The sequence below is a fragment of the Desmodus rotundus genome, chromosome 13 (assembly GCF_022682495.2).
Source record: "Desmodus rotundus isolate HL8 chromosome 13, HLdesRot8A.1, whole genome shotgun sequence".
NCBI classification, from domain to species: Eukaryota; Metazoa; Chordata; class Mammalia; order Chiroptera; family Phyllostomidae; genus Desmodus; species Desmodus rotundus.
In genome coordinates this window covers 75,850,258-75,994,436 of record NC_071399.1, presented here as the reverse complement: position 1 = coordinate 75,994,436, position 144,179 = coordinate 75,850,258, and the positions used below count along the sequence as shown (strand labels likewise).

Here is a 144,179-nt window from a genome sequence, read left to right as displayed (position 1 = left end):
TTTGCGGAGTAGTAATCCATTACATGGACTTACCGTGACTTGTTTATCCATCCATCTGTTGATGGACATTTGAGTTGTTTTTATGTTTGCTATTCCAGATAAAGCTGCTATAAACATTTGTATACAAGTCTTTTTATACACATATGCTTTCTTTTCTCTTGGGTAAACATATGGGAGGTAAATGGCTAGATTTTATGGAAAATATGTGTTTCACTTTTTAAGGAACTGCCAAACTCTTTCGAAATGGTTACACCATTTTATAATCTCACCAGGATGTATGAAAGTTTCCATTCCTCCACATGATACAGTCAATGAACTTGACTTTTTAAACACATTTTAATGTTCTTGTTTGTTATTGGAACATATATGTGAGTTCTGGGTTGGTTTTGATTCATTGATTTTTCTCCTTATTAAGGGCTATATTTTCCTGCTTCTTTGCATGATTGGTTATCTTCAATTAAATGCCAGACATTGTAAATTTGATAGTTGAAATCAGAGCTCTGTTTAGTGTAGGGTTAATTTTTCCCCCTGCTGAGGTAAATCCCTTCTGAATAATCTACCACTTCCCCGTGGCCGTGAAGACAGGCACTGTTTCCAGCCCTGTGGGTGTTCAAGGCATTTTCCCCTCCAACCCTTCTTTACCGTCCTTTCCCACTTAAGGGTAGTTTCTCCGTATGCATGGAGTGATCAGTACTCAGCTGAATGGTCAAGGAGGACCTTCTGCAGATCTCAAATCCTCTGTCCTGTGAACTGCAGCTGCCTTGGTCCCACCAGAGTCACAGCTCTGTCTCCTCAATTCAGGGAGTCTGCCAGCTGTAGCTTGGGTTCCTCTTTTCTGAGCCCTAGCTTAGAAACTTTCTCCATGCCGATAGTTTCCTGTCTTTTAGGGGCCATTGTCTCTTGTTGTTTCAAATACTTCGTCTGGTTCATTTGATTTCAGGTGGGAGAATAAATCTGATCCCTGGTATTCTATGTATTGGCTGAGAGCAGAAGTATTTTCTGGTTATTTAAAATTTCCAATTATAGGTGTTCTACACAATCATGGAGCTCAGATTGTACCAAGGAGATGGCAGATATGAAATGTTCAATAGAAGCAGGATTTCTCTTATGGTATACAACATATACGGTGAATGTACATGCAGGTTTGGTCTACTCTGCTGCCTTATAAGTACCATAATGGTAAGGATTTTGTCTTTCATTCTTCAGGTACCCTTCCATTGTCCCTTGTCTGTACCCTTCAGAAGCAGGACACATAGTGCTAATTAATAATTTGCATTTTTCTTTGACAGGGTTAGTCTGTTTCTTTCACCTTAGCTGATACAATGCACCATCACAAACGCTCACTAATGTGCCTTACTGTGTAGATTTTGGAAGAACTTTTTCTTTAGCCTTTTCTTTTATAGGTAAAGATAAATTTTAATAAAAGATCCCACATCTGTCTTCTTTTTAACCCAAATGAAAGGACAGGAGATAACTCAAATGCCTTTGAAATTCTTACTGTCGATCTGAGAAATGTTGGCATATAGTGGCTGATTGGAAGGATTAAACATGGATGATGCATGGTGAGGTGTCTTTTGGAAACCAGTAGAAGGGCGCTGAGGCAGTATGGGGGGTCGATGCAGCCTCGTGATCAGGCACGCCTCTGTTTCAGTCCTGGTACCACAACCTGCCTGGTGTTGGGCAAGCCTTGTGACCTCTCTAAGCTTTGATCGATCATGTCTAAGAGAGCAGAGCAACACCACCTTGCAGATTTGGTGTGAGAGTCAGAGGGTATTTACAGAACACTTAGCACAGGCCCTACCACCTGGTAGAAGAAGGGCGCATTCAGAATTTGAAATTAGACTTTGGTATTACTTAGCTACCAGGTTAGTAGTTAGTCTTTTCAATATGAGGTTGTGTTCCTACTTCACGGAGCTGGTGTGAAGGTGATATTGGATAATAAGGTGAAAAGCACTTGGTGAGCTATAATAAATACTTGTGGATTAATCCCTGACTAGTAACAAGCACTTTGATAACCCATAGAACCTCTGCAGGATTCTTGAAGAATATTAAAACACTCAGGAGTGAGACAATGTGACAGTTGATATTCAGTCTCCCTTCAACCAAGTCTTCATTTCTTCCAAATCAATGGTGCTTTCTCCCCAGAACCAAAACACAGTCATTGAAGAACTATCGAGATGAACACCCCAGTGTTCATCAGATCTAATTAATTTTTGTATTATTATTTTTTAAATATTTTATGTATTTTTAATACAAATTGATACAATAAAAACCAAGCAAGCATATAGCATTCTGCATTATTATTTTATCAGGTCGCATGTTTTTAGGCATTAAATAATGACATAAATCAACCAGAAAACAGCATGAAAACACCAATAAAGAAAAATACTATCTTAACTTTCTCATATTCTTTTTTATAATGTCTTGTGTTAGAAGTAGTTAGGAGGAAAAGAAAAATGCCTCTAAAAAGGATGCTACCATAAATATTTAAATTTTGATACTGTCCATGCTAAATACACACAACAAAATATCTAGGAAGAGAAAGTGCAATACTTGTCTTAGGTAGTGATAAACAACAGTAATAGCAGTGATGCACCACATAATACATAGAGAAATAAGACTGATAAAGAATGAGACTGATAAAGAATCAGAAGATAAAAGTCCCTCAAGAAAACTTTTCACGGGGTATATATAAACAGGGACCTGGAGAAAGGAGAAACCTTTTCTTTAATCCCACGTTGACTGTACTCAGAACTGTCATGAATGTGGACGAACAGGGAGGTTTTTTCTCTTACAATACCACCAGTCACAGAATAAAGTAATCCAAATACATAAACATTAGAAATGTCAATTTCAAAATGTAATTTTATTTTATTTTTTATTTTTTTTTCACTTCATCACTTTTATTGTGTAAATTCCAAGTATGTTTTTCTTTTAAATTTTTATTGTTATTCAATTACAGTCGTATGCCTTTTCTCCCCATCCCTCCACCCCACCCCAGCTGAACCCACCTCCCTCCCCCACCTCCACCCTCCCCCTTGATTTTGTCCATGTGTCCTTTATAGTAGTTCCTGTAATCCCCTCTCCTCACTGTCCCCTCCCCACTCCCCCCTGACTATTGTTAGCTATTGTTGACTATTGTTAACTTCAATGTCTCTGGTTATATTTTGTTTCCTTTTTTCTTCTGTTGATTATGTTCCAGTTAAAGGTGAGATCGGCAATGCAAAATGTAATTTTAATGTGCTAAGATAGTCTGCTACTAATTTTGCAGAGGAGCCTCTGATACAACAAAAGCCTAGGTACACAAAACTAAACTTATTCCAAGATTTTAAAGAAAAAAATCACTTGATTATTTCCCAATCACTTACAAAAGAACTGAAAAGATTTACGTTAAAAACACAGACTGACACACACCGTCATTTTAGTGGCCGTGCTCTGCAGGGCGTGGGTGGACAGGGTGTCAGAATCCTCCGAGGAACAGGATGGTCAGCATCCACGTGGTTTGAGCAGGCTCCCTATGTGGATTCTGATGGACAACCGAACACTGCAGGGCTTTGCTCAAGTGTCTACTTTTCAAAGGAAAAAAAAAAAAGCCTTATTCCACAGGTCCTGATTTCCACTTACATTAATTCTTGGGTCTTTTTAAGTAACTGTTCATTTAATTGCTGTAGCCAACTTTATTTATTTTTTTAATTACTTTATTGTTGATCAATTACAGTTGTCTGCATTTTCTCCCCACCCCTCCTCCCCACCCCAGCCAAACCCACCTTCCTTCCTTGCTTCCACCCTCCCCCTTGGTTTTGTCCATGTGTCCTTTATAGTAATTCCTGAAAACCCTTCTCCCCACTGTCCCCTTCCCTCTCCGCTCTGGCTATTGTTAGATTGTTCTTAATTTCAATGTCTCTGGTTATGTTTTGTTTGCTTTTCTCTTTTGTTGATTGCATTCCAGTTAAAGGTGAGATCATATGGTATTTGTCTCTCACCACCTGACTTATTTCACTTAGCATAATGCTCTCCAGTTCCATCCATGCTGTTGCAAAGGGTAGAAGCTCCTTCTTTCTCTCTGCTGCATAGAACTCCATTGTGTAAATGTACCATAGTTTTTTGATCCATTCATTTGTTGATGGGCACTTAGGTTGCTTCCAGTACTTGGCTATTGTAAATTGTGCTGCTATGAACATTGGGGTGCATAAGTTCTTTTGGATTGGTGTTTCAGGGCTCTTAGTGTATAGTCCCAGTGGTGGCAGGTTCCATGTTAAAGAATGACATCCGCCCCACTCCAGGAATAAAACAATGTGCCTGGTCTGGAGGGAGGAGGGTGGTGGTAGCTGAATCGGGATGAGCTGAAACCCTGGGCAAGCACAGCTTAGGAGTGGCAAACAAAACACAGTGACACCGAGGATGTGGGCGTCTTAAAGCACAAAGGGAACACCCAGGGGAGAGGAGGGGGAAGGGGAAAGTGAGGCAAACCGGCTAGATGGGACAGTCCACGCCCAGGTATCAGAACGATGACTGAAAGAATTCTCCACCTCCCTCCTTTTCTTCTTTCCCACAACCTATTCTCTCATCTCAAAAAATAAAACAAAACAAAAAACTCAGCATTTCCTAATAGGACAGAATCTATCCAGGTTCTAAAAGAAAATCTGTATTTAATAAAACAAATCACATCTGGTCTGTCTTTAAACAGATGGAGACAGAGAACAGCCTTGAAGAAGGCTGGGAAACGAAGGTGATACAACCTTCTATTCGGCATGTATCTTTGAGGATCTACTATGTTCAGACACTGAGTTGTACTTTTCTTTTTAACATGAAACATGTATAGAACATGCTAGCATGTGTCAGGCACAGTCCTATATGTTCTTGAATCATCTCATCTGATCTTCACAACCCTATAGGGATGACTCTACCATTATTCCCATCTCATAGATCAGGAAACTAAGGCTCAGGAAATAAAAGCAGCTTGCCTGATGCCACACAGCTGTTAATGATAGTAGGCAGATGTATACCCAGATCACCTGACTCTGGAACTCTATCTTTATCCACGCTGGAATACTGCAAACGGATGCTTTATTATAGAGTTTGATGAGCTTTGGAAGGGTTGAATGAGTAATACTGACACCATCTCTCATGCACATACCTTTTTGTGGCCCTTACTCTGCTCTTCTGATTTTCCATAGCTTCATAAACTAAATGTAGGTTAAGTCTCAATATCTTTCATGTGGTGTCAAGTTTTCACTATGTCTGTGGCACACACCCACTCCGCCTTCACATAGCTATCTATGCTAATGAGGCAGAGGCAGGTCAAAAAAAAGGACTCAAGTGTAGGGTACGGTGCAAGTTAGCATCCCGTAGTTTTCCTGGAATTGGATATTCTTCATGTGATTGGTAAAAGAACTTGATTCCCTAAAGCTATAGCAGCAGACTGGTGAGGAAGGGGCACAGGCACCCACTGGCAGCAGAGAGAAACCTGCATAAGCCTCCGGGGGGAGGTGGCTGCAATGTAGTGGCTTGAATCTCAGTTCTATCCCTCCATTCCTGGGTGATCCTCATCCGTCAGAAAACTCTCTGATGTTATTTGCCTAGGTGTAATGGAAAAACAAGACACCTGCTCCCATGGCAGCATTCCCGAAAGCCACCAGCCCCGTCTGCTAGGACCGAGAGCCATCCCCTTCTCCATCTAAGCTCGGCATAGTGGCTTGGTATCATGGGAGTCCTGTCTTCTGTATGATGGAAATCCAAACCTGGGTCTGGACCCAGTTTTACCCACAGGTATCTCTAGTTAGTGGGAGAAGGAGAGAAGATACGCTGCAGCCACCACTGGTCTTCACTTTCCTCGGCTTGGCTCCCAGCAGGGATGGGCTAGCAGTGCTGCCAAGCAGACAAACACCTGTATTTGCAATACACGAAAAACCACCCTAAAAAGCATGCCTCCACATTACTAAACATTTAAAGCAAAAGTAAGGAGAGCATGTCTAATGTGGAATGCTATCTCACCGATTCATCACTGTGAAGCACACACTGGATCCGAGATGCAAGAACCAGTAGGTCCAAGAAACAAGGAGGCAAGTCTTTCATTCTTTCTCTGGGCTCCATGGTGCCTACATCCTCTCACCGGGAAAAATCACAAGAAAATCTCCAACTACCGCCACTCACTATTGCATGATGCTATGTATAGAAAAATAATGTGCGTGTGTGTGTGAATGTGCGTGCACATGCGCGTGCAAGCACCATTGGCCCCCTTCAAAAGGGTCGGTTGCCTAACAGTTAAATGAGCTTATTATAAAATTGTTTTGCCTACAAAGGCTCTCCTACACCAAGAAAGCACAGGAAGGAATCCTTGACGAAAGTGCCTATTTTATAAAATCAAAAGTTGCTATTGTTCAGTGTCTCAGACTTTCAAAGGAATAAACTTGCTTGAGTTCCAGTGACAAGAAGAATTAAAAAGCCGGCAGAACAGTGTTGTCCTGCATCAAGCAGCAGAGGATTGAAAGAGACAAACAAGTTCCCTGGTAGCGTCAATCAAGTGGAGTGTTTATGCTCTTTGACTAAACACTGAGACAGTGATTGGGATAATGGGAAACAATGCTGAAAAACAATAGAGAGTCGCTGGCCTTCCCCCTCGCTACTCCCACTTCCAAATGATGGCTATAATTCACCCAGCATCATAGAGGCTGACATTTATGTTGAAGATCATTTCCTACCAGCCTTTTATTTAGTAAATTCCTCTTAAATGAATACGTAGCTGAGGGGAGTAAATTGTATGTGGACACCTCTATCAATAGCAAGATAAAATATATTGGCCTGATCTCAAATAAATAAGGTGGATAAATATATTAGCCTGGCACAGGATTGCACATGGTGAGCTGTTTTATAAGGTTGTGGCAAAGGACTGGAACATGTATGACAAATGAATGTACTGTACTTAATATTATTGTGTTATGTGAGAGGCCTCAATCGTACTAAAGTTAAGGGAAATATTTCAGCCATACTCTTAAGTTTTTAAGTCAGAAGGTAGCTCTCTTTCTCAGGAAGCAGGGTTTCATATCCCAATGAAGAAATTGAGTTAGATTGGCTGAAATAAAAAAACTAACCCCAAAAGAATGAGTTGCAGATTCTCTATCAAGAAAGACGTGAGAGTGTTTGCTAATGAATAAATTTAAATTAATTATTGAAAACTAAAACAGCACAAGGCTGTCAACAAACAGCATGTGTTGAAATTAACCTACAACTTTAAATTGGGGGGGAAACTTTGTGCTCTATAAGAGAAAAAGTGCTAATTTGTGAATTATTCACATTTTAACTTTCTATTATATATGTCTTCAAAATCTGCAATAGAAATAGAAATATGACTCTTGTTGTGTTATTAATATATCCAGAAAGGAAGGCCAAACAGAAGGAAACCATTCCTTCCTCAATTAAGAAGGCTTTTAAGCCCTTGTGCCTGAATGTAACCAATGCCTCATTTTGCCAAATCAATCATGTTGCTCTACTATTGTATTAAAATGTACATTATAACAAATGTTTGAAATCAGAAGTGACATTTTTTTCAAAGATGCATTACTAATAAAGTAACATGCATTTTCGTCCTGTGTGAAACAGCTGGACCATGACGAGATCACATTAGCACTAATTAAAATGATATTTTTTGTGCAGTTTTTGCTAACCCAGCTTCATTGGACTCAAAAGGATTTCTGAAATCCATAATAAAGGCTATTATGTAATCTTACCATGATTCTCTTGAATCAGACTACTGTCTAATTTCTCTGTAACGATATTTTCTTAAAACTCTCAATAAAATCAATATTAAGTTTTTACTCTTATAGCTCTTTTTTCAATATACGATCCTCATTTAATTAAAAAAAATTAAAGCTTTAATTTATTTTGCTTGATGAACAAGAAAAATATAATATTAAAGGCAACATTTTGCAATGTTTCTCTTTTTCCTCACTTTACTGGGTCCCTGTTGTTCCCAACGTATAATTTGCAAAACATATTGCTTCAATACTTACAATGAGAGAGGCGGCCCAGCTGTGGGAGGGAGAGGACAGCAGCCTCCAATATTACCATAATAATCTGCCTCAAGTCCCATGAGCCCTCTGGTATATGCAATTCTCTGTACTGCAGGCCCCAGCTGGAGAACATTCTCTTGACATGTATGCCAACCTTTGCCTGCAGGCAAAATAAAAAAAGGCAGAGAAGTAATCATGAAAATAAAAAATCTTGTCAACTGCATTAGGATGCAGTTCCCATGTTTTTGCTCACGTAGGCAGGCATTGTGCTAACAGAATGATATGAGACATTAAAAGACTGCAGCTGGTATGTATTTAGATCTTTTTTAAAAATGTGCTATGTTAATTCTGCAACCCTAACATTGGGGGAGGGGCCTGTGGACAGGGATGGTTCAGTTATTACTGTCAATGTATATGACAACTTTATTTACCAGCGATTACGCCGTAGATTGCCTATTACAGGGGCTGAACAAGAAGGAAGTGCACTACAGGACTGAGGTTAGTCATGGATGAAACTTTCGGGCAAATATTATTCATACTCCTAGGCAAGTGAGTAGAAGAGGAACTTGAATAGTTGCTGATTAACATCCTTCATGAATCGTCCCACAAAAATTAATGTTATTATATCTGCCCCTAAAAATTCAATCTTAAGTCAAAGAAATTATATTCACCTTTAAAATGATAAGGTAAAACAATCCAAAGCACTTAGTGAACAAAACATGTATGCTTTGAAACTGAAAATTCAGATTGGACTGTTAAATTTTCCTTTAAAAGATAATAAAACTCAATAGGCTTAGAATAGTCCACAACTAGTGCTGGAAAATCTGATGCCCTTACTAAAGCAGTAAAAGTTCCTAAAATGTACGTGTTGAGATAGGAGAGTCCTCTGAAAACGCATCGGTCCAGAATGTTTCCGCAGTCACCCACATGCCAAACACTTACATCTGGGCAACATCCCACTGGACAAATATTCTGAACAGGTGAGAAAATGCCTTTTACATATGGAATATTACCTTTCTTTGTCAAATTCATGTTTCAAATACTAGACTGACTGGAAGAGGGCAGTAGAGTGTTTCATTATATCTTAAACAGGTCCGTTTATTGACCTTATCAATGTGGTTTACGAGGACAGGGTACAGGAGTAGGGCTTGCAATCACATGTTTATGCGACTCTTTAATTGATGTCAATCTGTCCTGCCAAATGTAAACTGCATGAGGGCAGGGTCACGGACACTCTGTCCACCGTTTCGCTGCAAGTGCGTGGCACACGCGAGGTGTTTATTGAAAGAATGAGTGCATGCTTTTAATTATTCATTCATTCATTCAACAAATATTTACTGAGGCACAGGGGATGCAGCAATGAATAAAGCTAATAAAAATCCCTGTCTTCGTGGCACAGGTGCAGACAGATAATAGATAAGAAAGATAAGCAAAATATATACTGTTTAATGATAATAAGTACTAAAAATAAATTTAGCAGAAAAGAAGACAGAGTGTCTGGGTGGGAGGCTGCTATTTTAGAAAGGGCAGCTGGGGAGACCGCCCCTAGTCTGAAAGTGTGAAATGAATTAGGTCTCTTACCTGGGACTGAATGAGTCCCAGGTAAGAAATCAAGAAAAAGAAAAGAAAGCAAACACTCAAAATGCTGACCCGTTCATCGTGTATGTAAATACCTGTATCCCCCGCAACATTATGAGACCCTCAAAACAGAGAGCGCGACTCTCTGGATCTCACCACTTGCTCTTGGCACCGTGTCCTACACACAGTAAATGCGCTACCAGTTACGCTGAACTGACCTGGATTGCTATTAGAACAAGAGGACAGCAGTAGAAACAGGTTCTCGGCCCCCAGGGAGTGATGAAACAGTCAAGGATGGAGGAGAACCGTCCAGCACACTCTGGATGGCCAGGGAGCAGCAGAGTGAGGCTGAGCATCCCATCCCTGGGATGACCAGCTTTGATCCCCAGAGAAAACAATTTGAGTTTATAGAGAACTTTGCACATGTGCCATTACAACCAAGAAAATTAAGCAATGTTCTTGTCTTATGAATGGGTGCTCTCAATGGGACCGTTTTCATCTAAGAAAGCAAGCACACCTATGTCAATCTTATAAAAGCAGTCTTGAAGGAGAAGTGTGCGTCCCTTTGTATCCGTATCTTCAACTCGTGGAACTAGCAAATCACTTGAGGAGCTTGGGTAGATGCTGCCTGCAGAGGTCAAAGGCTTCAGTGTCATAAAACGAGTTCAAAGACCACTGCACTCTCCACGCAATTAGGAAAATAGGTCACTGGAGATGGAATGAGGGCTCTTGGAAAAATAATCAAATAACAGTGGGAAACAGATGCAAGAAGATTGGCATAAAAACACAAGTACAACCCAGATTTGTGGAAGAATGCACATGTGGCAAAGCAAGAAAAACTAAGCCAATCCAACTAACACAATACAATGGGAAAAATGTCATAACAACAAGTCCCCACATGCCACCAGGGCTTCATTTGTAGTAAATTATCACAGAGGAGGTAACCTAACGTCCACAACGGTGCTGTTACTGCTCTGGATATTCCTCTTCTCTTCCTGGGTCGCAACCACGCCCAGGCTGTAAACAGCTTAACTCCACGGAGGTCTCCTCCCTGAGGTCTCTCCAGCTCACCTGACTCTTCGGATGCTTCCTGGACTTCTCCAGTTACGTTCCAGAGACCTTCAAATTAAACATCCTCATAATTTTGCCCCTCGATTTTTTTTGTGTACTCTTATCTCAGTAAATGGCAACACTGGTTACCTAAGCCAGAAACCTGGAAATAATTCTTGACATCACTGTATCTCAGATTCTCTCTCCACAATATCCTCCTAAATCATTCTCATACTTACTCTTTTATGGGCAACTCATTATTAGTGCCTCAGCTCAAAAACTCTTCCAAGCTGAGCTAAATTGCTATATATCTTCTGACTGATATTAAAGAAAGAGCTTCCTCCTACCCCAACGAACATACACTCCCCAACCTTACCTGAGTGCCCTTTGAAAAACGCAAATGTCTCTTCACTCATCTGCTTAAAGTGCTTCAAAGCGCACTAGTTTGGGTTTCAGTCGCCCTTGCCTTTGGGTTAAAGTCCACACTCCTGGCTATCAGGCCAAGATGATGGTTCCTTTTCATCGATCTTACCCTCCCTTACCCCCTCCCCCGCCCCCCCCTTCTGCCAGTGCTTCACATGCATAATGACCTTGCCTCAGTACCACCGGCCTCCATTTCTTTTCTGATGCTCTACTATTGATCTAAAATACCCTGCCCAGTATCTCCACCCTAACTAAAGCCCCCTCATTCTTTAGGAACTCAGCTTAATAATGACCTTTCTTTTCTAATCCCCTCCCTCCCTCGGCTTAGTTATATGACTCTTCCCCGTATTCACAAAGCATTTTGTGTGTGCATCCGGCATAGCACTTACTGAACTGGCATTCTCCCACCTGAGTATGGGTTCCATGAGCACAGAGAGGATTTTTCATGTCTGTACCCCATTTCTACCACATGCTTGCTGCATGTAAATGTTTAATGTTTGTTGAACATATGAATAAGAGAATGGGTTTCCAGGGATAGGACTAGATTAGTGAAAAAAAATACACCATCTACTTCTACATTAAAAATAATTTGTTAGAAAAGTTTAAAAAATTAATATTTCCTGTGTGACTACTTATACCCAGCACTGAATCTATAGGTTAGGAAATAAGTTAAGAAAGAGAGATTGAGAGAGGGAGAGAGGCAGAGACAGAGGTCTATTTGTACCTCATCGTTTGTCGACATTCCAACAGTTTCCTGCATTAGATGGTTAGGAACATATCTGTCGGACAAGGGCCTCACAGGGTTAGTGCTGCTTAGAACTCTACAACCAGCAGATCTGAAAGTGGAGCAGAAATTTATGATTAAAAAATAAACTAAGTGGATATCAGTATGCATTTGCTAAAACCACCTCGTTTTAATTTGATTTTATGTGATATATTTTCAAGGTGCTGCTTTAAAAGAATAATTCAGTTTTAGCCTACGATGAACTATGTAGCCATGCCAATGTTCTAAAGGACAAATAGAAGCCAAACTAAAATGTTACTTGTTTAGTCTAAATAGCATATCCCATACGTTTAGAACCAAGATTGGTTCTAAAGCATTTCCAGAGTTTAAAATGCTGTTTGTCTGAGTCAAAAATTTTTAAATGAGGCAATTCAGCCTCATCCCCAGAATCCCTAGCAGCACCCCCTGCCCTCTTGGAAGTTCACCTGCTGGGTAGGCCCTTATGCTTACATGCTGCCAACTGCCTTTCACAATGATATTTCATTCAGTCCAACCTCAGGCTGTTCCAACCAACAGGTCCTAACAAAAATGCAGTGGACTTCAAACCACAATAGCGGCTCCCTCGGTTTCGAAATGAGTAAGGTAGCTTTGCTCTTGCATCTTTTTCTACAACCATTCTCTTCTATCCAAACTCGTTCTCAATTCAGCCACTGCCCACTGTGTTCCTAAGCACTCTAGCTAAAATGGCTTAGTCATGTGCATGCAAGTACTGAGAGCTTATATTCCTGTTTGAGCAGACCTAGGTGAACCCAGCAGTGGTAGACAAAGTAGCAGAATAAGACTGTCTCAAAGAGCAAGCCAATTAATTGAGTCTGACTTCATATTCAGAGGCTGTTTGGAACCCCTAAACCTATGTGCCCAGGCTTCATGATACCAACATGCATCTATACCGTTACTATTTTTCAAATTTTAGACTCTGGATCATGCAATCCCTCAAATGTACCAACTAACTGGAAATTGTGAACCCACAGGATAATAACAAGCTGAAATGTTACTATTTATAGCTTTCCTCCACTTTCCCTGAATAGTGAATATTTGTTCTTTTGTTTCTGCCTTTTAAGTGAAGAAAGACAAATATTTCCTATTATTGTATCATTTTACTCTGCTAAGAAATTTTTAGGAAGCTGCTATTATACAGGGTGGGGCAAAAGTAGGTTTACAATTGTTCATATGGAGAATAATACAGTAATTAATAAATAATAATGCAACCATAAATTCTGAGTTTCACGTACTCACAACTGTAAACCTACTTTTACCCCACCCTGTAATATACCCGGCAAACTAGTTTTGGTGTTGTAAGTTGACTTAAAAAAAAAATTCTGAGCACTTCTTTTTTCAAATTTTTCCAGAAGCAAAAAATCATCAGTGGAGTTGGCAACAGAAGAACAATCATTTGCCTAAGGAAATGGAAGATCCAAACCCTATTTGAAATTTTAACATCCTAGTTAGTTTCCAAGTATCTCAGGTCCATAGGGTTGGCAATTCGTGGACTCAGCCTGCAGACTTTGGAAGAAAAATAACAGTCACAAGCCGATCAGAGAAAAATTTAAACTAAAAAAAGAGAGGATTATCATAAAATGTTCTCAGTTTTGACTTAGACATTTGTTTAGAAATACTGCCTACAATTTTGTTGTGTTAAGTTTCTCTGTGTATGGCTTGAACAATCAGTCTCATTTTCAGTTTTATTTAAATATTTATTATGTTTATATGAATCACATATTCACATTTAATTATCCATAAAAAAGTTGTCAATAAATACTTGTTAAATTGAATTAAATGGTCTTATATTATAATGCTATTGAGGAATAAACTTGACCTAAGTTAGGCTAACCCATCAATATCAGTCTTTTACTATAAGTAGACAGTTCATATTATTTCAGAGTAAGAATTTAAAAATTGTAACAATTTTTCCAGGTTTCCTGCATTCCTTCTTTTTCTACCAAAAAAAAAACACCCTTGAAATAATGGAGAAAATATGTGAAAATAAAACTAAATAAAAATCTGATAAAGATGAACATCTAGGAAAATCTACATGGTCTTCAGTAGTGACTCATCCATCTTCTTCCAATTCAAAAGAAAAAAAAGTAGGCTTATCCTCTAGATCCGCCTCCTTCCTGTGTCTTTCAGAAGATGTGGGCAGTGTCTGCATCATAAGGCTAAAATCTAAATAAATTCTAATGGCACTGGCAGCCAGACTCAGCACCACCCCTCAGTTTCCCTGTGGGGAATAGTCTCTCAGCATACTTCCCGGCTACACAGCTTTGGACGCTTGTGCAGTCCCCAAGGGTGAACAGCTGCACCAGGAAGTTGAAGCTGGAGAAGATTCAATCTCTTTGCAATAGGGGGGTGGAAAAGATGACAACTCCATTTGCATATGTGGGAGCTCTTTCTCTGCCCGATTTCTCAGTTTATCTTAGTATTTTTGTATACTCTTTCCAAAATAAATTTACGTGCTCAGGTTATTGTATTGCAAGAATAATATACCATGTTTTCACAACATAATGATGTGATTGACTACTGAGGGGGAAGTGCTAGTGATCTGTAAATCACTGAAGCCAACCACTCAATTAACACTCACTCATTCATTCCACAGGCAACTCATGAGTTTTCAAATGCTTGGTTATGTGCTAAATATACAGTTTTAAACAAGACAGGGAGAGATTATGGTCTCATGGGGGAGGTGAACAATTAAGCAAACAATGTAACAAAAATCATGACAAGATATTACAAAATGGGCTTTCAAAAAAAGTGGAAAAGAAAGGAAGGGGATGAATGACATTATCGTGAAAGATGATACAAAACAAAGAATCATGTGAAGCAAAGCAAAGATTCTTGATATTTTCAAAATCTATTTAAGTGAAAGAAAGAGGGGACAAGAATCTTATAAAACACCCTTTTCCCCTGAATGTAGTTTTCCATCTACTGTACATCTCAGCCCGTGTCACTGGGCAACAGTAAACTTCCTGCTGTACTTGAACATAAGCTGTCTGCAAAGCTAACAGGTGATACAGCACCAATATGTAAATTAACCAAGAAATGGAGTACAAAAGCTATATTTGAAATTCTATGTGCAGAGCTAGTCTCCCAGTGACCTTACTGCAGAAAAGCAAACATTTCTGCCTCAGAGAAGGAGCAACGCACATACCAAAATAATCCATGCTCCTCGTTTTTTGATCTGGAAGAAAGCCCTCAGAGGGAGAGAGACTATACACAGTAAATGCTGCATCCGAAGGTCAGAATGGCATAGTGAGCAGGAATATCAAAGTGTGTAATGTTGTGTAAGGATAACCTCCCTCACTTATTTTAGATTATGCAAAACTATGACTATGAAATGCTTTTATTCTTTAATAAAGAAACTCATTCCATGTGCTATTGTATGTAGCAGATCAATTCCATCTCTTTTTCATTAAATGACTTTTCCAGGGGCCCAAACACAGCTATTATTGCATTTTTACGTTTCATACTATTTCTATATTTTTTAACCAAGTTCTAAGTTAGCTGTATGAATTGAAGTAGAAGAAGGAGAATCTCCTTTCTTTCCTCTACCTTAAAGGCCAGCACAACTTTTATAGCTCCAGCCAACGTACAAATCAAGTGGGCCATAGAGGAAGGAAAATGGGCTTCGTAGTTAGAAAGACAGTTCAGAGCCAACTTGTACCACTGATTACCAGGTGATCTTGAGCAGGACGCTTCAGTTTACTAACCCGTAAGAGGGGGTGGGAAATAGCTACCTGACGCAGTAGTTGCACGAATTAACTGAGGCAATACAGGTCAGGCACCAGACACGGTGCTCGCATGGGGCACGTTTAGTGCGCGGGGGCAACTATTGCACTGCTGGTGCCTCCAGAATTCTTTTTCCTGTATTCCTCTTCAGTCTGTCTTTGCCTCCTCTTTTTTAAGGCTGTTCTTGCTTATGATTGTCATCGGACAATTGGACTTCATAATCTGAGCATCCAGACTGCTTTTTTAGAAAAGGTTGAGCTGAAGTAAAATCACTGGGCCATGAGACAGCTCCATTTTTAATTTTTTGAGAAACTTTCATACTGTTTTCCACATTGACTGAACTAATCTGCGTTCCTACCAACAGTGCACAAGGATTCCCCTTTCTCCACAGCCTCGCCAGTGCTTGTTGTTTGTTGTTTTATTGATGACAGCCATTCTGACGGGTGTGAGGTGCTATCTCGTTATGGTTTTGATTTGCATTTCCCTAATGATTAGTGACACTGGGTATCTTTTCATATGTCCATTGGTGACTTCTGGGTATATATTCGAAGGAACCCAAAACATTAATTTGAAAGAATATATGCACCCCTATGTTTATTGCAGTGTTACTTATAATAGCCAAGTTAGAGAAGTAACTCAGGGGCCCAACAATAGACAAGTGGATAAAAAAGCTAGAGCACATATATACAATAGAATATTACTTGGCCATAAAAAAACTCCAAATCTTACCATTTGCAACAGCATGGATGGGCCTAGAGGGTATTACACTAAGTGAAATAAGTCACTCAGAGAAAGACACATACCATGTGATTTCACTTACATGTGGATTCTAAAAAATATAAACAAACAAATAAAACAGAAACAGACCTACAGATCCAGAGAACAGATTGATGGTTGCCAGAGTGGGAGACTGGGTGAAAAAGATAAAGGAATTGAGAAGTACAGATAGGTAGTTACAAAATAGACATAGGAATATGAAGCATAGGCAATATAGTCAATAATATCGTAATAACTATTTATGGTGCCCGTTGGAAACTGGAAATATCAGGAGAAACACTTCTTAAAATATATGATTATCTAATCACTATGCTGTAAACCTGAAACTAATACAAAATAATATTGAATCTAAACGGTAATTTTAAAAAATTATCTTAAGTTGAGCTAAGTCCTTTAACATTTATCAAAGTTACTTTAAATGGCCTAAGTTCTTTATAAATAAGGTTAAGAGAATTTCCCCTAGAAGAAAATACATTTAAATTTGGATTTCATCAAACAATACCAAAGTAAGAAATAAAATGGCTGCAATTTTCTAGAAAAGGAAACCACTCAAATGAGCAAGAGGCCCAGCAATTAGTCCATCAATTATTCTAATACTCAGAGACTGTCCCTTCCCTCAGGGACTGTGTGAGACCATGTTATAAATGGGTCTGATTTATAAGCACCTGGACAGGGAGCAAACTAAATGAGAAGCAATCTGATTCTGGCAGCAGAAGGACATAGTGAGGTTTTGGTCAATCCCACAATTTCCTGACAACACACGAAGGAGGTATTCAGATAATATAATTGTCATTTAACTAAGCAGCCTAGAATCTATTCCTACAAGTGAGTTTTGATCTGAAAAAAAGAAAAAAGCAGGAAATCTATATAATCTACATGTAAATTCATGTAAATCTACAAATCTATATAATCTATATAATAAATAATAAATCTATATAATCTATATAATAAATAAATCTATAAATCTACAAATATATATAAACCAACAAGGCTGCCATTACATTTTATGGTCACTGTGTTTTTATGGCCATTAAAGCCAGTTCAAAATCCAAATAAAAAACCAGTTTTGTCACACCAGAGTCACATCTCAATCATCATCAAAAATCTAGGTATCTATATTATTTACCAATTTTACCCAATAGATTTAATTGCCAACAAATGTTTGCTATTTCCAGAAATCAAAGCCATCCTAAAAGGAACAAGACGAGACACCAGTGAAGATATGTGAGAAAATATAATGAGGGCACATTCTGAAAGAAATCTCTCAGGAAAAATTAGGAAGGAAGTCATGTAAATTCTACCTAGATGATTGACTGTCCTTAAGAGCACAACCCTTAGGGTATAGGTTTAAAAACATAAAACGGTCAGATCAACATTGCTCCTGATGTTAGCCTGCATCTCCTTCCTACACCTGTACCTGGGAAGAAAGTTTGCCCTGTGATAGATGTTCCCTTCCCGCTCAGCTCTAGGCGTGCTCTTTCTTCATCAGCATCCTAGTTATATTGCAGTTTCTGAGGCTGTGGAGCCAAGTCAGCCTTCTGAGGGAACAGCAGCCAGCTGAGGAACAGAGGTAGCCATCTGCAAAAGCTTATCTGTCTGGGGGAATGGATATTTATTGTCAGTCGAGTCAGGCGTGAATCACAACATACATCAGCGATGGTGGCAACGTTATTCATATAATATTTAATAAGTTTATGTAATTGGACCAAGTTTCATTAGGACTTGTTGCAATAAAACAACAAATATTTCTCCAGCAGCAGGGCATCCAGCTGGAGGATACAGACTGTTTATTTAATGTTGGTGGAAACACAGCCACAGGAGCCTAGAAGCCAAAACAAAAATAAGCCTGAGCGGTTAAAAAAAATTCCTCAGCCAAAAAAGGGCCAAGTGAGCAACAATGAAAACAGGCAACCTCATAAAACTCATCTCGAATTCAGTCATTCAGTTCACAGAGGTCCACTGAGCAATCACTATTGCAAAAACAATTGTGCTGATCTTTTTCGTTGTTTTTTAATTAATTGCCTGTATCTTCCACTTGGATTTTGCTTTTCAAAAAATGTGTCTTGAATACAAAGACTGATCGGCACGACATTGTTTCTCCGAGACAGTACTTGACATGGTGCTTGGTATCCTATTTCTCACCAGTTTTTCCAGGTCTTTGCCAATGTTGGAATGTTACAGAATGCAAGAGTGCTGTAGCTTGAGTAAAAAGACATGGGTGCAAATCTCGTTTTTTCACTCCATTGTATAACTTGGGTAAGGTCCTTGACCACTCCCAACTAAGCATAAGAATAAATATGCAAAAGTATACCAGCAATCACCAATTTGAAGATACAAGGAGGAAAAAAGATATCACCATTTTAAATAATCATTAGTTACCAAGAACTAATCCAATTCAAAATACGTGCAATTTGTGTAGATAAAAAACTATGAGCATCTCTTGAGAAATATAAAGAAAATAAGAATGCTTTTTCTGGGTGGGAATGTCAATTCTTCGTAAGTTATTTTGTGAGTTAAGTAAATTCTAAAAAACACTTTTGATGAATTTTTAGAACTTAAAATAATTTTAAAGTTCATGTAAAGAATAAATAAGTAAAAATAGGTGAAGAACTTTTGGAAAAAGTTATGGGGAAGTTGCCCTATGAGTTATAATAAAATATTATAAAACCAAAATCTTTAAAAGAATTTTGTACCAGTACAAATATGAAATATGGTAATCAATATTAATTCTGAGTAGTAGAAATATGAATGATTATTATGTTATTCTTTGGGATTTTTATAATTAAATTGTTTAAATATAATTTAAAACAGCTAATAAAAACCATAGTTACAGTTTACAGAATAAGTGAATGAATCAATATGGACAGCTCATATAAACTTTAATAAATGTAATTATTTAATATGTGATAAAACAAGCATCATAGAATAGTGATGAACTGAATATTCAAATTATGTCACTGATAAAATTAACTTTTATGTAGAAACAGTTATTTAGATTCTTTACTCCATATACTGAGATACATTTTAAGTTGCTGTCAGAAATTAATGTAAGAATAACACTTTTAAAATACAGCAAAATTACAAAGAATGTCTTATTTCTGAAGGAAGAAATGGTTCCTAACCGTAAAACTAATGGAAAAACTAAGAAAAATGTCCATATATTTTAAATACCTTTATGTTTAGAACTTCTATTTATGAAAAATATAGTTAAAAATACAAAACACATTTGGGAAAAAAAGGAGAATTCTCAAAATGTAAGGAATTCATGGAAATTGAATAACAAAACATTATCTGGGAATCAGTAATATGAGAAGTGAATACTGTGAAAGTAATGAAACTAGGCCATTAAACTGAGGTGAAGAAGGAGTTTACTGAGGGAAACTTAAGCCTGAGTCAATTCCTATAAATGCCTTAGGGTAAGAAATCAAAACTTAGGGACAAACAATCACAAACAGCCAAGTAGGCTTTTCCGGATAAGGTAACCTCAAACCAGAGCCAATCAAATTATTTCTTGCTTTGCTTCCCTGTCTTCTTCATAAAAGCTTTTCCCTGAGCTCTGGCTGGTGGAGCATTCTTAGCCATTTTCGGTTTGGCACTACGTAATTTGAATCAATGTTTGTTCAAACAAACTCTTCAAAATTTAATGTGTCTTGGTTTATCTTGTAATACAAATAGCCAATTTATGGGAGAGGAATTTCATGTGTCTGATAGAAAGGATTCCACCTCATTTGTCATTTTTTAAAATGCAAATTGAAATAACAGTAAGCTATTGTTTTCACATAGTGAAAAACAAATATTCATTATCTTGGTAAGGGAGCCAGAACTCACACATTTTCCTACAATACCAATCATAGGAATTAGTATAACTTTATGGGAGCAATTTGTCAGTTTTAAGAGCCTTACCTTTTTGCTCAAATAATACCTAATTCTAGTGATCCATTCCTAAAGAATTGGTCAGAAATGTGGTGAAAGATTTATATACAAAGATGTTCGTTGCAGTAATATCTATCATAGCAAAACTATCCAACAATAAGAAAATGGCTATTTAAATTATGGTAGATGTAATGGAATGCTAAAATGTAATCATAGTCGTACATCATTTGATAAGGAAAGGCAGTCACAATATATTGTTTAGTAAAACAATATAGAAGTATATTTAAGTATACAGAAGTAACAAACAGATTGTAATCTTAATCATATAAAGCCAATCCCAAAAGTTGATATACTGTATGATTTCACTTATATAACATTCTTGAAATGACAAAATAATAGAAATGAAGGGCATGTTAGTCGTTGCCAGGAGTTAGGGATGGGAGGTAATTTAAATGTTTATCTCAGCTGTGTTTACAATAGCCAAAACCTGAAAGCAACCCAAATGTCTACCAACAGAAGAATGAATGCACCTTTTGAGGTACACCCGAACAAACAGAACACTACTCAAAAGTGAGAAAGGACCACTGATACGCACAACATAGATGGACCGCAAAAACATTGTTATGTAAGAAGTTACACATCTATTTGTATGGAATAGAAGCCACATCTTATTTACATGAAATCCAAATAGAGGCAAAATTAATCTTTAGAAACATCCAGGGTGGGTGTGAGGGACTCAAGAGTAGAAACAAGTCTGTGAGAACTTTCATAATGATTAAATTATCTCTATCTTCTGGGGGCAGAGGTTACATAGGTCTACATAATTGTCAAACTCACTGAATTGAATACTTAAAATCTATTCTGTTTATGTCATGCTAAGTATATATTCATTTTAAAATGTAAGCGACGGGTTAGATCGAGTGCAATCTCAGTATGATTTCACCTTGGCGTTTCCACGCTGAGAGTTGAGGATTGTTGCCCCCTCAGCTTCCTCCTGGATTTGGGTAACTCTGTGTTCACCCCACAGCCCTTGAGTTATTCACTTACTCAGTGAACGTTTCTTGAATCCCCATTATGTGCCAGACAATATCGTAGGCATGTTCTTCCCTCCCCCTGACGTTTCAATGGTGGTGGAATCTGGAGGGACAGCATGTTTGGGAGCAGTGTCCTGGCTGTCCTGACCCAAATCATCCTCCCAAACCCAGAAGAAAAGACTGGAGCCATCAAAAGGGCAGAAATAGAGGGCTGACAAGCACGTGTTGTCCCATGTCCTTTTGTTGTGACTCGTGATTAACCAGACACATGTTATTAAATATATTACCTCCTTCTGTAGTACATGCAGTGGCTGACCACATCCACTAGCCCTGTAGGCTCTTTAAAAACACAGCGAAGATTCTACTTAGGACTCCTGGCCTGGAGAAGAATGTCAAAGATATCAGGTCCTGATGTGGAAAGAGAATGAAATTTTCAAAAGCCTCTTTGCCTCGTCTCCCTTCTCCCCCTCTTATTTACCTTTCCTTGCTTTCTTTCAATTTTTTTCCTTCCCAAAACAAGTTTGTGCAACCTCTCATTTCCTGTCTTGTATTTAAAACATTTTAAATATCGTAAAACAGAATCTTATATAAAGTTGTAAATGTCCTTTACAGGGCTTTACTCCCCTAAAAGAAAGCACTGACATATGAACACATGTTTTTAAGTAAATAAAGCCATATATGAAGAGTCCCGATGGGAAAAGAAAGTACAAAATACAAGTTTTGAGAAATAAGACAATAAGGGAAAGTATAGATGAGGAGAAATGGTGACCTTCTGTCAAAACTTCAAACGAGAAACAAAAAAGGGTAAAAACTGTTAATGTCACTGCAGACAATAAGTCATCAACTGGAAGGGAGGCCATAAGGATGCATTCACATAGCATGGAGTAATTCTAAGGTTTAGAAGAAGAGGTCACGTTGAACAGCAACAAAAAAAGCTGCCTATGAAAAATACAAGCCTAATATTGTCAGTAATTTCAGTGAGTACATGTAAAATCAGATATCACTAAAGACATTATTATAAGCAGCGGTTTCTTAACACGTGGCTGATTCCCATATTTGGCAGGTACGTGTCCCTAGAGGACACGGCCCAGGGTCTTAGTGAGTTGCTTTGGTGATTAGACAGTAATTGAATCACAAGTAGAATCTAAATCTTCCAGCTATTGGTATAGGGACCCAGCTCCAGACCTAAGAAATATACCTTGTACTTTAAAAGATACCTTTACACTTAAGAGTTCTCTAAATTATTTCATGGATCATCTTCAGCTAACAGCAGCTTAAATATCACTTCCCATTATATCAAACTTGCAGCCCTCTGAAGCAGTACATGCTTGATCTTTGTTGCTTATTTGTTCCTTTGACTCCAAGTTCATTTCATATTGAATGTTTAAAATAATCTTGTGCTGTTAGGATCCATGCCCTGAATTCAGAAAAGACAAATCAGCACATGATTTTTAAAGAAAAAAAATCAGAAGCTTATGTTTTAATATGTGGAATACAATACAGCCATTCGCAGATCATAATATCAGTATCGATTTATGGATTACATGTTGTAGATAATCATCCAAAGAGCTCAGAAGCCCCCAAATCATTCTATAGGAGGCAAACTGTCTGTTTCTTTAGAATCCTCTCGGCTGTGCCCAGCAGGAGATCACACCCTAAAGAGGGACACAAAGCTTGCCTTAATAGGCTATTTCACATACACCAGAGGCAGGATTATTTAATTTAACAGGAAACACATTATGATAACATAGGAAGGTAACACCACCTGAGATACTGAGAGTGCTACCATTCAAATGACTGAACAGAAAATTCTGGCCCATGCCAAACAGTGCCAGCCTGTAACAATGGTGGCATCATTTTGAAACTGATATGCCATGGAAGACCCAGATTAATTTCATCTGTCCCTAAGGGTTCTTCTCTTTCTCTCTTATCTACAAACACAGGAAGTATGAAGAATCATCATCCTGAAATTGGCTTACTAGTACTTGTGAGAGGTATCAGCACCAGGTCAACAAAGTACATAAATCCATCAAAGTTGTTGATGTGGATGATTTAAGAAAAAAGAGAGGAGCTGTAATAGTACCAGGCTATTGCTCATATATATGTGAGTCAGTTCAACACTATCCTATTTTGCCTTCATAGTGAATAATGTATTTCTATTGATTATTGGGATATAATCTATTTCTTAGTAATTTTCTATTTTAGAAGTCTGTATTTTGTCAACTTGAATAAAAATGGAAAGATATGGCTACAAAAGAATGGTCAGAAAGAGAAACTGCTTTTCGATAACTATACATTCAGAGAAATGGTCATACTTCAGCTTTGTTCGTAAATTAGCATGAACACTTTACAAGACAGAAGATAGTAGTAGAATAACAACTATGTTCTGCCTAGAATTGCTAGGCAGAAGAGGGCACCTGAAATACTAACGCTAACTCAGATTAATTTTTTTAGCATCCTATCAACATTTATATATTAGTCTCTAAAAGCTTTGACCATGGCAAAAATGCCTAAATGTATGTTCTATTTCTTTCTAATGGAAAGGGCAAGGTTTTGATACAAGAGGGATCTGAGTTTGAATCCTGGTTTCCCTCTAATAAACTGGGCAATTTTAAACAACTGAGTTTTCTGAGGTTAAGTTTTCCCACCTGTAAACAGAGAGAGTAACCCCTCCTTCAGAGGCTATTTGGGACAGCATGAAAATAACCTAGTGCTTGATGGACAGTAGATACTTTATAAATGGTAGTTCCCTCTTTTCCCCTCAGGCTAGGGATCAAGGTTTCTAAAACTTTTATGATTCCTCCATAAATTAAAGAATTCTACGTGCAATGCACACTCAATAATTGCTGAGGATGACATCAAAACATCTTAGCAAGACTGTGAATATGCAGGTTTTAATCACTACTACTTCTGCATAAGCTGAATTTCTACAACATGATTACAACTATAGATCCACAAAAAAGGATTAATGATCAAATTAAAGAGCAGTAGATATTTATGGCTTATATTGAAGTAAATTGTAATGGTTCTAGAAAAAAATCTCTGAATTGATTATAATAGATCAAGAGCTCTCCCTCTTCCCCCACTTTATTTAACTTATATCTAAGTTGTAACTTAGATATAAGTTAAATAATGCCCAAATACCCAAGCATACAGTAGACTAACAATAGAATTCCATATTGATTTGTTTGTCCAAAACACATAAAAAGCAAACCTTATGGAGAGCTTTATGCTGTTAATAGTTTGCCTAATCACATCATTTGGAATACAACACTTTCCCTACTTTAAAATGAGTGTAAAATCAATATTCTCTCCCTGCACTATCCATGCTGCCAGCATGTGATGCACTCATCATTTGCTGAAGTAATTTCAAGTCAAAATTGCATCAAAGTGCCACCTACATTGGCTTCATTCAGACCTGCCATGAGATAATTGTTACAATATGAACTACATTTGCATACATTAAAATACAGCAGAAAAAGTTGCCACTATGCATGCTAAATAGTGTTTTTCTTAAACTTAAATATCTCAGGTGGTTCCCTTTTACTCCCCAAGCCCCGAAGGACATTTTTCTACATTTAAAATTGCCTTCATCCAGGCCATTATTTGCAAAAACTTGAACCAACAATAATACCTTTGCTTATTGGTGATATTGTCTCTATTTTTCTATGTCTGTTTTCAAGTTGCAAGGCTGCCATGAAAGCTGAATCTTTCCTGAGTTCATATTCTCTTGAGGCTTCCCTTTCACCTCAAGGCAGCCTCCCCTGTTGCAAAGGGCATGTGCTAATGATCCAAGTCACATGTGAGAATATAAAAGGAAAAAATGAAAAGGCGATAATCACATTAATGAAATGAACAAGGGAGGTTTTAGATAGAAGTCTGCAAGGCTCTGTTATCATTCACATACCTCTTCTGCTCCTTACCCTTGCTCCTGCCTGCAGCCTGGTTGATCCAGGACCACAGGCTGGTAGATGCTACTAGCTCATGCACCAAAGATAGCACCAAAACCCATCCATGGACATTATTATTCATTAAGTGCATGGTTCTATTTTAAACCACACCTCTGACTGCAGCTGGGTGTTTGCCTGAGGGTAGGTCATTGAGAGTCAATGCAAATGAAGGCAGTTCCCCAGCAGGGAAAATGTTTAACTTATGGGACTTTGTGGGCATCAGTGGTTCTCAAGGTAGCACCTATGGGGCTCTTTAGGATGTAGCTCCATCACCTAGGTGCTGAGCCAAAGCCTCCAAGCTGATTACTCAGAGTTAAGGCTCTCCCAGCAGACTGCTCACATGGTGCCTTCCAGTGACTCTGGGAAGCCATCATCATAAATGGAAATAAGAAGCGTTACAGTGAGAGACACAAGATACACTGTAAAACATGGTGATGACATCACTCGTCACTCTTCTCCCTTGAGTAACATTCGCTAGAAACTGTCAAACACAAATCATATGGGAGCAGATACCACATCTAACTTACCCTGTCTTACGAGCACTCTAAAATCACGAAAATATGGAGTTGAATGCCTCAGTCCCTGGGGAACCTGGGTCTTAAGTCCCATAGAGAATGAAACCTCCTTTCTCTAGTCTCGGTGGCTTCCAGCTAAGACAAAAAGATTGCTTTTGCTCACAAATTCCAGCTTGAAACTGGAGATTAAAAAAAAAGTGGAGGGGATCCTCTTCGATGATTCCTCAGTGCTTGAGACCACTGCCTCTCAAACTCGGCTGCACATTTGGAATCATACAGGAAGTTTTCAAAAATACAAATGCCTTGGACTCCACATTCAGAGATTCTGGTTTCCTTGGTATGGGAGGCCTGGGCAAAGACACACTAGACAATTTGATTGAACACAAAATTCCAAGAGCCACTGCACTATACCATTTTGGTTCTCAAACTGTAATGTGTTATGGCTCACCTGGAGGTCTTGTTAAACTGCAGGCTTAATTTAGTAGGTCTTGATAGGTGTCTGAGGCTCCACATTATTGGCAAGCTCCCAGATAATGCCAATGCTCCTGACCTGCAGACCAACCTTTAAGACCCCATAAGACTTTAGACCCCTTGGTAATGCAGGCAATGAGATCATAAATCCCCTTTATCAATCACCTGAAACCTTACCTTTCCTCACAGCAGCAACGCATTCTGGTGAAAGAATTGCAGAGGTGTAAGCAAGTAGCACGCATTCACGTTTGCATACAGTTGACAAAGATAGTCACTAGTCTGGGGTTTTTAGGCAAAATCTAAAAAAATGCTACAGAGAGTAGTCATAAATGCAAAGGCATTAGTCAGGTGGTAATATAGCTATCATAGTGCCTTTCGAAGTCTTATGTGAATGACAAGCTCAATAGAATCACCCAACCCACTTTGGTTCTTAGCCCCAGGACTTTATCCCCACGTTGCAAGTTCCAGAGCAGCCTTTCACGTGGCATTTGCCCATCAGACTCTAACAGCCTCTCCTACCTCAGTACTAAAATGCACATAGAGTATTTTATGTCTATAAATTATATAAAGGTTTTTTTAAAACATAAAAATTCATGTACTACTAAAATCTAAAAGGGACCGACTATGCTAGTAATTGGGGAGATTTTACTGCTAACTAAAAAGTCAAAAGAGTTGGATTAAGAAAAGTAGAGGGCTACCATGCTTCACTTCAATAATGACAGCTTACCGAGTGCCATGCGCTTGTTTTAATACTATACACACGGTGGATCAAAAGTAGGTCTACAGTTGTTCATATGAAAAAGAAGGCAATAGTTAATAAGTAACAATACAAGAATAAATTGTTTCACACACAACTGTAAACCTACGTTTGTCTCACCCTGTATCAATTTATCTACATATCTATCTATTTAACCAGATAGAAAGATAGATAGATAGATAGATAGATAGATAGATAGATAGATAGATGTGTATGCATATATAATATCCATATATCTATATCTGTCTTTATCTCTAGCTATATCTATACTCTCATTTTATCCTAGAAGATATACCTTTACTATCCCCATTTTGTATCTGAAAAATACTGAGATACAGAGAAGTAACTTACCCAAGATCAAAGGCTTAAAAACTGTTGAAGTCACAATTCAAATCCGTATTTTCAAGATCCAGATCTTTGCTTTTACCCACCCTGTTGTGATGACTTTCAAAGAGAATACCCCCCTTTATATCTGAAAGAAGTATGGAAGCTACCCCGACCTTTCCTTCACCATTTACCCCTCACTCAGAAAAGCAGGGTCTGTAATTTCAAGCATTCTGAGTTATCCCTCTAGGTACAGCAATGCTTCTTGAGACAATCAAATGGTTTACTGGATTCCCCACCTTCAGCTTGTCTAACTCCGTTAGAACACTTCAAGTGGGCAGGAATCAAGAGGATTTAGTTGGTTGCAGGATTTCTAAATCAATTGCTTCCAACAGTTACCAGATAGACTGGACGTGGAGAGGAGTGGCCCTGGGGCCCTGAAAAGCTGTAGAATGATTGCTCTGAGGGATTTCTCGTCTAAGGGAAGACAGGCAACACAGGAGGACTGGTTCTCCTGTCCTGCCATATGATGGAAATACTACAAGCCTCTGATAATCGAGGGACTTTGTTTTCTCTGGAGCCTCTGGTGACTGTAGAACTTTAGCAGCTAAAGTCTCGATTGATTTTTGTGGTCTGAATGTACTGCTGCTTAAGAGTACAGCAATACCAGAGAGAAATGCCAAGTCAATGGCCGATGCCAGAAAGACTTCTAAGATGTGCTTAGAAAATTAAACTAAATAGTTTGAATTTGAGTTCTATTCCGGTGTCTAGTTGGTGAGAGTTATCAGAGTCAAAAATTAATGGTATTCACACTGAAATCAAGAATCAGCCATTGCTAATCATAACTCACTGTGTCCTAGAAATAGAAAGCAGTGGTCCCACTGAGTTAAAAGGTCATCTTTGGAGCTCATGATAAAAATAATTCTAAACGATAAAACATTAGACCCTTGGTAATTCAACACAGAAACAAGAGAAATGCTCACTACCATTGTTAGTTTTTTTTTATATATTTTATTTACTTAGTTTAGAGAGAAGGGAAGATAGGGAGGCAGAGATGGAGAGCAATGTCGATGTATGAGAGAAACATCAATTGGTTGCCTCTCACATACATCCCAACCAGGGACCAGGCCCACAACCCAGGCATGTGCCCTAACTGAGAATCGAACCAACAACCTTTGGCTTTGTGGGACAATACTCAACCAACTGAACCATGCCAGCCAGGGCTACCTAGCAATCTTAGCCAACACAGAAAGAATAAGAAACAATGTGCATAAGCATTGCTAAGGAAAGAAATAGGGAAAGAGAAAACTGTCTTGATAAAAAGTATTGTCAAAATAACTACATCTAACATGATTTATAGTGAAAGGCTGAATACTTCTCCCTAAGTTCAGAAAGAAAACAACTTAAGGCTTCCATCATACTCATTAAGGAGAAGCAATGTAATACCCTGCTACTCAAAGTGTGGTCCACAGACCAATAGCATGGGCAACACCTGGGGGCATGTTAGAAGTGCAGAACTGCAGGCTAAGTCCTCAGCCGATCGAACCAGAGGCTACAGTTTAATAAGATTCCTCATAGTCCTTATGCACGTTATAGCAGAGCAAACCTTGCATACCGTACCAGAGCAAGCTTTGGAGCTAGACAGCCTTGGGTTTCAATCCCATCTTCACCGGCGTGTCCCTTTGGGCACATCACCTAAACTTTCTGGGTTCCAGAATCATCCTCTAAAATGTAGAGAAAACTGTATCTCCCCTGCCAGGTTGTTGTAAGAGTAATGATAATGGACCTGGAAGCAGCATGCTGTAAAATGCACCAGTGTTATTAAGAATATTCTTTTAAGAAGCCTGAGACATATCTGCTATTTCCTTTATAATAACCATAGCTTGCTAGTGAGTATGACTGCAAAGGTGTGAATGTGTAAAGAGAAAGCTAACATTCCCCAAACTGATAGAACAGAAGCAAAATCAAGAACTCGGGTCTCCTGAGTACCAGACTATCACACGCTGTGTTTGACTTTGCTGGGCCCTTAACACAAAGCTCACGTTCCCCTCACCCAAGCTCTTTCCTGAACTGCTGAGTTATACATTCCTGGACATAATATCACAGTCATGGGTAATGTTAGTCTATGTGTACATAGACATAGTACGACTGTCATTTCTAAAGGCCAAACTGAGACCTGCATAGGCCATCTCCCTTCGCGATCTACCTTATTTGTCTTTCCAAAGTAAAAAAAAAAAAAAAAGTTCCTTATTTCAACCCTGTAGCTTGTTGGTTTGCAAATTGGCCCCCATGCACAGAGGGTGAGGAGAGACTGGAGAAAGAGGCAGATCACTCCAAATTCATAGGTGACCATTTACATAAACAAGGGAACTTGATTATGAGGGTTGTCTTTCACCCCAGGCCCCCAGAACCTTAAAAGTTTATATAGGGGTCTTAACAGAATTCAGTCATGTATACAGTCCATATGATCTCAAAAACACCTTCCTCTTTCAAGCATAAGTCTTTGAAACAGCTCCTAGTATGGGAACAGTGGGCAAGATGTACATTCCAAGGACAGAGGAGGGGGTACGGAGCTTCGGGCTTCCCCAGGTCCAGCCTGCTCGTCGACCCCCGGTCAAGTCCTCTTGATGACCTTATCCTACAATAACTCTGGAAAGAAATGCAAAATTACTTAATCAAAGTAAAAAAAGGAATGTGGCAAGTGGAAAAGACCTGTTCTAGAACTCGCTTCAGCTCTAAATAGCAATGAGGAGATCAGAAAAATGAATTCCATCCTTCATATTGGTCAACAGCAAAGAATTAATGAGACTAAGGAGTCAGAACAGGGCTTCTCACTTTTAATTCCAATTTTTCGGGAACCTTAAAGTCATCATGTTCTCTGCATGTCTGATTTATTACCTCCCTGGTGCTATTTTAGCCATTGTGCCCTTTTCGTCCTTAATGAGGATAGAGAACATTTGGTCACCAGTTATCTTTGTGAAAAGTTCTTGTGTCCTTATTCAATCATCCTTCAAGTTTGTCTTCAGCTGCTTTGTGCAATTTTATCTTATGAACAAACCATTTTTCCTGTTCCCTTCCACTCACACAAGATACCAAATCCATCTGCTCTTTTTATATTTGCCTTAAATCCCTTTCATCCCTTGTTCAATTTATTCTGGGCATCTGAAAATGGTGATTCTAGAAAGAGCTGTACACAATTTACAATAGCCAAGTGCTAGAAGCAACCTAAGTGCCCATCAGTAAATGAGGGGATCAAAAAACTGTGGTACATTTACACAATGGAATACTATGCAGCAGAAAGAAAGAAGGAGCTCCTACCCTTCATGACAGCATGGATGGATCTGGAGAGCGTTATGCTAAGTGAAATAAGCCAGGCGGTGAAAGGCAAATACCATAGGATCTCACCTATAAGTGGAACCTAGTCAACAAAACAAACAAGCAAGCAAAATATAACCTGGAGACATTGAAATAAAGAACAAACTGACAGTAACTAGAGGGGAGGAGGAGGGTATAACAGGGGGAAGGGAGAGGGGTTGTCTAAGAACATGTATAAAGGACACATAGCCAAAACCAAAGTGGGGTAAGACCGAGGGTGGGAGATGGGGATGGCTGGAGTAGGCAGGTGGAGTGTAGGGGGAGAAATGGAGACAATTGTACTTGAACAACAATAAAAAAAGAGAGAAATAGAAAGGGCTGTATAGCTCTCATCTGCCACTCTTACTTGGTGTCTCTCTTTGCAACCCTGAGGGATGGCCTCCTGAAGGGCATGAAACTTGATCCTGAGCTGTGCCAGCAGGTGCCAGGGCCCCTCCTCACTTCCCAGTACTGCCGTGTTGCCCCACCGCAATGCCAGACCTGTGCCCGACCAACAGCATCCACACAGAGACAGAAGGAAAATGAGGGCACTACAGTGAATCTTCAATAAAAAGCTGTATTTGTGTCCATGGACACAGTTCTTTGTATTCTGAGATCACATCTTTCTTCTGTTTTGGCCAAATATTCTTTCTTTTGTTAGCATAGTATAATTACATTGCCCCACTTCTTAAATGGTCTTGCTTTGCAAAATTAAAATGCTGGCAACTCTTAGTCAATCTTTTTATCTTTGCTGTTGTTGGGTGTTTTGTGTGTGTTTGGTTTTCATTTTTACTGCTCTGTGAAATTCCAGTCTGGGTGTAGACCTTGAGAGCACATACCTTGACCATGATCGTCAGAACTGGATAAGAATCGCTTCCCTGCTTTCTATCGATGAAGTAATCATAGACAAGTTGCTAAACCTCTCTGCGCTTTCATTTATTCATGTTGCAATGGAGATAACATTACGAAAAAAAGAAATAAATAAGTTAATATATGCTAGGTACACAGTGTAATTTATGACACAGAGTAATAAATTAATAAATAGTAAATATAATTATTATTATACTCTCCTGAGGGTTATTTGGCCAAACACGTACAAAAAGCTACCATCTGCTGTCAAGGTCTCACTGTTTTTCTGAAAGACTAACATCCAGTCAAACTCAAGATCTCACTTTTGATGGAAGGTCAGCCCTACAGGACAGAACTTTATAACTGAAGTAGAGCCAATGTATTAATCATGGTTTTTATTTTCTACATTTTAAGATGCTTTAAAAGGGTCCTGAGGTCCTGGTGCATCACAGGAGGGCTCCTAGCAGAGTTAGCTAATTCCTAGCACGCTTGATAGACAAGCCAACCCATTCAAAACCTGTAACTCTGACCATTTCCTTTAGTTAAATTTCAAACACCAAGCCTCTATTTGTCCCGCCCTAAATCACCCCAGTGGCAGGTACGGGACAACTAGACCACTCCTATACCCTCCAGCTTACTGAAATTATTCAAAGGGGCTAATCCTAAACTGTCCCCCTTGTCCTGCCTTGCCTTCCTTGCAGAGACCACAGTAAAGTTTGAGGCCATGCTTTCCCATGCCCTTTCTGTCTCCAGGACAGATCCTGGTGGGTGCTTCTCTATGGGGCCCTGTGGGCCATGCCTCCTGTTTCAAGGGAACTATAAATGCTTCTTCTTCCTGGCAAGTGTCTCCTCATCTGCTGGCCTCACCATACCTGACTGACACAAATCCAGGAGACATTTTAATACAGTCAGCAAATCGGGCCCATCCCAGATGATTTTTTTTTTGGCTCACTACCCTCTTAAATTTGCATAAAAAGGTGTCATCATCAAAGCGCCAGTGTATTTCTTACTGATAGATGCCCCCCATCTCCACTCCAAATCCATGTGGTACTAGATGCGAATGCCCGGGGTGACTGGAGAATTGACTTGGCTTCCCAAGGATAACTTCCGGGATTGAGTATCATCCACATGGCAAGTGGATGATATTCACTTCAGAGAACTTTTGAAAACAGACCTCAGTTATCTTACAACTGTCTCTTTATTTTCTTGGCCTCAGTAACAACGCAGAAGAGGCAGCACAAGAAGCAGCAGCAGCCTGGCCGCTGTTTGAAATACAAGCCACAGTGGAGCGCAAGGCACGTTTCGCTTATTTCCTGGGAAGAACTCGTTTCTTATTATGACTTTTTATGCTTTGATGATACTAAAGGTCCCTTTCAGTTCTTAAGTTATGTGATTTTATGCCCATTACCATCATTTTACTTTCTCACCAGTTTTGATATAGGTCATGGAGATAGCCTTAGGGCACGTGACTTGTTACTAACTAACAGACAGGAGTGAGACTAAGCAAAAAAATGTGTATTTGTTCCATTCAAAAAATAATTTTGTGAAGTTCAGAATCTTAAAGCTTTGTTTCTTCCTGTACCACTGACTCACCTAGGTAAAGTCTTCCTGTCCAAAATAAAAGTTCCTTGCTATCATCTAAGAAATTGCTTACTCTCCAGAGAGACAACCCCCGCCCCCCCCACCTCCACAGCCATTGAGAAAGGTAAAATGAAATTAAAAAAAAAAAAAAAGAAAAGAGAGGTAAAATGGAGCACAGAATTTTAGTGGCTCTGAATTCCTCACTTTCTTGATTCATTCTGAACATTGACAAGAATAACCTGCTGGGAGACCCCAATAAAAAGACTGCCTTTACAAACACTTTGCCTTTCCCTTCATTTATAATTGAATTGAGCTTGTCAACAAAGCTTTCCAAAGGCCATTCACCACAATACTCTTAGACAAGTATTTACATTCTTTCCTCCTCCCTTATCAAAAGCAAGACTATTTTTGCCACCTTAAAGAAAACAAAAAAAAGTGAATAGGAGTAGAAGGCAATTGGAAGCAGAGCATAGCTTTTCTACCCCAGTATGGTTTTAAAAGATTCCCGCTCCAACAGAAATACATCTTGGACAATGAGAACTTGTCCCACTTCTTCTACCCACTGTAGCTCTTGTGATGTGGTCTAAAGGAATTTCTAAAATGGAGTCCTAAAGTTCTTTTGCTCCTTGCTTCTCCTGCTGTGGCTATTATGTTGAGTAGTCCATGGTGCTTTTCTTCTTCTTCTTTTTATTTTTTTATTTTTTTGGTAACAAATGAAATGAGGAATTACTGGACTAGGGCCCAGTTTTTTCCCCCCAAACGTCCATTGTTCTTAGTGAGTTTCTGTGCTTGCATTCACATTTATGAAAATGATCCTTCGTAAATGCCTGTTTAAGAAAAAGAGGGAAAGTAAAACAAAACAGCTACACTAACAAGCACCCTCCTTGTTCTCGTCTGGTTGGTCATCATCGCCATTTCTCACTGTGTGTCCTGTCACCAGATACAAGAGTTGCTCTTTTCTGTCCTTGTAATATTTACTTTATTTTACCTCACAACTTATGCAAATAAAGATTAATTGTACCCAGACTATGTAGTGCAGATCATTTTTTTAATTAGCAGAGTTCACTGTGCTTAGAGAATATGGTGATTAAATAGGATAGCAAAATGATTAATCCATCATAAAATGTGGAAGTTTCTCACCCCCAAGAATTTCAACTTAAGACACTTTTATTCATTTGAACAACTTCGCCTTGCAGTAAAAGACAAGACGGCAACTAATGTGAGCTAATGTCCCGTAATTGCCTTGGCACCACTCAGAGGATGAAAACAACATGGCCTAATTTTAATTACATTCAAGGTGTTTGTCCTATTAATCTGAAAATTAAACATGCAAAACTGAATTGCACTGATGAAATATTACATTCCAGCATATTAGAAAAAGAAATAAAATTACTCTGGATACGAAGCGATGCGTGATGAGCCCTTCTTGCAAACTCTTGCATGGTGGTTTCCCGGGAAACCAAGAGTCTGCAGATGTGCAAACTAAAATGCAGATGTGTGCACTTCAAAGACCTAAATCCAGTTTTCGTTCCTAATGAAGCCAATTGATGTTCAGCATTTTACACGGAATACCATGTCCCTCCAAAATGGAGTAAAAATCTGATCTCCTGAGCATGAACGCTGAATACTACTTGAAGATTAACATTTATTTATTCAATCAAATTTGATTTTTAAACCCATACAACATATGATCTCCATAGACTGGCAACCAGTGAACCACTAGGTAACCTTGTTCTTCGGTATCTCACCCGGGGCCCTGCTGAATCATCACCTTACAGGTTGTATGCCAACTCTGCAACAAACACAAATATGTATTTCCTCTCCAAATGCCCCACTTCTGCCAGGAAACTAACAGATGCACCAACAAATGTTGCAAGTCTGCCTATTAAACCTGGAGCTCATTGAATTTCTATTGCATTTCCCCAGCACAAGTGCATTTGGAGCAAAGAAAGAAATTAAAATGAAGTCAGGTGTCATTCAAGAAAATTACAGTCCCACGGAGGATAGTTTGGAGTTGCAGCTTTGAGTTGCCATGCTGTGCCTTTCACAGCTGCCTACAGTTCTTGTCATTAATAATCAGTAAATAAGATCTGCAGGTGGGCCTAGAAGGCACCCGAGCCAAGAAGATGATGGTTAGGGCTTCTGTCTCTAAGATGGGTGGCCAGGCTCATTTGTGCAACCCAGCTTATGTTTCCACACAAAAGTGCAACCCTACTTAGCATAGCTTCAGGGAAGCTGCCACAATATAGGGAATGCTAATTACTGTAACCAACTGGCAACGATGCATCCAAAATTAAATGGCCTGTGACTGAGCAGATGAACAATTTTTATGGCCCAAAGATCAGGGAACAGGGATAGTTTGTTAAATTAACTGACAGCCTCTTTGGTCTAAGTAGGTGAGCCGAAGTCTTTGGAAAGCCGCGTTTGCGTGCAGTGATATACCGGAGTCTCTCCTGCGTAAGTGCAGTCCCCCTGCAGTTTTATGTGTGAGTATGGCTACATTTAGCACATAAAACCCCAAAGGTTCCCCAGTTCAATTCATAAATGACCAGGAGAAGCTATTCTGAATCCCTGTGGGATTGATCTTCCACACACAAAGGTCTGATCTTTTCAAATGTACCTGGAACTAATTTAAACAGGTGCATAGAGAGGGTTTTAGTAAACCTACAGAACCCCGCGTGAACAAAAGCTTTTAACTCCTGATTTCCAACATTGATCACACTTAGAAACCAAGCCTTTTCACTAACCTATCAGAAACTGCTGTTACTGTAAGTTCATTCCCAGCTGTTAGTACATATCCATGTCTTCTCGAAAATAAATAAGTAAATCACACAGAGATGAGAGCATAGCCTCAAAATTTTCCAAAGCATTGGTTTTAGCAAACAATAGTTTAAAACACTACAATTTAAGCCAAGATTCCTCAGCTTCCGCACTAGCAACATTCTGGACTGTACAATTATTTATTCCTGGGGAGGTGGGGAGCAGGGTGGAGGGCAAGACTGTCCCGTGTAGTTTACGGTGTTAATAAACATCCTGACCTCTACCTACTAGATGTCAGTAGCAACCCTCTTTCCCATGTTGTGACAATCAAAAATATTTTCAGGCACTGCCAAGTGAGCCCTGGAGAACAAAATCACCCCCTGGTTGAGAATCACTGGCCAACAGTTTAACAAACATGAATGCTTATGATACACCAGACTCTGTGTGAGGTGAGGGATGGGGAGGGGGTAAGAGTTAGGTTGAGAAATAACCTGGTCAAACAGGAGGTCGTTGTGACCTGGAGGAGAGTGCAGCGTGACAAGGGAGCCAAGCACGTAAACAGAACGTGTCAACAATACACGACCAAGGCTAAAACAGAAGAGGATGCAGGGCACTCTGGAAATACAGAGGAGAGGCCACCTAACTCCTGATGGTCTGATGAGAGTTCCTAGGGGAAACTGTGAGCGGGGCTTGAAGAATGAGTTAAACTTGGCCAGGTAAAGATAGAACGAGCATTCCGGGGGCCCTACTTGAGGGAAAGCACAGAAGCGTAAGCAGGAGTGTGTGAACATAGAACTGTGAATGGTGTGAGGTACTTACATCCAGTTCTAAGCAGTTCTATCCACTGAAACTAGTTTTAAAAGCACATTGAGGGAGGCGGGGGGGGGGGGGTGAGACGGGGAAAGAAAAGACATTGAGAGGTAGGAGCTGAGTATATCGTGTTTTTTGATGTTACGAGAAAGTACTTTCTAATCACTAATTCAATAAATATTAATTTACTGTGAACTAGAAATTCAAAAGATAAATATGAGACTCCCTGCCACCGAGATGCTCACATCTGGTGAGATCTGAGAAGTAGAGGTGTAACTCAGATATGTTCTAAACTACAGCTGCGACCGTAACTCTGTGTTTACTCCAGCCTCTAGAATCTTCCCCTCATGTACTGAATTTCACTAGCAAATAATAGAATTGCCAGATTTCTAAGACAGCCTTATAGGGAATTGTGGAGAAAGTGAAGACATACAGCCTACAAGAAACTTAATTTTGTTGGGAAGATAAAACTCATAAAAAGATCATAAATCATGCAACTTATGAAAAATACCAAAGAGGTACAGACCGTTAGAGTAGCAAAAGAGGCCGAAATCAGAGTAGACTTCTGTGGTCAGGAAAGAACTTGAGAAAGACATGGGATTTATTCTGATCTTAAAATATTGGTAGTATTAAAATAGTAGAAAGGGGAAAACATTCTAGAAATTGGGGGGAAATGGCAGGTATGATGACACCGGCGTTGGCTTGTGCCCGGCAGTGTGAGGACAGTGGGGAGACGCACCTGGGCAAAGCAATGTTTCCGCAGGAAGAAGGAGCTGCAAGTAGACAGGGCAAGATGTGGGGAACCTTCCAGCTGGAGGAATGGGGCGGAGGATAGGGATGAGGTTGGACAGTGCTTGGTATTTATGTCCATCATTGAAAGATGGACAGAATGTTGGTAAGAGGTAGGAGGAAATACATGGACAATGGCAAGAAGGTGGAAAATTACGTCCAGTAAACATCCAGTATGGTTGGAGTCTCCTATTGGCTTTAGATGGTCTCAGGTGGTGGGTGAAGGGGATGTTCTGCTTGCCCACAGTTTTTTGTATTTCATGATAAACAGCATTGTGCTAACATAGTAATTGCCATAAAACTTGCAAGAAGGTTTGTATTTTGTTAAAAAAAATTGTAAAGCCATGCTTCAATATGTATTATACACCTGCAACTAAATGTCAAACCTGTAGGAAACGACTTCTGCCATCCCCCTCCACTCACTCTGGCTTCAATAAAATGACATCCACTTTTTGAGAAAAGGGTAGACAGTAAATAATGCCTCGCAACCACAGATGCCTCTGCCCCACGCCCCTTAGGGACTGTGTTGCCTGCAGCCAATAGACTTAGGTGCATTCCTGCCTAGAGCAGGTAATAACCCAGCCGTGTAGTTAGCATCCTGCAGTTTAACTCCTTCTCTCCCAGAGGCAGATATGGTTCCCAAATTTGGGTGTGTGTAAGCATCACATGGAGTCCTGCTGCCTAGAGATTGTGACTCAGAAAACATGGGATTGGAAACAAAGATCTGCTTTTACCTAGATGGCTCTGAAATAGGAACACATTTTTAGAAAACATTTTAGTTTTTTAAAGGATATTTCAGATATCTTTCTTGAATTTCAGACCAGTTGTTCTTAGCTTTGACTTTTTATCCTTTCTAAATAAACAAATAAATTTATCAGACTAAAGGCAAACCCGTTGCCTCTAAAGTGTTTGGGTGATGACGCAAATGTATTAGGGTAGTACATACTTCTAAGTCACTTCAAGTGTCCTTCAAGGACATCTGCTAGCAAAAAATCATGAGGCTCAGAACCAAAAATTCCATTCTTACATTAGTCACATTTTTCAAGAGATACAGGGACTCCGAAAAGATGCTTTTCAAGGTCTCCGCTTTCATTGAATAGGAAATCCTTAAAATCCTTTGAAATGGGTTGAGTGCCAGTTGTAGGTGGTCTCAAGATCTAATCTTAGTGCCCATAAAGCTCTTGAAATTTAGCTGAGGGTGGGCCAAAAAATCAGCCTCACTCCTGGACTTGAAAGCAAAAACTTTATCAAAATTTAAAAATCTGCTCTTAAAAAATACTCTTAAGAAAACAAAAAGAGAAGCCACAAAGGGGGGGGGGGGAGGATATTTGCAAAGCCTAAATCTGACCACAGACATATCTAGAAAATGGAAAGAACTCTTACAACTAAAAAAGAAGACAAGCACCTAATTTTAAAAATAGGGGAAAATATTTGAGCAGACACTTCACCAAACAAGTTATATGACGGCAAGAGGCACATTAAAGTATCCTGTGGGGAAATGCAAATCAATACCACGATAGCTACCACTACACACCCGTTAGAGTGACTAAATTTATAGAGGCCAACCATGCCAGCTATTGGAGAGGCCATGGAGCAACTGGAGTTCCCATACTCTGCTGCTGTGAAATGATAAATACTGTGGACAACATGTTGGCAATTTCTCAAACATACGAACAAGCTGAAGTCTGTCAATGGCAGGAGGGTTGCTGTGTAGATAGTAATGGCATATAAGACCTAAGAAATGCAAAATAAAGCTTCCTTCTTTCTTTTTGAAGCAAGAAGGAGAATCTGCTGGTATTTTTCCTTCCTAGGCAAGTGAAATACAGTAAGTCAACCAGCAGAGAGGCCTGCCTTCTAATGTGTGTCTCAGGATTGGCCTGCAAGGCTGGAAGTCCCAGTGCTTAGCCTTGCAGATTTCATGTCACTTCTCCTGGTACTGAGCACGCCTGTCACTGGCAGCAGCATGCCAGCAGAGGCTGTCAGCTGCAGCTGTTTCCCAGCTGTTTACAGCACAGCTACATTGCTTCAGGCTGAGCTTCTGTGCTTTGTCCAGCCATCTGCTCGGATTTCTTCCTCCTATCCTCTATAAATCTAGTGATTGTTTATGTTTTGATGCTATTGGGAATGCCATAAAGTCTGATGGTCTCCTTCAGAGTTGAATTAGCTCTGTGGCCCCCAGAGTGGTGTTAGGCATCCATGCTTCTTGGCCTAAACTGGCCTTAAGTTTAGGTCATGCAGCCCAGGAGGCATACATGGCCCCTAACTCTGCATTCTGGGTGGATTCCAGAGCTTACCGAATCGAACCCTTGGGTTCACTTTGGGGGCACGCCTGTTTTATTCACTTTGCTGTTCAAAAGGCACATGTCTTTTGTTTCTAAAATGACCAGACCCCTTATGAGAGCAAAAGCTATAATCTCATTGATCCTCCTCTTTATCTACCAAAACCTCTCCTTAGCAAACCCATACCAAGGACATTCCAGGATATCTTTCAATATTCTAGCATATTGAGATTCATCTTTCATAGTCCTGGCTGCATGCAGCATATATAATATTCTGCCTTTCTATTCCACAATCCAATCCATTTTACACACTGTTGATAGGTTAGGTTTTCTGAAACGTAACTCTGATCACACAGGCCTTTAGTGAGAAATTTCCATTGGCTCCCAAGGGCTTACAAAACAAAGTCCAGAGTCCTGGGGGCTCTGTCACTGGCCTTAGCCCATCCGACCTGTCTCTCTGCCGCTGCCTTACCCAGCTTCTGCCCCAGCTGAACTGAACTGCGGGCCACGCCTTAATGTGTTCCTATTTCCATGACTTAACTTATGTGTCACCTCCACCTGAATGTCCTTGCCCCTACTCCATATGTTTATAAAAGACAGGCTCAAATGGTGTTTTTCTATGAGGTCTCTTTTATACCCATTTTTTAAAAAACTTTTACACCACCCAATTCCCATTGCCACTCTTAATACTCTTGCCATTTTATTTCTTTTTAGGAGTTATTTGTGTATAAATATTATCCTCCCTCTCTCCCCTGCTGAACTACTAGTGTTTTAAGAATAGATAAAAGTCCATATTCCATTCATCTTTGTTCATAATGTCTTGAATATAGTAAGAGATTAATAAACAATTTGTTCCAAGACAAGCCCCTTCTTGTCCTCCAAACAGAGAGAGGTAGGGCAGAATTTGTGAGAATTTGAGTCTTTGTCCCAATGTTTGCTAGTTCTGTGTCCCAGAACAGACATTTAGGCTCCGTTTTCTCAGATGCAAAAGTAAAATGACATCATCTTCCCCGTCTTCTCACTGGGTCATAATGATGAGCTAATCAGATAATGTGTTGATAGAGCTTTGAAAAACTGCAAAATTCTATACAAGGCCTACATTCCCCAGAGTCAGCGTCTGGCATATGTGTTTGGAGTGCATACATTTTTATAACTGCATCGAAACTTTAGGCACATAGAACCATTACAAAATTAGAGTAACCCAGTGATTTCACGTCTAGTACCTGCAAGGCCAGAGAAGCTCAGGAACTTGCCCCAAATAGTGTCAGAGACACAAGTATAAGGAAGCCTAAATCTCAGTCTTTTGCCATTCCCATTAAGCCAGGCACAGTAGACACCAGAAATACTTGTGGAACCAAACAGATTCTGTGGCATTCTGACTTACAGTTCAAAAGGCACAATAGACTGAGGGTTCCCTTGGAACGTACGTGACTGAGAAAATCAGATCAAAACAGTTGATAGTAGCACACTTTCTAGGTCCTACCTTGAGCAAGGTCTCAAACCTTCTGGGAGCCTCGGACAGAGTGTAAACCCTAAATGGGTGGGGCCTTTGTGTCTCATTCATTGCTGTGTAACCAAACCTAGATCGGTGCCTGGCACCTATTATACGTTCAGTGTGTGTTTGTTAAATGAATGAATGAACTCCAGTTTTCTCAAAAGCAAAATAGTAACAATCTCCTAAGTTTGTACTACTGTGAATTAAGTGGACAGAAGCCCAAGAGCTCTTAACAGTGACTGGAATCCAGTAAGTAGAGTCCAGGACACTGGCCATTGTTATTATCCTGAAAACAAATCTCTCATCAATCCTTTCAATTGGAGATGGGGGAAAGGAGAAGGCTCCAAAAGAATGGATTCTTTAATGTAAACACCCAGTCTTGGTTACAAGGGATTGCAAATCTAGCGAGAATTAAAAAGCATGTTCTGTCAAATGTTGACTTCCCAGATATGCCTCTACCAAACCAAGCATCATCACTGAAGATCAGAACTTGGAACACCTAGAGACAAACTGCGCTAAGGAACAAAAACACTAAACGAGGGACTAAAGAGGGCTCACTGATGTCGTGCACTAACACCACAGGTCAATTGTTTTTCATAAGTCAAAGGAACATCTTTTTTCCTACCAAACACCTCAAAAATTAAATGTAGAAGCAACTATGGCATATAAATCAGGCAGAAGTAGGACATGTAGGTGATATTCTTTTTGTAGTAAAAGGATATTTTATTAAATGCCACATTTATACCCACAGCTGATGACCAAAGAAGCATGTTAACTTACTTTTTCACAAATACTCACGCATAGAAAATTAAAACAAAGTCAATTAACTGTTTAGGCCAAGTGACAACAATACATCATACAGAGGGATAACCGATATTCACATAATATAATAAAATCTAATTAACAATAATATTGAATTTGACTTAATTTAATATACCCTTGAGGATTCTAGAGGCATCTCAAGATCCTTTATAGTCCTAGAATCATCATTAAGATTTTCAATTATAGTCATGTAATATTGCTAGTGGTTATCCAAGCTTCCTAATTATTTGAATTCTGTATAATAGATATTTGTTGTATAAGTCTATAAAAGCAGGTATATGAATGGGAGTATATATATACATATAGCATAAATACAGTATGAATACAGAATACATACATTTCCTAAAGGCCTTGTTTTCCTTTTCTAGAACATTGCTCCATGTTTCCATAAAAAGCAGAGCATATTATAAATAAAACATTTTCAACAGTTTAAAAAAGGGCTTTAGGCAGTACTTTAAAATTTTCCATTTAGCATACGTTTTGACTCCTAAAAACTTGCGCGTTTGTACTTTCAAAAGTTTATTTTAAAACAATAATGTTTTATCCCTTGCAGATCCATCTGAATAATGGTTAAAATGACAAAATAATGACAGAGCTACTCAAACATCAATGAATTCAAAACTCACTTTTAACAGCATCCTGTTATCAGTCAACAAGATTGCATCTTCCGGCGATGCCCTGTCTATTATCCACCTACTGCAGAGATTTCTCATATCTACTAATATATGAACATGCTACACCTGAGCTGTCCTATTTCATTACTGTTTAGATATAGATTTTAAATCAAGAGACAAGGGTCCTTCATGGAAAGGTTTGCAAATTGAAGTATACAAGATATATATATATTGGTTTTCAAAACTAAATTCCTGCAACAACAAAAACATAAAAAAACACCTGATTTTAATTGTGAGCTTTTTCCACAACTTAGTTATGCATGACAAATATAAACTTAACGTTTAGATAGTGTTTGTTCTTCCAGGAAGAAAGTTTATGTTATATCTATGTTATGTTATATCCATGTTATGTTTATCTATGTTATAACCACAATACTGAATCTCGAGTGGACTTAAAAAATCCAGTAATTGCCTATATATTTTACCACCACCACCCCCTTGGCTGCTGCCCAAGCTGGGAATTCTGGAATTGTCCTGACTCCCACCTGCCTATCACATAGCCAAACCTTCCACCCATCTTAATAACAGAAGGCCGGCACTCACCCAGCCAATTCCTCTCTACACACACAGTTCCCACAGCTCTGAGGCGCCTTACTGTCCCCTTTGGCTGCTGGTATTCTAACTACCCTTTCCCAGTAGTGGAAAAACTTAGCTGATCTTTACCCTGAAAGAGACTTTCTCCTTAGGGTCGGACACGCAGCACTGTGAAGACCTCACAGCTAGCCCAGAGTAGGCACCCCATAAGTGGTGGCTGTTACGGCTATATTATCGTACTACATTTGATCGAGTTTAGATGGATCTGTAGCCCCAGAGTGAGTCAAGCCTCTTAAGGACAGATGGCATGTCTTGCTCGGCATAACGTCCTCCAGGCATCACACACATTTTTTGAAACATAGTGTATTCTTAACAAATGATCGTTGAATGAGCAGCCACTGAAACATGAGTTAGAAAATCCATTTATGGCATTGAATAGCTCTGTAGTTTGGCTGCCTCTCTGAACCTCAGTTTTCTAACCATAAACCTGGAAGAATGGCAGGCTATCAGAGTCGTTATAAGGAACACATAGTACACACTCAGGAGATGTCTGCTGGGCTGAACTGCTATTCTCTTCAAATCACCTTTTACGGCTCTGGGAGAGTCGCGTGCCTGAGGAGGAAATCATCATAGCAGTCAGACCTGTTCCTTTTGCTTTCCCTCAGTTTCTGCAAAGCGAGAGCAATAAGGCAGAGATTATCTTTTGAAAACATAAAATGTTTAACCGTATGCATTATACAGAGGTAAGAAGAGGAGGGAATGGAGCAGAGAAAGTAGTCATTAAAGCCTCTTTGGTTGGTAACATACCTTCTTGCTTAGGGTGAATCTTCTAGGGGAGGACTAGAAGATTCATTTGGCCCAAGTCTTCCCTTTATCACATGACTTAAATTTTGTCTTTTAACATTACCTCAAAAAAAAAGTAAATGCTTCATATTAGGCACACGGATGATGTTAAAAGGAGACATCCATCATTCAGTCTAAGTATCTGTATTAGGATACTAGTTCTCAAACTTTTTACCATAAACTTCAGTGAAATATCTATTTTACATTACAGCCCAGCACAAAAAATATTTATCACTACTGTAGTAATGTATTATGTATTTGTGTTCAATTGAGAGTTTCTTAGAATGTTGGTTGCAGCTAGGAGAGATGGAGGTAAAGGGGACGGGAGCGGAAAAATGGAGAAAATTAGTATAGATTACTGAGGTCCTGTGGGCTGGAAGGGAGCGAATACAAATCCTACACACAGAGATTTTTAGCCGGTTTACTCCAGCTGGAGGGAGAGAGAAGGTGAAGGAGTTTTTCACTCCTCGGTTGCCCCGCTCTTCACCCACTAATTGGTTTTATGATGCATTAGTGGGAGATGAGACCCATAGATTGAAAACAAAAACAAAACAACAGTTTTATAAGATAACTCTGCCTATAGTGGCAGGAATTAATATTCTGTGATGAATACTACAATTATTTTCGGCAACATGAAAGTATATTGTATTTTTGTGTCAAAGAAATTAATATGTTAAATGTAAATTTTCAAAATACACAGTATTTGTGATACTATATTGTCATTATTTTCATTTTTAATATACTGAAAAATATTAAAAATATATAAAAACAAACAAAAACAAAGTGGCCCAACCTTTTGACCTCTGGGAGGTTCTTCTCATACCCAATGACTTTAAACAAGGAAACCAAGTCACCCCCTGAAAGTTAAACTTGCACATTTGACACATCCACTGGAAGAAGACAACACTCTCCGAGGCCCACAGGAGTAAAGTTGACTCCAGCTAATTAGCAATAATGGCACATTTGCAGAACAAAATGAGGAACGTGGGGAGCCACTAAAGCACAGGGACCATTGGCAGGATATATGTGTGCATGCCCGCACACCCCTCTTATTTTCATTAACGATTGACATGTTGCTGCAGAGCTGAATATGCACGAGGTTTGTCAGGAAGTGCCCTTGTGACCAAGGCCCGTAGAAGAGAAGGGAAGGAAGTAGGACTGGGTAAAGGAAGAATCCAGCTGGGATGCAGGCCCATCAACCGCTCAGCAGATTCCACAGGGAGCTCTAGAGCTAAATGACCCAGGAGAGTTATTCCTCATTGACCAGGGCTTTATATCCCTACTTCCAACATTTACCAGATGTGGGCCAACCTAGGAAGGACATGACCTTGGTTGAGACAGTTCTTTCTCTGTAGCTGAGGCAAAACCTGAAGGTGTGGGGGTTGAAGGATGTCTCAACAACTAGGACACCAAGAGCCCTCTGAAAGACAGAATGGAGTGGGTTATCTCTGTGTCTGTCACAGGCGTAGTCTGAGAAAGGGCTAGCCCAGGCTCATCTTCAGACACAGACAGCCCACAGAGTCTCGCACCAAATGCGCACTTAGAGGGCAGGCTGTTGTATCAGTGAAGAAGGGGTAGGATTTGCAGCTATTAAAATAAAATAATAAAAACCACTCCAAAATCTCAGTGGCTTATAACAGCAAAGACATATTTCTAGCTCACATTTCAAGTCTGTTGCACAGGGTCTGAAGCTCCACTCTAGTTGTCTTCACGGTAGGACCCAGGCTTAGGGAGCAGCTCTGCCAAAAGCCTTCCAGCACCCACGGCAAAGGAAAAGGGGACGTGAGGAAACAAGCACAGGTGGGCCCTTACAGCTTCAGCGTGGAAAAGATCTGCATTACTTCTGCTCACATATCATTGACCAAAGAAAGTCTCCTGATTGAGCCCAATTTCAGTACAACTCTAAAAAGAATCCTTTCCAGGAAGCAGAGGGGACACTGATTTGGTGAACAGTACTAGGATCTACCCGAGTTAATCACCCTTTAAGTCATGAAGTACAGAAATGATGGGTATTATCATTAAGTCTGTAACTGCAGGGAGAGAAGATCGGAGATCCGTGTGGGGCCCTGAGGAGAGCGTTCAGGAGAGCTGAGGCCGAAGGCACTGAGCCCCTGACACACCAGACAGCAGGGCCAGGCAGGGCAGGCCTTCTATGCGCTCGGGGGCAGAGAACTGGGCGTCGCTGGGAACGTTTTTCATGGCAACAGCTGCGGGTTGAACTGTGTCCCCGGCCCCCAAATTCATATTGAAGCCCTAACCCCCATCACCCCAGAATGTGAACTTTTACAGAAAGGAGGTCATCACGTACGTAACTAAAGAAGTTAAGGTGAGGTAGGGCAGACCCCTGATCCAGTAGGAGAGTCGTCCTTATAAAAAGTAGAAATATGGAGACAGACAGGCATGCAGGGAGAACGCCCACCATGTGAGGGTGAAGGCAAAGGTCAGAGGGATGCGTTTATAAGCCAAGAAATGCCAAAGGTTGCCAGCAAACTACCAGAAGCAGGGGGAGAAGCATGGAGCATATTCTTCCTTGCAGACCTCAGAAGCAAGTAGCCCTGCCGACACCTTGATTTCAGACTTCCAGCCGCTAGAAATGTCAGACAAGGGATCATTGTTTAAGCCACCCAGCTTTGGTAATTGGTTATGGCAGCTGTTTAAAACAAACACAGCTCTTACTGAATTCAGTCTCAGTGAACAGTAATACTTGTCCACTGCAAGAAACAAATTCAATTACTCTGTTAATCTATGGTGAATTGGAGTGCCTCTTTGCTCATGCCCTTGCCCCCCGGACAGTATCTTCTCGAGTCACATGGCTGTAGAAAAGCAGCCCTGCCTTCACTGTGAAGCCATGCTGAAGAACGAGAGCACTCTAGATAAAGTGTTGCCAGGTGATTATTTAACCATTAAATTACCAAAGTTCCAAAATTGTTTTGTGTATGTGACAATTTGAAAGTGCTCACCTAACGTCCTGCCTTGTTTGAATGGCAATCAGACCCTACTACTTAGGAGGAGTCCACTGGCGGTGTGGAGGCCCCTTCAAGCTTCTGGGGATAGAAGGCCAGTACGCTAAGAGAGGGGAATGAAGACGGTGGAAGTAGTCAGTGGAGTTAAAGGTGAGGGAAGGGTGCTTTTATGCTATGATCCCCATAGCTGCTTATGAGATGTCATCCACTACCTGTTCCGTCATGTGGATGCACCTGTCCCTTTAGGTTGAATTTAAATACCATGTAGCAGAAGGGGCCATACCCCTGGCACACCCCACAGGGCTCTTGCCCATGGCCTTCCTATTTTGGATAGATCTTTCTATCCAAAGATCTTGCAAAGAAACAAATGTGTATGATGGTTTGAAAACACTATTCTTACATAAAAATACACACACACACACACTTGTTCTTTAGAATCCAATAAGTAAATGCTCGAATAAGTTATCATACATTCTAAAATGGTGATATGGAAATACTGATAGAACAGGATAGGGACGTAGAGCTGAAGAAGGAGTATATTGCCCATCAGTTAGCCATCGTTTGCTGAGATTCACTGTGTGCTCAGCGCTGTGCCACACGTGAATAATGGGCCTTCAGTCTCCCTAGCGAGATGCTTTTCAAAACGGTGGAGCCCAACAGAGGCATCTATCCTCTGGGCAAGGCTGAGGTAGGTGCCGTCCTTCTCTATTCCTGCAGGAATTAACTCACTATATAACTGGTGGCTTCTTAATATGTTTGCCTTCCTGCATCTAGACAGTAAACTTCACCAGGACGGGGCTGAATCTCTCAACTTTTTAGCTCCAGCATTTGTCGTAATGCTTAACCCACAGTAGATGTTAAATGAGGATTTAAAGAGTAGATGCATGAGGTGAAAAAAAATCAGTTGATCTAGATCATAAATGATAAAGAATTTGAAAGGCTAGGGGATTACGAGGAGGCTGGAGCAGACAGGGAAAGCGTCATAAAAGAGAAACTCGAGACTTGGTCTAATGAACGGTGTGGGGGGGAGGGAAAGAAAAGTCGTAGATCAAAGAGTTGAGGGTGGTGCTGTGGGGAAATGAAGTATATCATAAATAGCACCTGTAATAAATGACTCTGCTGCTAAAACAATGACTGGGGTTGTTGAGTGTGTGCAGGAGGTACTGATGCCTCACCTAAAAGAGGGAAAGCAACTAGTTGGGACTCTAGCTAGCTGCTGAGGATGCGATTGCCAAGTGCAGGGTGCTTTTGTGGAAACGGTGTCCTCAGACAGAATACAAGTGTTTATAGGGCTTCAGTAAATAGCATGAAAACAGGGGCCTGACTGAGTTCCGGGGAAGGATCTCAAGCTGGAAGGTCTGCTCACACCTGACCTAAGGCAGGAAGAAAAGCAGTGTGTTCTGTCAGGCAAATTAAAGACAGAAACAGTCAGGGCCTCAGAGATGGGTACCCTGTTCTGCTACTTTGGCAAATCCCGTAGCCTACTAGTGCTCCTGTTAGGATATTCCCGGAGGTGATATTTCCTTCATCTATTCTCCAGCACTCAACAACCATCTGTGAAGTACCACTTAGCCTTAGATGGAACTAAAACATCTTTTTTAAATTACCTAATTTAAAACAATCACCCAACTTGCAACATTTAAAAATATTTAAAATGATAACTTGCTGTGTCCCAGTCCCAGGGGCTGACCAACAATAAGAGCAACAGAAGGTAAACGACTGTAGAAATAAGCATTTCAGGGTGGACTGGAAGAGCTGTGTCATTTATACACTGACTCAGTAATAATACAGTGACTGGCACATCATTGGTAGTCAATAAGATATTTGTTGAAAGGCCCTAACTGGTGTGGCTCAATGGGTTGGGCGTTATCCTACAGACCAAAATGTCGCCAACATAGGCTTTTGCTGGTTGGGGCACATGCCTGGGTTGGGGGCTGGTCCCCGTTTGGGTGCATGCCAGAGGTAAGCGATCAACATTTCCCATCGATGTTTCTCTCCCTTTCCTTCTCCCTCCCTTCCCCTCTCCCTAAACATGAATACATACAATCTTTAAAAAATATATTTGTTGAAAGAATAAATGCAGGCAGGGACCTTGTCTTACAGCTATGTACTCAGACCAGTACCTGAGCACATAAAAAAATTATATTTTGGTGGAATAACTTACAACTAGTTACATGTGTTTATTTCTTCTGCAACCCTTACCTTGTGATTACACACAAACTTGATGTGTGGATTCAGCCTGAAAACCTCAACGGCTCCTTAAGGGACCAGGATTTGGTTCCAAGACAGTGTAGCATAACTTTTCTACTAGAATGTAAGCTCCATGGGACAGAACTTTGATTTAGTTGTTCCTTAATGTCTTCAATAAAAATACATTAAATAAATGAATGCTCATTTCCAGCAGTCTATTCTAAAAAAAAAAAAAAAGTGCGAGGAAAAGCCAGGTTCCTCTGCTGTAATAACAAACATATTTTCAGACCTTTTTAGCTCATTTCCAGCCGGTGAGAAAATGGTACCATGTGAAGAAGACATCCATGCAAGTGGGCCAGCACCTCTGATTAATTTTTAATCCAACTTTTATGAGTTTTCTCCGTGTTAACCACAACCCAAGTGGGGGTGTATAAATTTAAAACAAAACAAAATGAAAAGATTGTCTTTCAGGAATGAAAAATAAATGTAATCTGAAATCAATATTTATGAAGTTGTGATTAATTGACTGATGACCAAATGATTACAAAACGTCTGTCTAAACAACTACTCAAATTTATTAGCTTTGATCAAAAAAATTAAAAAACAATCTGAACTGGGTCAATGAAAGAATAATGCATTCCTAATCAATTTTTAATAGCACTTAAGATTTTATATTTTTTTAAACTTGCTTTTAAATAATTTATCATAAAAATGATTCTGATTTAAACAAGGGGTAAAAGGTGTTCCATAGCTATGTGATGGTTTTCTTAGAAAAGAAATTCAATTATGACTGACTTTTTATTACTGAATTACTTTATTAATAATAATACATCTTGCACTTAACACAAAGGCATTGGGCCAACAATCTCAGAGTGTCCAAGACAGACCTAGGATTTAGCTCCAATACTATCGTTATCTGGTGGTTTACCTTATCTGTGCCTCAACTTCCTCATCTGTGATAGGAAAGACCTACATGAAAAACCCCAGGATCATTTCTCGTTCTAGAGGTTTATGATTCTAAGGATTTAGGAGGTTTAGCCCATCCCCCGCGTGGTGACTGATAGAACTCCTCAGGTCACAGGACTTGCCCTAGGCTGCTAAGACTTTGAGAAAGCGACAAAGCAGAAAGTCAATGAGATGTAATCTTTGTTTTCCTTTTAGAGTAAACGGCAACGTTATTTAACAATTTTGGTCAAATAATCACTATAACATTATTTGTAAAAAAGGAAAAAAGTCGGGGGAACCTCTTCATAGAGCAGAGGGAAGACATAGTTTCTGGCCTTCAACCATCTGCATTATTAAAAGCAAAGCCTGGGAATTGGCCTGGAATCAATCTGGACCTACAGAGAGTCCTAATCAGCTGGTATTGCTAACAATATTATTTAGATGTGTGTGTACATGTGTGTACGTGTGTGTACTCATCCACAAAGCAACAGCTGTATGATACTATTTGTGCCCATGCATACAGTAATATACGATTTAAAATGTTTGTAAGGATATGCTCCAGAATGTTAATAGTGATTACCACGCGGGATAGAGAGGAGAGGCATGAGTGTAGAGGAACTCCTACTTATTATTTTATATATAATTAGGTGGCTTGATTTTCTTAAGGTGAGCCTTACTACTTTTATACTTAGCGAAAAGAAATAGTCTTCTATTCTGAAGTGAAAAACAAGTAAGGCCAATATTTAAAAGAGCCCGGGACTATTAAAGAAAAGCAGTTTGTAGCTAAAGAAAATTTGGTTTACGAAATAGTCACGTAATACAAGATACTAGATAAATCAGATATAATCCCTGACCTCGAGAAACAGACAGTTTGTTATGGGGGAAGACACATAAACAACCCACTATGATGCAATGTGATCAGCACAGAAATAGACATATGGACAGAGCATTAAACAGTACTGAGAAGCTGTAACAATGATAGTAAATGTGGAAGGAGATGTGGGAAATACTTTAGGTTGTGTTTTTTAAAATTCATGTTTGTGACTAAGTGTTAACACCAATCACCAGGATGATTAACAAGAAATGAACTTGTCCCAGCAGCAGTGAAAAAGTGTTCTTTTTTTTTAAATTGTCTTCAACACACCTTCCTGCTGCACTGTTTCCAGGGATGGATGCTAGAGGCAGAACATTCTCAGTCCTACATCCCACTCACAGAACGGGAATGACAGGTCCTGAAATACAACCTTAGATATCAGAAAGGTGAGAACGGGGAATGGGCAAGAAGAGAATGTAGAAGAACACAACAACAGGGGGAAAGGAACACAGTAACGGGAAATTTTAATGGCTTTGGGTAATGATCTGGAGCTTTCTCATTCAGAAGCCTGAGGTCTGAAGCCAGGAATGTGAAAGATGCATTAGTAAGCATGGGACTTCTAGTCCCCACATGAATGTGACTTCGAACGGCCAGGAAATAGCCAAAGCAAGTGACTTTTATGGAGGAACTCTGAAAAAGTGACTATTCCATAGACAGTCAATATGACTATTTTGTCCACTTCTCTAATTCCAAGTACATGATAGTTTCCACTGCCTAGGAAGTGAAGTTCTGAGCTGGTTGGAAGAATTCTCACTGTCACCCATGAGCCTGTTTTGAACTGGACTTGGGCTTCTTCGAGTGAACTACTAGCTGCTCCAATATCATTATTGTCTGTTCCCTTTATAGACCTGGTAGTAGGCATACACTGACATCATTTAATACACCCCCACACACACACATTTTATCAATGAGGAAGCTACGAAGCAGAGGTTAAATAAATCCTCTGAAGCCAGGAGAACCAAGAAATTGTTCCCGACAGGATTTTCACCCTCACACTCCAGATTGGAGCCTCTTTCTTTTATCCACGAAGCTATTTGTGATTTACACGTCTTTTCCCGAAAGATTAGTAAATGTAATTCCACTGATTTTGTTTCTAAATTTCCTTCCTCATTGATTCTATTTGTTTGCACAAATTGATCACATTGGCTCTTCCTCACTTAAAGTTGCAGTTCAATTCCAAATGTGTTATATTCAAGATTCATTTAGGAACTTGCAGAGCTTTTCACTTTCGTCTGAAGGAAATGGAAACATAACCTCGCAGCATTCTCCTTCGGACTTCAACAGCACAGTGGTGCATTTCATTTCCAACCGCGCACCTGAAATGAAGTCTTTGAAACGCTTTAAACCCAAGTGCGTTGGGGGAGTGTGGGTGGTTCACACTATTCGCAGCTTTCTGACCTGTGGATGCAAATGAGAGTCTGTGTCTCAGACCCTTAAACCTCTTTTTAGGTAGAAACCCCACAAGGGCCAGCAGTGAAAGTGTGACTTCCAGGAAAGCCGAGATTAAATACACTCGCAACGTTTCAGAAACAGTCACAGTTTGTTGTTTTTAAGTGACATTACATCATTTACGAGTACAAAGAGAGCTGAGAGTAGCAGAAAGTTTTGAAAAATTAAAATGGAGAGATCGTCTTTTCCTGTTTTGCCTGCACCGCAGGTTTACTGACTTGAGTAAGGTGTTACCTTTAGACAGAAAACTCTCCCCCACTCCACCCTCCGGGAAAGATTAGGGAGCTTAAAATTGCCTTGACTTATTTCTTCTACTCTCACCACTATTACGTTTTCATTTAAACTTTCAAGATCCTCGATCCCTGTAGTAAACTGCCTTCCCTTTCATTCTCACAAGTCTTGAAGCTTCAGGCTTCCGAACGGGGGGAGTTTTTTGTGTGTGTTTTTGTTTTTTTAAGGGACAGGCAGGGAGGGGGGAAGGGGAAAGCCTCGGCGACCGCGCGCCGCTAACACGCGTTTTCGTTTCCCGTCCGGCGGGCCGTGGCCCTGCCGGGCCGCCGTAGCCGGCCGCGCGCCGCCCCAGCCGCTGCGAGCTCTGCGGTCGGCGGGACTTCCGTGTTGGCGGGATTCTGAACGCTGCCATGGCTCACACCGTGCAGAACGTTACGTTGTCGCTCACTCTGCCCATCACGTGCCACATTTGCTTGGGGAAGGTAATGGGTGATTCCGGGCACAGCTGCTGATCGGGATCGGGTGTGAAGTCGCTCGCCGGAGTCCAGTGCGGTCTCCGTGGGTAGCGGCGAGACGGGTGAAGACGCCAACCCGTGTTCTCCGGAGATGGGAGGCTGTGTCCTGGGGGACCGAGGGAGCGCACGGTGATTAATGGGTTCGTCCGTGCGCCTTTCGGAGGGGGTGACGGCGGCCTGGGGTCTGGAGGAAGGGCGGCGAGGCGGCCCTGCCGCTCCGGCGGCCTCACCCGGCCGAGGCCGGCGTGGACGGGGGCTTGGTCGTTAAAGGATCGCAGTAGCTACGTTGTACGCCCCTGTGCAGCCCCGTGTCGCGTGTGGTGAAGTCAGTGAAAGCACATTTCCTCCTGGAGACCCCGCTTAAGAGTCCTTCGTGCCCTGCACAGCTAGAGCGTTCGTGTTCGCGGCCCTGCAGTGCTTTTCCATTTCCAAGATCATTCTCCTTTGCCTTGAGTTCCCTTTGCTCCAGGTTCAGCTTAGAAAAGCAAATAGCACGTGCCGCCGAATGGCGTTTAGAATGAGAGGTACGGCCTTTAACCCCAAGAACAGAAGTGTCACGAGATAGAATCCCCTGTCTTTGTGATGCAAGAGGTGCCTAAAGTAAGAAACGGGGTGGAGAAAGTAGTTCTGCCGTTGATCTTAGCCAGAAGGCCGAGAAGCGATAGAAAAAGCAGCTCTGAATTCGATCGGAGTTTTAAATGTTCTGATACATTCGTCTCCGCTTTCTTTTCGGCTTGTAGCTCTCATTCGGTTTTTAAAACAGTGTTTCTTCACCATGTAGTTCTAGAAGAGAGAAGATACTGTGAGCAATTAGTTTTTTACCCCCACTCTGAACTGTTGTCACGTTTGTGGGGTGTGTGCTCACCCCCAGGTTCAGGCCGAATCTGCAGCCACAGGCTTAAATACAAACTTCATAGAGCAAGAATTTGCTCTAGACACAGGCTTGAGAAATACAAACTTCATAGAGCAAGAATTTGAGTGCCAGCCAGTATGATCTACTGCGTTAGGTGTTTGGGGTTCTATGTGAATTTACTGAATTCAGGAAATAGTAGGAAGTCAGACTTGGGAGCAGCTAATAACTCTTGATGCCAATCAGTGAGATGCCAACAAAGTAGCAAATGTGCTGTGAGAACGTACAGGGGGCCGGGGTGGCTTGATCACTTCTGACTGGAGAGGTGAAGGATGCTGTCGTGGAGGGTGGTACTTGAACTGGCGTTGCTCCCACTGTCTAGTACTTGGCTGGGAGGAGGAGGAGGTGATGTTTCTGTTTGATACAGTCTACATTTGGCCCTGAACAAGAAATTCCCCCAAGGATGTGTTAACTTCTAAGTGAATTTCCTCCAACAGTAGCCTTAAAGGCTGATAAGTAATTTTTACTTGGTCTTAATTATATAGTTGTACCTACTTCCATTAGTTAATAGGCTGTCTTTTGCAATTGTGTTGAAAATGTGTTCTGGCTGGTTGATTTTCCATACCTGTGTTTTTTGTGTGTTTAACAAGGTTTAGGCCTAATAGCATATAGTGATTTGCAGGTTATGGAATGCTTTCGAATGTGGTTAATTACTTCATTTACACATCTCACCAGGGCTGTGAGATAGAGTGGGCAGGTTTCCGCATTTTTTAAATAAGGAAACTAAGGCTTAGAGTCTCTGGTGTTTGAACCTCTATTGCTGCCACTTGTCTTGAGTAGATTACTTCTTAAAAACTCACTTTAGCTCAACCAGGACAGTAATCACTTTTGGTATCTCTTATTTCCCTGTATTAGTTAAGCTTAATTCTAAAATTAAATCTGATAAGAGATTAACGATTTGTAAATAGGCATTTTTTTTTTTTTCTGTCTACTATGGAAGCAGAAAAGTATGGTAGTTTTAGGCCTGAGTTCTGTGTTCATACTGCATGAGTTCTAATCTAGGCCCTTCCACTTACTAGTTATATGACCTTATGTAGGACAAGTTACTTAATCTCTTTCAGAGCAGTTACCGTATCTATAAAATGGGAATGATAATAGTATCCACACACATCCTTGTGGTTATCAGAGGATTAAATACAGTAATTCCTGTGCCATGCTTAGCTTAAAATCTGGCACATAATCCCATTCAATAAATGCTACTCTCCACGTGGGCACGGAGGCAGGCCATCAAACTGAGGAAACCAGCCTTTTCTAGTGACTGTTCCAGGTGCTCCCAGGCCAGTGCACTCGCCAGATGAAGATTTGCACTCCCAGCAGAGTGGGACCTGATTAATCAGTTCTGGAAATTGCCGCAGATCCCAGGGGTTTTCAGGGGTTTTAACTGGGTCCCTATGACTTTTGCCTTTTGTATAGCTGAAGCATGTCTGGTCTTCTTTTGCTTCTTCCCCCACCCCACCCCCACACCCCTCTTGGTGGGATTCTGGAGATGGCATGGCCTGCGCCAGTGCCAATTCACCTTCCCTGACACAGCGTCTCCGCTGCCTCTGAGATCTGCCTTCAGGTGCCTCTTGCCAAGCCCTCTTCCAGATCGTCGTTCTTGTGCTGCCCTTACCACTTGTCCCAAAATCTCGCCATCGACAATCTTCTCTTTAATTGTTCCACAGAATGAAAGGGCCATTATTTCTGGAGTGTCACTGTGGGGGCGGGGGAAGATGCATATTACTTTAAACGAGATGGGTGGTGTGGTAGACCTTAAATATGAAGAAATAGTGTAGATGCTGATTGGGATGGGGGGGTGGGGAAGAATGGGGGGAAAGTAGTGAGGATAGCCTATGTACGCAGGTGGTTAGTACTTTTGTCTTTTGAATACAAATGTAGTATTCAGAATAGGAAAGTGTAGACAATTTGCATTTCCTATCTCAGTCTGCCTCAGTTTTAAAGGTGCCCCAAATGTTAGTAGCCTTGCCAGTATTGTAAGACCCAGCTCTCTGTGGCCTGAAGAAGTTAAGTACACGTCCTGTGGGATGATTCATGTATAACATTTTTCTTGCCTATTTCTCCTTAATTTTTTTCTCATATGTTGGACGAGTGGGGCCAGCAGAAATATAGGAATGATCTAGCCCAAAATATCTGTTAAGTGACATTTTGGTACTGCCACTAGAATGCTATAGACCAGTTTAATCTCAGATAATTCCAGATATTTATCTCTTCAGTTAAGATTCAAGCTGTGAAACCAAATTGTTGTTGCATGTAATACTTTTGTTGGCCATCTCTGTGTTTTGCCATGAGTGACAGCTAAATGTGACCCACAATCAGTTTTATTAAAATAGGGAAAGTTACAGATGTATAGGGTTAGTCATTCTGCACCTAGGGCTGCCCCCGCACAAGGCCACTCCACGGGGAGAGCCCACTTTCATATCTTGCTTTATTTTCTCCCCCTCCTCGCTAGCCTCAGGGGGCATTACCCTACGATACCACTTCAACGTGCTTACTCCACGTGAGTTTCGAATTGTACATGTCACTTACCCTTGCCATTGTCATCTTGCATTTTTATTTCATAAGATTACTGTTTTATTGGCAGAGATCTCATTTGAGATTAAATTAGATATAAAATCTAATAACAGGCAAATGATGACCTTATGTATCTTGGGAAGATCTTATTAAAGAACTTTATGTGTGTGTTTTGGTGTTGTACATAGCAGGATCTGGACTGAGGAAGATGGGTGGGCAGGAATTGAGAGAGGGAATAGATTCTGTGTATTTTGCTCTTGTAGATTACAGTCAAATAAGTAACCTGTACTATAATTTGGTTTAGTACTTCTTTCCCCTATATAGGTTTCTATACTCCTAAGCTAAATTTATCATCTGATAAGTACTTGATCCAAAGAAATGAATTAGTCAACTGTTTCAAAAATCCAACACAGTGACAGTGACAGCACCAGACATTGAACACTGAAGACGATTTCCTGTAGATGACATTGCCAGTGGCTCTCAGTAGACAGAGTCAAGTAGTCTGCCTGCTTGTTCTTGTGTATCGTTTTGACAGATCAAATTTCCGTTTTCTCACAGTTCACAGTGGCCATTGACGTTTTGCTCCTTGAAATGCATTTAGGAGCATTATCTCAGGCTTTCATTTTAATACATCAAAATTGACTTTTATTTTAGAGCATGTGAGACATTGTGTCAGGTGTCGTAGGTGAACACAAAGATGAACAGGACACTGTTGCTGCCCCCAAGGATCCTGAAATCTGATCCTGAAGGCTGGATAGAAACGATGTCCTAAGTACAGCACAACACAGGGAGAACTGAACATTAAATCAGTGCATAAAGAGAACCCCTGCGAGGATCAGACAGAGACCCAGGCACTTCTGTAAGGGACTAGTGAAGGCCTTGCCGAGGGATAGCATTTTATTTTCATCTCCAAAGGTGGAAGGGATTTTATTTTGACTGGGGAGGCTGGAGACCAGCAGGACAAATCAAGGTAAGAAATGAGAGCACAGTAAACTGGGGGAGAGGCATACGTATAAGGGGACTAAATGGGGATAAACAGGGAGCCTCCGCTATTGGTATTCTTTTCAGCGAACATCAGGTTGACCTGTGTGGTTAAATTGTAGGTTATGGCAAGTAATGAAATAGCAGATCAAGGGAAATAGCTGTTTAAGAACCAGGTTATGTTGCTCTTGAATGCTGTACATAAAACTGAAGGGGAATTCAAGAGTTAAAGATTTTACCTTCAGTCATAGTTGATAGGCTTAAGTGAGTAATGCACATGGAAAGCTGTTATTCCAGGAACTGGAAAGCATGACCTATGTGACTCTAGGTAACAAGCAATTCAACCTTTGTGCTCTAGGGGGTCTGCAAGAGAGGGAGATGGGATGGAGATGGTTTGTGAGCCATTGTGTTCCAGGGAGGGAAGTCCCAGACTCAGAAAAAGAATCGTTGATCAGCAGATAAAGAAATACTAGGAAAATTGCCACAGGACAGCGGCTCTTACCTGATTAGCCTTTTCCCAAACCCCTTGCTACTCTTTCCTTCTCCCTGGAGAAAAGATTGGGGGCAGGGAGGAGGTTAGGGAGTGGAGGGATTGAGCCAAAAGGAAAAAGGACTCATGGACATGGACAACAGTGTGGTGATTGCTGGGGGGAGAGGAATATAAGGGGACTAAATGGTAGTGGAAAAAATACAATAAAGATTAAATTAAAAAAAATAAAATGGAAATTAAAAATGAAAAGATTGGCTTGAGATGAAATGTTAAGGTGGTTTTTGAAGGTACCTAACCTGCCATCTTGGATGGCTGGCATCTGAATAAAGCATCCATAAAGATTCAACCCTTATCTCTACTTACCGGTTCTGGTAGTGACAGGCAACACAAACGCTCGCTTTTTCCGTTTCAAAACTACACACAGCAGAACTGCTGTTTTGCAGAAGAGCCACAATGAAAGCTGCTTATTCACATTTTAGGAAGGTAGCTCTGGCATCAGTATGAAAGATGACCAGAAGTGAACATTTGGAAGAAAGGAAGCTTGGGAGGGGATCATTATAATAGGTAAAAGAACAGTTAGAGGCAGATTTACCGTAGTTCAACTATTCTGATGTATCCACGTCATGCTACCTCTGAAACCTGGGTGTAGCTTACAAGTAAAGGCATCTTAGAGGTGTAAATGGCAGCACTTTCATTCATTTTACTTACTGGTGCATCGTAAAATCTCTGGCTTCTTAGACTTGATCAGTGATAGCAGGATTTGGTGACTGATGAGATGTTGAGGACAAGTAAAAAAGATGAGTCAGAGACAGCTCTGAGTATTCTAGCCCACGTGGTAGTGGTGGTGGCGGGTGGGGTGGGAGGAGGGTGGTGCTATAAACTTAGACAAGAGGGAGCGTGAGAGGAGCAAATATGTGAAGGAGGCCAGGTCTAATTTTGGACCTTATGGTCAAGGCGGCTACAAGAGCCTTATTTGGATTATCCCTTGGCAAGTGGATATAACAGTATTGTTACTTTGTGTCCCTCCTTTTTAAAAAAACAAACAAACAAAAAGTCCTTACCCAAGGATATGTCCATTGATTTGAGAGAGAGAGAGTGAGAGAGAGAGAGAGAGAGAAATCTATATGAGAGAGAAGCATCCATCAGTTGGAGAGAGAGAGAGAGAGAGAGAGAGAGAGAGAGAGAGAGGGAGAGAGAGAGAGAGATCTATATGAAAGAGAAGCATCCATCAGTTGCCTCTCATATGTGCCCTGATTGGAGGTCAAACCCACATCCTAGGTATGTGCCCTGACTGGGGATCGAACTCACAACCTTTTGTTGTGTGGGACTACGCTCCAACCAGCTGAGTCACCGGCCAGGGCTGTTCCTTCTTCATTTGTTTGTTTGTTTGAGAGACTGCTATGTGAAGTCTTTGTATGAATGTCTTTACATTATTTATTCTTAAGCAACACCTGAATGAAAAGTGTACTAGGTTAAACTATAGTTTTCAGAGGCAGAAACTGATGCCCCTTGTAACTAAAGGGCTTAAGCAAAGTCAAACAGCTCAGTAAGTGGCAGAGCTGGAGTTGGCCCCAGGTTTATTTCTCCATGCCTAAGGTCTGCCATTTTGTGAGGTCCACCCTCAAAGGATTCTCAGAAGTTGTCACCATAGAAGATATGTTAACATCACATGATGCATGAGATTAAGAGAGAAATAGAACAATGTCAGATAAGATGACCCAAGACAAAACATTAGAGAAAGCAGCTGTACTACGTCCAGGGTTTTGACTGCAAGCATTTCAGTCTGCGATCCTCTTCCCTTCATACCTCCTCTCTAGCAGTGTGTCCGCTTTACCCAGACACGTCCACGGACTCGAGGACTCTCTCGCCCTTTCTCTGGCATTGCTGTTCAAGCACTCATTTCCCTTGTTAGCGTGGTCATTTATTGTCATCAGCCCCTTGTCTCTTTCTTCCTCCTTGGCAAACTGCAACTCATTTACTTTCTGCCTGAACCCGAGTGGCCAAAAGGTGGTAAGAAAAATACACACTGAATGTCAATTGGTCTTTACCGTCAAAACCACAGACCTCAAATTGGAACTCAGCAGTGTTTGGCAATCCTGCTCCATGTCCCGAGTAAGTGTACTTTCTCACTGTTAAGGTAACTGCTTTATTCTCCCATTTTCTCCAGTTGATGTCTTTCTCTGCTTTCTCTAACTTTTTTATTAACAGATCTTCCACCCCCTTTGTGTTCTCATGCCCACAGTCTTCCTTTGTCTTGCGGTGGAAGACATAGTCTCACTCCTGTGGAAGCCCAAATCCTCCCCTTGTGCTTTAGACCTCATTCTCTTTTCCTCTTAGCAATCTGGCTGTCTGTGGCTCACACCCCTCCCGCACAGGGAAAGGGAGGGCTCAGTCCCACGAAGACGGCCCTTCACTTCAGAAGCTAGTCTCAAGTGCAGTTGGTACCCGTACTTCTGGCTGGCTGACTGTAAATCAGAGGTTCCAACGACCCCCTCCGTGGGTTTGACAGATTTGCTAGAACAGTTCATAGCACTCAAGAAAACCCATTTACCCACTAGATTATCTATTTATTACCAGGGATATTAAAAGATACGAGTCAATAGCCAGATGAAGAGATAAATAAGGTGAAGTCTCAAAGGAATTTCTGTCCCGTGGAGCTGGGGGCCTATCATGTGGAAGCCCTCATGGGCTTGTGGAAGTTTTCATGGCATGTGCTCTGAAAAAAGGGCTGACACACTGCCCTTTGTTGTTTTGGTTTTTTTTAATTTTAATTTATTGGGGTGATATTGGTTAATAAAATTGTAAAGTTACATAGGTTTCAGGTATACAGTTCTATACATCATCTGTATAGTGTATTGTGTGTTCACCACCCCAAGGCAAGTCTCCTTCCATCTGTCCTTCTGGGTTTTGTTGAAGGTTTCTTTACTAGTTATGATTGACCGAGTCATTGGCCATTGGTGACTGGTCGATCTCAAGCCCCTCTCCCCTCTTTGAAAATTGGGAGATAAGACTAAAAGTTCCAATCCTCTGACCTCAAAGTTGGCTTCTACTGGCAGCCAACCCCGACCTTGATACATAGAACGGACTGACAGCTGTCAGCGGGGAGGGGGAAGCTGGATGAAAGAAGGTGAAGGGATGAGCCAAAGAACATACAGGCATAACCCATAGACACAGACAACAGTGTGGTGATGGCCAGGGGGAAGTGGGGCGAAGGCTGGGTGGAGGTGGGCAAAGGGGGAAAAATGGGGACAAAGTGTAACAGTGTAATCAATCAAAATAATGTTAAAAAAAAAAATTCCCCTCATTGCTCTGGCTGGGTTGCTTAATTGGTTAGAGCATTATCCCTACACCAAGGTTACAGGGTTTGATCCCCAGTCAAGGCACATAGAAGAATCAACCAATGAATGCATAAATAAGTGGAACAAAAAATCAGTGTTTCTCTCTCTCTTTCTCCACCCCCACGCTAAAAAAAGTCACTTCATTAACATAATAAGAGACACCATTGTTGCTCTCATCACTTAGAAAATGCTTTGAGCTTTGGGAGCTGTGATCCAGGAGCTATGGGTGGAGACCAAGTATCTGAGGAATGTATTTAGGTTGGTTGTCTGAGTGACCAAATACATATGTTTCTAATAAATCACAACACCGTACTTCCACATAAGCACTGACTCCTTGCTGTTGGTGGAGGACTTTGGAGGAAGAGTGTGAGTGCTTCATGGTCATGTGTTTTAATTAGTCTCCTCAGTCAGCTGAGCTGAGTGAAGTAGCACTGGTTTCTCCGAGAAGAAACTTCAAGCCGTGCCGAATTGCCTTCTCTGTTTAGATTTCTTAGCTAGTGTTCATGGTCAAGGGCGCATCTAACTTTTGGAAGCCAAACTTACACCAGCGAGCTTTGTAGTGAGACTTCAACTGATACCTGCCTGGCGTGGACACTGTGCATACATCTGTGGTTTCTTTGAGGGTAGGGACCCCTTTAAAATGAACACTCGTCTTCTGAGTGTTTGTATACTGAGGCGGACAAGCATTTTCTCTGCAGAAAGTGGTTTGTGGTGGTTCTGTCTCTTCTTTCTTCCTCTGCTTCCCCTTGATCTTCCAGTCCCTAATGCAGAAGGACTCCGCAATGATATTGGTGCTGTTAAAACAGAAAGATATTGAAGATGTCTATAAAGTGTTTTGAATCCCACAGTAAAAGTACCATGTAAATCAAATGAAAGCCTAAGCATTTCTTTTTTGTTTTTATTGTTAAGTTTGTGCTATTTGAAGAATACTAAATTATTATTCCCTCTGTCAAGTTCCCCAACTTGAATTGAATGTTAAATATTGTCTTAATAGGAATTACTTCATTCACCAAACCTTTACTGAGTACCTACTGTGTGCTAAGCTGCCTTCTAGGAACCAGGGGTTTAGTAATGAATGAAACTAGGGAAGTTCTTGTGTTCATGGAGCCTCCATTCTAATAGGGGGGACAGACAGCATACATGTACACAAATATGTAATCTCAGGTAGAAAACCAAAGCAGTTTCTCGCTTCTATCTTCCCTCTGGAGAGAGAGAAAATAAATATGTGACCAACCAAGGTATAATGTCAGGTAAAAACTGAAGCAACTTCTCTCTTTAGTTTCCCTCTGACAAAACAGCTAAACACAGTCAAAACACCTAGTTAACCCTGAGCAAGCCATCTACGTTTTTCCCACCTGGGTTTTCTTATTTGTAAAGTATATTTGCTCTGTTTACTTGACAGGGTTATTGAAAAACAATCCAAAACAAAAGCAGAAAAAGCATGTGAAAGCCCTTTGTAAAATATGTGACTATATAAATGTTAATTGTTGCTACTATTCGTACTTGTTTAAATGGAGTCAGAGATTTGTGTCGGCAGCACCTTTCAGCAAGGTGTGCTGTTCAGAGTGTGAGCCGCTGAGAGTGGGCCTCGCGGCTTTGAGGGCTGTTTCATGCCTGTTTGGTTTGGGAGACCTTCTAGTGAGATGTCAGTGCTTACTTGCCGGTTGCTGTTGCTCTGTAATATGGTAGAATCAATTGAGGGAAGGATTCAAATACTAGATGGGTGCTTGGATTAAATGATCTTCCAAAGAAGCTTCTAGTTCTCTTTTCATAATTCTAAAATAGAAGAGTTGAAGGAATATTGTCCCAGCCTCAGTGGGACGGGATGTCTTTTCTTTTGAACATGAGAGTGGTTTGGAACAAAATAAAGCCATTTCATAATACAGGGTGGGGCACAAGCAGGTTTACAGTTGTGAGTACATGACACGTAGTTTATTCTTGTGTTATTATTTGTTAATTATTGTACTTTCCGTACGAATGGCTGTAAAGCTATTTGTGCCCCCGCCCTGTATGTCAAAAGTTTGTCTGTGCATGGGACCTGTTGGGATTCTGACTGTGACTGTTGCCCTGTACTAAAAGTAATTTTTTTTAAAGGTACGCCAGCCTGTCATATGCATCAACAACCATGTATTTTGTTCAATTTGTATCGATTTGTGGTTGAAGAATAACAGCCAGTGTCCGGCTTGCAGAGTCCCCATCACTCCTGAAAATCCTTGCAAAGAGATTATTGGTAAGGACCTATTTTATAAACACATAGAAACAGATTTGAAACAATCTCTAAGTAGTGTATATTTGGAGGAAGACTGAAACAGACAGTTTTCAGTGATGTTATTTTTACCGACATCATACTGGCTGGATTGGTCATTTGTATAATCTATCAGTGGAGCATTTGAGGAACTCAGGGCATTATGAGAAATCTTAGAGCTTCCTGGAACTTACATTATGGTAGGGGGGGTGTGTGTGAACCAAAATATTGCTAGTTTAAAGCAGCAGATGCTAAAGGCAAAGAAAAGGCCCAGAGTGTTCAGGCAAGAAAGTTCACCTAGCACCATCGAGAAAGGTTTCATCAAGCACGTGGTCTTTAAGTTGGAGGTTTAAGGATGGATGAGATTTCAACTGGTAAAGAGTAGGGAGAGCATTTTAGGCAGAGGGAATATGGGTAGCATAATCTAAAGTTTAGAGGTAGGAAAACAGAAAGCATGCTCTTGGAAATTATCAGTAGTCTAGTTTGGGTCTGACTACTAAAATAAGACTGACGAGGTAAATTGAGACTTCAGTGCAGAGAATCTTGAGTGACAGATTAAGTCTGGGACTTGCTCTATGGTGAGACAAGGGTGAGGTGGGCATGATGGTTTTGAGCAAGGAAGTGGCATGATCCAAAACGTGCTTGAGCAGTGGGGGCTGGGCTGTAGCGGAGACATGGCACGTGAGAAGGAGGTTCTTGCCCAGGTGAGAGAATGTGAGTGTGGGTTAAGGGTAAAAAAAGAACATTTAGCGCCATGATAATGTAGGTAAGAGGGGGAATAAAACTTAAACTAGAAGATCATTGAAAAATAAAATATTTAGAGTTTTTTTCATGTTGGATTTTTATTCTGCAAATATAAGGTATTTCTCTTAGATCACAAAAATTAAAATGGTTTTTATTTGCTTTTGCTTTAGGAAAAATTGAAAATGAATCTGTCATTAGCTATGTATAGGAAACACTTTTCAGAAACCTTAAGAGGTTACTGTGTTAGTCCCACATTAGTGCAAATGGACTTAAATAAGATTTTGCCGTGGAAATGGAAGGGAAGACACATGCTAGAGTGAAGAATTGGTGGGACTTCATCCTGAAAGATCTGAAGGAAGAATCAGAAATGGCGCCGGGTTTCTTCCCTGGGTACCTTGTAGAGGAATATTTCTCTGCTGTGCTGCTTACTGGAGTGCTAGCTGCTCTGCCTTTAGTTTTGCACCTGGGCTGAATGTCTTCTCTTGCAAAATATAAGGTTAGATCAGCGATTTTCAACTGGTGTGCCACAAGAATTTTTAAATTACGTGATACCTGACTATTGAGTCGGGGCACTGCCCTCTTTTCCCTTAGATTGCCCAATTTAAAAATAACAGCCAGCACAACAGCAGCTGTCCATTGTGAATGGATCAAAACTACACCTATTTTTTTTTTTTTGTTAGATCGGCAAAAAATAGTTTTTGGCATGCTGCAGAATTTTAGTAATTAGTTTATGCGTGCCATGAGATGAAAAAGGTTGAAAATTGCTGGGTTAGAGTACTAAAAGAATTTGAGCGTTTTTTTCTGGCAGCGTCTCTTCCCATCCCTTCCCCTGTCTTCATTCATTCATACCTAAGTGATATTTCATAAATTCTTTGAAGTGTAAAGTTGTTCATCTATCCTTACGTTTGGATAGAACGTCCTGAAAAAGAACACCTGTAAAGGGCCTGTGCTACCGCGATGCTAAGAAGGTCACCACAGCATAAGAGCAGAGCTCTTGGGAAGAATTCATTATCGGCACGCAGTGATGCCGCGGTGCATAATCCATGGTGGCTCGGTGGTTAGAACCGGTGACGGGGACACATTAATCTTTTCAGTGTGTTACTAGTAATTAGGTATGTTTGAATGAATAAGTTGATTGTAATATGTATCATAATGTATATATATTGTATGTTATGGTATATAGATAACATGTATTTGATAATTGTATATGAAAATATAGATACATTATTTATATAATATATTGGTTAAATAAAAATATAGTCATTGGTTTTATCATTATTTAAGAATTGGTATTGAATATTTACAGTAGTCCAATTGTGATAATTAATGAAATACAGCATCTACCTTTAACGAGTTTACTGTAATAGGATACCTAGGTAAGTAAACTCAACATGATATTTGACTGAAGGGATTACTCATAGTGTTGTCTGATATTTCTCTTTTCTCAGGGTTGAGATGGAGAAAAGGCCTAGATGGCAGCCCTAAATATGTATATAAGTAGAAATTAAGCTGGGAAACTGTATAAAACAGTAAGAAAAAGGTTCATTTTCATTCTGCTCAAATTAGAATGAAAAGTTAGATTTTTTTTCCCCCATGTAGGAGGGACAAGTGAAAGTGAACCTATGCTAAGCCATACAATACGGAAGCACCTTCGGAAAACGAGACTTGAGTTACTCCACAAAGAGTATGAGGTAAATAATATTTAAAATTTAAAATGATGATAGCAGTGAATTCAAGGTAAAATTGAGTTATCTCAGGCTGAACTTCTTAGATTAAACATCCAATGAAATCGTATGCCAACTTAAAATCTCTTATTTGATAAATTCTTTTTCTCTTACCTATTTTAAGTAGAGGTAAGGAACAGATAGAAGCCTTTCTTTTTTTTCTTTCCTTTAATTTAAACTCTGTCTTCAGTAGACACATCATTTTGTAAGCATTTGCGCCCTCAAGAAGTTGGGAGATGAGAGAAGCCCTCTTGTGCAAGCCAGCCTTCCAGCCCCTGCGAGGCGCTGGGAGTGTTCTGGTAAACTGACCGTGGTCCTTGTGTTGTTTTCGCCTGTAAATTCGCTGATAACTGTAAGGCTGCTCAGTTCCAGTAATGTAAATATACCTGTGTCAGCTACCGGCAAAGAGATTTTTGGCCTGAAATATGGTGTTTCCTAAATTTTTTTGCATGTAATATAGTGTTTTTTTAAGATAAAAATTGTATATATTTAAGGTGTACAGTGTGATGTTTGGGCACACATATGTAGTGAAATCATTACATCAGTGAAGCTCATGAACATGCCCATCTCCTCAGCGAATTCCCAGGGTACGACACAGTATTATTAACTGTAGTCATCATGCTGTATATTGGATCTCTAAACTTAATTATCCGACATAATTGCAGCATTGTGCCTTTAACCTACCTCCCCACTTCTCTAACCTTCCCATTCCCCTGCCTCCCCACCACTGCTTATTTAACTCTCTGCGTCCGTGTATTTGACTTCTCTATGTTCCACATGTAAGTGAGATCAGACGGCAGTTTTCTTCCTATGAAGGCGCTTTAACGTGGTGATGGAATTTTCCAAATTAGCTTCGTGCTCATGAAATACATACACTTTTGAATAGTAAACATTAAGCCCAGGTCTTCTATGTTGACTAAAGGGGGATATTATTTATCTCTTCTTTTAATACAAAATATCTTCAAGTTAAACTATATACAGTCAGAGGTGTCCAAGCTTTCTGTGTCTCTGGGCCACACTGGAAGAAGAGTTGTCTTGGGCCGTGCACTAAATACACACTCACAAAAACAAAAAAAATCTCATAGTTTTAAGTAAATTTACGATTTTGTCTTGGGCTGTGTTCATAGCCGTCCTGGGACACATGCAGGTTGGACACCCCATGAAAACTACTTCAGCTGCCTCAAAACGTTTTTGAAATAAATTTGGGCGTAAAGAAATGACTAAATAAATATTCATTCAGACATGTGTTTTTCTGCTTATATTTATGTATTCATTAATATATTCAAAGTGATTTTCTCATTTTATAATGCTATTTAACTTGAAACGTATTATAATTTAAAATTGTAAATAGTACTGTTTATTCTAAACTGTATTCTTTTTTTTTTTTTTAAGATTTTATTTATTTTACAAGGGAAGGGAGGGAGAAAGGGAGAGAGAAACATCAATGTGTGGTTGACTCTCACACTCCCCCGACTAGGGACCCGGCCCTCAACCCAGGCATGTGCCCTAACTGGGAATTGAACCGGCAACCCTTTGGTTCGCAGGCCAGCACTCAGTCCACTGAGCCACATCAGCCAGGGCTAAAATGTATTAATGTATACTTAGTATTGGGTTGGCCAAAAAGTCCATTTAGTTTTTTCTGTAAAATAAAAGACACATTTTAATTTTCACCAATAACTTCATTGATTTGGATGATTTGAGTATGTCGGCTATCTCTGGATATTGGCCGCTAGTGGGTAGGGGTCTGGGGTGCTGCTAAACATGTTCCATGCTAAGACGGCCCCACAGCAAAGGATTACTTGTTTCTTTATGTCAGTAGTACCAAGAAACTTTGCAAACCACTTTGACACATTCAGTCACACACTTTCTCCATACACTGCACAAATCTTTTTTTGCATTTCAGTTGCATTTTTATCTTTCTTAAAATAATAAAGTATAACATGCTGAAAATGTATGTTTTCTTCCATCTTCAATTTAAAATGGCTGCACAAAAATTCACCAGTTTTGATAACTTTTATTTTAAATGCAACTTTTATTTTAAATGCAACTTTTATTTTAAATGCACGCTGATATGACAACTGTAACAATACAATCTAACAAAATAGTTTCAAGTGAAGGTAAAGACAACTAAGCACTATTAAAGTCATCGTATGGGGAAAAAACAAACTTTCTGGCCAACCTGATAAATGTTTATCATACTTAGGTACTAGTCAAATTAATCCTTTAAAAAAAATCACTGGCATATTGAGGCACTTGGAGTTTCTTTTCTAATAGCAGAATTTCTTATGGTATTAGTTCAAAAAGAAATATGTTATAGATGAATAAATGGTATCACAGGAAAGAATTCTAGCCCAAATTATTGGATTTAAGATAATAAGCAGTTCTAGATGGGGAAGTCTGCTGGGAGTAGTCACAGTGGTAACTGAAGAACCAGAAAGTGTAAAGGTAAAGATTAACTACAGGTATTGTTCTGAAATGAACAGTGGAAGGAAATAGTATATGGTTTCAACTCCTACTTTAAATACAGAAGCAAAAATATAAATACCAAACAAAACTATAATAGATTACCTTCATCAACACTGTATTTTTAAAATTTCCCTTAGTAAGGAAAACAATTAAATATGCCTTAGAATTTTGTTCTGAGGAATCAACTTTCTTATTGAATTCAGGTAACTTTTGTTTCCTGGATATCTTAAATAGAATCAAAGATTTGACATTTGATTTTTAAAAACAATAAACTAGCATTGAAAATTTTTTTTCTTTAATCCTCACCCAAAGATACGTTTATTGCTTTTAGAGAGAGAAGTAGGGGTGGAGAGAGAGAGAGAGACAGACAGACAGACAGACATTGATGCGAGATAAAATCATCGATCAGTTGCCTCCCATATGTGCCTTGCCCGGGGATTGAACCTGCAACCTTCTGGTGTACGAACAATGCTCCAACCAGCAGAACCACCCGGCGAGGGCTATCACTGAATTTAAATGAAAGGAGTGGGAATGCTGGATTTCATGAGTCAAAATACATTTTCAGAATTTCAACTGTTGGTGACTTTCTGCCTACAAAACTATTCTGATACATAAAGAATCTGTGTATCTACGGAATTTTGAGTATGAAATTAAAGAACATACTGGCCTCAGGTTAGCATATGTGTGTGCTTACTGTTTTGTCTGCCTAATGGCTGTGCGATCCTTTTTCAGGATGAAATAGATTGTCTGCAGAGAGAGGTAGAAGAACTTAAGAGTAAAAATCTCAGCTTGGAGTCACAGATCAAGACTATGCTAGATCCTTTAGCTCTGATGCAGGGCAACCAACATGAAGACAAACACCCAGCTGCAGATAATGCAGGTAAAATTGACCCGGCAGCTGTGGTAGAGTGGAAGAACAGACTCAGAACGGCCAACGAGGTCTATGAAAAGGTGAAAGATGACGTGGATAAGTTAAAGGAGGTAAGTTGTGATTGTTTTTAAAATTCTATTGTACGTAGTTTTTTTCTGTATTTTGTGTATTTTTATTGGTGTCATATTTTCATAAAAAATAAAAATTACCTTTTTGCATATAACCAAAAATAAATAAAATTCTGTTCTATGTAGTTTTAAAATATTCTATTATAGTTGTTTTAAAATTCTATAATATTGTGGTTTTGGCTGGAATGGGGTGGAGGGGTGGGGAGAAAATGCAGACAACTGTAATTGAACAACAATAAACAATAAAATAAAATAAAATAAAATTCTATAATATTATAAGTACCCTCAAAAGTATAAATAGAATCTTGACTCATTCATTAGTTGCTTTGTGGGGAGAGGACAGAAATCCCTGAATGAGCATTTGTAAGCATTAGGAAAACTTTTTCTCCTTAAATGTCATTAGCTGCCAAGAAGTATCAGGTGGTTCCATTTGTGACTATACTTGGAGACAGTAATGCTTCTGTATGAGTTTGCATCTTCTTGTAGGAAAGTGACATCCATTTAAAGGATGTGTTTCTATTTCCCTTCTTTGTGGTTTACCTTACCTTGTCTTAAGCTTATGTCGGTGATTGCCCTGTATGCATAAAAACAAATACATAGCCATTTCCCTACCTATAAAATGAAAGTCTTGGACCTTATTTTTTCTAGTGCTACCATTCTGATATTTCAGATTATAAATAGTTAAAGGTTTAATGGCTAATTCTAAGGTAGCTGATTGTAGTTCTTTAGACTACTTTATGCAAAAGAATATTGTGCCTTACGAAACAGGTTCATTTTTAAAAGTTATTCTTCTACCTGTTCAACACGATAGAGAAAGCATAGGTGAAAAAGGCAAACCTAGGGTTTTCCAGTCTAGGAAAGGAGATGAGATATATGCAGTCAGCACTAGAGATTGTGATCAAGTGCTGTGGAGTCTTGTTGGCCAAAGGGCTCATCCTTTAGCTTGACGTCAAGTGTATCCACAGTAGAGTCCAGTTGTGCTGAATGGAGAGATTTTATGGTCCACAGCGACCCCTTCAATCTGTCTACATTCCCTTAAAATACTGTCACTGTGCCGAATTACTAACGCCTGCCCCCTAAAGTCATTAATGAGCGCCATATGATGGTTAAAAGTACTACCATGTACTCTCTCAAATGCTTAGTGAGGTTAAGTAGCAGAGAAATGTATGTAACTTAGTGTAAATACTGAGCTGTTTTCACCCCTCCCCCCACACGTACTGATTGGGCATAGAAAAGGCCCAGATAAGAGAAAGAAGGGCACTTGATGCTTTTAGAGAAAAAAAGAAATTGCAGACATAATTGCACTGAGTTTGTTACAAGTTTAGGGGAAGTGCATAGTTTCTTCGGTCCTGATGGCCAACGTTAATTAGAGTGTTGGTTTTCTAAGAATACAAGGGGGCGCAAAAGGAAAGACGGCTGGGAAGTTATGGGTTTATCAGTCTACCATGTCCCCTTCCGCTTCCCTTCTTCTTGAGCTGTCAGTAAGTTTCATGTGGTTTCCTTTATAATTATTAAACTTGATTTAAGTTTTTGGCAATAAATGCTTCTTAGAGCATGGGGCTTGGGATGAAAACTTTACTCTGGGCTCCTAAGAGTGGGGTAGGGGATGTGAGTACATAAAACACAGTTTTCAGATTTTCTTTGATTTTTTTTAAAGGCCACATGTTAAAGTTAATACCCAGAGCTACCCTGAGACCTTAGAGTTATTTGGGATATTTAAGAAGCTCGTTTTGGATGTCTAGTGATGGTATCAGGTAGTGCTAAGCAGTAAAGCAGGGCATAAATGAATTTAAAAACATGGACTACAGAGAAGTACAAACTAATAACATACTACAAGTCAAATACAGGAGTACAAAAGATTCAGAATAAAGGACTACTTAGAATGAGTGAAATAAACTTTTTTCCTGACATTGTCAGAGTGTTCAGCCATTATGAGGCTACATTACCCAGTCAGTGTTGAGAATGCAAAATAGTTAGCTGAAGACTTCATTATTTTTTTAGATGCAACAAATAGGCAGAACTCTGCTGTTCGTAATCTTTACCCTCCTAACCTTCCTGAACTTGAAAATGTCTCCTGATAGTTGAGCAAGTAGCCAGCCCATAAAGAGAATATTAGAGATGCACAGGACTGGTTAGAGACCTTAAAGTGTAGTGATACAAAACGGAAGGGGTAGGGAAGATAATCTCAAATGAGTTTCTAATTTAAGCTTATCCCCATCAAACAGCATTCACTAAGTGCCTCCTCCTCTTGTGGTGCCGTGCTTGAGAGCTTAATTCATTGTCTGTGTCTACGAGGAAGTAAATGACTTTCCTTCTGTCTTCAGAGGGGCAGTAATGGGGTGTATCAGTCACTTAAAGAGTTAACCCCCCACAGTCCTGGTTGGTTTATAACCAGGAAGACAAGCATGTATTCAGAGCCCAAAAGGAACCTGGATGAATCTGAGAGAGTTGGGCTTTGTGCCCAAAAGAAGTTCTCTGCCTTGCTTTTCTTGTCATTCTCTTGGGGCATTTGCATGTCGGTGGGCAAGTAATACAGTCAGAAGTTCTGGAATTTAGTCAAAAACACTGGTCAAAATTTTGAAATCTGTTTTTAAATCTTCTTTGTTGGTAACAGTGCTTGTGCCCTGTTCATTTTTGAAGGAAATGTTCTAGTCTAACAAAGAATTTCTCCTGCCAGATTAGTGAAACTGGTTTCTACTCTAGGGAGTCTTATTTTTCTTTGGAATTCAAAAATGCAGTGACTGGAGAAGTTAAAGGGGGTAACTTTTAAGAAAACTCTAAAGTCTAAGCTCTCTACTTTTCAGGTTGTCCAGAACTAACACTGAGCTTCTAGATTTTCTAGTAATTAACGTTTTGTTAAGCAATTTTTAGATATTATAAAATTCAAAAAAGAAAATCATTCATAGGCTTTTTTTTTTTAATCAAAAGAGAATCCATAGAATTTATTAGGAAATATTAACTCAATTTTGAGGTGAGAGTCCCAGAAGTTGTGAGCCAGGGCTTTGGGGAAGCTTTCTGTAGGGGCGGGGGTCGGCGGCAGGGGGAGAAGCAAGAGGTTTAATCATATCAGATTTGTTTTCACTAAAAAACTTTTTAAGTAGCAACCAAAAATCAATTGTATAGCTCAAGAACTAACTCTTGGCATTAGTTTTGCGAATAATTGCATATAATATAATGTTACCAGGCTTAGAATATTCAGTTATGTGAAAAAGGAAAAAAAAAAAATCGCCATTAGCATAGTCCCCTAATGACTAACTAACATAGCCCCATGTATTTCCCTGGGTAGGAGATTTGCAAAGTGCTTGGGGATTGCGGATTTAAAATGCTTGGTTTTATTCAGTTTCATAAGTCATTCCCAGTGGTGATTTTAAGTTTCTGAAGGCCATGTTTCAGCATTCAGTTTCCTGATAGTGTCACTCTAAAAAATGCTGATGGCTCATATTATAAATTTTACAAGGCACTTTTATTTTAGCTTATGCCTAATTTTTTTAATTCTTTTTTGAAGGCAAATAAAAAACTGAAATTGGAAAATGGTGGCCTGGTGAGGGAGAATTTACGACTGAAGGCTGAAGTTGATAACAGATCACCTCAGAAGTATGTATTTTGTTCATAGAACAATGTTTCAGATTATATAAATGTTTTAGAATCAGTTGTTATCATTTACATTTTTCATTTGACTCTTGAAGCATGTAGTTTCCAGGAGAATGTCTTGCCTCTAAAAGTCAAGTGCATAGTTATGTTACTGGTAAAATCTTAGTCTCAGTTAAGGCAAATTTCCTTATCTAATTAGCAAGTAGATTGTTTTGTGACCTAAAACTGATGAACTTTCATTTGTTTTTATAGATAGAAGCTTAATAGTGCTAACAAAGAGTAAGGAGAGGAACATAATGTCCTTTAGAAGTTTTCTGAGATAATCGTAATATTAGTTAACATTCATATAGTGCTTTCTCTTCGTCAGGTACAGAGGCATGGAGAGATTACGTTAACTTGCGGGAATCCACACAGCTAGCGTGTTGTATAACTAGGATTTGAACCCAGGTGGTCCAGCCCCAGAGCACGTGCTCTATTCCATTACCCTGAAAACCGCTGTACTTTTACACTGCCCATCACACGGAAAAGCCTACCCGAAATAGAATTTAAGGCATTAATCGTTGGATTTTGGACTGATTTGAACTGTTAAGTGATTGCATTTTTCCATTATGATGGGATAGTTCTCATTCCATTCCAAAATGTAAGAGATTGCAAGTATTGACTATTTAATATTTTGTTTCTTTAAAATTGTAAGAAACAGTCGACACTTCAGAGTTGAAGATGGAGAAAAGATGGGGGATAGAGCACTTAAGGCTTTTCCTCTTCTAGGAAGAAAAATGACAAGTGGAAAGAGAATGTGATCCTCATCCCTCTCTGAGGGGTGCATATCAGAACTCCACCCTTTCTTCCCATCCAGCCGCGAGACCTCCTTTCTTCCTAGTGGAAAAAGACAAGGCAGAGTGGAAATTTTCCCTACCAGAAATAGCTCTGCTTGTCATTTGGAAAGGAGACAATGTTGACTTTAGTAAAACAAAATGTAGTGTTAGGAGGTGGTAGCAGTAAACCATAATTGCTCAAAACAGAGATAACCAACCAATAGCGAAAGAAACATAGCTTTTACTTTTAAATAGTTCCTTCCCCGGTGCACTCCAACCTCACTTTGCTTTCACTTCAGATAATGTCCTACTTTGACAAATTAGTGAAATAAGCTTCGGAAGTGTTGCTGTTATGTAGTGGTTTTGAACCTCTGCTCCTCTCATTTATTGGCAGCTCGCCTTGCCAGTCACAGTAATGCTTGTCCATTAGCCGTTTCCCACAGCGTGCTGAATGGAACCAAAGCTATTTTGTTTGTAGCTTTTATTTCTTGAAAGGTTGCCCACCAGATTTCAGATTTAATGCTGGCCAGTGTGTGTTTTTAAATACACGTGGTTCCAGCCTGATAGGTAACTGAAAAACCTCACCTGAAGAAGCCTGGCTTCTGTTCTGACAAGCAGTCACACTTCTAAATCCCACAGAACTTTAGGGTTTGCTGCCTTTAACTTCCACTCCTTCCCTTCATGGTAAGGGGACAGTTTCACTTAAAAAACTGATTTGAACTGACCCCGATTTCAGATCAATTTGTAATGCATTGAGGTATTAAATGCATTGGATTTGATTTATAGCCTTGTTTACTCTGCATCACCAAACCCTAGTGGGATTCAGAGAGAAGCTGACCACAGCTGAAAATACTCAGATCTGGTTCATCCGAGGAGAGCTTCTGTTTGTATTGAAAAGAACATGAAGATGGAAGAGTTTAAAAGTACATGCAAGCAAATAAAAACCATCCGTTCTGTTTTGTTCCCTTGGTCAGGAAGCACCTTGACCAGTTATTTGTCCCCTTTCTACTTGGTTAGGTGTCAAGGAATGTTTTTAAGCACAGCCTTCATTTCCGATGTAGCCTTCAAGTTGTGCAGATATATTCTGCAAATCATTCAGCAGAGCTTTAAAATTTAGACTAGAGGGGATAAAAACTAGGAAAGTGTATTTGTCAGCTTGGGCTGCCATAACAAAATACTATCCTTAGGGTGGCTTAAACCTAGGGTTTTCGTTTTCTCACAGTTCTGGAGGCTAGCAGCCCCAGATTCAGGTTTGGCAGTTTCGGTTTCCGGTGAGGGCTCTTTTTGGCCTGTGGACCTTGTCACTACGTCTTTACATGTCAGGGAGAGAGAGCCCTGGTCGCTCTTCTTTTTCTTCTGAGGATACCAGTCTTACCAGATTAGGGCCTCGTCCCTCTGATCTCTCATTTAACCTGAATCACTTTCTCAAGGCCCTGTCTCTAAGTATGGTCACATTTGGGGATGGGGCTTGGACACAGGACTCTGGTGGGATGGGATTGAGGATCACAATTCAGTCCATACCAGAATTCATTTCTTTTCAAGACACTCAAAAAACGAGTTTGCTGCCGAGCCGGGCTCGTGCCATGTGGCCAGTTACTCTGAGGCTTTAGCAGCTGTTCTTGGGTTCAGCCACTAACCCACCTTAAAGCTCCATGTATAAAACTTCACAGGTCATTTGTATCAAACTTGGTTATAAGTGGATTAATGTCTCACTTTGTGTAAATACGGATTTAGGAATGTTACGTGTTTTTGTCATCCTGTCCTTAGTGAGATGTATGGGTTTGGTAATGACCCCTTGCCTGCTGCAGCTCTTTCACTGCACGGCAGTCCCAAGACTGTCATTAGGAACCAGCCTTCCTCACCCCGGTCCCAGCTCCTCCTGAGCGAAGGTAAAGGCTCCAGATGCTCTCTGGACGGTGAGCAGTGTCTCCTGTTTTTAGTATTTGAGAAGAGGTACTCTAAAGAGGAAACAGTAGACTTCATAGATTACAGTCTATGCTTTTTTCCTTTTTTGCAGTATTTGTGTTTCTTGAGTCATCTCATCTATTCCCATGCCTTTAATAAAAGTACCTGCCCATATACGAATGATTGCAGAAGAAAATTTAAATCTTTGGCCTTGCCTTTTCTCCTGAACTGTGGATTCTTATTACTGTCTGTCTAATTGATACCTTAAATTGCGAGCGAAGAGGTTAAATACAGACATGTGCTACATAAAGTTTCAGTCACCGTGGGACCTCATACAATTACAATGGAGCTGCAAGATTCCCATTGCCCAACGATGTCTTAGCGATTGTAGCATGGTAGTGGTAACACGTCACTCCTGTGTTTGTGGTGGGACTAGTGTAAACCGGCCCCTGCTGGCAGTTCTGCAGAAGCAGAGCTCATTCAGTAACAGTGTAAGCTATACTGTCTAGGTTTGTGTGAGTGCACTCCATGACATCCGCCCAGGAACAGAATCACCCGACAACGCATTTCTCAGAACATACCTCCACTGTTACGTGGCAAGTGACTCTTCAGCAGTCCCCTCTTATCTGCAGTCTTGCTTTCTGTGGTTTCACTTTCCGTAGTTTTAGTTACTCCCATGGTCAACAGCAGTCCAAAAATATTAACTGGAAAGTTCCAGAAATAAACAATTCATAAGTTTTAAATTGCGCACTGTTCTCACTAGTGTGATGAAATCTCATGCTGTCCTGCTTTCTCTCGCCTGGGATGCGAATCATCCCTTTGTCAGCGTGTCTACGCCGTACGTGCTACCCTCCCTTAGAAGCCATCTCAGTTACCAGCTCACCTGGGGCAGCTTCAAGTACCCCTTATTTTACTTGGTGATGGCCCCAGTGCCCTTCATATAGATTTCATTGCAATATATTGTTATAATAATTGTTCCATTTTTTTAGTAGTTATTGTTCATCACTTGCTGTGCCCCATTTATACATTAAATTTTATCACAAGTGTATGTATAGGAAAAAAGAGTATATATATAAGGTTTGGTCCTATCCGTGGTTTTGGGCATCCACTGGAGGTATCAGAACATGTTCTCCGTGGATGGGGGGCGGGGACTACTGTAAATGCTTAGCTGTGAAGACAGAATACCTGGATTCCAGTTCCCCTGCTTTCTCTCCTCCCCTTTTGCCCCTACCCAGTTCATTTTCACCATATTCAAAGTTGTCTTTTTATAAAGTATAAATCAAATTATTTAAATCTTCTACTGAAAATTATGCAGTGTTTTCCTACGACTAAATTCGGAACATTTACAGGCTAGTCTACACTTACCCGTTTCACTTCATCTTATCCTCATTTCCCCAACTCTTCCTGCCCCAGCCATGATAGCCTTCTTCTGTTCCTAAAACACGCTGGACTCACTTCCTCTGCTTAGAGCGTTCTGCTTCCAGATCTGTGTGTGGCTCTCTCCTCTCAGGCCCGAATCAGAAAGGCCTTTCCTGATCGTTTGATCGAAAGCTGCCCTCTGCTTCCCTACTCAGTCTTACAGTGACGGCCCAGGAACAGAGTCAGGGTGTGGGGCGGCAATATGGTGTGTGATTAGGAGCTCCGGAGCCAGGCTCCCTAGGACTGAACTCTGGTTCGCTTACTTACTACTCTGTGACTTGGTGGAAGATACTTAACCTTTCCATATTTCAGTTTCTGTTCTGCTGTGAAATGCGGACAGTAGTACCTCCCTGCTCGTAGTAAGGGTTAAATGAATGGAAACTTGAAATGCACTTAGAGCCCATGATTGACACTCAGTCTGTTTGTTGTCTGCCTCCTTCATTCTAAAGTTTAAGCTTTACAAGGGTAAGGACCCAGCTGCCATCTCCTTCTCTTAGAAAACCCTAGCACCTGAAAGACACGTGATAAATATTTGTTGAATAGTTAAATGAACAGATAAGTAATATTCAATAAATTAACCTCTTGGAGCCATTTTCTTGATGTAAAATGTGGATAATGTGGTATTGTGAGGATTAAAGGAAAGAATTTTATATCTTTGGCACAACATGTAGCACAAAGAACTGGTAGCGGGGTGTGTGTGTGTAAATAATTGTATCCATTATCCATCCCAGGCCAGTTTGTTTATCCTCTTGCTTTGTTCCTATTCTCTTTCGTGACTTGACTACTCAGCTGGGTGCCTAAGGTAAAAACTGCAATCTTTATAGTAGTTCCTGTAATCCCCTCTCCTCTCATAAAGGACACATGGACGAAATCAAGGGGGAGGGTGGAGGTGGGGGAAGAAGGGGGGTTTGGCTGGGGTGGGGTGGAGGGATGGGGAGAAAAGGCATATAACTGTAATTGAATAACAAAAATTTTTTAAATAACTAAAAATACCCTGCAATCTTCCCTGTTTCTCCACCCCTCTCCTCGTCCCACACCTAATTGGGCCATATACTGTATCTCTCCTACCTCTTAAATGCCTTTGTAATCTGTCTTCTCATTCCCACTAGTTTAGATCCACGTGATTTCTTGCTTAGCCTATTTATCAACTTTTCACCTGCTTGCTCTTTTTACTCTCAACCCTCAAGCATCTGCTTTATTGTTGCCTGAATTCCAGAATATAAACTCGATCAACTCACTCCCCTACTTAATAAACTTTGGTGATTCCACATAGCCTGCAAACTAAAACCCAAATTTCTTAGTGTAATATGTGAGACTCCTTATTACTATGACCTTAGCTGAGCCTTCTTGTCTCCTCTCCAGGCTCCCCCTTCTTGTACTCTGCTTTGGCCATGCTGAATTTCTCACTGCGCCCAGGCTTGCCATGCCCTGCCATGTCTTCGTGTGTTTGCTCCTGCCTTTTCCTTTGCCTTCCCTGGTTCTCCCCATCAGCCTGTTCTTTTTATTCTGCCTGGTTAATTCCTACCCATCCTTTGAGATCTAGCCCAGTTGTCCTTTATCTGTGAGGCCCTCCATGATGTCCCTAGACAGCGGAAACACTTCCTCTTGTTCTTCCCATCGTTGTTCTCTCGTATTGTTTTAAGGATCACATTGTATACCGACCAGGTCCATGACTGTAACACTCAGTTAATCTTTCAGTTCCTTGGAGCTAAGACATATTTTTTAAATACATTCGTATGTGAATATATATAAACTAGATGTGCCTTCTCTGGGGCCTGGCAGAAGGAAGGAGTCCTTATACTTTAATACTCTGCACTGCCGCTTGGACGGAACTGACCAAGAACTTAAGATTTTGAGCTTTCTTGAAACTTAAAACACGAAGGTTTTAAGAGAACAGGAAATCAGATTCCTAGCATTTCCTCCAAATGAGGAGAGTGGAGGGGTGTCCTGAAGTTTTCCTAAGCGGTACTAGAGATCGGGAGTTAGAAAGGGAAAGGAGGAGGCAGAGTTAGGGCTTGCCTGGCTCCTGGACGAGGTTTCTGGTCTGAGTCTCCTTTCTTGAACCGGGTTTTCCTGCCCTTGTCTGTCTCCTTGCTGACTCTGAGCCGTGGCCCCTCCCGTCACAGGCCTGCTCTTCCTAAACTGTGTTTTAAGACATGCCTGTACCACTGCCCTGCTCCTGGCTCTTGGCATTTTCAGCAGCACCTCTGGTCTTGCTGGCCTTGGCTGTTGCCCCTTCTTGGCCTGCTATGGCCTTTTTTATCTCTCATGATTCTGCTCTGACAATTGCCATGATTCCTGGTATTTGACCCCAGCCTGATCCAATGAGTGATTCTGCTGTGCCCTTTGGTTTTCCCGGAAGGGGAACTTGTAGACTGTCAGGGGAGCCTGATGATACCCTGGGGCCAGACTGTGACAGCCAGCTGTGCTCAGGCCCCTCAGCAGCCTGAGGGGCCCTTCTCTGGATATCCAGCTAATTGGGGATGGACAGTTACTGCAGTGTTCTGTCAACTTGTCTTTATTGTATTGATAAGATATTTTAGGAGCCTGCAGTGCATGCTAATGACTAAGCAGTAAGGTTGTCAGAAAGAGTATGAACTACTTGAGAAAAGGATAGTGTCTCCTCCTCCTTTTGTTTTCCTTCCTTAGAGCCCCTCAGCATGCATTAGTCCTCAATAACTGTCATCTCAGTAATAATTACAGGGTGGCTGGGTCTCAATTTTTGTTTTGTTTTATTTTATTTCCGATTGTTTCTCATGCTAAGATTGGTTTCACTATAATGAAAAATGTATATATAGATAGATACTAGTCCAGAGATTTTAGAGTTTGCTTCTTTCACTCAACAGTAGTACTCTTTTACACTATTGAGAATTTGTTGTTGTAAAGGACATTGTATTTCAGGAAAAGGTGTAAGTACTTTATTCCTTTTAGAACTGTGAAAAAGATATGACATAGCATATCTTAAGGTTCTCTCTGTGAAAGATTAGGGTCCCCATTAATGTCAGGCATACTTCAAGTCTGATCTTTTGGGGCAAAAAATTAGGGCATTTCTGCATGGAATTATAATGAAATATATTTATCAATGGAATGGAATTTATTCCGCAGTAAAAGTGAGTATATATACGTGGGTTAGCCCCATTTTAGAGACTCGCCACAAAAGAGAACCTGTTCCTCTTCAATTTACATACACTGCCCAATACTTCAGTTGTTTCTGTTAAGAATTTCTTGGTATCTTTGCAATAATTTTCAACACTACAATTTTTTTTACTACAAATGCCTAGTTCATTTAATAAAATAAACATACACACAAATCTTTCCTTAAAATTGGGTTAATAATATAAGCTATTATATTTAAACTCTACTCTCCATTTGAAAGCTTGCAAAAGCAAATTCTACCTTAATTTTTGAATACAACTTTTGGTAGGTGGAAGAAGAATGTTTTCAAGGCCCCAATTCTTTGTCTTATTCCACAGTGCATGTGGACTTTGTCTTTAAGGGGGAAATTGTGGCATTTTTTTTCTTACAAATATTGAAGCCCTTTATATTTTGTGATTAAGCGAAGATGCAATGTAACGTAGCTTGTATTTTTGTATTTACATTTTTGCTTACTTCGCCTAAGTAGCATTGTTTCCCTGTAGTTGAAGATGCCTGCTGATTGCCAGTGAGGTAGACAAGATGATCGAATATGCTTTCTATATTTAGCACACTACAGTTGGACATTTCAGTCCATAGTTCTGGTTCAAATTTACCCCTTCTATCTCTGGTTAAAATAGATACCCTTTTGGGGTTGGCATTTGCCGGGATGATCTATTTGGGCTATTAGTTTCTTGCAAGGCTACTTTAAAAAAATGATCTTTGGAAGTTTCAAAATATTCTTGAGGTTGAGTCTAAAGCATAGTTGCTGTTTGATAAATATGCACTTTGTGCATTCCTGTCTTGTCTTCCCACATCTTTTTTTCTCTCCATGTTTCTGTTAGCAAATGTACGTGTTAATAAATATTACAGTAATGCTGGTCCCTTGATTAAGTATACCGACTTTGTTCTTAGTAAACCGAGCTTGCATTTATACTGCGCCACGGTGTCAGTAGGTGCTGACGTTACTGAAGAAGGAGTCTCACGTTCATACACTTCACATGGGTTCAGACATGGTGTTTGGATTCAGACAGACTTGAATTCAAATCCTTTTCCTGCTGCTCACTTTCTGCATAACCTTGAACAAGAGACAACCTTTTAAAGCTTCCCATTTCTCATTTTTAAAATAACAGATTTTGCTTCAAACAACTGACATGATTAGATTAGATAAAATATATATCAAGCATATGGCAACGTGCTTGATGTAAGTAAACATTCAGTAAGTTGTGGCTGCTGCTATTGTTACTGTCATCATCATTATCGATACTTGTCACACTGCTGTTAACTCTTTCTACATATACTCTTGGCAAGTTCATCCCAAAGGTTCACTTTTCTTTTCGTTTTTCGTTATAGGCCAGGGCACAAAAACTTCGTCTTGCATCTTCAGGAGGAGAGAATGCCTTCCTCTTCTCTCTGAGTATGCTTCATATTATTTAATGTATTTTTGTGGAACCAATATAACTATAATTGGCCATAGTACATTTATGAATAACAAATTCTCTAGGAATATAACATTTTCATAGCTGTGTAATTTTAAAAAGAAAAAACTCTCTTGAGGAAACACTGGCAACTCATTTAGCTCAGCAGTGGATAAAAATGTACGGGCTACTTCCTAAAGGTCCCTAGTAGTTTAAAGACAGATGTTCCTCTCACGCCCACACTCCGGACACAAGGACGAAATCAGCGTCATAATGCACAGACAGCTCTTTGTAAGCAGGTGGGAGAGACAGCCCCCCCTCCACATACCATTCTGAGTTCTGCACAGCCCTGGTCTTCCCTGTCCCGTTTCCCTGAAATGTGCCCCTCTCTCCGCCCTATACACAACGCACAAGGCGGAGCACAGCCCTGGGACCTCCCCTTTCCTTCCCACTCCTATCAGAAGTCAGATGCCGGAAGAGCTCGTTTTATAAGCTACTCACTTAAGTTAGGTGTAATCAAAAAGAGGAGTTTGCAGATTTAAGGACTATCTGGCTGGTGGGCTATGCTTTAGGAGAAAATTCTTAGGAAAGGGAAAAGAACAATGGAAAGTTCTTCCCTCGGAAACTCTGAAGAAGGTACTTTTCCAATGGGAATGAACAGCTAGACAACTGCAGCTGTGTGGACAGGCAACTCCACAATAAAGTCCACTCTTTGAGTGGGTCATGCTTTCCTAGGATGCGTGGCAGCTCTTTAAAAAAACATTTAGGACTCACAGGAATTTACGTGGTTTTCGCACATGGCAGCTGTTAGTTACTGTAGTGTAGGTAACCCTGGGCTCGCTTCGGCAGCACATACATTAACACCGGTAACCTCACTTGCACAATTAGATAGGAGCATAAAAATGATACTTAAACTAAAACTGTGCAAAGCAATCTTAGTAATCACTGGGAAAAATCTGATTGTTCAATAGCCTTTAACAATTTTTGTCAAAACATTAAATCTGTTACTGTCAGTTACAAATGTATATGGAAATGAAAAAATAGTAAAACTAACATTTCTTTAAGTAAGCTAACACGTAATATTGTTAAAACAGAAACATTAGGAAAGTCTTTTTTCTTTTTTTCAAAATTTTTTATTGATTGATTTTAGAGAGGGAGGAAGGGGAGGGAGAGCAAGAGAGAGAGAAACATTGATTTGTTGTTCCACTTATTTATGCATTCATTGGTTGATTCTTGTGTGACCTAGGATTGAACCCACAACCCTGGCGTATTGGGATGATGCTCTAACCAACTGTGCTAACCAGTCAGAGCCATGTTTAATGCTTTGTAAAAAAATTACAGAGAATAATCTGAACAGTGCTTGCCACATTATCGCATAACTTATATATTAAGCTAGCATCTTCTCTGACGCTTTAATGAACTGTCATACTCCCAAGTTTGCATAGCTTCCAACATTGTATCCTTCGTACTTTCAGTGTCGTGAAATATCTCCATAGTGCTTTAATGTGAAGTTTTTTGCCAGCTTGTCACTTCCTCTAGATATCTTTAGCCTTTTCGTCACAACCACTTTGCTCATTTATGTCAGTAAATTTGCCTCTTCCAAAGCTCCTCTTGCATGTCCAGGACTCTCAAATGGTGACAGTTTCAACATTCCCATGACCAGCTGTCCTTCTATAACTCCATTACAGTCGATTCTCATTTCACGTCTGGCGTTAATCACTTTTTCTTTCTTTGTTGCACCTTCAACTTTGTAGGCTAATTCTGTCTTTTGATTATCCATTTTTGTAAAATGTCTTATGGCAGCACAATTGCCTGTTCTGCTGTCTGTATGTGAACTGACTGACGGATCACAGTGACCAGTCACTTTCAGGCTTTGAAAGAAGTGATCTGATTGGTCACTGATCGTAATACACATCCGTTATTTGCATAGTGTTTTGTGAATTGAAAAGCTGGCAGTCACTTAACCATGTTGTTAAATGACTGGTGCCACTTAATCAAACTGCTAACTGAAATTTGTGCCTATGAGAACCATGTAGAACAAGGACATCGACATTGAAGATCTGTCAGGCTAGATCGCGAAAGCTGGTCCCGATCCAAAGATTGCTTTCACTTTGTTTCACAATTACTTTAGCTGGCAAGTAAGAAAAGGTGTAAAAGATGCAAGGGAGGCAGTGTCCCCCTTCTTCCTCAAGGTGATATTTCTGAAGTGTGGTGGCCTCAGCAATGTGCTGTGCTTGCTGCATTTTCTGTTTTGTTGGGGATGCCTTTGAGTACTAGAGAGGCAAAATAAGTTGTTCTCACAACTAATTAATGGCAGCATAGCACGAGCTGTTAGTTCTTTTGATACTAGATTCTAGTGTTTATTCTTTTACAACATTCACTTTTGACCCCCTTCAAACATAATTCTGTTCCTCCTGTGTGGTGGGCTATACATAAATGTGGTCCTGGGAAATTTTCTTTGTTGCAGATGCCCTTAAAATAGTTACAGTGCCTCAAAGGTGAAACCAATAGGACTTTCATTTCTCTTACTTCCAGTCAGGACAAGAACAGTCTCACTCTTCTGTAGCTCATTGAACAAGGGAGCCCTCAACCAGAATGTGAACACATCAGTGAACATTGCAAGATGAAAAATCCTTTAAGGTTCTCCTGGATTCTGATATTAGTTATAGCTCCCACATTGCTCTACAATGTTTTCTCTAACATAATGAAGCCTTTGGCCATCACTGCTACTTGGAAAATCAAAGCCTTTTGGTCTCTAATGGAATGTTTATGAAAATACTCCATTTTGAAATTTACCCAGGAAAAGGAAGTATGGTAAAGGGTGTTAGAAATACCTCCGGCATGCCTTGTCACTGATTCATTTACTGACATGTACTCTGGAAATAGTGTCTGGAATTAGTGTGAGGAAGAGAGCATTAAAACCCAAAGTTAAATAAGCTCTTATCCTCATTGTCTTCTTCCTTGGAAGTTTAGCATCATACATGCATTCCTAATTGTTATTTCTATACGATCAGGTGAATTGCTCTTGGCCAAATTTGATACAGGCATCTAGGGTAAGCTAAATCCCTGCTCCTTCTGTCAGGGGTCTCATTCATCTGTTCGTGCTCTTTTGCTAAAGTGAAAGTGGAAGGTTTTTTTTGTTGGTTTGTTTTTGTTTTTGTTTTTGTTTTGATGGAGCATTGTATAATGGCAAGTCCGTACTGAGAAAGAATTACACTCTATATATGTCATACTTTGTTGCTTTCCTTGGTGTCAGTAAAAGGAAAAAAAAAAAAAACCCAGTGAAGTGTATTAAACATTTAGTTTGGTAATACAGTAACTCAATACTTACATGTAAAAGAGGCCCAAGGACCTTTGGCTTTTCCTGTGGTGCTGGCTCTGTCTTTTTGTTTTTGTTTTTCCTGTCTTAATGTAATGCATTGTAGTTGGGTTTTTTAAAAGATTTTATTTATTGATTTTTAGAGAGAGGGAAAGGCAGGGAGAAAGAGAGGGAGAGAAACATCAATGTGCAGTCACCTCTCATACACCCCCAACTGGGCACCTGGCCTGCAACCCAGGCATGTGCCCCAACTGGGAATCAAACCAGGGAGACCCTTTGTTTCTCAGGCCAGCACTCAGTCCAGTGAGCCACACCAGCCAGGGCAGCATTGATGTGTTTTAAAATAAGAAAAAAGTAACATTCATTCAAGAAATATTTAATGAGGGATTGCTGTATACCAGGAATTGTTTTAGGGGGCTAGCAGTAAGTATAAGATGGTCAAACTCCTTGCTTTCCTGGAGCTTGTACTTTAATGGGGAAGAGAAAGACAGCAAATGAATAAATTACACAGACTGATTAATTCACCGATCAGTTCCATGGCTTTCACCATGCATTTCTGTTCACTTGTCCCTCACTAGCGTGGAAGTATGGAAATGGAACTTCAGGGAACTGTGGGCAGTGACCCTCAGACAACAGCCAGCTCCATCGGTGGCTTCTGCGTGCGTGTTCTCACGCGTGCTCTGTGGCTGGCCTCTGTCGTTAGTTCTCATGGCACTTCAGCTTTATTTCAGAAGTCACACAAAAAATACGGTTAGGGCTGTCATTTTGATTTAGACTCAGAACCATTTTTAAACTCCTTTTAAAAATGCGTAAGGACAAATATAGCATCTTACAGTGGCATTATGTTTGAAATTCTAGGCTGAAGCCTGAAATAAGAAGATGCTAATATTTTGAGAAATGTTCCTTATTTGTCACTTGTCTTTCCTTATGTAAGCTTCTGAGTTCCCTTTGGCAAGAGACGTACTATCTAGTAACATTATTTGATTTTGAATCATTGGATATTTTTCATCTGAGGATAAAAGTCGCACTTAAGGAAAAACATTTTATCTTGGTAAGCAAATTTAAGACTGTCACTTTTGCTGTGTGCATTAAATAAACCAGTACACAGTTTTCCCTTTAAAAAAGGTGGATTATTTGATTATGCCAGAGTAGTTACAATCAAGAACTCAAATTTTGTGCTGAATGCACTAAAGAGCTTTGTCCACTTTTAAAATTTTTCTTATAGAAACTACAGCTCTGTTAAATACGACACTTATAAACCAAAATATTTTTCTTCAGCAAAGAAGGGAACACTTCCATCTTTCATTCAACCAAATACTCATAGTCATCATAGTAAATTTTGACTTTAAAACAGGCTCATTACTGTAGTTGCTTTTGTTTTTGTGATACCGATGGCTTTTTGCTTCACTCTTTAGAGGTTGAAGGGAGTAGGCTCTGAGAGATCAGTTAACTGCAGTGAGTAGACCAATATTCAGCAACAAGTCTTTTATGGCCCTTTCTAACCTTGAGAGTTGGCGAATCTGTATTTACTGGTGCCCCTGCTTTCTTCCTTCAGTGATAAGAGCCAGGATCGTATTGAGGGCAAGCTGGAGGGTGAGCTGAGCTGCTTGCTGGTCAGGAGGAGGTGGTAGGCACTGAGTGGGGGTCACAGAACGCATAATGGTGACTGAGAGGTGCAGGTACTACTATTGGCTCCTTCTCTTTGATAGCTGTTTTTAACACTTAGCGTATTTTACTAATTGTAATTATTTTTGTTATTAGGGAAAAAAAAAGAAAAAGATAAACCCAGAGATAAAATCAATTTCAAAAAGTCACCTTCTCAAGTACCTTCCTCCAAAGAGCCCCTGAATTCTTCATGGGTCAATATTTAATTAATCAAAGCAATGATTAAGAAAAGAACTTTTGTGGAGCGAAGTTATTTTTTAGGGTATTAGAATATAAGGCTTATGTTTATTGGCTCATAGAAGCAGTTTTCTGAAAGGTAGAATTTTCCCTGGTGGTCCGATGGAGTTTAGGGGAGACATTTTATGTCCCGTAAAGCTAAAAGCGTCTGTCAATCTTGTATCCCCAGCTCCAGGCACCCCACCAGCCCACCCTAGGGACTCAAAAATTGTTTTCTGAGCTCAGCCCAATACCCATTCTTAAGGAAATATTGAAAACAAGATAATCCTGAGTAAAAGGAATGAATTTTTGATGTTCTTTTTTCAGTTACTCTCCAGAATGTTCCTTTTCAGAAAATGTGAAAATGTTTTTATGTGTAACATATTGGAACCACAAGCACTGACTTTATATTTCAAAGTTGTAAGAAATGAGATTGATGTTTCACATAATTGTAAAATGCCAAAAATAAGTAGAACCGGAATGAATTAAAGCCCAGTGTTCATAAAGGCCAAGTAAAAGCTTCAGATCAAGAGTGGCTATAATTGAAAGGGTCCAAATAAGTATTTAAAACCATCCCTGCTGCGACTGCTAAGATTTCTGAATTTCAAATTGGCATTTTATGTTTGACAAGGTGACATTGTATAAGAAATGTATTATAAAACACTGCTGTACGATAGGAAAATGATTGAATGTAAATATTTCAAGATGTGGACCACTGTTCAAATGTTATCATAAATCTTTGCCATTGTTTTAGGGTATAACTCCTCACGCATATGTGAGCTGACTTGATAGAGCTAGCTCTTGGAAGGAAACCTTCGGCACGTTTCTGCCGCTCTGCTGCCACTGGTCTGGTTTGACCACAAAAGTATCCTGTTAGATCCTCTGCCATTATTATCATGTTTATTATTAAAAAGGTGGGAAAACCCTTTTTTTTTTGAAGATGCTATATCTGGCATTGCTTACGTCCCCTTCAGTGAGTGGTCTGAAATATCACTTATGTGAAATTAGAGTGTGCTGAGACAATTGGCATTCCTAAACTTTGAAGAAAAAAAGGAAAGAAAACAGCTTGCACTGTAAGTTAACTATTCTTCCATTCCTTGCAGGTTTGGGAGGTTTACAGTAGCTGCTCTTCAGTCCAAAGTAGAGCAGTACGAGCGTGAAACCAGTCGCCTCAAGAAAGCCCTGGAACGAAGTGATAAGTATATAGAGGAACTAGAATCTCAAATTGCACAGCTAAAAAATTCAAGCGAAGAGAAGGAAGCTATGAATTCCATTTGCCAGAGAGCACTTTCTGTAGATAGCAAGGGGAGCAAAGAGGAGGATATGCCGTCCAAGAATCAGGGTGATGGTGCCAGAAAGCAGCTTGGCTCATCGACCTCGAGTTCTCACCTGGCACAGCCTTCTAACAGCTCTGCCCAGCAGGAGAGCACCAGCAAAACAGACCTGAAATGTTCTAAGAGCAAAGACCTGTATCAAAAGCAGGTGGAAATAATGTTAGGTGTGACAGATACAAGTATGGATACTTACTTGGAAGGAGAATGGGGTAGTAAGCCAAGTGACTGTGCACCCTACAAAGATGAACTTTATGATCTTCCAGCTCCTTGTACTCCTTTGTCCCTGAGTTGCCTTCAGCTCAATACCCCAGAAAATAGAGAAAGCTCCATGGGCAAAGCAGGAGGTTCCAAAAAGCACTCGCACCATCTCAGAAAATTGGTGTTTGATGATTTTTGTGATTCTCCAAATGTCTGTAGTAAAGATTCTTCAGAAGACGATAAAAGTGAAACTGAAAAGAAATCAGAATGTTTTACTTCCCCAAAGACAGGGTTTTGGGATTGTTGTTCCACAAGCTATGCCCAGAGCTTGGATTTTGAAAGCTCAGAGGGGAACACAATTGCAAATTCTGTTGGAGAAATTTCTTCAAAACTGAGTGAGAAATCAGGCTCATGTTTATCCAAGAGGCTGACTTCTCTTCGCTCCTTTGAAATGAATCGGACAAGAACGTCCAGCGAAGCCTCGATGGACGCAGCTTACCTTGACAAAATCTCTGAGCTGGATTCGATGATGTCAGAGTCAGACAACAGCAAGAGCCCGTGTAATAACGGTTTTAAGTCACTGGATTTGGATGGGTTGTCAAAGTCCTCCCAGGGCAGTGAGTTTCTTGAGGAACCAGATAAATTGGAAGAAAGAACTAAGCCAAACCTTTCCAAAGGTTCTCTAACTACTGATCAGTTAGAAAATGGAAATGAATGGAAGCCCTCTTCTTTTTTCCTCCTCTCTCCACCTGACCAAGAAATGAGTGAAGACTTTTCACTCCATCCCAATTCTAATTCAGGAACTAATGAAATCAAACCCCCAAGCTGTTTGTTTCAGACTGAATTTTCCCAAGGTGTTCTGTTGAGAAGTTCACATCAGCTATTTGAAGATCAAAGTTTTGGGTCGTCTTTGTTTAAGATGTCCTCAGAGATGCATGGTCTTCATAACCACCTTCAGTCTCCTTGGTCTGCTGCTTTTGTGCCTGAGAAGAGAAATAAAAATGGGAATCAATCAACAAAAAGAAAAATCCAGAGCAGCCTTTCTAATGCCAGCCCATCAAAAGCAACTAAAAGTTGACTCATTAGAAAAGTGTCATTTATGTTTTTGTCCTTAGAACAATATAAATGTTTAAAGTTACTTTCCCTCTCATAAAGGCTCAGTACGATTCTGAATTGATAGTCTTCAGTCGACTGTCAAGTCAGAGTATGGTGGATTAGCCTGTACTGGCCAGGGGTATCCAACCCACGGCCGGCAGCCCGTGGGCCACGTGCAGCCCAGGATGGCTGTGAATGTGGCCCACCACAAAATCGTAAATTTACTTGAAACCTTGTTTTTGCTCATCAGTTTTCATTAGTGTTTGTGTATTTAATGTGTGGTCCAAGACAACTCTCCTTCCACTGTGGCCCACAGATGCCAAAAGGTTGGACACCCCTGCCAGTGTCCCCAGAATACTTTTGTTTACTCTAAAGAGTTTGTTCTTTTTCGTTTTTATTTGGGAATCTTTTTGACCAGAAGATGGGCACAGAGTTTCTTTTCAATGACTGTTACATTTATCTGGTTTGGATATATTTTGTTTTCAGTCTTGATTTTTCAATACCATTAGATACAAATGGCCTATTAATGAGCCTCAGTTGTCTTCAGAACTAGGGTTTCTTAAATAACACTGTAAGTGTTGTCTACACACTGCCCACGAGACGCTTGAGTTTCTTCAAAGCTTTTCCCGGGGTGGGCATTATTTTGCCTGCCCCCTTTTATTATTTATGTGTAGTAGTGGCCTGACTTTTATGCAAGGCCATCATGGAGAAACAGCATTCTAACCTTAGACCAATATTCACTTCTTTTTTGGTTTTATGTGTATGTTTGCATTCTTAATGTTGTGTTTTGTTCAGTTTTTGTAAAAAAAACATTTTTGCTATTATGAAAGGTTACATTTCTATATGAAAATATTTGTTTTATGTGAGATAACTTTCATTTGCTCATCTGTTTGTGTGTAGTATAGTGAAAAAATAAAACATTGAGTCTGCTTTGGAAAGAAGACATGGAACAGTTGGGTTTGGAGGGGCCTAAACGTGGTAGCTCTATTGTTCCAGATAGACATGCGCAAAAGCACTCACTAACAAGTCCTTGATGCTCTTCTGTGGCTCTGCCGGGGAGGCTTTTCTGGAGTGATCGAGTTCTTGTCTGCATGCAGAACTATGCATGATAGCATTCTTGCCTGCACTGTTTTTCTTACGTAAGAAAAAGAAGTTTCAATTGGCTAATAGAATATCTTTCACGTAGGACAAAATTTTTTTTTCATGAAGAGTGTTGGGGGGTGAGAAGAGGTGAGCTAAGCACAATTTATAATTTAGGCTCTGAAAAAGTATATTCTTACCAAACGTGTTTGGTATGCCTATATAGGCTTTTAAAAATGGTTTGTATGCGGATGACTTGTTTAGCAAATGTGCACTGAACATTTTACATTAATGCCATACTGTTTTACATTAATACTGCATGCTTTTCTGTGGGAACTGAATAAAGGATGTCATAAGCGCTGTAATCCTTGATGTTGTCTCAGATGCTGAATTAGCCTATAAAGACCAGTCAGACTTACCATTTTTTAAATTGATCTTGTAAGAATTGACAAACTATGACTCATGGACCAAATCTGGCGTGCACCAGTTTTTGTGAAAGGCCTATGAACTAAAACTAGTTTATACGCTTTTTAATTGTTTTTTTAAATGCTAGGAATATTTCCTAACACAGGAAAATGATAAGTAATTCAGACTTCATTGTTTCTGAATAAAGTCTTATTAGAACATAGCTATGCTCATTTGTTTACATACTATCTGTGGCTGCTTTTGCCCTGCGGTGGCACAATTGACTAGCTGCGACAGAGACCATGTGTCTCACAAAGCCTAAAATAGAGAAAAATTTGCTGACCTCTGTTTTAATAGACTGTAAGGAGTCAACAAAACCATAAAAGTATAACATCATTTTTATGACTTGGAGAATCATGCCCTTTACTAATCAAGCCAAAATAAAATTTTTAAAAAGCTAACACAAAACTTTTGTCATACATATTTTTCAATAAGTATGTATGTATCATTTTATCTGTCCAATATGTTAAAAGCTAATGGGTACTTTCAGGGATATTAGCAGTTTAAACATCTTTGACAATGTGGTTATGCATTTGAAATTTTATTAAATGTAGAAGTCTCAATTTTTTCTGAATAGAATAAATTTGGGGGTAAGCTTTTTATTGTGTCTGTCTATAACTCCTCTGTACCATGAATGTATCAGTTTTTAATCCAAATATATTCTGACACTGTGCCATGGAATCCGGTGCGTGCCCTGATTTACTGTGCCTACCTGGGAGAACACCTGTATGGCACCCGAGTATTTCCCAGCTGCTTCAGAACACCACGGAAATAGTACTTCATGCAGTAAATTAACCAAACCTGTAGTTCCTCAGCTGAAGGGAATAATCTGTGCTGGATTTTAATCACATCCTCATTTGTCTTTAGCATAATCTATATCATGACAAATACAGTGTTCCCACATTTTTTAAAATGTCTATTATATACACACACTAAAAAAAACCTATCTTTTACTGAAACCAAGTCATTTGCTAACCTCTGTCTCACAATCGTCTTCAAATTCTGCGAGCCACCCATCATCCCTAGTTCACAGATGAGCGAGGTGAGGGTTTGTCATCCATTTGCAGCTGGAACGGGTCAGACCTGTCTTGGACCTGGGCCTCTTCCTGCTTTACGCACGAAAGCTCACATGTCTAGGCAAAGGGATGAGTGGGTATGAAATTTCCAAGGATTCTTTTAAGCATATTTTGTAAATACTAGCATGTTTCTTTTTCGAGTAACATTTAATTACCAAGTGGAGGTCAGTGCCGGGAGTGTGTGTGTGCCACTTTGTATCAACATGCACATTAACTGACATTTAGATGGATTTAAAAATAGCAGTAAGGCTCTGTGAGACTAAGGCGCACTAGTGGTGAAGGAAGCAGACACCAGTTCATGTCTTTATAAAAAAAATATAGCATCTGTTGACTGCTCATCTTTCTAAAATGGGATGGGTAAAGACATGCTAATATTTGGGGGCATGACCTTTATTCTTTATCTGTTAATTTGCAAAATCTTCATCCCATCCAAAACAAGTCTCCCGTTTTAATGGATAGGGACCAAAATTCAAAATGGTAGACTTTAAGATTTATAGCCCCTTAATTTCAAATGTGCATTGTTTTCCTGTAATCTCTTCTGTGTTTACCTTGGTTTGAAATAAATAACTAAAGTTAACACAGAAAGAGAGAAGAACTTTGGTCTTGAACCCTAACTGCTGCAGGAACTTGTTAGTATGTACTTACATGGTTTCAGTTCTCCACAGTGATACATGCATTACATGTTGTCCCTCGCTTTCGCCCTTGTTAACGATATTGTAGAGAACATCAAGCTGAGATTAACAGTTTAACTTTATTGAATGTGGCCTATCAGATCATGAGGGTTTCCCAAAGCCGCCTGAGAAGGTCTTTCATTCCTATTTGTGGGAGTCCTAAACCCAGCCTTTGCCGATCATGATGTAACCTGATCCTTCTAATAATACTTGGCGGAGAGAAAACCTTTTAAGCAATGATCTCAGAGTGCATAGTGAACATTTATTGCCTAATTCTCGGAACCCCACTCTGAGCGCGGAAGCATCTATTAAACGCAGAATTCTTTTAAGAATTCATCTGGAACTCGGGCTGGGGTGATCTTCAGTTTTAGCTGAGAGGCAGCCTACAATACCTAAATCGAAGCTCTACTTCTGGCAAGACGGTAGATTCCTAGGTCTGCTGTGCTTCCGCATGGAGCAGACCCCCACTAATACGTGGGAGTCGGCCTAACCGCGCGCGAAGAAGCCTGGGCTTCTGCCTGTGTTGGGCCCTCAGGGATGAGTGAGAGTTCAGTGCGGAAGAGGAAGGACCTGTCTTCCGCGGCCCCGCTGTGCTGCGCTGGGCGCCCGCTCGTCCTGCTCTCACGGCAGGTGCAGAAGGAGCCATTCCCTAGGGTCCCGACCCGATCGGAAACGGCTCGCACACGCTCGAGCCGAGCCGGCAAGTTTGCCTTTGCCCCGCCTCCGCCCTCGGCGCGTCCCCGGGGACTCGCGGCTCGCCCTCGCTGCCACGGCCGGCGGCCCGATGGCGAGACAGTGACTCCCTGGGCGCTGCAAGGATCGGGAGGTGGCAGGACTGGCCCATCATCTGTCCATTAAGCCGACGCTCGGCGCTCAGGAGGCCAGAAGGCACGACCCGCCCCACTCGCAGGGTCATCTTGGTGCTGGAGTGGGGGGTGGGGAGAGCCGGCGGGGTCTGGCCCGCCGCCCCCGGCTCTGCGCTGCTTCCCCTCCCTCTGGTTCCAGAGACCCCCGCCTTCCCGGAGTCCCGCAGCCAGCGCCGCTCCCCTCCCTCCCCGCCGGCCGGCCCGGCGCGCAGACCCGCCCGGTGCCCCTGCGGCCGGAGTTTCCCGCGTCTGCGAGGCGGGGGCTCTCAGTCGGTCCCGCCCAGTCCCCCGCCGGAAGAAACGACTGACTGCGGTTTCCTTTCATTTATTCCCACTCACGAACCTGGCGATTAGGACGCGAAACCAACAAAGAGTTCCCTTTCCACCTTAACCTTGCACACAATCCTTTAACAAATTAATTAATCCTAATGAATTAACACTTCATTTATTTAAACGCGCTACAGTCCATGAATTAAATTTTCATGCAGTGATTAAAGGCTGTTAAAATATGCATGATTTCGTTAAAATTTTATAATAAATCAGGGCAATGTGTTACATGACAAGGCAACTATTTCCCAGTCCCTCGCAAGGGGCTTTGATTTGTGCGGGCGGCGGGAGGAGGGGCGGCTGGCGGCGACAGGACCCGCTCCACACTCGGGCGTCGCGACTGGCGGCTTCGCACTTTCCTCCGCGGCTTCTGGACCCTTTGGGGGATCCCACTCCTGCAGGCAGAGCTGAGCCTGCGGGGGGCAACGACGCCCGCCTCTCCGTGCGGGAGACTGCCCTCCCGGGGGTGGGGTGGGCGGCGGCGGGTGCTGCCGGGGGTCTTCTGCTGCTGGTTTGCGCCGGCCGAGCTTCCTCCAACCAGGGCGCGCGTCCGGGGTGCTGCGGCGGGCAGGCGGCTCTCCCGGGAACGGGAAGGCGACAGAACTTGGATCTCGTCGCGCGGGGTCTCGGCGGGAGCGTCTGTGGTCGAGTTTGTGTGCTCGTTGTTGTTCTCCCGGGGAGCTCGACCCCCGTGCTCGGACCAGCGCGCCCTCGCAGTTTTGAAGGAGCCTGGTCGGGGCCGGGGCGGCTCTGCCCCTCTGGGGACCTGGCCCGCCAGGGCCTGCTTGTGTCAGTGCTGGGACGTGGCTCTCTGGGACCGACAGACCGGCTCTGGCGGCGAGCCAGCGGGGGACGCGTGCCGCTATTAGGCACCAGCGACAGCCGTCTCGTTGTCACCCGCAGGGCTTTCGCAAGGTGGGTGGGTCCCAAGTACACAGAGGCATTAGGCTGGAGATCTAGGAAGGGGTGGGCGATACCAGGTTTACAGTTATAAGTACGCGAAACACACTTATTCTTGTGTTATTGTTTAATTATTGCGTTATTTGCCATAGCAACGGCTGTAAACCTACTTTTGTCCACCCCTGCACATAGAGTTCTACATATGTGGCGCCAAGAGTGATAATGACCCGCTGTGAACTTGACTGGGACGCGTCGTGCGTGTCGCAAGGGCATCAGTCAGGGAGTTGCGTTTGAATTAAAAGGACCGAAGAAGGACAACAGTGTTTTTTCCTCCCGCTGGACCTCAGTCTGAATGCGGGGCTAAGAGTCTTACAGGAGACCACCCCCCTCCCCGCCCCAATAACTCACTGCCCCGCCCGGGCCTTGGGGACGGACGGAGACCCGGAGACCAGGGGCCCAGGGAAGGGCGGGAGGGGCGGGGTAAAAAGGAAGGACAGTGGCCTCCAGGAAATCTCTGAGCCGCCGCCAGCAAGAGCGGAACACTGGACGCGCGCCTAGGGCTGAGCTGGGCCCTGCGGGTGGCAGAAGGCAGGGCCACTGCCCAGAACCGGACAGTGTGGGCGCTGCCGCCTTGTGGGCTGTGTAAGGAGGTCCGAGGGCCCCTGGCAGCGTCGGCGAGGGGTCCAGGCTTGTCTCCGAGGGAGGGACAGGGCCGGGGTGCGGAAGGGGTAGCGCTAAGAGAGACCGAGGATCAAAACAGCCCAGGCGGTCCGAGGTCGAAATGAAAGTACCGCACCAGTCCCTCCGCTAGCTCACCCTCGGGCAGAGTGTCCAGCCAAGTGCGCACGGGGGCTGCTCTAGTGCAGCCCCTCTTCCGAGACTGAGCCCCGTTCCCCACAGACTCGCTCCTTCCTGCCGGCCCCCGCCCACTGCCTAACACAACCTAGCCTTTCCTAAAGCCTGCTGACTCTGGGCGTCCGGAGCTTCAACTGCACGAGGTGAATGCCTCGTTTCGCCCCCCTGGGCAACTGCCAGAGGGGAACCTGGCGTCGCGAGTCTGGGACTTGCAGGTAGCGGCTCCGGAGTCCAGCGCTCACTTCCCCCCGCCCCCGGTCCCTTTGGAAGGGGAAAGGCAGACCCCGAGAGCAGCAGCTGTCAGGAACGCTCTCCCGAACTGTGTGTGTGTGTGTGTGTGTGTGTGTGTTTTGGGTGGGAGGTTGGGGCAGTCAAAGGCGAGGAGACTTCACCCCCACCGGGCCCTTGCACGGTGCCTCTGTCGCTGGTCCTCACTCCAGCCAACGAATGTCTGCTCCCTGAGCTTGGGAAAGAGGCTCTGCCAAAGGAAATGTTAAGTGGGCCTGCCAAAGGAGGGGAAAATTAATTAATGAGGGAAAGAAATGTGTCTCTGATCCAGATGATAGACTCCCTATCCCTGGGGGGTGGAAATTCCTTGGAAATCAATAGCTGTGCATTCATTATCCCCCTCTTGATAAAATGCAAAGCTAGGAGTTGGGGGAGGGGAGAGGAATTGGGTTGGTCATTAAACAAGAAAAAGGAGGTGGGGGAACCTGCCCAGGAATCTATGCCAAGGCTCAGACCCCATGTGGGCATCATTAGTGCAGTCCGGGGCCACCTAGTTACCGCACTTGCCAAACTGGGAAAACAAAGCAGTGACATATTGGTGGGCTGAGCCCTGGTCCACCCCCCTTCCTTTCACTGCCTTGGGGTTAAGTAGGGAAAGGTCCGAGGAGCTGCCTTCCGACCCACCACAGTGCTCCACTCTCTAGCCTGGGCCTGAGGCCCAGCAGGGATATGGCAGAATAATTCTCCAAGCATCATGCCCACCCCACTCCATCCTTCTCTACAACTCCCTCATTGCACCTGTCACACTGCACCACAAACACCTCTTCACCTGTAGCTCCCTCACTCTCAGAGACTGCCCCCTCTGCAAGGACAGATACTTGTATTTTACACCTCATTTTTAACTCCAGTATCTTGCCCTGGCCCAGACTGATGCTCAGCATGCATTTCAGGAAGGAGGGTAAGGTAGAAAGTAAATGAGGGAAGGATGAAATCATTGACTTTGGAAAGAGAACAGGCTAGGTTTAAGTTCTGCAGCTCTGTGTGAGGGCAGCACGCCCCTCTGGCCCCGTCTCCATTTCCTTTGTAGGGCAAAAGGAGCCCCTTTCAGTGATTCTCCTGCTTGCCCCTTCCCCATTAGCCTTGGCTTGTTGAACTCTCTGGCATTGCTTCTGACCCTCCCCATCTGCCTTCTCTTCCTTCTTACACACGAGCATTGTCTTATGGGGCGGTTTTACTGCGTGACAAGTCCTTTGCTAAGCCTCGCGATGAACATAGATGTGCCCTACCTAAATGGACTTCCAATCAATTTGTTGGGGAGTGGGCTGAAAACTGTACTCATAGCCCTCATATTTCTAGCCCCAGAAAAAGCGAGATATTCTGGGCAAAAAGAAGGGATCCGTTGTCCAATAAGCTAAGATTGGAGTCTCCGCAAGTCAGTAAATTCCTGACCTTAAGCCAGGTGCCTCCCCGCAGGGTTCACTGGTGCTCTCCGAGCGGTGGAAGGCAAACCGCGGTGAGCTTCGGGTACTCTGGGATTCGCCTCGCTCTCTAGAGGTCACCAGGGCCCAGATCTGAGCTGTTTGCGTTTCTATCCGCCTGCACTCTTCAGGGTTCCTAAAGGTCAGCGTTTCCCTTGGGGTGGGGAGGGGGGCGGTCCACAGTATCCAGCCGCCCTCGCCCTCAGCGGGGCCCCTTCTCCCGAAGGAGAGAGCTCAGGGAACTGCCGCGAAGGGTGTCAGGAAGGATTAGGTTAAGCCTGGGCACTCGCTGCTAAGACTACGTAGGACTCACTCGCTCCCTCCAGCGATGTCCTGCCCGTTGTCCATTCCTCGTAGAGATAAAGTTGCATTTAGCACTCCCAGGAGACCGCGTAATGGATGGCAACGCGGCTCCTTCTTGCACCAGCAAATGAACATCCCTCTTACTCCCCTCTCCGGCTGCAGGGGGTGGGGGTGGGGGCCAGCCAGAGAAGAAAAGAAAGGAAGGAAAAGGCATGGTGACGCCTGTGGGCTCCTCTTGGAATCTGAGTAGCGAGTGGGTATACTAACTCACTACTTGCGTTTGTCCAAAGAAAAGATAAAATAAACGCCAACGCAAATTTAGGTTTATAGAGATGAGATCTGCTCTTCGGTGGTAATGCAGATCTCTCTGGTGTGGGAGAGACCAGAAAAATTATCTGTCTGATCTCCGCCTGCCAAAAGCAGCGCCTCGCCGCCCTCCGTCTTTCCCGCCCCAGATGTGATAACATCTGGGCCGTTATTATCACCCCGGGCCGGCGCTGCCTCCCTGGGGACTCGGGCATCTGAACTGTGGTCCCTGGGGAGGCGCTTGATCTCTCCGCCACTTGAGGGCCATGTAACAGAATGGGTAATTGATTTCTTCTTCTTCTTAGGTTTTGATTTTACAATAACAAAAGTAAAAACTGTAAAAGCTGGACCAGAGCTTGGGTCCGCTGTTTCAAATTGGCTTGAATAAATATTTTAATCACGCTTTTCTATAAACTGGCTTAATCTTGTCTCCTACTGAAGAGAATGACATGGATGGCAAAGAAGCCAAAATGATGGAAGGAAAAGAAAGTTCTCTCTTCAACATCTTATTTCCTTTTCTCTGAAGCGGTTTCCTTTTCCTGGAGTTTTCAGGATAAAGTGTGTGAGTGCGTGTGTGTGTGTGTGCGCGCGCGCGCGTGTGTGCACGCCGAGGAGAGGAAAGGATCCCAACTACACCCTGTTAACTGTTTTTCCTTTTGTTTACTAGAAGCCTCAGATCACCCAGAGCTCGTTTGAAATGTGGGTTTGTACTCAGTTAAAGGAGACAAACAATAAGAGAAACGCACAATTTCATTTTAACAGCCATTCCGGAGCAGGAAGCGCGCGCTCCTTGCGGCTCCTAAGTGGCTGTCACTGTCGGTGCCTGACACGGTTGCAGTCACCGAAACAACAGCCACGCAGTGTGCGGAGGAAATTAAATTATATGGAAATCAATAGCGTCTGACTGCTTCAAACACACGTCTGTCACCGCGATTATGCTTCAGGAACGTATTTATAAACCTTGAAAGAAACAGGTTCTTGCAGCAAAAGACAGCGCCTTCTGCATCCCGTGTTGTGATGTACACTGTATACAGAGGAATGCGCGGGCATAATTTAACATACAAATGCCCAGCTGTATACATTTTATATAACAGCTTGTTAGACGTCCCGGGGAGGAGGTGTGCCAAAGTAACGCGCATATATTCCGGGCTTGCGCTGGGGCGGGGTCCGGGAGAAGAGGGGGAAACCGAGGAGCTGCGTGCGAGCCGCTTGCCTTTCTCTCCTTCAAAGGTGCCAACCCTCAGACAATAGCCGGCCCTTTTGATCTTTTCAGACCCCCGGTGGGAAAGGTGAGGTGCGCAGTGCGCATGCCCGGCCAGCTACAGGTGCATCACCTGCGCGGTCCTTGCTGGTGGTCACTATAAGAGCGGCTCCCACGCGCCGGTCGCTGCTGGGCTGGCGCGCGCGCGCGCGCAGTCGCCCGGCGCCGCCGAGCGGGAGAGCGCGCGTCACACCGACGAGGACAACTGATGCCCGTCTGCGCGGCGGGGCCGCGAGCTCTCGCGAGAGCTCCCCGGACCGGCCGCGAGAAGTGGGGCGCAGGTGTAAGAGGAGTGCATCCCGTCCGCGCGCGGGGCTAGAGCTCTTGGAGAAGTGGGATCGCGAGGCCGGTGCGCGGCGCTCTGCGCGGTCGGAGGAAGCGCCAGGAGGCAGCGGCGGCGGCAGGAGCAGCAGCAGCCCCCGCGCGGCCGCCGCCTCCGCGCCGTCGGCCGCCGCGGCTGCAGCCTCCGAGGGGAGGCCGGGGGAGCCGGCGTGCGCACTTTCCCGGGGACTTTCACAGTGTTTGTGGATTTATATGCCAAGCCATCAAGATGATGTCCATGAACAGCAAGCAGCCTCACTTTGCCATGCATCCCACCCTCCCTGAGCACAAGTACCCATCGCTGCACTCCAGCTCCGAGGCCATCCGGCGGGCCTGCCTGCCTACGCCGCCGGTAAGCGCCCCGCGCTCGCGGCCCCGGCCCGCAGACTCTCCCCCTCCCCGTCTCCGAGACGCTGCATGTCGGGGGCTGGTGTGTGCAAAGGTCCCCGTGCGGGCATTTGCGGGCAGGGGTTTTGAGAGGAATCCCGCTGCTTGGCACATTTTGTACGGTGGCACTTAGTGTCGTGTTCCTGTCGCCCCTGCCTCCGTGTCGGGCGCCTGCGATCAAAGTGGGGGTCGGTGGGGCCCTGACTCTCGACTTTGTTCCACTTTCTCTGTTAATTTCATGCCGCGCAGAGGCCGTCTCTGCGTGCGAGGTGCGCGGCACCGGTTCCGGCTGCGAGTTACATCTCCATTTCTTCTTTCTCTTCCTTTTTCGTTCCCGAAATGTGTCCCTGTGTTCCCCTCTCCCCACATCTGTTCTCCTCCCCACCCTTCTCCTCTGTCCCTCTCTTCGTCCCTAACGCGTCCCCATTCCGTCTTTCCCGGTTTCTACTATCCCCACCCCCGCTGTTGTTGTTTTGGTTGCTTTGTGTTTGTTCTTTGCCTGTTCTGCTTTCCGGCTTGTGTGTGGTTTTGTTTTGTGTTTTGCTTTTCGGTTTTGTGGTTTTTCTTTTTGGTTTGGTTTGTGTCGCCTGCAGCTGCAGAGCAACCTCTTCGCCAGCCTAGACGAAACGCTGCTGGCGCGGGCCGAGGCGCTGGCGGCCGTGGACATCGCCGTGTCCCAGGGCAAGAGCCACCCGTTCAAGCCGGACGCCACGTACCACACGATGAACAGCGTGCCCTGCACGTCCACGTCCACCGTGCCGCTGGCGCACCACCACCACCACCACCACCACCACCAGGCGCTCGAGCCTGGCGACCTGCTGGACCACATCTCGTCCCCCTCGCTCGCGCTCATGGCCGGCGCGGGCGGCGCGGGCTCGGCGGGCGGCGGCGGCGGCGCCCACGACGGTCCGGGGGGTGGCGGCGGCCCGGGAGGCGGCGGCGGCCCAGGTGGCGGCGGCCCCGGTGGCGGCGGAGGCGGCGGCGGCCCGGGGGGTGGCGGCGGCGGCCCCGGTGGCGGGCTGCTGGGCGGCTCGGCGCACCCGCACCCGCACATGCACGGCCTGGGCCACCTGTCGCACCCGGCGGCTGCCGCCGCCATGAACATGCCGTCGGGGCTGCCGCACCCCGGGCTGGTGGCGGCGGCGGCACACCACGGCGCTGCGGCGGCGGCCGCGGCGGCGGCGGCGGGGCAGGTGGCGGCGGCGTCGGCGGCGGCCGCGGTGGTGGGCGCAGCGGGCCTGGCGTCTATCTGCGACTCAGACACGGACCCGCGCGAGCTCGAGGCGTTCGCGGAGCGCTTCAAGCAGCGGCGCATCAAGCTGGGCGTGACGCAGGCCGACGTGGGCTCGGCGCTGGCCAACCTCAAGATCCCGGGCGTGGGCTCGCTCAGCCAGAGCACCATCTGCAGGTTCGAGTCGCTCACGCTCTCGCACAACAACATGATCGCGCTCAAGCCCATCTTGCAGGCTTGGCTCGAGGAGGCCGAGGGTGCGCAGCGAGAGAAAATGAACAAGCCCGAGCTCTTCAACGGCGGGGAGAAGAAACGCAAGCGGACTTCCATCGCAGCGCCGGAGAAGCGCTCCCTCGAGGCCTACTTCGCAGTACAACCGCGGCCCTCTTCGGAGAAGATCGCTGCCATCGCCGAGAAACTGGACCTCAAAAAGAACGTGGTGCGGGTGTGGTTTTGCAACCAGAGACAGAAGCAGAAGCGGATGAAATTCTCCGCCACTTACTGAGGGGGGTGGGAGGTGCTGGCGGGGCAGAGCGGGGAGCTGAAGGGGCCTTGCGGGGTCGGGGAGGGGGGCTTTTCCCGGGCCTACTTCCCCCCCGGATTTGGAGTGTCCGTTATCCTGCTTGCATTCGGAGAACCCCTCTTCCAGTGCCCTCTGTGTGCTCTTCCTGTGCTCACCCTCCTCCAACCAGGAGGACTGGGTGCTGGGTGTGGACACCGGCGAGGGCAGCGGGAAAAGGGGGAGCGTTTGGGTGAGCAGGGATCAGGGGGAAGGAACGCGGAGACTGGAGGAGGGTTTCGAGGAGCAGGACCGTTCTGGGGGTTAGGGTGGGGGGAGACTCGGAGAGGATAGGGAAATGGACTGTTTCGGACCAGAGACATTTATCAAACAAAATCTCCTGGGGACCAAGGAACTATGTACAAAAACAAACCCACCAACCACCAAAAAAACTAAACACATTAAAGACAAGTTAAAACAAAACAGAACAAAAACAAACAAAATATGCTTTAGAATTTAACTCCAGGGAGCAGTATTCTGCAGCTTCATTCCTCCCCTAAGGAAGAGAAAAAAGAGCCGCCACCATGATCGCCACTGACCCAACCCCACACACCTGAGCTGGGAAAGGAAAATCCGAACCACCTGGGAGGAGAGATTCCAGGTAGTGGCGCTCGTTGTTCTGTGTGTTTAATTTTTCCCTCTAAGTCTCACCTCTACCCTACCCACGTCCTCTTTAATTTATTTTCTGGGTTCCAAAGAGACTGGATGATTGCTCTCCATTGCCAGAAAGTGAGGGGGGGGGGCAGCTGAAAGGGGGCGGGGTGCGTAACTACCTGTTTAGGTGGAGTCCACGTTTTCCAGTGTCCTGGCCTATATTCCTGTGGCCTGAGTCCAGTTGGGTGGGGTGTTTAGGGAGAGGGAGGTATAGTCTCTGAGCTGACTAAAAGGCAGAATTTAGGAGCTTCAAAAGAAATATTTTATTCTAGGAGAATAAAACACTTTTTGACAAGGATTTTTTTCTTTTCATTTTTGCTCTTATATCTAAGATCTAGAAAAGTACTTCAAAACCAGCTCCCCTCCCACCCTCATAGCACTTGCTTATTACCCTTTCATTTATGTCTCTAAACTACATTTATTTATTTCAAACTACCTACTGAATTTTATTTCCTACTGATTCAAATAGACGGATGAGTGGAAAACACTAGGAGAGATACTCTGTCCCTTTTACTCCACAGAACAAGACCCACCTAGCTCTTCTAGGTCCCTTTTCCTTCTCTCTTGGAGAAGATGAAATTGTTGACACCTGGAGAAGTTTCTGCTTTCAGTTGGAGCAGGGCTCGACCGTGTGGAAAATCAACTAAATCCCACATGAGAGAAGACAGATTTAAAGTCCTCCATTGTTTCAAAAGGGTCTGCATGTTGGGGGGGAAAGCAGAATAACTATTACATTATTTATTATTATTATTATTATTATTATTATTATTATTCAAAAGTAATTTATTGCTGGGGATATAAATGTTGGGTAGCAAGAACTTTAATTTGCACTACCAGTCTCCCTAATAGAAAATCATGTATAGTATTTCATAGTTATAATCAAGGTACTTTATGAACTGCTGATGGATTAAAAAAATGAGAAAGACAGTTGAAGGTGGCTAGGTAAAATGCCTGCGTGGTGCACAAGATACTCTTTTGATCTCATGTGGAGACGGTTTATTGCCATCCCTTAATAAGAACTAAAAAATTGCAAACAGAAGAAATGAGAGAAGGAAAAACACCCTGCCATTTAACAATACTAAAATCATGCATGATCTGAGGAGTGCGGAAAGAAACACAATTAGGTCTCACTCTGGTTAGATATTATTTATTTAATTACGTTGTATATCATTGTTTGCAGCGCAAACATTCTATGCATTTGAAACTGAGCACTAAACTGGGCTAGCTTTCTGATAGACCGTTTTGTGGATAGTATGATTTCACAGTCTACTGCCTGTTTTCACCGAAAACACAGCGTTCTCGTCATATTCTTGTATTTAGAGGAAAAATAAAAAAGGAAGATTATTGTAAATATTTTCTTTCACACACACAGTGGTTACAGACCGCCAGTGTTATTCCTGAAATGTTTCACGGGTTGATCACCCTGTCCACGTGTGTCTGCTGAGCTTTCTCCTGGGTTATGTCTTTGCTCTATTACCTTTTCCCCTTCCCACTTCGATCAGAACCATTTCTGTGAGCCAAAATACAGCAGGGGGCTGTGTCCCAGCACACTTACAAATAAAACATAACTGAAAGAAGAGCAGTTTTTATCATTTGGGTGCATTTTTGTGTCTCTATTAGGCCAAGTCCTGGTAGAAATGGTCAGCAAATAGACTCACTTCAGCCTTCAACCAAAAATACAGGTGGGGGGATGTTAAAAGGGGGATGAAAAGAGGGGAAAGGGCGAGAATGATGTATTTTTTTCTGCTGAATCAGAATTCACTTTCAGACAACTCGTGAAAAGTGGTGCTCTGAATAAAATGAATTCTATATGAATTGCCTGTGTTTATCAACATTTTTTTTCTAACTGCAGAAACTCTTAAACTACAACCTTCACTTCAGAGTGGTGGAAGCTAATAAATAACCAGGCACCCCCCAAATATTTAAATTGAGGTTCAGGGACAGAGACCTATGGAGGTTTATATGTTTTGTCTAGCTTAAAAACGTTTCTTAAAAAACGTAACTAAATGACTTTTCTTTGGAAGTTACTAAATATAAAAACCATCCACTAATCTGTCCCACCCCCATGACAAATGCCTGTGTTATCTGGGACATTTAGTGTGCCACTTGCTGCTCCAGAGGGACCAGAGATTCATTTTTTGGTGACCTGAGACTAGGTCACATGCCAAATGTACAAAGTTTCTTCATAGCTGGGAGTATATCCTCTGAAGTCATACTACGTTAGCCAAATCTTTTTAATTTCACCGGCAAATCTGTGAAACAAACACTTGATGTTCAAAAAAGAACAGTGCATTTAAAAAGCTGTGATTTTAAAGATGTTAAAGTTTTTTTTTTAAAAAAAAGCACTTAGAGGTATTTTTAAAAATAGATTCTTCCATCAAAATTGATTTCTTCTCTTGTTATTGACTCAAAATGTCATCAAAGTTTTTAATAAAATGTATTTGTAAAAAACCACGTTATTTTATAGAAAAGTATGACCAATTTCATTGTTGGAGAACAAGGAATAAACAGATGAAAAGATTTACAAAGGCTGCTTAAAAAAGAATATGCCCCAAACGAAATGTTGCAAACACCTTTGTATTATATAATGATGACCAATGTATGTAATAAGGACTTAAGCATTTGTTCTGTATTAAGTAAAACCCTTACCAAACGAAAAGAAGACAATATTATGTCAATAAAACAGATTATGAGAATACATGCTTTGCAGGGTTTCCTATTTGCTGTAGTAGGAAACTGTGCAAAACAAGAAATGCTGTATTTACTGTCTGGTGAGTGAATGTGTATACGGCCGGCAGGAGTAGTGAGACTATTGTAAGGCAACGCTGTCAACTCGTGAACAAACAAGCAAATAAACAAGCAAACAAATGTCCTCCTGGAGAAAACGCAAAGGCTTGCCACTCAGCGGTAGTTCAGCGTTCAAAGTTTGCAGGTTCTGAAGAGTGCCTCCGGTTATTTTAAACAATAATCTCCAAATAAATGGGAGAAAGTGGGGAAATTATTTTCCGTCTGCATTTCAGCTCCTCAGGAAATCCAGGCGGTGGTAGAGTAGGAAAGCCAAAAGAAAGATAAGCGTAAAGTCCACCTGCCACGGGTGTGCCATCCATTCGTTTTAAATGTTCTCCTTCCCCCCCCTTCCTAACTCCGGGTCCTGCTCTCTCTGCGTGTCTAAGAAATGATGTCCTCAAGACACATCAACTGACTTCTGAATAGATTTTTGTCTAATGCGTGTTCTGAAACTGCTCTCAATTTCGATTACACTTTCATAAACAAACCGTAGGCACCCACTGCCGTGATTGTATCGATTTTTACTTTCTTGTGAAAAAGTACGTTGGTCCTGGTCCTACAAGTGCCCGCGCCTGCAGGGGACAGGTCGCCCTCACCCCGGGGCTCTCGACCGGCTCCCGCCCTCGGCCCCAGGCCCGGTCGCCCCAGCCTGTCCCGCCAATCCTGCGCGAAGCATTTCAGCTCCATCTCTCACGTGGCGGGGCTTTCATGGTCCAGTCCCTGAAGTTGGACTTGGGACTTCCGACTCTGGAGAAAAGCAGTTTCCACCCCATTGCACTGGCCTCGGTGGCCAGCGGGATGGGCTCGGATGGCTCTGCTTGTCGGTGTTATTGCCGCCGTGGCCTCAGCCCCACGGTGCGAGCCACCCAGTAACTCTAGGCGGTTTCAAAGGAGACCGCAAGCTTAATTGATTTTTTAAAAAATAGCAGTCAAATTCTACTTCTCACGGGGTGGGTGTGTGTGTGGGGGGAACTCTTCCCACCTGCGAGATAAGCCTTGTCGCAATAATTACGTTATTTAATATTTGATCAAACCTCTGCGCCACCACCGTGGGAGGAGGCTGGTTCCCGCCCTCCGAGGCCGCGGGAGGGCGGCGCGGCCTGGGGCGGGCCTGGAACCAGCGGCGGGGCGCGCAGCCGCACGGCTCAGGTTCGCTTGCCCTTTGAATAATTCATGGCCTGAGACTTCTAGAAATTAATAAAATGAATGGTAACAAGGAACTAATTAAAAACTTTACTGGTTGTTTCCAAGTCAGCGTGATTGGGGGGCAGGGGTCCGCTCTTTCCACCTCCCGCAAATCTGGTGCACCTACGGGGCTGGGCGCTGGCCGGGACGGGCCTCGAAACTCGAGCGGCCAGGCGGTCCTCGGACTCCGGGAGTTATTTCGGAGGCAGCCTCGTGGGGCTGCTGCTTGCCCTACAGCCGCTGCCGTCTGTAGGTCCCTAGGCTCCCCAGCGTGACTTCGTGCTTTGGGGCGGGTGGGTTGGCGGGTGCCGTTTCAAACCACAGACAGAGCTGATTGGGTCAGAATTTGCAGCCAACAGGAGACCCGCCCTCCTTCGACCCATGCAGGGTGCTGGTATGGCCACGGGAACACCCACCCACTCGGGGCCGTCCACTCGGGGAATCCCAGAGCCCCAAGAGCCTGAACCACAGCCGAGCGACATTGGTGTGCTCGGTTTGCGCCCCTCCTAACGCTCCCGGTTATGAGGCTTCCAGCTTCTGCAGGCGGCAGCTCCTTACAGCCGGCGACACAGTCACCCGCTGCGGGCTTCAGCCACGACTTGGCCGGGCCACCAAAGACCTGGGCTGGTCAATGGGCCGCGGCCCGGCATCCCGCGCCTGCGCAGATGTGGCCAGTGGAGCTCGGACCAAGGGAGCGCGGGGCGGCTGGGGCGCGCACGGGGCGCGCACGGAGCGCAGGGAGCGCGCTGAGCCCGCACATGCGCGTTGTGTGCGCCGAGGCCCCTCCAAGAGGTGAGCGTGGGTTCCGCAGCTGGCAGTTTGGCGCTCGCGGAGGTCACCTCCCACTCTCTAAGTGCCTCTAATTACGTCCTGAGAGAAGAGTGCAGGGACCAGTGTCGCAAAGAGGCTGAAAATGCTCTTCTCTCGACAGTTTGCCCGAGTCAACAGACACCTTAAACACCACAAAACTTTCGAAACTCGTTTACATTTTTAAAAAGGAATTTGGAGCAATAATAGTCTTGCTGTTAAGGTGCAGGTCACCAAAGCCCTGCTATAGATTTGAATTTATTAGGCAAGAATTTATGCTCGGGGCGGGAAGAGGGCTGACCACAGGGCTTTCATCCCTCAAAATTGAATAGAATCCTGGATCGCAAAACGCAGATGGGATGTCTGGGTCGGAGAGAAGCTGGCAACGCGCGAGCACCGAGACCAGCCTCCTGCTCCTGCACACCCGGGGTGGGGCGGAGAGCGCCCGCGTCCATCCGTCGCTCCAGGCCGGAAGGCCCCCGAGGTCACTTCTCTCCAGCTTAGCCGAGGAAGAGGACTGGAAGGAAGCCGCAAAAGAGCTTGGAAAGAAAAGCGGGAAAAGGGGGCCAGGGGAGGAAGAGAAACGGACTCCTTGCACTGATTATGTAAAATGAATTGCGAACCAAAGTTTGCGAACTCTGACTCCTGGCTTCAGTGCAGCGTAACGGAAACAAACTTTTCTGGGCACAGATCAGAATTAAACAAAGTGTTGACAATTTCCAGCCGCGGAAATTCACTTACACCAGTTCCCCCTCCCCCCTCCCCCAGTGTTGACAATAAACATTTAATGAAGGCAGGGACCTGGCTGTCTCCAGTCAGTGTCAGAATAGTTTAAGCAGACCATTAGCAGGGCTTCTTCCACTTCAAACATGGCGCGCTACACTCTAACATTATATTTAAAAAAAAAAAATACAACGTGTGAGACAAACACTATGATCATACAGATATCTTAAGTGGTCTGCAGTAGTTCTGATATCCCCTGTACTTAATAATAGAAACAAACTCATTGTAGATTACTCGCGCTTAAAAATGTTAAATACAGTTAATGCAATATTAATCGCCCTTTGGTGATATAAAATGCAATATTTTCAGGCAGCTATCGAGCTTTTCTAGAGGAAGAGCTGATGAAAAGAGTCACAGCTGAATAGTGGAGAGGAAAAGCCCGGTATTTATTGCTTTTGTTTGGCTTTTGGCTACAGAGACAGGAACCTTCTAATGGGGTAAGGACATTTATTTTATCTGCAATCTATTGCTGCGAGAGCAGGGGCGGCAGATGGGGCTGGTGCGATATTCAGTGTAATTTAGAGCAAATCCTAATAACTAATAATGATTTATGTTAATTTTGATCACTTATGCGACTTTCCCAAAGCGTCGTGATGAAAGGGAAAGAAAGCGAAGCAGAATGTGGCAAGGAGCTCAGGCTGAGATTGGAGCTCGACTATCCCATTTAAAATGTGTTTTATGCGTTAGCAACGGAAATACAGGCATTTTTTTTAAAGCAGGTAGGATCCATTTGATGCTGGGCAGAGGTATTTCCCGGGGGTGTGCATTTCCTCTGAAAATATACCTAAATGAGAGAAAATTTGACGCCTTTGAGCGGGAGACTCGTACCCCAGTTTTAAGGAAAGCAGACGTTTCAATGGTTTCATTTGCTTATATTCAGCTAAGGGTATGTGCCTTTGGAGGGACGCACAAAGAGCGGAGAGGGGCTGTGGGGAGGAGAGATCAAGTGTGTGCAAGGCAGGATTGCGCGCAGCGCCAGGGTCGTCCCTCCAAAAGTGTAACCTGAGCCAGATGTTTGAAATCAGCTTTGAGCTTGGGAGCAGGCTGTCCCGCACCGCCGCCACGCCTTATGCAAAAGTTTTATTATTGGCTGCTTAAACAAGTTGCCATTTCTTAATCCTCACATCCTATCTGATGCTTGTTTGCCTAGAATCAACTTTTGGGAAGCTTTGCCTTCTCTACCTCCGGTCTTTATCCGCCCCCAAGGGATCCCAGGGCTTTAAACTTAAAAGTGCCTCCTCTCTCTTCATCCCCCTGGTAACGTGGCACCGGTTCAGAACCCCAGAGGCTGCCAACGGGACGTAGTTCTGCACAGGAACAGGCGATTTTCGGCTGCCACGCAGTGCGCTGCAGAGGGTCGGAGCGATTTTGAAAGGGAGGGTGCGCCTTGCTCGTGGCAATTTACTTTTTCGCTTACCTTTTGCGGCTTTTAACGCCTCAAGGCTATAGTTTGAAAGTAAAACAGCATCAAAGCACCTCCTTATTAGTTCTGTATTTGAGAAATCCGAAGATGAAACTGCCTAAAAGGTTTAATGGGGCGGAACAGCATTTATTTGCCAAGCAAACAGCCAGAGTATAGTTCAAAAGGGGGTACAGTGGTTTATCAGCAGGAGGCTGGAAGGAGAAGAACGTTGGGAAAAGTGAGTTTCAAGCTTCAGTCACGACGTTAAAGTGAATTAACAAGCTTCAAGTGGGATGTCTGCTTTGATTTTAAATTATCATCTCCCCTGCCAAAGTTTATACATACGTGCACGCCTATCACACGTATAGGCATATATGCACATACTCGAGGCTTTCCTCACTTTCCTGAGTTGTTGTCAAGACTTGTATTTGTTTGTAAACTTTCAGGGTGTGTAGATCAAGAATAGAAAACTCTCCAGGGGGTTGATCTGCCAATGCATCTGAAATATGATCAAATCTTTTAAAGTTAGCTTCTCATTATTTTCTTCCCCTTTTTCTTATGTTAAGGCTACAGATGTAAAAATGCACTTAATTTCTTCCACGAGGGAAAAACAAGCTACATGATTCAGAGCAGTTTCTTTCTTAAACGTTGTGCTGTATTTTGTTTTCGCTTTTGGATCATCTCTATCAGCAACTGTACTGTATTATACTGTTAGTATTCCCTGTATAAAGAGGACTTTAAACAAAATGAATTTTTAAACAAAATAAATCCAGGCAGCTGACTTTAGCTGTTTACTGATAATACTCAGGAGCTGGCGCGCGCGTGTGAGCTTGAAGCTGCGCCTCCACGTGCGTATCCATACACAAACAGATGTAAGACACTTTTTGAATGTTGTTGGTGAAGGTAACCGCGTCTCTCTCAACTTCGTTCCAGTTCTGCTGCAGTTTCAGCACCAGAAGCAGCTCCGTTAAAATCGCAGGCGGCTGCATTGTTGAAACCCTCTAGCGAACAGCTCTGGGGTGCTGAAAGCACCCTGCTCTCGATGAGGTCTGGCTGTCTGACTGCACATAAGCCCCTAATATGTTAATGGCCGTAGGGGATGCCTAAGGTACCATCTCAAGCTGCTTCGCACACCATATGTCAGGCCGTTAGCCACATGGACCTATTAATCAAAAAGAGCTGGAGAGGGAGAAGAGGGTCTTAGAAAGGGGGAGAATGAGAGCAATGGGGGAGGGGGGAAAGAAAGAAAAAGCGTTTGAAACCCCCATCATTTTTTATTTCTTTAAAAAATGAATTAAAATAGCTAAAAAGACTCAACCATTGTAGATTTCCTTTCTATCAAGTTAAAGACTGTTCATAAATCTCTGCTAAAGGATTGAAATAATATCTGGTTCTATTAAAATAGAAGGAAATTTTACCTCGAAGGTCCTGTTTAGGGCTCCTTTATTGCAAAACTTTTATAAGCAAGACTCTTTGATACAATAAAAAAACCCCTTGTTTTTGTACAGACGGTTGTTTTGTACATGAGTTTTATTGGAAGTAGTGGGGGTGGGGCAGATGTGTTTTTAGAGGATGTAAGGAGGGTGCGGAGGGAGGCACCTGGAGGGTTTGTAATGAATATATAATTTATTAACATAGATCTGCATTGACAGTAGAGTTTTCAGCACCGTCAGTTCTCCTGATAGTAAATGTAAAGTGTTTACATTTTTATCCCTTCCTTTACGCTGGTTTTATGAATGAAACTGCAGCGTCTACAGGGTGCAAAAGGTATTGAATTCTTTTAGGAGTAAAGGATATGAGAAAACATTTAAAAAAACCCATATTACTAATTTCTGTTTTGTTTAGAAGTATTTTTGCCCTTTCCTGAATGTTTTAAAAAATATTCCATTAGATAGTAGTTTAGAAAGTTTGCACAACCTTAGATGTAATTATGTCCTCAACATGATATAAATAAGTACATTAAGTCTATTAAAAAAGATTTAGATTCTTTCTTGAAATGTTCAATGTATTTGTCATGTGCCTTAAACTCACCATTTTAGGAAAATCAAATGAAAGTACTGATTTTAAAATGTCAGAAACTCTCAGAAACAGAGCAATGAAAGGAAAATATACAGCACTTAGATTTAAAAGTTGCATTCTTCTCATGCATGATGCTACCTGAGGATAGAGAAAACATGAAATCAACATCAACTCAGGTTTACTGTTGTTTTAATTGGTAGTCAGTAATGACGAGCCATGTAAAAATGTAATTTCTGGATTGTCAATGATCAGTGTTAAAGTCTAGAACTAATAACATTTAGGAAATTTGAAAATGATATTTAATGCCATGATTAGTAGGCATGATTTTAATAATGTCATGATGAATAGGCTTATATCACAGTAGTTAATTTATAGGATAAAGGGATGAGTGAAAATTTATTGATGTTAGGTTTAAAAAACATATATGCAGATGATTGACTACTTACATACGAGAGCACAGATTATTCAACCACATCACAAACGTTCTGTCACCAACACAGACTCACAGCACTGTATTAGGTTGGACTTGTGAAAGAGAGAGGCAGCAGAATGTTCTTATTTGTGATCTAAAAATACATTGAAGAAGATAATTGTGAAACTGTGCTCAGTGGTAAGAATTATATAACTGATGTCTGTTACATTATTTATAGTATATAGGTGGAGTATTTTGTACTGTATGCTAGGTTGTATATATTAAATACTCTTTACTTTCACAAAGGCATCTATTTGGTGTTTACATAGAAGTTCTCAGTTATAAGGAAAGGTTAATATTGGTAGGTACCTGTAATTAAAAACACCAGCACATTAGATTACTTGATTTGGTTAGGAAGTCATCTGTCATACAAACATTTTAGTCATACAAAATGCTTTTTTTTAAATAAAGAATTGTATTGTAGAGAATGGCAGTCAATCTGTAAATATGAGGGGTCCTCGAGTACTATATTTTTATCCAGGATATGATGAATGCATAAAGATAGGATCATCCTGAATTTCAAGAGTAGCTGGGTAGAGAGAAACACTTATTATCTTTAAATTTTGGTGCATGCCACACTAGCCTTCATTTCTTCCCCTGTAGTTAAAAGGTAGCCCATATATCTGTCGCTTTGGGTTTCCAAAGACTCGTAACTTAATTCCTTCAGGCAATTCATCAGCACAGTAATTAAACTAGCAAATGGATGTAAATAAAGTGAAATTGGTTTCATGACAGATGAGGCGAAGAGGCCTCTGACATGAAACGAGGCAGGACAATAATGATTTCGGCAGCGTCAGGCTATGGAAGGAACCCCAGCTGGATTTATTAGGTGCTGCAAGTGATTTGCTGGAAGCGGGCAAGACATGAACACTCTTTAATTTGACAGGAATTTTGCATCCTAAAGAGCATACTGAAATATAAATCCAAAACCAAATTTAGGCAAACTGTAAACAGATGCATTGTTGGACTGAAAGTACTATTCATTATTTAAAAAGGAAGAAGAATAGAGAAATACACCCCCCTCCCTGGTAGAAGGGCTTCAATTGCACAACTTATTATTTAATCCTGGGGAGTGGCAAAATAATTATGAAACATCTCTTCCTACCTATCAACTCTAGTGCTTATTTTAGGGTTAGCAATGTTGTATTTCCAGAAGGAAAACAACAAATACAATAAATGACTTAAAAACCAGCATGCTGAAAACATCTATAGAAATTATGGGTATATGCATACGTGAGAGGGTAATATGAGAAACTGGGAGAGAAGCCTGATGGGCAACTTATTTTACAGAGTGCAATTATTAGTACACTTAAATAAAACCTGGGATTAAAAAAATCTAGTACCATTTATTGCCTCTAGTGGTCTGTGCCTGGTTACCCAGAAAGCAAATTTCTGGCTACAAAGATAAATTGTCTCAAGCCCTTGATCACCTTGAGACTTAAAATCAAATATAGATTTCTCCTTGCAAAATAAACATTTCCAAAGATTAGGGGAGGAACTAAACTATAGCCGAAAATTGCAGATAAGAGACAAAGGTGGAAGAAATGATTTCTTGGCTCGCTCAGTAAGACTTAAATGCAAACTGAGTCACAATTCCACCACAGTAAGAAGTCACACATAGAATAAATAAAGGCACTGTAGAAGCAGATTAGCCCCTTTCTCCATGAAAATATGAAAAACGAACTGCTTTATGCTTAAATGTAATCTCAATTATGTAAGCCCCCTTTCAGGAGGAGCAAAAAGCCTCCAGGAGTGATGTCCTCTTTCCACAAGATTCAAGCAGGATTTGCAGCATCATGGCCAGCTCCACAGAGGGTTGAGGGGCTGGCGACAGTGGGGAGGAGGGGAGTTTGTGACCCAGGAAAAGCGAAATCTAAATACTCCTGAAATTCTACGGGTAATTTAATCATTTACCAGTGGGTCCTGATCCCTGTCCCTCCCCCCCCAGTGGGATCCTAAGTTGGTCAAAGTCCTCTAATCTTTTAAAAAGAGGTGTTTTAAAGGAAAAGGGAGAAGAAAGATAGGAGAGTAGGTTACTGAAAACTCTTAATGAAAGTAAGATCTTTAAAAAACTGAACTAAACACCCACTGCATGCTCCTTCCCTCATAAGAGTGGGTGACTTTCAGGCCACGAAGGAATTTATAATGAAACTCAATTGGCTCTCTCCCTGAGCCTGTCCTATTTTTTTTAAACAGAAAAATATGCCTAATTATTTTAAAGTTATTTTCCAATTGCAAGGCATAGGCAAGTCCTTTAATTATAATACAGTCTGCATAGGGGGAGCATATGGAGAGAATGTCAAGAAGAGGGTGCCAGGGGCAGATCCTCAGAAATTTGTATTCATTTCTGGCTCTTATTTGTTCAGTAATCTCTACCATCATAACTAAATCTTGAAGCACTGATGTAGTTCGAGTTGTTGTTGACTTAACGTCAAAATTCAATCACTGGGGGTTTTGCATCAGCCGGGCTACTTATTTGTCTAATAAATCCGTCATTTTGTAAGAAAAATATTTGAGCAGCCGTACTTGACCTCTTGATATCCACAAGTCACATTTATTTCTCCCAGTTTACAAATGCAAAATCGAGATGATCATCTAATGCCTGGAGGAACTGGGTTGATTTCTGATTGGATTTTAGATGGAAATGTCTATTTTAAATACCTTGTGATTAAATTGGACATATAATAGAATCCATGCATTTTAAGCTGATTCCTGCTTGGAAACTTAACAACCTGAACGAATTAAAATTTAAAAAAAAAAAGAAAAGAAAAAGACAACTTACAAAATACCAAACCCATTCTTTAGAAACAAACACGTAAATTCAGCCTCCATTGTAATACTTTATTAAAAGCACTCTTTTTTTAAATCTTAAAAGAGTTCCTTCATAGATGGGTTCCCCCCTCTCCCCCCTCCCCCGCACCCCAATGTTCTGGCTCCTGGAGGGCGGGGCTTGTTATCTCGGCCCCAGGAACAACACACACAAGAGAAATCATGGCTGGCACTTCAGTCTCCGGACTGCAGTGTTGAGTCTGTTGCCAAACTGTAACTCAAGTCCAAGGAAATCCATATGACCACCCTGAGGATTATATGGTTAAGGAAAATAATGTGTTATGTTTGAGGGAATTAGTTTTATTCCCTACTATAGCAGTGTGTTTGGAGATTACTCGAACCTCTTTGTTCTACACTTCTTGTACTCTTTGGTGTAAATATCCTTTCGCAACTCAAGAATCTTTCTGAAATCTTTGGCTAAGGGAACGGTCCACTTGAGGATTTCTCTGTCAGTGGTGGGGAGCATGAGACACGACAAGGATCCTCATATGTTGTGGCAAGTGCTTAAAAAGAGACCTTATCAGAAGTCAAGACTGGAGAGCTAGTTCTGTTAGCTGGTGATGTGACTGGGTAACTGAGGCCTGAGAAACCTAAACAACTGAACGCATGCTTTTTTCCCTCCAAGGTGTGTCGTCTGGATGCAGTCCCTGACGCTAGGCGGGGTGGGCGGGGTGTAGACAGGTAGCACCTTGGCTTCCGGAGGAGCCGGCCCTGGCTGTCAACTCAACCCCTCCCCTTAGTTTTTGCTTTTGCTTTCCTGCTGGAGGGCCCGTGCGTGTGCGTGCACGCTATTCAGTAGCTGGGGAATATGTAAAAAAAAAAAGTGTTACTCAAGGTTGTTCGTATCTGAAACGCGGTGGTTCGACCTCATACCGAAGAGATTTTAAGCCAAAGGTGGCCAATACAGGGGGAGGGTCCCTGAGTCCCCGCTGCCTCCGCCCTCACTCTGCGCTGGGTTTCACTCCCTGGGAGCCCCGCGTCGATTCCACCTAAGTTTGGTGTTCGTGTGTTTTTAGTCTCCTGACCAGTTTATGCTCGGATACCAGAAACTTCGGCTTTTGTATGGTGGTCATGGGAGGGGTGCTCTCTCCGCTGTCTGCGCACTCCCTGCTGGGGACGCCCGGGAGCTTGATCCCTGAGCAGGGCCCTGGTGCCGCGTCTAGGCAGGGCAGGCCTGGAGAGCGGCTGGCCCCGCTCGGTGATGGGACGTCCCGTTGGGGCGACCCTCTGAACGAAACTCCCTTCTCTCCGGTGAGGCAAGGGTGAGCTTCTGCATCAGCTCGTTTCCCCCCGAGACCTGGAGGGGTCGCTAGTGAGCAGCAAACGTCCAGCTCTGCAAGGGCGCGGGAGGGGGAGGCAGAGTTCCTGCCTCAACTTGCTGTGGGCTTGCAACCCCTAACTAAGTTTAGTGGCACCTGTGACGACCAATCCCACGGGAAGGCTGCCGAGTCTGGGAAACTCTACCCATAAAGTTAATTTCTGAGCCTTTCTCATTAACGTTTCCATTTCATTTCACTTCCATAGCATTTCACTCCCATTTCCAAGCTGGTCCTTCCAAATCGGATTACTGCATTTCTCCTTCATAGGACCTTAAGGCATTTCACACATTTAGGGAAAGACTGGACAAAAGAAAATCCTCAACTCCAGGCCCACCTTACTGTGTGGAACAGCAATCCGCATGACGTTGTGTCTGGTTCCAAGGCCTGTGGAGGGTGGAAGGACCAGATTGTGTCTCTTTGTGCTTTATGCCGTGGGTCTGGCTGGATTTCCAGTTCAAGTAGGGGGAGGTGGAGGAACAATTTTTTTACTGTGTGACAAAACCGGTTAGACTGAATTGGCAAATTTGTCCAGTATTCGTTTCTGTTACAGAAACATAGTGGCAGAGCTTTCAGAGTCGTTAGCCCACCCTGTTCTCTTGTCTCACTCCTCTCCTCCCACCTTTGCCTTCAGTTCTTGGGAGAAGCAGGGGAGGGAGGTACTCCTGGACTTCCTGGACTTCCTGCTAGCTGGTTCTCCACTTTGCCTTCGAGGTGGAGATTTCTGGGGGAACCTTATTCCTTATTCCTTGAATGCGGATGAGGAGAGAAGGGGAGTGTCTGGGGACATCCAACTCTATGAACTTTGTTGCTGGGCAGTCATTTCTTGGGTTCAAGATTCTTCTTCTTCCCCCACTGTCGCCCCCACAATGTTGAAGAAAGGACTTCTGCATTTACATGGCTGTCGTCTGGTTTTCTGGAGTCAGTCAGTTAGTTGGCAGCTGGTGTTCTGTGCAAGGACTGCGCTAGGCAGCCAGGCCGGCAGTTGTGGCAGGTGGGATAGTTAGGAGATGGAGGAAGACAGGGTGTTTCAGAGGTAGGTAGATTTTTAAACTTAGATGATTATAAATTCCAAATGCATTAGATGTAACTTCTTGGGGAAATCTTATTTAAATCCTCAAAACGTCCACCTATAGGGTTTTGAAGTTAACCTTCACCTGCATAAAGTAGTTACAAGTTTGTGAACTTTTAAATGAGAACAAAAGGAGTAAGAAGAAGAAAGGGTTTTGGTAGTTTAAAAATATTAATGTTAGCTTGTGGAAATGCATGGCACTGCATTTATTAACAACTGATAAAATCTTAAATCAATACAAATTAATTTAATTATGGTTTGTAATTGCATTATGCATGATCAATTTGAAACACTACATTAAAGATAATTAGAGCTGGCCACCATCACTCCTCACTTCCCTAATAGCTTAATGAAAGCGAATGTCATGTACCACCTTTGGGTTAAACCTGTAAATTAGGATAAATGCTTGTTTTTCAATAAAAAATGTGATAAAATGATTGTACACTTAATAGACAGTTTATGGCTCAATTGTGAATGTGTAATGGATTTTTGGGGGGCATGGTATTATTATTTTTTTCCATGGACCTTGTTAAGTATTTATTAGGGTTGATTGAGCTGTCAGTGTGTTTTCAGGATCAGACCTGGAGGATTTGAATGAAGACTAACTTTTATGTAAAATATCATGCTGTCCTCGAAGCTTGTGCCAAGAGGTCACTGCAGATGGAGGTCCTAACTTAGCATAATGGGTTTAACATTTCCATGACATCATCAGGGAATCTGAAAGGAGTCTAAGGATAATCAGAGTGGTCATTCAGAAGAACGGTAAATATTTTATGAGGATATATAGGAGACAGGAAAGATGGTCAGAAAGGTGATTCTAAGCTCCTTAGAGTTCTGTGAAAGAGGCTTCTCAGTTACAGTTAAAAGAGCCACTGCATATTCTTATATTAGTGAGCCCCATCCAGGCACTCAGAATAGGACCCAGGTTAGGTATTAGTTCGTACATGATCATTTTTGTTTCCTGAACTCTTCGTGTTTTCTCAAGGCACCTGTATATCTCCTTTATGTGCTTGCAAACAGGAATACACATTCATTATTCCTGGGTCTGATTTAGTTTGTTGATTTCCCAATGTGATCTAGTGCTGCATGACAGGTCCTTTACTTTTAAGATAATTGAAACCAGAAGCATATCAGAAGTGTTTGTGAGTTAGATGAATTCAGTAAGCTGTATGAATTATTTGTTTTATTTTCTACCCTTTACTAAATCATATTTGAATATTTATATTACTACAGGTGTTTTGCCGAGATTCACTTTTATCCACCACCAAATTTCCACCTTCCACCCCAGACAGGCATTGAAAAAAATACACACACACATATACACACACATACACATTTCTATGTATATATACATATACATATATGAAATTCACTAAATTACATGATTCAGAGTTTTAAACACTTTCTGTAATCTATGACCATTTTTTTCCAGCCAGATTTTACATGAATAGAAAAAAAACTTATTTTGTTATTTGAGAAGTAGACTTCTTTTTTTCAGAATATGTTTACACTTGCTCAGGTTTGTTGTTTTCTAAATTTTTATTTCACTTTGTATTAATTGCATTAAATGCCTGAAATTAACCATTAAGTGGGTATTTAAGCTTAATTTCAAAAATGCTAACTGGAATGAGCATTGAGTCTTCCTAAATTTATTTGTTTGTTATTATGAAAACTATTTTGATGCTTCTGGAAATAAAAGAACTTTTACCATTCTTGGCAGAGGACACAAAATACATTAATATTGGGAAGAATAGATAAAATATTTTAAACTGTAAAAATTTAATCCTGTCTTTACCAACGTTTACCTTTCAACACAGCACCCATCCTTCGAGGCCTAGGTGTTGCCGTGCCGTGAAGTCATCCTGGTGCCCCAGACAGGAGGAAGTCTACTCGTCAAGTCCGGGGCACATTCCTCCTTTCCTTCCTCATTTACGGGGCATTGCCCTCCATTGTAAAGACATGCGTACGCCCCTGCCTTCTACTATAGTAGAGGGTTCTCAAGAGAAGAGATTTTATTGGTGTGTCTTTATACTTTTCAGAATGTCTAACACAGCATTACCTATAGCGGATAATAAAACTTCATGAATATATGAATTAGGGTATGCACAAAGTCCCCCCATTACCATATTGAACACCTATGTAAATAATGCAGTTTCTCGCTCCTCTTTGATATGGTCTCATTTACCCTGGTGATTGCACATGTAGCTGGATAAATGGCAACACTGACCTCTTCTAGCTGAGGTTATTCTCGTCTTATATTTTATGTTAAAATTATGTTGTATCAGTTGGGATTCAGTCCCACAAAAACTCACTGCAGTTTCATTTTAAAGCAATTAAAAAAAAACCCTTGTATTTTAAATGTCATAATTGTCTTTATGTAATTTGTGGAAACAAAATTTGTAAAGTTGCTTTATATTAATGCAATTGGTTATGAACTGTTTATATGACCCAAAGCCCCGATCCTTTGCCTAAACCCTCAACATACCCCATTACCTGCCCCACCTTGATGGGCAGGTCTTGCCTTCCAACTTCAGCATTTTATAGTCACCAGACATCAACTTGAGAATGCCTCTGAGTGATTTACCTGTTCTTCCCCTTTGCACAGTCACTGAGTGTTGCAATGCAATGGTTTCTGCAAGTGGACCAGCCAAAAGTCAAATAAATCACTCCTTTATCAGATGCAACGTTTAAAGCACCAGCTAGCAAGTTTTACTTCTTGGTAATGACACTCAGCAAATTTACTTTCTGACACATTTTATAACCCTTCAGCAGAGATACAGTAATTATAAATGACTCTACCACCACCACACACCTTTGGTGCCAGGCTCTGCTCTGTGTCTTTCTGAGGATGGTACTGAATAACTTTTAATGGTTGATACTGAGATTTAGTCAGTGCATCAACTCTGTTATAGTTTTATTTTATAGGACTCTGATACTTACTAGTTGTCAATATTGGAAGGGAGTATTAATGCTCTTAACAAAGCGAAGGGTGCTGAAAGTGGCCTTAGTGAAGACACATAAGTGAGGTTGACCATTTCTGTTTTCAAATATCAAATCCATCTTGCATTCGAAAACACCAAATCTATTTTATTTGCAACACTGTTTTAATTCTATTTCCTGAACAGAGGGAATGTTTCTCATGCTCCAAATTTTTCTTTGTCTCCTACAGAGACAAGAAAACACAGTTTTTAGGTCCAGTTCTTTTCACATTAAACAAACCCCAAAAGGGAAAATGCATCAGTTCTGGGCCTGTATATTATATTTCATGAATTGCCGCCAAAGAGAACAAATATTTTGTTATTTGAAGTCCATATTTGCTTCATGTTTTGAGCTGATCGCCAAGCAAAGAGAAGGGAGAACTTCATATTTATACATTTCTACAGCAAATGCAGAAACATTAAAAAATTAGATTAGGAAAGAGATGAATATAATGACCTTACTCTCAACCATAAGCTGCCAGCTAAGTGTTTGAGACTGAAAAATTGCACTAATGAAGCTATTTGAAGGCTTTTGTGGACAACTGCTTCCTCTTTGAAGATTAAATGAATGATGTTGATATGATTAATCCTAGTACAGGGAGTGATGCAGCAGCCTGAAAATACCTTGGTGATTTTCATAATTAAACTGAATCAACATTTCAAAGAAATGTCAGTGTTATCACTTGTATATGAGAATTACATTCATTAGACGGAAGAAACAAATAACTTGAGCAAACAAGCTTTTCCTTTTGGTGTACTGAGACTTCTGCCCTGTCTCAGGGTATCTTAGCATGTCGTCGTTCCTGTTTAATTTTGTCCTCGCTTCTTTAGCTGTTTTCGTAGCTCTGGGTGCATGTGAGGTGTTGTTAATGATTTAAAGTACCTTGCTTCTCCTTTATCGATTTTCAGACCTTGGAATTTCACTTTCGTGACCTCACGTCGAAGGTAGCTGTCTACTCACACTCTGAATTTAGGATAGATAATACTTAAGAAATCTGATTTCTAGTCAAGCAAGACTTCTTGGGATTGCTTTGGTTACATTGCAGAGAATTGAAGAATTTGTAGTTCTGGGATCTCCACTTATCTTTGATGTATTTAGATCTCGCAGTGCAATATTATCTTGATCCATTTATTCATTGTAAATAATTTCTAAAAAATAGTTTTCCTTTTTTTCTCATAGAAGAGTAATTTCAGCAAAGAGTCACATTCTTTTAGTGTTTTGTGGATAGTTTAAAAGAAAATCACCAGCACCGTTCCCAATCAGTCAAACCAAGGGAAATTGCCCGGGCAGATCAAGTAGAAACAGCTGTGCTGACTTCCGTGTGCACGGACAGGTGCGGGGGAGGTTCCGCGGTGAAGGGTCACTGCATCGGCAGAAGCACAGCGTTACTTGTTCTGTCACCACTTTAAATTACTTTAAAGGTTTCTGGGTGACTCCTGGTAACCCTGATATTTGCAGTGCTCCTCCAGCTGTTGCACGATTTGTCCTTTTATGGCTGTTTAGTAGAAATAAAAACACTTTCTTTAATGTACTGAGTAAAGGACCTGTCTTTTTTTTTTCCAGGGACCTCAGTTTGAGTTCAATTTACAATCTTAAGTGACATGAGTTTGAAAGGTATCACCAAGTCAGTGAAAACACTCAGCCCCAAACTTTTTTTTTTAAATCCTCAGTCAAGGATCTGATTATTAATGAGAGAGGGAGGGAGGGTGGAAGGGAGAGAGAAAGAGAGAGAGAGAGAGAGAGACATTAATGTGAGAGAGAAACATCGATCTATTGATTGGTTGCCTCCCTAATGCACCATGACTGGGGACCCAACCAAAACCTACGTAGGTCGCCTGACCAGGGGTCTAGCCTGCAACCTTTTTGGTGTACGGGACAGTGCTCTGATCGACTGAGCCACTGGAGCAGGGCCCAAACTTGTTTTTTCTTTGACTTTGTAATGCAGAAAACACTGGAATAGTCAGGTGTCCAGTAGCTCTGGAACAAAGCTTCAAAAATAAACGCTGTGCCGAAATTGCTCTAAGATGCAGGTACGTATTTCCTGCTGGAAGAACTCAGGAAAACATGACCTGCTGCTCTGTTCATGTGATTAATCCTAGTACAGGGAGTGATGCGGCAGCTAGAAAATACCTTGGTGATCTGTTGGCGTTCTTCATGGAACTGTCTGCTCCAGTGTGTTTGCATGCCAGACGGTCATCCCCATGCCTGAGGTTGCCAGTTAACCATGGCAACAGAAGAAAAACGAGACCAGTTTACCACATTTGGGACCAAAGGATGTTCAGTTGAAATGGACTTTTCAGCACTCTCAGGCTACCCACATAGAATTTGAGGAATCACTGCACCCAAAGCACAATTTTCCCTCAGATCCTCCCTCTCATGATTGTTTGTGGTGACCACAGCAGTCACAGGACAGGAAGAAGAGGAGACTTGGATGCTGGGGTGCAAAGAGACCTACTAGTGGAGGAGAGCCCAGAAAAATCTCTTTTGCAGCATATTTGCAAATGGGGCAACCAAGAGAGCATGGCAGGAGCAGGAAAGAGGGAAGATGCCACAGCACATGAAGGTCATGTTCGCTCAGGCAGCAGACAGTCCAGTGAAGGACCGGTATGAAGGAGCAAGAGAGGATGAGAAAATGGAGGGAGGATTTGGGTAAAAATCCAGGGGTTAGAAATAATGATAGAGCGACAAGTGCGGTAAGCAGTCCTAATCGGTGGGGAAGGAGCAAGGCCTGAGAAAGTGGCAGAGCAGGGAACATTAAAATAACAGAAGCTGTGAAGAAAGCAGAGCTGCCTCATGACTGACTGGAAAGTTGTGCATCCTTGAGAGGAAGCTCTTGCGCCGAACTCCACAAATATAATTCACCAGACTTGTCTGCTGTCCAGTTCCAGAGAGCTGAGGGCGGAAGGAGATAATTGCTCAATAAATCATTCTCATCAAGCACATTTTCTCTTTTCTGGAACACTGTAAGGAGCTGGAAATATTAAGAGGTCATAAAATTTCTCCCTGTTCTTCTTCCAATAACTTGCCATGTTCCTGAGCTAGCCTACTTTGCCCACTTTCTTAACTTTGCTGGTGACATAATTAGACACCCTGATTTCTCCAGTTTCACTCTGCTTTTGGCCAGCTCATCCTTAGTATCACATTTCCCCATGGGAAATGAAAGTGTTTCCATCTCCTCTCCCTCACTTCCCTTTCTGATTATTTTCCTTTAAGAATCTTCCAAAGAAATCTTCCAAGGAGAAGGAGGCATTGAGAAAATTCCCTTCAGTCTGCTTTTCCTCCCAGCAGCCCTCGTGGCTCTAACCACCTTTCAGCTGAATGCCAGTGTGATGTACAACTCTAGCAGACAGAGATCACAAAGACGGAGAACAAAGTGAAAATGGGCTGTCAGTCAGCACTGAAAACTCTGGCTCTTTGGATACCATTCACCGGTGCTGCCTAAAAATCCACATTGATCTGCACCCCTCAGTCGGTATTCTCCCCAATAGTGAAATTTTGCCAATAGTGAAACAAGCATTCAGACACCTCTACACCACACAGAAGCTTTGTTTCTGTTGGAATGTAATCAAATACATTTTTGAGATGATGTCTTTTAACCCAATTTTAACTTTACCATTAGGAATTCAATTTTTCCTAAAAATGTCTGGATTCCCATAATCTTCCTTGTCCTAATGATATCATCTAATTTCTCCTTATTCCCGCCCACTCTGGCCAGAGTGGCTTCTCTGTTCCCCCACAGACACTCCATGCTCCGGGTTCATCTTCTTGCCAGGATCCATGGCTCCTCGCTTGGCCACGGTATCTTCGTTTGCCAAGTTCCAAGTCTATTCCACTTTCTTCATGAAGCCTTCTGCAACCTCTTCAGACCTCATTATCTATAAATTAATTTTTTCTGTAAATTCATATAACACTGCACCTATTGGTAGAGCATAGACTGGGAAATCAGAATGCCTAGGTTTGTATTTTGGCTCTGCAATTTATTAGCTGTGTAACCTTGGGGAGGGAAGTTATGTAAATTGTTTGTGCTCCACTTTCCCCATCAGTAAAAGAGAGGTAATATATTCTACTTCATTGCATGGCGGGAGAATTTAATGGGATTAATATAATTAAAACACTTAGTGCAGGGCGTATTTAGAATAAGTACTATGTATTTGTCATCATTTGTGTTTTGTATTTTTTGTTTAGTCATATGTTAAACAATAGAAAAGCAAAGGTCATCTTTATTCTCTTTAGCTATCCCAACAGTGCCAAAGGAGAACTTAGAACAAAGATGCATTTAACCACTTGCTTATGGATTGATTGTGTCAATTAAATTGAAATGTCTCCTTTAATGTACTAAGTGGCAAGAAAAATTCGCTGTGAATGGCAGTCCAAGAGTTAGACTGAGAAGAGTGTGTTGGAACCTTATAAACATCCCCATGCCCGAGACAAATCCAACAGGAAAATGAACAGGTGCACAACTCACTGTTTCAGAGATGCAGAGCTTTCGTCTGCAGCCCGCCCTGCGGCCACCAGGTGGGTGATGCGGCACCCACTCGGCTCTGGTTTGTATTTCGGGCTTTCTTCTCACTGCCAAAGAAAAGAAAGTAATTTGTAAACGAGGTGAACAGAAGATGTAAACTAGAACCACAAAGGGGGGTTGCAAACTCAGCTTTGGTGTTTATTGGGAATAGTATCTTTTAGAATTCATTTTCTCTCTTTTTAAAAAATATTTAATTTATCTATTTTTAGAGTGAGGGAGAAAGAGGAGAGAAACATCAATGTGTGAGAGATCCATGGATGGGTTGCCTCCTGCACGCCCTCAACTGGGGACCTGGCCCTCAACCCAGGCCTGTGCCCTGACTGGGAATCAAAACAACGATCTTTCAGTGTGCAGGCCAGCACTCACTCCACTGAGCCACACCACCAGGGCTAAATTCATTTTCTCTTACATGTTCAAAGATTTTGTGGTCCTTAGCTTTATATCTAAATTACAAAAATGTCATACTTTAAACATGTTTGATATGATATGATGCATTTTTGGTTGCCACTCTTTTATAAAAATTTCAAATGAAAACTAAGTTGTTAAACTCATTATAAAAAGATGTGTAAACAGCCTTTTATTATTATTAGTTTTGTCATCATTTTGTATTTTAATGATATATTAAATGATTCCTTATCTTCCTGAATTTCACGGCTCCAAATGCAGAAGTAAGAATGTAGTATACGTGTGTAGACGTATTGGGTTGGCCAAAAAGCTGTTTTTTCTTTTTTACATAAGATGGCTCCAGTAGCACTCAGTTGTCTTTAACTTCACCTGAAACAATTTTGTTAGATTATAGTGTAACAGCTGTCATATCAGCGTGCCTTTAAAAAAAACTTAGCAAAACTGGTGAATTTTTGTGTAGCCATTTTAATATTGAAGATGGAAGAAAATATAGGAGTAGCAAGATTATGCCTAGGATACGGGCTGAGTTGACATAGGATTCTACTCTTCTTGTCTTTCTTGTTCTCATTGAAGAATCAAGTATAATTTTGATTTGATATGTATATATGAAAAAGATCATATAAAACATATAATAGAAATAAAAATAGAAATAAAATTGGCATATATTATATAAAGTATAAACTTATATACTTTATATAATATATAAAGTATAAAGTATTTATATATTATATAAAGTATATACTTTATATAATATATAAATCAATAAAATTATGTATACATATATGAAAAAAGAAATCCCAGTCACTCCAGTGTGGCTTAAGTTTTTATTGAATACATCCATTTTGTACTTTAATCTGGATATTAAAAGAGAAAGGATTTGTAGAAGAATTAAAATGACTTTTGTAAGAAAGTTTCATTTAACTGAGTGATTGATATAAAACAAGCCTCATATAGGAAAACCATACTGTCGTCTGGTACATTGAATTCTGTATTAAAAACAATTTATTTTCTACAGACCATGCCATAGAACTCTCAAATACTGAAACATTTTCAATGTAGTTTTATTTAGATTCAGATTTTTTTATATTAGCTTAACTGTCATTCAGAGCTAATCTCATTTCTCTTTTAGAAAGCACATATCAAGACAATAATTTTCTGTTGAAATGGCTTATCGAGGTCACATAACAAATTCTGTTTCTGCTCTTTCTCTCCTTGTTCAACCTTATTCCTTGACCTAAATATACTCCTGTTGGACTCTAAGATTCAGAACATCTGTCTACAACCTTTTGCAGATTCCCTGCGGAGGCCCAGTTTTGCTTTTTTGCAGTGTATTGCTAACCACAGTAGACGCCGCGGACACATCTAGTTTCCCTGCAGGTCCCAGATTGCCCGATGTCAGTGACAGCAATTTCGCTCTTATGACCACTCACTGCTACAACCCATTTAGATTTTATGGTATTAACGCATGGTTCCAGGCGTGTTTATTTACGTAACTCCGTTGGGCAAGAAACTGCCTTTGTTTTAGAATTCTTTCTTCAGAAATGTTTTACATTTTAAGTTTTTCAGAGTTCCTGGTCCCTGAGAGTCATAATGCTTATTATGCTTGCTTATTCATATAAATTAGACCTGATATATCAGAGGCTTAGGCAGATATGCTATCACACATCAGAAATGCATCTTTTATGGTAATTTTTTATCACCATGGAAATGTTGAGTAAACAGCACTATCAATGGAGTAGTACTCTTTAATTGTTTGCTTTGTAACCTTCACTTCATCATATGATAGAAACATAACTGAATTCACTTTTGTGTAGGTGGACTACCAGCACCTGTTACTGTAATTAAATTACTTTGAAGAGCCAACTCTGCCTTAGGACCCGGGTATCTTGCCTCCTTGACTGCTACTTGGTTTGAAGGCTCTTCCATTATCTCATTTCAGACAGGGAAACAACACCTTCAGGAGATAGTGGAAATTCTAATGTGAATGGTTGAAATAGGAATGATTTGTTTTGGCGCATGGAGATGAAACTCAAAGTCCTTTATATTGAAGGATGCTATTGTGAACTAAGAAGGACTTAATCAAAACCAAGCCCATTAAAGAACAAGAATTCAAAGAGGAAAAGCACATCTGATGTGGAGTTTTGAAGGTGGGCTCAAAGACTTAGGGTTAAGCACTGTGTGTTTGGAATGCAAAGGGGGTGTGGGACAACTGTGCGGTGCAATAGTTCAAAGCTTTGGGCCAAGGACAAGGGCAGGAAAAAGCTCAAGGGGTTAATATTAACAGAATTGTAGAGTACAATGATTTTGGCCAGTAAATCGAACAATTGCGAAGTTAAAAAGAAAGAATGAATTATGTAAGTAGGTTTGTGAAATCAACGATGACTCTAAACTGGCTTGTTGAGCACGGAGAAATGCAATCATCCCTGGTGAACAGGAAAATGGGTACATACTCGGGTAACATGGATTCTTTTATTTTATTACCTGTTTTGCCTTTGTGGCATAGGACAGGCAACCTAATGTTACTTTGTATAACTGTAAACTGAGTCTCTTCCTATTTGTTTAGGGAGTCTAAGGTCCACGGAGCTTTTGGAAGGACACATGTAAGGGCATACTCATTTAGTACGGTGTTGTTCCTTATTTCAACCAAACCAATCTCAAATAACTAAAAAATTTAAAAGAACTTTCAAAGACCTGGAAATAAACAACACAGTTCAAAACTGAAAGCCTCCGGAAGGCCGAGGCTGCCTCCCTGTGCGGCCAGCCCCGAATCCAGGGCCTGGCACTTCTTAGGCACTCTCTACTCTTTAGGGATTTGATGAGAAACCATTTCGAAAATGGCTTACTTAGCTTCTTTTGGGAAAAAAATTGGATTCGTCAAAGGCATTTTATAAGTGGAGTCAGTCATGCTGAACATGTTAATTTCATTTCATCTCGTGAGAAATACATTCATCTGTCACTGCTCTGCCTTCCTAGAGCGAGTTAAGTCTGACATGCAAATGCAATTTAAGCCCCTTGAGTGTGCGCTGGACCTAGTGACTTGTTTCTATGAAACAGAATATGGCGAGGGTGCTGGGGTGTCATTTCTGAGGTTAGGTTACAAAAAGACTGTGGCCTCCTTTGTGGCTCTGTCTTGCCCACTCTGTGGGCTCCCTTGTCCTACGGGAAGCACCTAGCTGTGTTGTGAGCAGTCACATGGAGACACCCATGCGGCACGGTGAGGCGCTGAAGCCCTTAGTCCAACAGCATGTGAGGATCTTCAGCCTGGGTGGACACTGTGAGTGAATTTAAAAGCTAACCCTTCAGAGCCGATCGGGATTTGGGATGACCATAAATAACAAGAGCCGACCACTTGATGTAACCTCAGGGGAGACCCTGAGCCTGACGGACCCAGCCAAACCGCACCTATGTGCCCGACCCACAGAAACTACCAAATAATAAATATTTGTTATTTTAAGAAACCAAGTTTTGGGGTGACTTGTTATGTAGCAATAGATATCAAATTAAAAAATGCTAAATAAAAGAAAAAATGCTTGGGTAAAATGTTTGAAAAATATTGAGTTGCTTTTTTCCTAACAGTTTTTACTGATCTTATTGCTGAGGGCCCTGAAGTCAGAGAGGTCGGAGGGGGCGGGTGGGGGCGAAGAGAGTGTGACTCTGTCTTTTTTTCTACTCCATCGAGGACTCTGATTTTGTGTCTCCCCGGTCTCCTAACAGAACAGTCTTGCGGCGCAGAATCCAGCACATATTTGCTTTCAGGTATGTCTTCATATATTTGAAGGCTGGTTATATAGAATAATAGAAAAATTATTTTAAAATTATAGTATCCTAAATCCATAATAGATGGCAATGAATATTTTCAAAAATATTTAGAAAAATGTAAAAATAAACGTTTAAAAAGTGAGACAAAGACTAAATTTACAGTGTAATAAAATGTATTATATAATTTCATTTTAGTTAATTTAATATTTTAATTAATTTTCTTAAAATAATAATTACAAATATTCACTAATATCTGTAAACTCATTTCATGGCTCTATATTGGAAATCTATATTGCATTTCACCTGCCTGTACCTCATTTATTGTAGTTTGTATTTCATCATAGGAAATAGTAGTATTCTTCAGGCTTTGGCGATACCAGAGAGTTAAATTATCTTCAGAATGATATTCTATTTGTGTGACCTGACCAAGAATATATTACATTTGAACTATAGAACCTGCAAAACTTCTTGGGATGGAGAGAAATGTTTTGTTCTTTATTTTTACCACATATGGTAATTACATATTGTAATTTTCTGAACCTATTATTTTTATAGCAGTCCATTTAAATATGAATATTTAGGATGTTAATTACAAAGATCATAAATGTAGTAGCTGTGAAAAGCACGCTGAAGTCAGTTATATATTTTTTTAATCCAAGATAAAATCAGAATAAAATAGTTTTTTCTTATTCTCCTTCTCATAATAATTGATATATATTTATTATTACCTATAGGCACTGCACTTCTAACTGAATGTCCTTTCTATTCATGCAGTGAAGGGTTCCCAGATTTACTTGTTCCATGAAGATTTACTAGAAGGAATCAGCATGATCATCCCTGTAACTCATACAGTGTTTTTTAATTCACAAAATGTTTTCACACACATCATTCCACTAATGGTGCCTCACAATGACCCTGGATGTAGAAAGGACATTTATTATTATTTTCATTTTATAGAGGAGGCAATTCAAGCTAAGAGAATTAAAACATTCAAGGTAAGAGAATTTAAGTGATTCTCTAAATCAAGAGGTTAGAACGTGGCATACTTGGATTCCCAATCTATCTATTCACTCCTAGTCCAGTGCTCATTCTATAGGTTGGTTTTATTTGTAAATTCCTGCAGAATACAATCCCACCAAGTTTATGAGTAATAATAGGTGCTGAAATGTTGAATGACTCAGATAAGTGCATTAACTCTTGAATGGCTCAGATTAAGTGAGACAGAAAATATAACCATTTAAACTGAGATTGCATGTTTTACTCTACATGCAATTATTAACTAAGCTTAGTAAGAATATGTAAATCCAGCTAATGGGATATATTCCTGGCACATGTTTCTACCTAAATTTATGACCTAACTCATTCAACAAGTAATGAGGGAAGCACCTCTGGTCTCAGCCCTACATATAGTTAGTATTACAGGAATTGGCATACTTATTATCCTATACTGGAGAGTGTCCAGTTAAAACCGAGTCCAGGGCTGGATTGATTCCTTTATCTGGAACAAGGAGACATTTTTTATAAAGTTGTGCTTGACACAAACTGCTTTGAGAGATCTGAGGGCCACGCAAGGACAGCAGCCAACTGGAGACTGGGTGCGTGTGCAGCCCCACCCTGGCCGCCAGCTGGCCCTTGCTAGGGGTTGGGTGTCTCTGTGCAGTGACTACTTGGCTTTGAGGCTGTGGTTGAATCCTCGAGCAAGGCTCGCTGGCCCACAGCCCATGATCTTATTGCTACAGGATTCCTACTGGCCAAACTGTGAAGAATTTAATTCTAATGTGCACATTTTAGGTGTCCAGCAAATTTTTGTCAAAAATAAATTAATAAATGCATACTTTCATAATTGAAAATTTTCACAAACTGAGAGAAAATGTGGTCCATGTGTCCCCAGGGTTAGTCCTGTTATTTTCTTTATCAGAATTTCCTTGGAGTTGAAGTGTCTGTTAAGCTCGGGCTTGAATATCCTTTACATTTGGGTCCCCGTGTCGTGATTAGTGGGAGAACAGCAGCTGCAGTGTGGTGACAGGGCTGTGATGGGCTCCCCGTGGGTCTCTGGAGGAGACATGTTTTGTGCGGGGCTGAATTCTGGGCTCAGAAGCACCTGGGTCAGCCAACAGTTTTGATCATTTACCCAGGAGGGAGGGAGTGATTGAGTGAGAAGCACCAAGGTTAATTTGTTGGTTAAAATTATAATTCAGCATTTACATTTTCGGAGTACTTTACAACTGCTAATGAGCTGTTCCTCAAAGTGGGCCTGGAAGGAAGGTTGGCATCTTCATCCCTATTGTACAAACGAGGACACTGAGACTCGAGATGCTAGTGACTCACTCGAGATTGCACAGCAAGTTCACTGAGGAGGAGCCTTGACTGAGCTTTAGAAAGTCTTGGGAGGGGGTCTTCCCAAGGGGAGTCCGCTCATCTTGGGGCTCTGAAGTCTGAACGTGGGTGGGTGTGGGTCTGCGCTCTTCTAATGAAACAAGCACAATGGTTCCCACTCCTGGAGGATGTCAGCGAGTGTGGCCCTGATGGCTGGGAGAAGAGTCTGGGAACGCACTGCGCTGGCCGGTCCTGGGCTGTGATGGTGCACATTCTGCTCATGAAGGTAATTTCCAGGGTCCCGGGGTCTTTGCTCGGAGTTTCCAACAAATCTCCCAGGAAAACTTTTCCTCCAAACCTACTCTTTGGGATCAGCTTATGTTCATATTAATCCCCCTTTTAGAATTTTATTTAAAATAAAGAGGATACCATACATATTTTTCTTGTAACAAGGAAATGAAGCAACTGTTCCTCTGTAATCAGTGCTTATGGGAAGCACAGACCTTCAAAAGCTCTTCAACTCTTGGTGCGGAGGACATTTCTTTCTCCAAGCTCTTCCCCAAGCCACTCTGCGAACCTTTATTTTTTGCATTTACAACATCATAACAGATGCTTTCTCTGGCACCTTCCAGGAAAATTTTTAGTATTTTGTCTCTAAGAGATCTTGTACCATACGTTTAATCATACACAATTGGTATGAAATGCTTGTTTATTAAAGAATAAATTAAGCCACTTTTAAAAAATAAGTGGCCAACCTTTTTGCTTCGTTCCAGAAAGGAGTAATAACAGTAGAGTGAGAAAGAGGAGAAAAGAAGAAAAAAAATTGAAGTAAGGAGGAGTAGTGCCAGAACGCTACCTGGAAAGTGTTACATGAACTACGTTACATAACTTCTCATGCTCTTGTAAATAACCTTATTTTGTAGATGAGAAAATAAGAGGCAGAGAAAAGAAGGGGAAGGAAAAGGTAGATGGAGACTGTACAGGTTTCCCAGTTGCAAATGCGTCCAAAACAAAATTAGCTTTTTGTTGAAAAAAAAATCATCTTTCCCCCAAACTCTAAGAAGGCCAGTGCCAATAGGAAATTATCTGGAAATTGTGTAACTGCTGATTTCCAGGGACTTCGTCTAAAACCTGTGGATGAGTCAATAGCCCATATCGCTCCCCTCCCCCCAAGAGCTTCCCAGATTTTTCAGTGCGGTTTTTAGTTACTGCAGTGTGGGGTGAGAAATGCCATCCTGATTCCTGGCCAGGGCATTCCACTGTTTTCTGGTTTTCATTTATAATAGCCCAAAGCCTGCAGCCTGTACGGGTGACATGCAGATATTGGGTCCTGGGGTTTTCTAAGGGGAGGCTTAGTAACAGTTTCACAGCAGAGGTACTTCAGGAAGAAAACCATTGGTAACTGAGGGGTTGTGCAGGTGCCTCTTATCAACTGAGACTCTCCATTACGAGGCAACTGTGATACATTGGCCCCTGTGTAGCAATATGGGTCAGAGATCTGAATTCCACATCAGCTTCTGCCACTTACTAGCCACACTGAGCAGGTTACTGAACTACTTTCTGCTTTAGCTTTCACTTATAAAATAGGGATGATATTATTTACATTGGAGAAGTTATGAGGATTAATACAAAATATTGAAAATAAATTATGGAGGGGGGAGAAACAAAACAAAACAGAGCAAGATTCTTTAGGGAAAAATGCCAACTAATAAGTGTGGAAGAAATGATGAAATTAGAAAATCATTGTTGTATAGTCCCCGGTGTCGTAACTGATTCAGGTGAGTATGATGGGTGGTACTAAAGCATTGGGTGCAGGGATGTTGAGGAACAGGGTACCCATGGCCCAAATGGAATGGGCAAAAAGTAAGTTTACCATGGAGAGGTCAGGGGGTCACCACCGTTCCCATGACTCCTAGAGGGACGAATGTAAATCTATTCAAACCCCTAATCTGACTGTTAGTTTAAGGAAGAGATGGAGGTATGAGTTAGAGTGCACCATGAGAAAATGACCAGTTAAATCCAGAGCATAGCATATTCTTTATGAGACAATTGGACCTGAATGCTTAGAAAAAGTTTCCTAGCATGAAAAAAAAGGCAAGGAGGGGGACTGATCTGGATTAAGAGGTAATAAGGAGCTATCACAACTACGTGAAATATATAAAATAGCAACAATAATATCAATGTCAAAGAAGCTATAAGATGAGATTTCTGTGGGGTTCAGGACTACTAGAAAAATATGAATATTAATTGGATAAGATGTTATTTATGCAATAACTTTTATTCTATAAAAATTCAACAATAATTTAAAATTTTTCTCAGGTATAAGAATGATGTAGTATATTTGAGAATGTCTTTAGGCATATATATGTATATATATTTACACACAGAATAATAAAGCAAATATGAAAAAATACTAACAATTTTTGCTTCTAAGTGGAAGCTATATGAGTGTTCACTGTGTTATTTTTTTCAAGTTAGTATTGTGTTTGGAAGTTTTCATAAGTTAGGAAAAAAGGGAAAATATGTAAGATATTCAAATTATAAATCTATGAAAAAATAAGCTTTGTTAATCTATCAACATCAGCCATATCTGTAATGTGTTTATAATAATACAAGAATTGTTGACTAATCTGTTGATGTTGAGAAGGGCAGGAACAAAACTTATCCCAAAAGGAAATAAGATTCATAGAGAAACAGTTCAAAGACTGTCGAACACCTGGGAAATATACGAAATAGTTTTCTTCTTGAGTGCAGCAAGTTTTATCATATTTATAAATTGGCCTGTCATTCTACTGGTCTGAAGACAAATCTAAATAATGATGCTTTGGGGCAAACTCAGGAGCGTCATACAACAGTACATTGCATTTGTAAAGCATTCCTCATTCTCTTAATCTGAAAGCTCCGACAGTGCATCCAATCACCTGACTGTATCCACATATTAATTCTGGGAGGCAAACAAGTCAAGGAGGACTTCTGTCTCTATTAACAAAGAACCTTAATCTACGATGGTACATGGGTTACAAAAGTGCAACGAGGCCCAATTGTCACTCCCCACTCAGGTGAATGAGGAAAATTTTTGTATCAGCTTTACTGGACAAAAATACCTTGGAAAAAGTAATCCAATCTTCTACATAATTATGAAAATATTTTGAAAAATTTTATGCTTATAATTTCATAAGCACAAATAAGCATAATAAGCATAATAAGCATAATTTCATTTATGCTATAACTTGCATTTAAAAGTTATTAGTTCTGGTGGCTCACTAGTAGTCTAGTAGTTAGTAAGATGTCATTCCATTAATGTTGATGTGTTGCCCCTCCAAGAACAAGTGCAACAGACCACAGGTTAAGGCATAAGGCTAAGCTTTCTTTCCCCACTGAAAATAGAGGAGAAATTGAGGTTTGTTTTGCAATATTTAAGCAAAGATGCAGATATTTATTAAGTTTCTCACTACCATTTATTGAAAAATGAAAGGGTTGGCAATATTTTAAAACATTGACTAGGTCATTAAAACTCGGGGTTTTGCTCAATATTGATTTTACTCGTTTATATTTCTTTGTTCCTTTCCTCTCTTGTTTCTTGTTTTCTTTTCAATTAGTTTTGTGTAATGCAGGGGAAAAGTATGTTTTGGCTATGTATGTGGAATAAAGTTTTATGTTTTCTATATTAAATTTTAAATGTAATACATGAAATATAAATATATTAAAATTAAACCACTAAGCAAACCTTAAATACATCACTATTTGCACACATCTTATACATTTTTCCTGTATCCTTATTACTCAAAAGAATACATTTCATTTTTCAGTGGAACCTGCTAATTAGTACCACTATAATTCTTTAGAAAATCATGAACCTAAGAATCACAACTGCCCTAATCAAAAAGCTTTTAAATCATCATCATCAGAAAGACCACTTTAAAAACATGAAGGATGACCACCTTTATCCAGCATTATCAGGCATGAGTTCTACCACATAGGTAAATTTTCCAGAAAATCATTTCAGTGGCCTGAAATTTTAAAGCAGATTACCAATTTAAATGGGATGCTTTAAAATTTTTTGTGTACCTCCATTTATATAAAATTTCAATATGCAGCATACAAGCTAATATTCACTAATGATTCACGGTTATCATTATGAACGAGATGCCTGCAATCCACATAACACCTAGTGGTGTACAGAGCAAGAGCATCCTCAGAGACACACCTTCTCATCTGATCGCAGCTTTACATCATAGGTGGGGTAGGTGTCGACGTTCCTGTTTTACAGAGGAGGGAACTGAGGCTCGGGGGCCCAGTGACTTTCCCAAGGATCGCTCATAATTGGCAGAGCAAGAAGGCAAACAAGAGACTTCTGGCTCCAAGCCTAGGGCTCCCTCCCTTAAACAGCATTGCCTCTCTGGGCCAGTGATTACACAGCTGTCTTTGCACAGATAATGAAGTGGTAACATGGACCATTTTTTCTCACTCTAAAATCCCTCAGACTCCTGAGGCTTTATGGTCTTGTGCTTGCTTTTTATAGTTTTTACTGCAAAGTGCCTGGCATATAATAAGCATTTAGCCATTGTTCTTGTGAATCTGTCAGCTGCCTTTTGTAGCATACCTGGCACTAGTGGCTCATCTTATTACTATTCACTCATTCATTCATTCATTCATTCATTCATTCAACAAATGCCTATTGAAAATGTACTATGTGCCAGGCCACCGGACTACACGTGGGCATAAACGCTGAATCTATAAACAAAACTGGAAGCTTAAGAGCTTTCTCCAATCCCATGTCACTCAAATGCCAGACTTCTCTTCCCCCTCAGACGAAGCTACTTTAAAGAAAATGGCAGTGATTTATGTATGTTTGCTACAGCAGCCAGAACAAATCGCTTCAGAGTGGGCAGTTCAAACATCTCACAGTTCTAGAGTCTAGAAGCCCAAGATCCAAGTGTGGGCTGGTTCGTTTCTTTAGAAGCCTTTCTCCTTGTCTTGAAGGTAGCTAGCTGCCTTCTTGCTGCTTCTCCACATGGAGTCTTCTCTTTGCATATATGTCCCTGATGTCTGTGTGTCTAAATTTCCTCTTTTACAAGGACACTAGTCATACAGAGTTAGGTCCCATACACATAACCTCATATTACCTTAAATACCTCTTTAAAGGTCCTGTCTCCAAATACCGTCACATTCTGATGCATTGGAGTTCAAGGGTTTAGCATGTGAATTTTGGCAGGGAGGGAAGTGGTGGGGCGGATAATTCAACTCATAACACTATACTAATTATTTACTGTGGGGAACCTACTTATGTGTCAGCATTAACACTAACCCTAACAGCAGCCCTGTACGTTAGGTAGGGTTCATCTGAAGACAGGCTCAAAGTGGTGAAGGAGCCTGTGTGAACCATAGCTCACGGGTGGCAGTACCTGGCTTTGAGCCTGGCCAGTCTGACCTGACGGTTTTTGATATTTATTTGACGGCACAGAAGTCTTTTCTTATTCTGTTTCTTTCCTTTCCTGATCACCGAGCTCCCAGGAACAGTGGTTTCCAGGAAAGAGTTATGCTGCAGGGTAGCAGGATAATAGTATGCACTCCCTTAAATTGTCACCTCGCTTTTTCTTTTTAAAATTGCTGTCAGAACTTTTTTTTTCAATCAGCAAGTATTTATTGTGTACATGTCATGTGCCCAGAAAGGTATAAGAGTTTTTATAGGCAATGAGAGCTGCAGATTTGCTTATTTCCTGCACTAAAGCACTGCTTGGTTGATTGGCTATCTGGCCTTAGTGTCTTCATTGCAATGTTTGAAACAGTCCGTTAGAATCTACAATCTATAGTTTGATCCTCATCCCTGTGTTTCAGGAAAAGTAAAGCAAAGTGGGGGAAGGATTGATAGTGTGTGTGGGATGAGTTAGGATCATGAGAGGAGATTTCCCAGTTTGTTTCACTTAGCAGCATTTGAGTATACGCCCTTGTTATATTTTGTATGGCGTACTTGTGGAGTTGCTCTCTAAAGCCTCAGTACCATTATAGGCACTAGAACTGTGGTTTTAAAGCCCAAATATGGAGAGTTCATTGACATGCGAGTGAGGAAACATACATTTAGCTCAATCAGTTAATATTACTTGAGCACATTCCTTGTACAGGAGTAAGACCAGGCACCAGGGATACAAAGTTGTCCCTGGCCTCACCTAGTTCAGTCCTTTATCATGAGACGGTTGCACTAGTCTCTCGACTGGACTTCCTCCCTCCAGTCCTGCCCCTACGTACGCAATCCACCACACTGCATTACAGCAACCTGCCTAAAGTATCTGACCCCCAGAGAGTCCCACTGCTTTAGTGTCAGAGCTAAGACCACCAAGATTCTGCCTCTCTCTCTGTGTTTTCTACCATTCTTCGCCTTGACATTTATGCAGAACTTTTTCCTCTTGCCTTTTGCGTAACATTGGACTCATCTTAGTTATCAGATGCCACAGAATCATGCACAAATATCTCCCAATTTGATATGACTATCAGACACGCTCCCATTTAAATAATTATTTTGGACTCTGACTTTGAATAACCATAGTATTGAACACACGTAAATATTTGATAACTAACTTTGCTTAACTTGTTCCACCTCAGTTCATATTTTAAATTCAGGCAGTGAAGAAATATTTTGGACAAAACAGCCTGTGACGTGAGCAGAAATAACTTGAAATGTTTACCTTATACTACGTAACTACATAATGTGAATGTAAAATAGTTAAATTATCTAAGATTTTTAAAAAATCAATAAACATTTTGAATTCAGAGAGAACACTAATACATCATTTTATGTTGTTGGATAATGTGAAATCTAATATGATTGCCATTTCCAGGATTTCCTCCCTGGGTTCCTCGGAAGGAGCTTGATTATTCTAGTCTGATGGGTAGACCTGAAGTAGTATTGTAGTTGGCCAGTGGTATTTCCTGAAACGTCCTCCACTCCTCAACATCATCCACTCCTCAAAAGCATTTTCTCCTGTGAGCTACATAGTAAGTAGAAAGTCATTGTCCATCATACTAAGAGAAGATATCTTCTCAAGGAACACTTTGGATCTTCCTGTCCCTTCTCTCTTCCTGTCTTGATATTGATTTGTGTATCACTGGATTTTAATAGAGGCTTAGAGATAGCTGAAGTCTGGAAACTAGCTTTAGACATTTTCTTTAAAATATTTTGTATGATTTTCTTATTTATCATTAATATAACAAATTTATAGTACTTAAATATAGTACACACATATAGCATATAATGAGATATGACAAATACGACTTGTCTATTCAGAATATTTGTTTAAATGGTCTAAAATAAATTCTTAATAAGTGTGTGTGGACTGACTGGTGGGATGGATGCGTGGAGAACTCAGGTAACCATACAGTTGGCTTTTGTACTATTCTGAGAACACAGCTTAGATGTATTTTAACTTGTTTTTAAAGTTAAATCCCTCTTATCTTGTGATTTGGTTTGCTCTTTCTAATATAAGAAGATATCAGGAAAAAACTTAGGTTGATTGAGTGATGATTTATTTGGACCTAGATGTTAGTATCTGAGATTAGACCTTGGAATCGTAATCCTGAGTTACGGTTCTGCCACATACTGTATAAACTTGGGTAAATGATGTAACTTCTCTGAACCTTCTTTTATCTATTGTTAAAATGGGGATAAAAAGAGCACCTACCAGCAGGGTTCTTATGAAGAGTAAATGAGGTAATGCAATTAGAGGTCTTAACTGGATGCTGTCAATGAGTGGCATCTTGTCATTCAGCTCAGTGACGCTCACAGTAGAATCCAGTGGGTACAGTGCGTCCCTGTTTTGTTTCTCTCTCCGGTGAGCATTGGCTAGAACCCTGGTAAAGGCTACTAGTGCTCCTTCCTCTGGGCCAGACCCAGGTGAACTGAGCTTCTCCCCCAGACTCCCACACTTCTGCCAGAAAAGGGATGCAGACGGAGAGACGTGCTTGATTTAAATCATTCTAGAAGCTCAGGAACTTGACACATGTGTAGCTTCCCCGTGGCAAAGGGATAAAAGTAGGAAGTTACTTGTATTCTTCTCACTATAACCTAAGCTTATATTCTCAGTCTGACTGAAAGAAAAATGGTGAAAAGATTTGACAGTATCTTCCTTATGATTAATTATATAGAATCCAGAAACTACTTTTTATAGTCTCAGGGTTTTTTTCCCCCCCTCCAGATCAAACCATCCAATTTCTCAGCATTCCTACTTTTAATTCCTCACTTGTGCTGCCCTCCCTCCTTCCAGTTGGCTCTCCAGTTAAAGACGCTGGCGTCCTAAATATCTGAGTCACTTCTAAGAAAGAGAGACTCTCTTGCACTGCCCATAAACACAGTGCTTTCAACGCGGTTAAGTCTAACACAGACTAAATCATGAGTACAGGGAAAAATCAAAGTTGAACATATAACCCCTACAAAAGTACCATATTTCCTTATGTTTTTCTTATTATATCACATATACCCAGTCTAGGACCCAGAGAGGAATACTGGCCACAGTGCTCTGCTCTCTTTATTACCAGGAGTGGCTGGGGATCAGAGAGGCAACATCTTTTTTGTTTTTTTAACTTCCTCTACTCACTCTATTATATCACTAGGCATAGATTCTGGCCCATTAGGACTTTAGTTATTTCAATTTCTTGATGTATATGAGGAATGACAGTAGAGTAAGCATGACCTTCCCCCCACCACACACAAAGATTTCAGAATAAAAAGACTGGGGTATGAATATTAACTCCTTTGTAGTAGTTTCCATTTCCTCATCTGTGAAACAAGGTTAACAACAGTGCTTGCCCGCATAGGATTTTGGGAATTAAATAAAACAAGGCCTGGGCATCTAAGTTTGTCCATCCATCCTTCTATTTATTCAATCAATGTGTATGACAATTTCTTTTCACCTTGCCTTGCATTTCTGCAATTAAAGTCCAGAAAGTAGCCAGAGAAATGAAGCTTCTGACCCTGAAATCACAAACAATGTTCCAATCAGAATTTCTACCCTTTTGTTGGACACTATGCTTCTGACAGCCCTGCGCAGGGTTGACAAGCCTTCCTAGTTTTATTCACAGGAATTGAAAGTTTCGTATGTTATCAAAAATCCTCCCTGTCCCCAAACCACCATCCACATGAGGCCCAAGGATGGAAGTGTAATTGAATGGTACATCAGCAGATCTTCTGATGCTCACCCAGGGGGGCGAGACTGAAGAAATGAGCACGTGACCCCTTGGTGAGTTGATAACCCTCGGGGAGGAGCTGTGCAAAAACGTGAAGCTTTTAAACAAACCTGGCCTCAGGCAAAATATAAATCTGACTGAATTGTCTTCTACCAGTCAGTCTTGGAGCCTGGCACCATTCTTCCTCCCATAGTTCCCCCAGCTCTCACAAAGTGGTGCTCGTCATCCTTTGTGGTGTCCGGAAGAAACTAAAATTGCTTCCTTTTGTAGGTGTGGTGCATTTTAAAATAGGAGCAAAGCCATAAGTTAAAGAAAATTTCATTTTGGAAATGGTCTGCAGGGCAGGGGAGCCTCCACTCTGGACCTACTTAAAATCCAACCTTTTGATATGGAGAGGAAGGCTAAACTGCCAGAGAAGCCGGGAGAACCGAGACAAGCAGGCCAGCATGCTCCTCCTTTCCTCCATTCTCCGCATGTGGGGGGGTACAGTTTAATCCGGAGGTGGGATGTAGTCATTTTTGTCTCCCTTTGGGGCTCCTTCATCAGTTTCCAAACAGGGATGGCTGCTGCCCATGTCCTCCTGGGTCTGCATTTCCACCTTTTGGGAAGCACTGAAACAAAAGAACTGAAGGCGTGTTGCTGGTGGACCTTGAAATAGCTCTTCGTGCAAAATACCAACTCAGTCACCCCAGAGAACATTTATACTTACTTCTATATCTGAAACAAATCATTTTATGAAATTCTATCAACAGAACATTTGACAAGATATACCAAATTCCAACGAGATCATTCAAGGACTTCCCTTCTCTCAAACCATCCTGCCTCTTCACTGAGAAGAGCAAGGCAGCATTTGACTCCCTACTTGGGATACGAAGGACAATCCAAAAGGCCAGTAGCTGTGGGTTTTGTATTTCTTCTGCGCTGCATAATGTCAGTGTGTGATGGTGACTTCCCCTTAAACAAATTTCATTAAAACAGATTGTTAATAAAAAAAAAGTCTGAAAAAAGGACATAATTTTTTGACAACTCACTTGCAGTTTCGAGGTGCGCTTTAAATGGTGAGATCACAGTCAGGAATTTAGCTGAAGTGTAGTAATTGGGTTCCAAGTTTTATGATTGACACATTTCATTGAAAATAGCACTCTGAGGTTTTTTCCAAATTAAAGATGAAATCTAAATAAAATCTTAAATAACCCATGTGGAAATACTTTATTGTAGTTAATAACCAAGCAGAAATAGGCTTATTTTGTCTGTAGTCGTTCCAACAGGTTATATCCATTGCTGCTTCCATTGGAAAAGGCACCACACTTGGCTTATGCAAAAATGATAGCATTCCTAACTATTAATAGCAAATCAGAGAGACATTTATGGACATTCATACATCATTTATAAATGAGCCTTATGAATAAAGTGTTACAATGATTTCCATTAGCATACGTTCCACAATTATGGCCTGCATAAGAGATACATTTTTCTTTCTTGAATGCACATATAAAAAGCTGTCATTTACTTTGTGAAATTTTATCCATAATGCTTCAATATTTTTCTGTGCTGCGAAATGATTATAAACCTGAATCTCTAGGCAGGGATGTATCCTGTGGGTATGCGGAGGTCCATGGAGCCTTTACAGAATGTACCTCTTCTGGTCCCAGAGCACGTGGCCATGCTGACCCTGGCCATTGTGCATTTCAGAAATGAGCTCAGGATTCCAAGGCTGGCTCCGACGAACTGTTAGGATGTTAGAGCTCCCGATGAAGACCTTGGTCTTTTTTTTCCTTTTCCCCCGGCATTTCTCAACCGAGGATTTCTGGAACTAGCTTCTCCTTTTGTAGGAATGTCCAACTTTGGAGTGAGGTACTCCAACTTTCAAAGGAAGAGCAAACCAAAAGAGAAATAACTGTGAGTTTTATATCCCCCTCACTATGCCAGGAAATGTCAGTGTATGATAGTGGCAGCTTTCCCTTAAACAAACTGATTAAAGGAGATCATCATTCGTTTAAAAAAAACCTGGGAGAAGACGTCTTTTTGTAACGACTCACTTGTGGTTTTGAAGTGTGCTTTGAATAGTAAGATCACAGTAAGCAATTTAACTGAAGTGGGTTTCAAGTGTTAAGACTGATACATTTCATGGAAAATCGCACCCTGAGTTTTTTTTTTTTCTGAATTAAAGATGAAATCTAATAAATACTTAAACCTTAAATACTTAAAGACTCCAACGTTGGAGTGAGGCAGTATCTTCCTGTGATGACCTGGTGAGAGACATGTCTGTCTGTGATGGGAAGGCAACACAAGGAAATGATCATTACAGAGCTTCTCTTAGCAACAGCCACCCACGCTCATTATCTCGCTGATTCCTCATAAGCACCTTATGCCAATGTACATTTTGATGATGTACCTATGAGGAACGTCTTGTTAAACCTGTTGTCTCGCTGAGAAGACCAGAGATAAAAAAAAAAGACATACATTTCTCAAGACCACGCAGAATGTGACAGAAAGGGTTTGACCCAAACCTATGCTTGTCCCGCAATCTATGTCTCCCGACCCCACGATTCCACCTGAGATCAAGGCACCGGGTCTCTTGAGCTCCCCCCATTAACTCTCTGAAGACCTAGAGCTGCTTTGAACAGAGGCGTCTCTTACATCCTCCATGATCATTCATTTAGTCTCGCAGTGCCAGGAGACTGCCTGGGCTCTGAGCTGGGAAGCCTGACCCAGGGACAAAGCCAGTAAGGAAGTTAGAGCGAAGCATGCCCTCCAGCTGTTGAGTATTTACTGCTATCCTGTATCATAGTTCTGTGTCTGGGTAGCAAGGCCCTTTAAAGTGAGCGGGATGTTCTAGCTGTGACAGGGGTCGTTATCGTTAGCTACTGCCGTGGCCCCATTTCTCGGTTTGCTAAAATTCTTGAGGGGAAGGCCGTAAACCAGCCATGGTGCCCCTTCCCCATTTCTCTCAGTGGTAGTTCTATACCCCTGCCCTCCTCTCCCCATAGTGACTGGAAGCATTTGGGCAACAAAAAAGTATCTCCCCTACAAAAGACAATAAACACAGTTGGAGAATTCTCTGCTTAGGGCTGCATATAAAACTGAGGAATAAGGGTTTTTACAAGTGGAAGGTGAACGTGTGCTCCACCCTCAATATTTATATGAAAGAAAGATATTCATGGTGGTTAAGGTCTAGTCAGACCTGAGCTTCAGTCTTCTTGACTCTGCCACTTACTAGATGTGCAACTCCAGGCAAATATTTTACCTCTTTGTGCTGAGTTTCTCCTCTGCAAAATGGGAATAATAATGATACCTGCCTTATAAGGTGCTTGTGAAGAGTAAATGAGATGATCTCTTGTTCAAAGGAAATTCCCATACATGGTAGGTATTACAATTACTATCCATTGTTATTATTGTCCTTTAGTCCAATGAAGTTCATACAGCTAGTGTGTAGCCTTTCGGGCACTGGCGCTGGCACCCAGGCTTCCTACACAGACCAATTCTATCTTCTCTCTTTTGCAACCCAAGACAGATCCATAATTTTGATAGCAACATTGCCACCAACTTTTAATGTCAACCTATAAAATGCTTTCAGCTGATCAAAGAGAACAGGCTAACAGCATTATATCACTAATTTTGGTTTTATTAAATAACTCTAG

At 41.5% G+C, this 144,179-nt stretch overlaps 2 protein-coding genes and 1 long non-coding RNA gene across 4 annotated transcripts in view; 2 read left to right on the top strand and 1 right to left on the bottom strand.

Annotated features, from left to right (window-relative positions):
• Positions 1-53,063: 53,063 nt before the first annotated feature.
• Positions 53,064-91,041, top strand: OBI1 (ORC ubiquitin ligase 1). Of its 2 annotated transcripts, none has more exons than XM_024568956.3 (6): positions 53,064-53,192; positions 63,550-63,685; positions 66,044-66,135; positions 69,367-69,615; positions 73,139-73,227; positions 88,217-91,041. In XM_024568956.3, exons 1-6 carry the CDS (start codon positions 53,121-53,123, stop codon positions 89,721-89,723), a joined length of 2,145 nt encoding a protein of 714 aa, XP_024424724.2. In that variant the 5' UTR covers positions 53,064-53,120; the 3' UTR covers positions 89,724-91,041. The 2 variants fall into 2 exon arrangements, with proteins under 2 accessions (XP_024424724.2, XP_045057516.1); XM_045201581.3 differs by lacking the exon at positions 53,064-53,192 and adding an exon at positions 53,208-53,354.
• An 8,836-nt stretch (positions 91,042-99,877) lies between these two features.
• On the top strand, positions 99,878-102,782 carry POU4F1 (POU class 4 homeobox 1). The gene is made up of 2 exons (XM_053916541.2): positions 99,878-100,229; positions 100,858-102,782. The coding sequence occupies exons 1-2, from the start codon at positions 100,107-100,109 to the stop codon at positions 101,998-102,000; spliced, it is 1,266 nt and encodes a 421-aa protein (XP_053772516.1). The 5' UTR covers positions 99,878-100,106; the 3' UTR covers positions 102,001-102,782.
• Positions 102,783-124,831: 22,049 nt separating this feature from the next.
• The window catches only part of LOC128779893 (uncharacterized), a 253,756-nt gene continuing 234,408 nt past the window's right edge, over positions 124,832-144,179 (bottom strand). Inside the window, exon 3 of the long non-coding RNA XR_008425964.2 lies at positions 124,832-124,928. This is a non-coding gene — a long non-coding RNA (uncharacterized lncRNA). The remainder of the gene's footprint in view (positions 124,929-144,179) is intronic.

Excerpts from the sequence above, each read along its gene's own strand:
- POU4F1 (XM_053916541.2), top strand. The coding sequence starts at position 100,107 with ATGATGTCCATGAACAGCAAGCAGCCTCACTTTGCCATGCATCCCACC. Across the intron at positions 100,230-100,857 it reads CCTGCCTGCCTACGCCGCCG|CTGCAGAGCAACCTCTTCGC; the intron begins GTAAGCGCCCCG and ends TGTCGCCTGCAG.
- OBI1 (XM_024568956.3), top strand. The coding sequence starts at position 53,121 with ATGGCTCACACCGTGCAGAACGTTACGTTGTCGCTCACTCTGCCCATC. Across the intron at positions 53,193-63,549 it reads GCCACATTTGCTTGGGGAAG|GTACGCCAGCCTGTCATATG; the intron begins GTAATGGGTGAT and ends TTTTTTTTAAAG. Across the intron at positions 66,136-69,366 it reads TACTCCACAAAGAGTATGAG|GATGAAATAGATTGTCTGCA; the intron begins GTAAATAATATT and ends ATCCTTTTTCAG.